Source organism: Parasteatoda tepidariorum, chromosome 1 (genome assembly GCF_982258835.1).
Source record: "Parasteatoda tepidariorum strain Cologne lab strain chromosome 1, Ptep-v5.0, whole genome shotgun sequence".
Lineage (NCBI taxonomy): Eukaryota > Metazoa > Arthropoda > Arachnida > Araneae > Theridiidae > Parasteatoda > Parasteatoda tepidariorum.
The window spans coordinates 131,133,541-131,258,963 of record NC_141755.1 but is presented as its reverse complement, the minus strand read 5'-3'; the positions used below and the strand labels follow the sequence as shown (position 1 = coordinate 131,258,963).

The 125,423-nt window shown below is 30.2% G+C and overlaps 1 protein-coding gene and 2 long non-coding RNA genes across 6 annotated transcripts; all 3 read left to right on the top strand.

Moving 5' to 3' along the window:
- The first annotated feature begins 19,571 nt into the window (after positions 1-19,571).
- LOC147816968 (uncharacterized) lies at positions 19,572-29,147 on the top strand. Of its 2 annotated transcripts, XR_015429678.1 has the most exons (13): positions 19,572-19,886; positions 19,957-20,332; positions 20,403-21,978; positions 22,049-22,425; positions 22,496-22,871; positions 22,942-23,317; positions 23,388-23,763; positions 23,834-25,409; positions 25,480-25,856; positions 25,927-26,302; positions 26,373-26,748; positions 26,819-28,525; positions 28,622-29,147. It is a non-coding gene; the product is annotated as an uncharacterized LOC147816968 (long non-coding RNA). The 2 variants fall into 2 exon arrangements; XR_015429675.1 differs by having other exon boundaries at positions 19,957-21,978.
- Positions 29,148-39,969: 10,822 nt separating this feature from the next.
- On the top strand, positions 39,970-44,080 carry LOC147816967 (uncharacterized). Its single transcript, XR_015429670.1, has 2 exons — positions 39,970-41,445; positions 43,146-44,080. It is a non-coding gene; the product is annotated as an uncharacterized LOC147816967 (long non-coding RNA).
- A 19,980-nt stretch (positions 44,081-64,060) lies between these two features.
- On the top strand, positions 64,061-122,437 carry LOC107452835 (uncharacterized). Of its 3 annotated transcripts, none has more exons than XM_016069457.4 (14): positions 64,061-64,185; positions 66,510-67,008; positions 70,012-70,093; positions 73,539-73,645; positions 79,284-79,535; positions 86,783-87,040; positions 92,970-93,167; positions 97,232-97,486; positions 98,139-98,439; positions 99,522-99,682; positions 110,539-110,737; positions 116,942-117,117; positions 118,144-118,225; positions 121,855-122,437. In XM_016069457.4, the coding sequence occupies exons 2-14, from the start codon at positions 66,550-66,552 to the stop codon at positions 122,046-122,048; spliced, it is 2,724 nt and encodes a 907-aa protein (XP_015924943.3). In that variant the 5' UTR covers positions 64,061-64,185; positions 66,510-66,549; the 3' UTR covers positions 122,049-122,437. The 3 variants fall into 3 exon arrangements, with proteins under 3 accessions (XP_015924943.3, XP_015924933.3, XP_015924952.3); XM_016069447.4 differs by having other exon boundaries at positions 64,152-64,415; XM_016069466.4 differs by having other exon boundaries at positions 64,172-64,420.
- Positions 122,438-125,423: the final 2,986 nt, after the last annotated feature.

Sequence of the window (125,423 nt, the reverse complement as noted above, 5' to 3'; positions counted from 1 at the left end):
TAAAATTTTCTGGCCTTACAAAGTATCAAATCAAAATCTATTAAAGAAAGCTAAAATAAAAACAATCGAAGATGAAATTAAAAAACGAAGATGGAGCTGGCTCGGACATATCCTTAGAATGCCCAAAGAAAAAATTTCATCTGTTGCGCTTACATGGGCCCCTGATGGTAAGAGAACAAGAGGAAGACCCAGACTTACCATCCAGCGCATGTTTTTGGGCGAATTAAAAGAATGTGGAATATCTGGCTGGGAGGAAGCAAGATCTATTGCTAAAGACAGGGGGCGTTGGAGGGATATGCTGGAGGCCTTAAGTGCCCAAGGCACGTAGAGGATAAGATAAGATAAGATAAGAATTCTTTTATAAGAATGGTAAAATAAAAATTGCTTTTTTTTATGTTCGTATATAAATTTGATTTGTATAGTACTTTAATTCATAATTTTACTGTTTATTGTGTGCATGGATTTTGTTCTGATTTTATATTTTTTAAATTATTAACACCTTTAAATTTTTTGAATTGGAACTTCGAATTTTTAGGGTTTTTAACAACTTTGTTTTCATTAAAAAATGAAATGCAATCTTTATTTTATATAAAAAAAAATCATATTTAATTTAATAAAAAAGCTATGAACATCAGCTTAGAAATCCGTAGCAATTAAAATTCATTGCCATGACAAACCATTAAAAAGTATTTGTTTTTAATTAGCAAATATGCTTTGATTTTTTTCTCATTTTTCTTTCATAAAAAAAAAAAAAAAAAAAAAAAAAAAAAACTATTACTCTTTGTCATAATTTTGCCACATATCGTTGGTTCAAAACTAAAACGACACTTCTGCACTCATGTTATTTGAATGAGAAGTGAGTGCAGAAGTATCGTTTTAGTTTTGAACCAGAGATATGATTACATGGCGTCATGAATACATAGGCCAAATATTCAAGAACGAATTCTTTTCAAAATATAGCTATATTTTCTAGGGACCTGTCCATATTGGAGTAAAGCAACTTTGTTATTTGTTAATCGATGTATATAGAGAAAAAATTTCTGTTTATTTTTTCAATTAGGACTTTTTAAAATGTGGATATATGTGCCGATAGAAATAAAAGTCTATAATTTCCTTCAGTTTCCATAACGCGATCAAAAAATTTTAGATTTGAAATTTAAAAATAATTTTAATTATTATAATGATTTTGTCTTGAAAAGACCTTCCTAAACCTGTTGAATCCGGTATAGTAACCGGATTCAACAGGTTTATAAAATTGGTATTTTATGATTAGCATTATATTTAGAGGTGTTTTGGTTCTCACTAGCATAAAAGTATTGTTTTTCTTTAAATATTTTTTTAGTTTGATTTGATACACATATAATTTAATAGGATAGTATTTTTTATTTTCAAATTTAATGGATAATAATTGTAAAAAATGAGTGAAAACAATCCCACGGACAATGCGACGGATTTAAGGTTATGTCAAGGAACGTCTCTTGTGAATATCAATTGATTGTTTCTCTTTTGAAATTACATTATGACGCATTCACATACATTATTAATACAAATACATTTTCCAGGGTGAGACGATGAGGCAACCACAAGCACTGGTTCAAGAGGGAAAAATGCACAATATTACCGTGATTATAGAGCACGGAAGCGAGCGGTGCAGGAAAAAGAGTTGTTGAATAGAACTAGTGATCCTTCTACGACTGCTGATTCTTCAACAATTAACGTCGCAGGTTGCGAAGTTTAACTTCTTCCGTGCGGAGAGACTCCACGCACTATTTTTTTTAATATTGCTTGTTTTATTTCAATGAGTACTTATTGCATTCAGTGACTCTAATAATAAATGCTGATTTTTTACGCAGCTTTCTTAAACGAACCTTTAATTCTGCCTTTTAGATTATTTTTTTTAAATTTCAATCAGTAATTTAACAAAATTAATTATTCTTGACGTCAATACTGTTATTGATGTTTTTTACGCTCATTCCGTAACGAATTAGTTACATTTTCCCCTTAAATGAAACTTATTTTTTTTTAATTTAAATTACCGCTGATTTTAAATGATTTGGTTTTATAGTTGCACGTTTTAAAAGCATAACTCCATAAACAAAATAAGCACGTGGTTTCAGATAAACTTTATGCAACCACGTTGATCATGCATAGCATAGTTAGCGTAGCAAATAAAATATAATTAAATAGAACAGCAATAAACAACTTATTTTTTATTAAATATAAAGCTAACGTTACTGATGCTATCTTTAAAATATTTGAAAAAATAGAATCATCAATAGCTTATTTTAAAACGCTGGATCTAAGTCATAGATTTAAAAAAAAATTTTAAAACTTAGTTTACATGAAAAGACTCTTACTTTTCACAGTTTATAAAATTTATTGTAAGGCCAATCCCTTGCTGAAAAATTGAGGTATTTTTGAGATATAAATGAGGTATATCAACCTTAGGTTATTACTTATTAACCTAAAGTATATTTTTTTACACCAGTGGAAGTATTTATTCAACAATCTAAATTGTTTCATTTAACACTTCAGGTTATTCTGGATCTACATCAAGTGTATTTTTTTGAAAGTTGTAAAGGTAATTTTTTACTAAATTTAGGTGATTCATGTTCTACCTAAGGTTATCAACCTCAAGTATAGATTTTTATGCCTGAAGAGATATTTTTTAAATCAACTTAACTTACACATCAAGTTATTCAATAGATCAACCTCAAGTGTATTTTTCGACACTAAGGAAGGCTATTTTTTATGAACGGGATGTTCTATCTTAGGTTATTATTTCTTAACTCCAAGAAGATATTTTTGCATTTTTAGCTTTATTAAATTTGGTAATAGACACTAATTGAACTAAAAATTACGCTATGAACTGATAAAGCAAAAGTAAGAAAACAAAAATGCTCGTATTGGATACTTTTAAAAATAACCATCCTATAATTGACATCAATGATTCTTGGTTTTGGTAATACGCATTATGGTAATGGTGTAGTTTTACTAGGTACCTAATATACTCTTATATAGCTACAACGCAGTTTAAAGTAAAGTCTGGTGCTGATTACAGCTGCACCAATACTGCAAGTTTTTATGATACAATTATTATGTAGATAGATAAAAAGAGGAGAAAGTAGCTTGACTGTGGAAAGTGGGGGCCGAGATAGCCTGGTTGGTAGGGCACTGAGCCCATGTCCAAGATTTCGTGGGTTCGATTCCAGGCCGACCGAAGTGTGGTTAATGGTGACTGGTGCACGTTAAATATGTCAAGTCGCAAAGTCCTCCATGTTCCCATAACAAATCAATACATCTGGGGGTACAAATCCAAGAGTTCCCTTGTCTTCTGGATTGATTAGGTTCAGAATGACAAGGCTACGGAGTTGAACATTAGCTGTCGTAAAACCAAAAAATTCGGCCTCCTGTTCAACGACGGTTATAAAACATCATAAGTTGCCAAAAGCAACATCATTATTCCACATAATGCGGATTATAGTTACTCTTTATTTCAATAAGATGAACTACTAAAAATGTGCTTTGCTTAATCTAATAACGGAAAGCCATCGGTTAAGACAACAAATAATCTATACATACAATAAAATAAAGAATTTGAGTGTGTGCATACCGGATTGCGGGTATACTGTAAGCTGTAAAAATACGTGATTCAAAATGAATATAAATGAGTAAAATTATATACAAATTAAAATTCACAGCCATATGGGTTATGTATTATATAATAGTGTCTTTATTAGCTTTAATATGAGAAAATTCGAAGTCTATATTCTGCATTACAATATGGCCCTATATTGCCCACTAATATTGAACCATAATATTCAAACTGGATCAGTTATATTACCGTGTACTAGTGTACCCTACCAGAGGAAATAATTATAAGCCTAATTTTGGGCCCACAATGCCGCCCTACAGGCTACTATGCATGTAAGTATATAATAATGTGTTGAAAGAGGTTAAAATGAGGAAATTCGATGTCAATATTTTGTCTTACAACATGACCTCTGATAAGGATCAAAATTATGTCTTCAGATCATCCTCGGGGTTAGATTCCCCCGTCTGTCACCAATTTTTCAGCTCTAGTGCGACGTAAATAAAATTTTTACTTACCAAGTTCGTAGTTTCTTTGAATCTTAATTTTAAGATATAACTTTATTTATACTTTTGTATATTATTCACTGGTAAGCGCTGAAGTATTTTGGTACCCTTTGGAACGCGTCACACTGCCAAACAGTAGGTGTGGTTGTTCAAGTCTTTCTTTATAAAGTCTTGGGTGAGCCGCGATGGCTCAGAGGATAGAGCGTTCGCCTTCCAATGTGGCGAACCGGGATCGAATTCCAATCGATACGGATTCCGCATCCGACTTGCACCGACCACAGTCCTAACGTGAAATATCCTCAGTGGTAGACGGATCATGGGTTAAAGTCCCGCCAGGCTGGGAGGTTTTCGTGGTCTTGCGCTCCATGTAACTCAAATGCTGGTTAGCTTCATCAAAAAGTTTTCCACGAAGGCTAATTTCTTCCTATACTCGAACTAGGAGTTCCCTTGTCTTCTGAATTGGGCTCAAAATGAGTTGAGCATGAGTAGTCGTAAGCCCATAAAAATGCTGTTAAACGAAGCAATAAAACATAAAGTCTTGGTTGGATTCCCCGAGCTGAAGACTAGATGACTGATTAAGATTGTGTCTTAATGGATCACCCAAGTTCGTGAACCTGCAGTTTCAGAGCCGAAAAATTCCCTCCACAGTTGTACAGTAGGATAGAGTAGTGCTAAAGTGATCGACTACCATCTGCCCTCTGATATATATTGTGTCAGTGCAGAGTGTAACATGTTTACGGAACATCATTAAAGACGAATCCCAGACCATCGCCAATGATTCATTCGTGTAGCTCTAATGAAACACGAGTAACAAACCTAGTAACTCTCTTACACTACGAGGCACTGATTTCTTGGCCTCCGAGACGAAACCGTATCAAAAATGTTACTCAATTTTTTATCCTTCATTTATTGCTTTATTGAAGTGACATACATTGTAGGCTTGTTTGTTCAATTTAGACTTATAAACCTTTATGAAGTGGAAAGACAGATCGAACAATTTAGAGAAGGACATCACAAAGAATACATCCAGGGTTAAGACGGGATTCGAACCCGCCACCTACACGCGTCACACTGTGTTTAACGGATGATACCACTCGGTCAGAGAGGCACTCCGTGATTTATACGAGACTTGTGTGCTCACTACTTTGAAGTGCTTACCAGATTGAAAAATGGAAACAACACTAAGGAAAGTGTGAAAAGAATCTAACATTATGATCAACCCTAGCTTCAAAATTTATAATAAAAGGCCTTGCTACCATAAATACCACATAAATTTATTTTTTCTACTTAGTCACGAGTATGTGCAGGGGTTCTGGATACAAAGACGAACCGTGTCTTAACGATCAGTCCACTGGGGGACGCTTTAATTTAGCATCTCCGTGGATTTGGAAGTAAACAAAAGAAACCGGCAATCGGAAGCGTTCTCGCGTGTCGTACTATAAAACCTTCTCCCTCTACTCATTATCGAAAGTTTGAAGAGGGAAGTGTAGTGAACATTTGCGAAGAAATGAAGAACGGCAAAACAAATGAAACAGTTCGAAACTTCAAACAGGTCAGGGTATTTATTCGTGTTTTTACCTAATGAGTTAAATTGTATTATAGTTAGGAGAACATAAACCATTTCAATTTCTGAATCTCGTAACTATCTTTTGTTACTCTGATGTTCTTGCTACTCGGTATATAAAAGTTAGACAAATTAGACGCTCTGTAGTTTAATAACGACATGTTTTGCTCGAGTTCATGTACAATACTTTTAAATTTAGAATTATGGGTTTTCATTCAGGAGATTTTTTATATACTTACTATTTATATTTATTTTTAACGCATTGGATTGCAATGTTGATATACACGAACGTAAGCAAGTATAAACCGGTTTTCGTCGCTTTGTCGCGTATTTCAGAATTTAAAAAAAAATTGAATTCTGAATAATATTTTTCGTTTTAAGTACATTTTGATTATAAATGATTTTTCAGAAATGTGTGTAAACTGTTGACTTTATTTCATATATTCTTCCAATTACAAAGCGTCGATGTTGAACAGAGTTTTTCAAGAATGTGCTTTTGGACAATCTTTCAATCTTAAAAATCATTTCTTATGACAATGAAATTCTGATCACCCAAGTGAATGTAATTAAGAAATTTTCAGGCTTTTTTATTTTATTTCTCAACTACAGACTCTGGTCAAATTATTAGACGTACTCTATGATTCTATTTAAAATCTTTATTATCTGGTGATAGTCTATACAGCTTTATATAAATTTGACGATTGGATGAATTAGACGATATATTATGTAAAATGTTTATTACATCAGGTATTATATTAATAATATTTAATAATTTGACCAAAATATTAGAAGCACTGTAGTTTTTTAATAATGACATGATTTGCACCAGTTTATAGGCAATACTTTTATATTCAAACATACATAATGCGTTATTGTTCAAGAGATTTTTTATAGACTTCTCTATTTGTATTTATTTTTAACGTATTTAAACTATGCAGTCATTTGTTTATTTTGTGTGCAGTGTTTAAATAATTTGGAACATTTTAATCATGAGTAATAAAGGCTATCTTTTACCATGTAAAAAATGCTGAAGCCCTCGTGAGTGCTAAAATATTAGAAGTTTTATCTTACTTAGTTAACATATAAAATATTTCAGCCAGATTTAATTATACTTCAAAAAGAAATATATTGATATTCAGTGCGAAAATGCACAGAATTTTTATTGTTTGAATTTTTGGGTTTCAAAAAATACAAAACTTTTTCTTCAAGGAAAGAAATCGAACTTCATTAACTATTTGATATATAGTATATTTCAGCCTACTTTAATACATTATTTTTCTAAACTAAATTTTATTTAGCACATTGTATAATAACACATTTATATGTTGAAATGATGAATTGTGTTATGGGTAAAAATTTGAGTTTTATTTCGTAGAAAGATATGATTTTTCAAAACCTTTTTATAATAAAAACTTAATTTATGTATAGAATTTGAAAGTTTAATTTGATTATAAAATGATGCGAATCAGCAATAATTATTTTATGCTTATGTCATTGACTTTTTAAGTACAGTAAAATCAGGGTATTTAAAAGAGTTTATAAACATTTATTTTAAGAATTCATTTTACATGTCTGCTAGTCAGATAGTATTATACAAAATCATTCGTAAAGTTACTTAAGCAATTATATAAACTTTTTGTTTAAAGTTAAAGCATGCTAAAGTTAAATAAAGTATAATTTTAAATAGAATTTGTTAAAAATGACTGCTTGAGAAAAAAATCCATATTAACGTAGTAGTAAAATGGGATAACGTACAGCATTAAATGAAAAACTAATTGTCGAAGATCTTAAACGTTCAACTTCAGTTAAAAAAAATTTTTTTCTAAATGCATTTGGAACATTGATATTTGATAGATAAAACTAAAATCAAAATAATTAACTAGAGTATTTAATGCAAACATAATTTAAAGAAAGCTTGAAATTTTTTTTCTTTATTACTCAATTAACCAGGGAAAATCAAGGGAATCCTATTAACAGTTGCCTGAGAATTTTGATTAGTTTGGAAAAATAAAAATTAATTGCCTAAAATTATAGTACAAGCTCTCTAGAACAATGGAATAAAAAAATAACATGTAATAATTAGTTTAAGATATATTAACTGTTAAACTTGATAAAAAAAAAAACATTTGGCATGCCGAAAAGGTCAGATTTTTTTCGGATCTTAACATCGTGATTTTTCGAAATTCTAATTTGTTAGTCAAAAATGCTCATCAATTCTAAAATTCAGATTTGCAGAATTTTGCGTGATTTTTCTTGTAACATGAAACCTAAATGTTTATTATTATCGAAGAATTTGTCACTTATTTTATTGCAATATAACCATTTTTGGGGAGAATTTTTGAATTGCTAGATTTTTATTTTTTAACGAAAAACAAATTGTTTCATAAATTTCAAATTATTCAATTAAAAGATCCTAATTACTCAATTCAAATTTTCTCCCCGTCACAGCTGTAATTGCTTTTAATTCTATTCAGCTTTCGCTTACTGTAAATTTACTTAAATTTTTTTCGAAACTGATTGTTTAGCAAAATAAGTTAATTCCTAATAACAGTTTTGAAAATTTTATTTCAAAGTAATAGCACATTTTGACTGGAAACTTTCTCATGTTAAGCTTAATATATAAATAAATATAACTTATTTGCTGTTTCATATTTGCATAATGATTTAGTTACATACAATTTTCAGAGTTTTCCATAAAACTAAATAGTGTTACAAAATGACTATGTGAGAAAATAAATCACTTTTAGTTTTAATCCTTAATTTGGAATAATAGTAAAAATCAAATTTTTGTTATGGTGGAGTATATAATAAATGACTATAAATAATTGATTATAAATAATTATTACAAGTACCTTAAAAAATGAATAAATTAATAATTTATAAGTTAAATTGACTTTTAATGTATTTTAGCCTGAAAACTTCCTTCTTGAAATTTTGTACTTCATGAGGAAAAATATAAGAACTTTAATTTTCACATTTCACAATAGAACTGGGAAAACAATTTCTGAAATCTAATTGAATTCTGATGGAATCGTGAAAAATTAATATTAATTAGTTTCATTGATAAACTTTATTTCATTCATTGATATATCTTACAGTTCACTTACGAAAATCTGGTGACATTTTTAAATTGCATATTTTTTTTCTTAAATTCCTTTTATAATAAATAAAGAAAATTTAAATCGGTACAAACTGTTTAGATATTCAAAAAATTAAGAAATTGTTATGAAATTTCGTTTATTAGGAATATAATACTAATAATTATATGTAAACGGAAAATGATTTACCAAACCTCAATCATTGTGTTCTTCATGAAAGCAGACCTTATATATTTATTCTAATTAAGGGCACAAACATTAAAAATAAGTTAATAGCATTTAGTTTTATTTAACGAGCTGAACCCGAATTGATTTAGCTAAAGTGTGTAATAAGTAAAGCTAAATCAACAAATTAATTGATCTTGAATTGTTTGGAAACTCCTGATTTAAATTACAATAATTTACAATTCTTCTACTTTTGAAGAAAAATCTCTTGATCTAGTAAAAGAAAGTTTGAAACATTCCTTAAAAAAACTGTTTTTTTTTTCTCGGGTAGGGCTAACTTTGGCGAGCCCTGATATTTACTAAACAAGTTTTCAATGAATGTGTGCTATAAACATGAATCCTTTGAAAAACAATTTCATTTGTTGTACCTAATATGCAGTCTAAAATGTAATGATCGTTTCTATTGTTGAGCTGATCGTAGGCGGCCATTGGTGAACTCAAAATAATTAGAACTATCTTCATAAATTGCAAACAAAAAGTGTTAATTATCTCGATACATAAATTAATAACGTAAAATTGTCTACCATTTATGTATTCTGTTTTGGAAAGTTTAAAATTTTTATTATAAAATTTGTTTTCCTGCCAGAGTTGTGATTTTAAGTGGTAGCCAGACATCATAAAAAGTTCGCTTCAACATTCAAATTCGAATCGAAAAAATTAACTTTAATTAAAAATTTTAACTCACCGCAAACTTGCCGTGAAATTAGTTTTTAATGCTTTTAAATAAAATCTTAATCGGAAAGGTCAAGCTTCGTTTAAAAATATCTCATAAGCTGCTTTCAAGTTTCTTTTTTGACGGAACAAACCCACATTTGCGATAAATGTATGGAAAACCACGAAAACCATCCACGGTTAGTCTGACGGCAAGGGGACTTTAACCCATGATCCGTCTACCACTGAGGATATTTTACGTCAGCACTGTGGTTGGTGCAAGCCGGGTGCAGGACTCGTATCGACTAGTCAGCACTGGAATTCGAACCTGGTTCTCATGAGAAGGTGAACGCTCTATAACCTAAGCCACAGCGACTCAATATTCACATATTAGTCATTTGCGCATGTGTGTGCGTTTTAGGGAGCGTTCATTTTTGATCTGAAGTAATTGTAGTAGTTCCGTCGCACTAGAATTACACATTTTTAATATTGGCGATAATTTTTGAAATCTCCCTGAGAAGGATCCGATATCACAATTTCGATCCTCAGATAACTGGTGCAAGGTGCACTCTAAATCTGTCGGGGTCACAAACTCTTCCGAGTGAGTCGATACGTCTGGGGGGTTCTGGATTGGAGTTAGATCGTGCTCCGGCACACGTCAAAATTTCGATCCGTGGATGAATGAATGCGTTTTGTTTGTGTGTTTTTTAAATGGCATTTATAAATTTACAAGTTAAACTTTTAAATTTACATAAAAATTTATGTTTTGAAATTAATATAAAAATAATTTTATTAATAAATTAGCAATATGTTTAATACTTTAAAAAGTTTTGAATGTCTGTTGACTGAATAAAATGAATGAGCAATTTTCTTATTAAATATGTGATTTATAACTCTTGTTTCCGGCCTTAAATGAGTTTTTTAATTAAATTTTCAATTATTTTACACTTATATCAAACAAAGATATCAAAAACATTAAAATGAAATGAATGCTTAAATAATACTAATCGTATAAATTCCATTGAAAAATTTTAAAAGCGAATTCAGTGTAAAATATTAAGCTGGGTATTATAATGAAGATAATAATATTTATTAAATTAAACTGCTTACCTGTATATTTTGGGTACTGCCTCACAAAATTCTGCTTCGAACCTACTCCTCAATTTATTATAAAATTCTTTCCTTTTGTCGAAATCTGGTGCATGGCCTTGATTTTCATGAGATTTTTTATAAATCCATTTTTTTCATCATCAATTTTGCCCTATAATTGATGTCCAATAAATTGTTTCGCTCGTATATTTTCTATATATATATTATAAAGATAATTTTTATACACCAGGAGATTACCACATTTCTGGAAGATTTCAGACATTTTCGAAAAATGGCTCAATAACGGTGATGTTATTGAGCCCTACAAATGGACTCTCGGTGCCACATCATTAATTATCTCTTAGGTTAGAGGTGGGTTTGGTGAAAAGTAGGAGACCCACTATTGGGGCACCCCTTTTTGACCACATGCTAACATTGACTGATACATACATTTCTACAAAACACTTTCTTTTTTCTTTTTGTAATTTCTGTAGGTATGAACAGGTATCCACACAAATAATAGGTAAACGAGATGTGGACCTGATGGACGAGTGTGGACCTGGCGAATGCCCGGAAAATGGTACCTACCGGTGTGCATTGTCCCCATTGTGAAGTTCGGCGGTGGAGGAATTATGGTTTGGTCCTGTTTCTCATGGTTTGGCCTTGGAGCCTTGGTGTTAGTGCGTGGAACCCTGAACGCAGAAGGGTATAGAGACATCCTGGACAATTTGGCGCTTCCCAACCTGTTGCAACAGTTCGGTAATGGCCCGTTTGTGTTTCAACACGATAACGCTGCCATTCATAAAGCACATGCCATCACGGACTGGTTTGATGAAATGGAGGTGCAAGAGCTTGACTGGCCATCCCAAAGTCCCGACATCAATCCAATTGAGCATCGCTGGGATGAGTTGAAGCGCCGGTTCAGGGCCAGACCACAATGCCCCAAAACCACCACTCAACTCCTCGCCATGTTACAGGAGGAATGGCGGGCAATACCTGCCGCCGTGTACCAACACCTAGTGGATAGCCTTACTAGAAGGGTTAAAGCTGTGATTTAGGCGCGTGGCGGCCCTACGCCGCGTGTATCCGAAATGAGGGGTGTCCGGTCATTAATGGCCAGATAGTGTATAAAGTTTGTAACTAAATAAACATAAAATTTCATAACTAGGATACAATTGCTTGCAAACGAAATTTTTGAATGTAAATTTTAGTAAAGGTTGTAGTAAATTATTTCAAGTTGTTAAACCAGTAAAGTTTTCAGTTTCAATTTTACTGAAAAATTAGGGATAGTTTTTATTGAGTAGATACCATGAAGGTACTGAAACAGATATTTCATATTTGTATATATCTCAAATGCGTCATATTTTTAAATGTCACCACTGTTAATATCACCAAATGTTATCACCTTCCATTTAAACCACGAACTTAATGATCAACTCCCCCCCCCCCGAAACATTAGTCTGACATGAAGAAGTCCCTTTTATTTTAACCGTATCGTGTAACTAAGAATAAGCTGTTTCTCTCTCCAGAAATTCTGACTAAAATCGAAATTAAATCATTTAATGGTGACGCTTTTGACGTACATCAAAAAACATAAATTTACTTTCTTTCATTACATCGCTTTACAAGACCTTGTACGCATATACTGAAATTATTATGAACCAGTCTCATAACGAGTTTGCTCTACTTTTTAAAAATTTCATGTTTACACTAGAATCTTGCAAATTATGATTAGTTACAGCAGTGACCGACAGTTCCGTGACCAATTAAAACACAATTTTAAATAGTTTCTTGCGCCTTAACAAACAAAATTTATAGCCCTATATTCAAGAGGGAATTAATTTACATTTGACTCAGTTTCTACACGAGCTAGAGTGCTCAGAATAACTTCAGCAGAGCGTTTGATAAAACAGAATTTCAAGTCTTCGGACTACAATCAAAATTTTCACCATTTTTGTTAACAATCTAGAATTATAGTCTATTAAAATTTCGACCAAATTGCGAACGATTAGAGTGCTCAAATTTCAATTTGAGTTATGTGCTTAATATTAAATTGACCAGCATCCTTTCTGAACTAGAAATAAACTGGTAGAGAGAAATTTCTAAATAAACATTCGATAAATCAATAATAAAAGTACTGTTTTAGTAGTACATATTTCTTTTCACATTCAAAATTATGATAATCTATTTCAGTTTATTTATTATAGGGTTTATAATAAACAAATTTTAAACTTTTTTTTTCTTTGTGTGTCGTCAAATTTCAAAATAGTTAAAAGTGTACCGCGACCAAAAAAGGTTGAAATTTACTGCTCTAATTGTTATGGAAGATAAATCAGATTGTTACTAACTGTGCACAGAATCAAATTTATCTCTCGAATATGACCAATTTATTTCGATTTTTCACATAGCCCAGGTTTTTGAGCCACATGGGAGCATAGGTCTAATGAGAGTTAAATATAACAAGATTTCTGTTTTTCTTTCAATCATTTGATTGTAAAAAAAGGTTTTTAGTCCATTAAGAGAACCGTGGTTCTTCAGGGGATATGCAGCGCTCGTCTACCAATGAGATGATCAGGGTTCGAATCCCAGATATGGCTGGTCGTTACGAATTCCGTACCCGGCATGCACCAATTATTGTGCTGACGTTAAATATTCTCAGTGGTAGAGTGGTCATGGCTTAGAGCCTCTTTGCCGTCAAGCTACCCATCGAAGATTTTCGCGGTTTTTCTCTTGATTTAACGCAAGTGCGGTTTAGTTCCATTTAAAAAAGTCCTCCACGAAGATAAATTTCATCCAATGATTGATCCAGGAGTTCCCTTGTCTTCTGGACTGGGTACTAAATTGCGGAGTTAAATATTAGTAGTCGTAAACTCAAAGTTAGGTTTATTGAACGAAGTTTATAAGAAGTGAAAGGTTATAAAATCCATTTAGAGAACTATTTACAGCAACAATGCTTTTCTCAGTATTTTACTTTCACAATTTTTGATTGGTCAGTAAATAGTCGAAGTGCCTGTATTTTATAATGACTATCTAAGAAGCAGCAAGTGCACAAATTACTTTTCAAGCATTAGGGAATTTTAAGACTATAAACGTTCACAATTAAAACTTTTTGTCTGATATTTACTAAAAAAATTTTTTGACAAGTGTTGTTGTGAAGCGATGAACGTATTATGAAACGGAAAAATTTCAATGGATTGGTCTAAACAAGTGTGAAATCCGAATCGGGGGTGGTACACGGCCGTTCTGCTCCCTCTTCGAGCTTCACGCTTGTTTAGCCGTTTCGGAACTTTTCCGTTCTTTCAGTGCAGTAAGAGCCAGGGTGTCAAAAGAACTGGGTGGTCCTGGACATGTGATACTAGCCCACATGTCCGTGACCCTAAGTCACTGAAGAACTCTGGCTCTTACAGCTAAATATATTTGACTGTTAAATTATTTTTCCCTCTCTAGTTGAAGGGCTGAGGTAGGGTAGAGTAAGGTCCTGGATTGTAGCTAAAGGTTACCAATCCGTGCCCTGAAAAGCCACCCGGCTCTGTACTAAAGTTTAATCTTAGAAAAAGAACGTTTATAGGTGCTTGGAATCGATTTCGACGTTCACAATATTTTCCGGGATATTTATTGTTCATAGATAAGGGATAGGATATGACATTTGAAAATATTAACTTATGATATTTTTCCAATTTTAAGCTTAACTTGAATCAGGCTCTTAAGATTAGCTTTTAAAAGCTTCAGATTTATATGAACGGACAACACTTCCTTAATACCGAAATTTCTTAATTTGAAAATTTAGTTTAATATTAGAAAATATAAATATTGAAAATTAAAATTGCCAAAAACCTTTCTATCCAGTGCTTATATAAGGTTCAAAATCCTGGGCTAAATCAAAATTGTCTGAAAATATACTAGCTTTTACAAAATGGTTTATAGGATTCAGTGTGCAATATAATGATAGTAAATGAAATCACAATGAGCTGTACATGCTGTATACTGTTAATCACAACCAACAATATAAATTGCCTCTGACTTGCTTTAAAGAAATCTGGTCTTGCAGTGGACTGATCGTAGAGACACCGTTTCCAGTAGAATACAGAAGTCAATCATCCCTGGCTGCGGTCAATAAGTGGGTAACCATTAATAATGGTGACCCACGATGGTCTGACTTCAAAACTTCACACACACGTTTTCATCTGTTGCTGGGCGTCCAGAACGAGGCTCGTCGGTGACCTTCTCCCGACCCTCCTTGTACCGCCTTCCACATTGAGATCTCTAAATGCATTTCACCTTGAAGGCGTCTTGAAGAATGTGAGTTTCCGTCGCATTCTTCTCAAACCGCACACAAAACTTTATCGCTTTCCAGCGAACACTCCATCACGCTGTGACTCGATCGAAAAAAAAGACTTAGCGCAAAGACACGTCCTACTGCTCCTACTACTCGGAGCGACCTGAAACCAGGCTTGTTTGGAAGGGCAAATCCCCCACCACATTTTTAGACCAATCTGAGTGCGCTGCGATTGATAGTCGCGTCACAATAAAATCACGCGCATTACTTTCAGAACGCACCCTGTATGAGAAACTTTCCTGTACAGTATTGAAAACGCGAACATCTTGTTGTATTCTATTTCCCATGAATTCTATTTTCCATTTGTGCGTCGCCAAATTTTAGAAATGTTTATAGTAAAAATTATAAAGATTTTTTTTATCACGAGTAAAGTTTAAATTAAAGTATATACTTTTTATAAATTTTAAGAGTGTGAACATCTTTGTAGGCGATGGTCCTGTCTCTGCCAATCTTGAAATAAGAAATTGAATGACTATTAAAATTATTAATTAACAAAAGAAAGCAAGGTAAATAATAACTTTCAAAAGGAAATAAAAGGCAACAATTAAAATAAGCTATGCAATCAATAGTCATAAAAGCAAATTAGCAAAGCATAACAAACAAAAAACAAGCTAACAATTAATAACTAGCAAAAAAATAATAAAATAACAGTTAATGTAAGGAATCTCTTAATAAACTTACTGTTTTTGTAGTACATATTTTCTCATTCAAAATTATTATAAACTATTTTACAGTGTCTTACAGATAAGTAAACTAATTTAGTTTTCTTTCACATTGAATTTCGAAATCGTTTAGAGTGCCACGACAAAAAAAAAAAGAGAATTAGTGCTCTAAATGTTATGGAAGATAAATCAGATGTGTTCAGCAAATTTGTAGTTGACTGTAATGGATAACATCTGCCTCTCTGTATGTTGCCCCCATCATTGTTACACAGAATCCAACTTAGCTCTCGTATATGACTAGTTTCTTTTGATTTTCACCTACTCCAGGTTTCTGATGCCAGCAAAGATCTAGTAATAGTTTAATATAACGAGATTTCTGTCTTTTCTTTTAATCATCAGATTGTAAACGTTCTAAGCCATTAAGAGTGACTTGGGGGTTTTGGGGATAGAACGTTCGCCTTCCAATGAGGTGAACTGGGTTCGAATCCCAGCGATGACTGGTCTACAAGAATCCCGTACCCGGCTAACACCAATCAATGTCCTGACGTTAAATATCCTCAGTGGTAGATGGATCATAGGCTAGTCCCCCTGCAGTGAGACTAACCGTGGGGGGTTTTCGTGGTTTTCCTCTCCATTCAATGCAAATGCGGGTTAGTTTCATATAATTTTTTTTATAAAGCATGAAAGCATGCGAAGGAGGGAAACGCGGTATTAAAAATGTGTAGTTAATTTTATTTAACATAATATTGTAAGAACTTTGCTTTTGACAATATTAAAGTATTCCAAATCTTCTAGATTTAAACAAAATATATTTCTTAATAGATTTTATGTAAAATTTCAACTTTTTATGAGAGTATTTTAATATCTTTTTAAAATTACAGATTATTAAAATTGTTTAGATCAATTTTTAAATTTTGATGTATACTTCTGTTCGTTTCATTTCTTAACGATTAAAACTTAATTTGAACTCCATATTTTTGATTGCATCCTTTTGATACTTGTTTAAACTCTGTGACATCTGTATATAACAGACAATATAGATGAAAATTAAAACTTAATAGTTTTAAATTATGAATTTTTACTTTATTTTTCTCTTTACAATAAAATATATGAACTGTTTGCATAGAAAGCATTTAAAGCTCTCATAAAATTCTAACTTTTGAATTTAATATTTTATTTTCAAAGCTTGTTGACGTATAGCTGAAGTTATAACCAAATTTCCTTTTAGTATTACCTTAGAATGTTTAAAAGTTAATTTCTTTTACTTTTCATACATTTTTCTTTTACTTCCAAATATTTAACTTTGGATTTGGAGTTTTCGAACTGTATGATTAAAGAAACCCGTGTATTGCTTTTAATTTAAATTGCACTGATCTACTGTAGGCTGAATGTTCTTAGAGCAAGTGCACTCGAGTTGGGGAAAATCGGGGCTACTACCCCAGTTCAATGACCTCTAGTCTTATCGCTGTACATGACGGTATACTTATGGGGCTCTGGTGGGGAAAGAATTATTTATTTTTCTGAATGTAGATAAACTGTAATGTTTAATTCTGGTTAATAATCTTTAATTAAATAAGATTACTTAAAATATTTTTAATTTAATAATTTTTTTAATACTCCTAATTCTTCTGCTTATTTTATTTATTTTATTTCCACTTTCTTCATAAAATCTTTTCTATGACTTAAAATATTTTTCTATACGAAATTTATTATTTTCAATAATTTTTTTTTAATGTAACAGTTCTTGTTCTGCTCTTGCATTTTATCAACTGGTGGTTAATGGAAAATGATCATTCTAGAGGATTGATTGTATGTATTAGTTCTGTTCAAATAATGTGTTCGTAAATAATGAGTCTGATAAAAAAAATATTTCAAATTCGGCTACTGCCGCAGTAGGATAAATACAACTTAACATAACTATTACAACCTTCCGAAATTGAGATATATTTGTGAGATCCCCTCTTTAGCTAAGGTTTATTGGAAGGAAGATTTTTTATCTCTATCGAAAGTGGTGGAATTGTTTTTATTTTTGGGACTTAAAAATTTTCTCAAGCTTGTATAATTTTATGTTTTCAATATTTAAATTAATGTGTGAGTTATTGTTTTCCCTATAAGGCTTTATAATTGCATTGGTTTAATTTCTAAATGAACCCTTCTTTAGAGATTATATTTTTATTAATTTTAAATGTTATGTCTAATAATTCTAAACTGTTAAAATAATTTCTTAGTCGCAATGCTTAAATTTAATTAGTTAATATAGTAAATGTGTAATAATCATCTAAGTGATAATTATATTCAGTGGAATAAAATGGTTTGCGAGTTTGACAAAACTTGATAAATTTGCATACTCATTATCAGTAATATAGTGTAATTATGTCTCTTTAACAATTTTCCGTTAAAAATTAGTTTTATTAAGAAACAGTTTGGAAATATAGACAAAATACTGGCGCCTTTTACATTAACCTAAAAAATGTTAAGTAAACTCTTAACGTCACTCTATAAATGTAGTTTTTGATAACTACGTTTCATTTTTAATCATGTGTGTACCAAAGTTTTCTGATTAGTTGTTAATTTGAAGTTAGAAAAATTTTCAAACCATTTGTACTTAGAAAATTTCTGATGTTTGCACTTTGAATGACTTTCGAATTGTTTTGACTTCGAAAAATATTCAAAATTTTTTCTCCTCAGAAATATTTTGAAGTTCTGTGATTTTTAAAAGTCTTTAAAAGTTGAGAAAAAAAGGTATTTTAAGAGTTGCAGAAGTTTGGTGGTAGAAAAAATTTTCAACTTGTTCCGACTTTGTTCCCGACTTAAATTTGTTCTGTGAAAAGTTATGAAAATGTTTCAACATAAAAAATTACTTTAGTTGGAAGAAATTGGTATACAAGAAGTAAAAATTTTTTTTTAAAAATTATCTTGGCTTTGAAAAATTCAAATTTGTTTGAAAAATTCTGAATCTGTTTTTTTTTTTTTTGGAAGAAATATTCTGAAGTTGTATGTGCGTAGAAATTTTTTTAGTGTGAAAAAACGAACATATAAGGAGCAGTAGGTGTTTGGGGTCATGGGAAAATTTTCAAACAAATTCAAACTGATTTTGAAAAATTTTCCATTTTTTTGTACTTTGAAAAATTTAGAATCTGTTGGCTTTAAAAGTTCTGAAAATGTTTAGAATCAGGAAAATTTTGAAGTTGTTGGTACTTTGGAAATTTTTAAAGTTTTTAAAAAATGGGTGTATAAAGAATCGCATTACATAAGCTGTAAGTTGGAAAAAATTTCCTACTGTTAGTACCTCGAAAAATTCTGATGGCACTTATTTTCAAATGTTTTGTAATTAAAAAAACACTGCGTACATACATTACTTAGAAAAATTCTGATGTAGTTTTTACTCATTTTTCAAATTAAGATTGAAGATTAAAATTGCAAAGAAAACTTTTAGAACCTGTGCTTATATACTGTTCAAAGTCTTGGGCTACATCAAAATTGTCTGATTATCTCCATTGATTTATCACTTTTGTTTTGTGCATAGATACTGCTTTTGTGCGTTGTATTTTTCAGAATTTACTGTCTTCATGATATCCTGCTGATGGACGCATTTCAGGAAGCTAAAACTTCATCAGATCATTTTTATGGTAAAGCCTAGGACGTGTCTATGGAAAACGGAACGATTTGAAGATATTAATGACGAAGTACTCAATCGCATTCTTGCTGGCCTAATAGGTAAGATGGTAACTTTTTCTCTTCCTTCTCCTTCCGAGAACTTTTCACTTAATACGCTTTTCATTTTTAGCATCTCAAAGCAGAATGGTCATCATATTCTGATCCTTTTGGATTCAAAATTCTCAAAAACAGCTACCCGGAGGTGCAGTCAGTCAAGAGCTTGCAGTGATTCCTAGTGTAGAGAACACTATCTATACTATCGGTTTATTCTTTCTGATTGGTTTGGATTTTTAATTTATTTTTGTTTTGTGCGTAGGACCAGATTTTTTGTCTTGTATTTTCAGAATTTACTGTCTTCTTGATATCCTGCTGATGGACACGTTTCGGGAAGCTAAAACTTCATCAGATCATTTTTATGGTAAAGATTAAGACGTGTCTATGGAAAACGGAACGATTTGAAGATATTAATGACGAAGTACTCATTCGCATTCTTGCTGGCCTAATAGGTAAGATGGTAACTTTTTCTCTTCCTTCTCCTTCCGAGAACTTTTCACTTAATGCGCTTTTCATTTTTAGCATCTCAAACCAGAATGGTCATCTTATTGTGATCCTTTTGGCTTCAAAATTCTCAAAAACAGCTACCCGGAGGTGCAGTCAGTCAAGAGCTTGCAGTGATTCCTAGTGTAGAGAACACTATCTATACTATCGGTTTATTCTTTCTGATTGGTTTGGATTTTTAATTTATTTTTGTTTTGTGCGTAGGACCAGTTTTTTTGTCTTGTATTTTCAGAATTTACTGTCTTCTTGATATCCTGCTGATGGACACGTTTCGGGAAGCAAAAACTTCATCAGATCATTTTTATGGTAAAGATTAAGACGTGTCTATGGAAAACGGAACGATTTGAAGATATTAATGACGAAGTACTCATTCGCATTCTTGCTGGCCTAATAGGTAAGATGGTAACTTTTTCTCTTCCTTCTCCTTCCGAGAACTTTTCACTTAATACGCTTTTCATTTTTAGCATCTCAAAGCAGAATGGTCATCTTATTGTGATCCTTTTGGCTTCAAAATTCTCAAAAACAGCTACCCGGAGGTGCAGTCAGTCAAGAGCTTGCAGTGATTCCTAGTGTAGAGAACACTATCTATACTATCGGTTTATTCTTTCTGATTGGTTTGGATTTTTAATTTATTTTTGTTTTGTGCGTAGGACCAGATTTTTTGTCTTGTATTTTCAGAATTTACTGTCTTCTTGATATCCTGCTGATGGACACGTTTCGGGAAGCTAAAACTTCATCAGATCATTTTTATGGTAAAGATTAAGACGTGTCTATGGAAAACGGAACGATTTGAAGATATTAATGACGAAAGTCTTTGGCCCACGAGCGGCTGTAGAGTAAATCGCTTATGCGTTCTGATGAGGTTTCACTTGGCCTAGAATTACCCTAAGTTTAATTTCACTTTTCTCACTATCAACCGTTTGAGTGCTGAAGAGTTTTCTTATATATGCTAAGAGTGCGGAATGAAATGCGTACAACACTACTAACCAACTACTAACCAACTACTACTAACTACTACCTACCAACCACTAACCAACCTATACTAACCAACAGCAGTGTCTCCGCATTTTTGGTTCAAAACAAGATTTCCGCATTTTTGGCACATCCGCACTCAAACGGTTAAACGGAATTTTTCAAGAAAGCTAATTTTTAATTACCGAATTTTTGTTAGTGAGTCAATTTTTTGGGATTAAATTTTTTAGTGTTAACCCATTTTAAGTCAACAGAATTCGATTCTATGAGAAAGAAATAAACCTAGTGTTGATTGAAGCAGGTATAAACTAGTTTTTATTATTTTGCAATGTATGGAAGCACTAATCGTCAAGGTAAGAAAACTCTGTGTAAAAATATGTAGTTACATTTAAAACTTGTTATATTTAAGTTTTTAGCATAATATTGAAAGACTAAAATTATTAAATCGTAAATTATTCAATTAAAATTATTCAATTAATCTTGTAACGAAATTATTCAAAGTCATTTAAATTGTGTAACTTTATTTTAAGTCTATTTCTGATGGATTTTTATCTCTCAGTATATTTAAAGATCTTATTTCAATTATCTTTTTAAATTAGCAGATTATTAAAATTGTTTATGATTATTTTTAAGTATGGATTTAGTTTCTTCTGATCGTTTCGTTTCTAAATTTATATGTACGGGACAACACTTTCTTAATAACGAAATGCTTTTATTTGAAAATCAAATTTAATATTAGAAAATATAAATAATGAAGTATAAAATTGCAAAAAATAAAAACTTTTAGAACCTGTGCTTATATACTGTTCAAAATCTTGGGCTACATCAAAATTGTCTGATTATCTCCATTGATTTATCATTTTTGTTTTGTGCATAGATACTGCTTTTGTGTGTTGTATTTTTCAGAATTTACTGTCTTCATGATATCCTGCTGATGGACACTTTTCGGGAAGCTAAAACTTCATCAGATCATTTTTATGGCAAAGATTAAGACGTGTCTATGGAAAACGGAACGATTTGAAGATATTAATGACGAAGTACTCAATCGCATTCTTGCTGGCCTAATAGGTAAGATGGTAACTTCTTCTCTTCCTTCTCCTTCCGAGAACTTTTCACTTAATGCGCTTTTCATTTTTAGCATCTCAAACCAGAATGGTCATCTTATTGTGATCCTTTTGGCTTCAAAATTCTCAAAAACAGCTACCCGGAGGTGCAGTCAGTCAAGAGCTTGCAGTGATTCCTAGTGTAGAGAACACTATCTATACTATCGGTTTATTCTTTCTGATTGGTTTGAATTTTTAATTTATTTTTGTTTTGTGCGTAGGACCAGATTTTTTTGTCTTGTATTTTCAGAATTTACTGTCTTCTTGATATCCTGCTGATGGACACGTTTCGGGAAGCTAAAACTTCATCAGATCATTTTTATAGTAAAGATTAAGACGTGTCTATGGAAAACGGAACGATTTGAAGATATTAATGACGAAGTACTCATTCGCATTCTTGCTGGCCTAATAGGTAAGATGGTAACTTTTTCTCTTCCTTCTCCTTCCGAGAACTTTTCACTTAATGCGCTTTTCATTTTTAGCATCTCAAACCAGAATGGTCATCTTATTGTGATCCTTTTGGCTTCAAAATTCTCAAAAACAGCTACCCGGAGGTGCAGTCAGTCAAGAGCTTGCAGTGATTCCTAGTGTAGAGAACACTATCTATACTATCGGTTTATTCTTTCTGATTGGTTTGGATTTTTAATTTATTTTTGTTTTGTGCGTAGGACCAGTTTTTTTGTCTTGTATTTTCAGAATTTACTGTCTTCTTGATATCCTGCTGATGGACACGTTTCGGGAAGCTAAAACTTCATCAGATCATTTTTATGGTAAAGATTAAGACGTGTCTATGGAAAACGGAACGATTTGAAGATATTAATGACGAAGTACTCATTCGCATTCTTGCTGGCCTAATAGGTAAGATGGTAACTTTTTCTCTTACTTCTCCTTCCGAGAACTTTTCACTTAATGCGCTTTTCATTTTTAGCATCTCAAACCAGAATGGTCATCTTATTGTGATCCTTTTGGCTTCAAAATTCTCAAAAACAGCTACCCGGAGGTGCAGTCAGTCAAGAGCTTGCAGTGATTCCTAGTGTAGAGAACACTATCTATACTATCGGTTTATTCTTTCTGATTGGTTTGGATTTTTAATTTATTTTTGTTTTGTGCGTAGGACCAGTTTTTTTGTCTTGTATTTTCAGAATTTACTGTCTTCTTGATATCCTGCTGATGGACACGTTTCGGGAAGTTAAAACTTCATCAGATCATTTTTATAGTAAAGATTAAGACGTGTCTATGGAAAACGGAACGATTTGAAGATATTAATGACGAAGTACTCATTCGCATTCTTGCTGGCCTAATAGGTAAGATGGTAACTTTTTCTCTTCCTTCTCCTTCCGAGAACTTTTCACTTAATGCGCTTTTCATTTTTAGCATCTCAAACCAGAATGGTCATCTTATTGTGATCCTTTTGGCTTCAAAATTCTCAAAAACAGCTACCCGGAGGTGCAGTCAGTCAAGAGCTTGCAGTGATTCCTAGTGTAGAGAACACTATCTATACTATCGGTTTATTCTTTCCGATTGGTTTGGATTTTTAATTTATTTTTGTTTTGTGCGTAGGACCAGATTTTTTGTCTTGTATTTTCAGAATTTGCTGTCTTCTTGATATCCTGCTGATGGACACGTTTCGGGAAGCTAAAACTTTATCAGATCATTTTTATGGTAAAGATTAAGACGTGTCTATGGAAAACGGAACGATTTGAAGATATTAATGACGAAGTACTCATTCGCATTCTTGCTGGCCTAATAGGTAAGATGGTAACTTTTTCTCTTCCTTCTCCTTCCGAGAACTTTTCACTTAATGCGCTTTTCATTTTTAGCATCTCAAACCAGAATGGTCATCTTATTGTGATCCTTTTGGCTTCAAAATTCTCAAAAACAGCTACCCGGAGGTGCAGTCAGTCAAGAGCTTGCAGTGATTCCTAGTGTAGAGAACACTATCTATACTATCGGTTTATTCTTTCTGATTGGTTTGGATTTTTAATTTATTTTTGTTTTGTGCGTAGGACCAGATTTTTTGTCTTGTATTTTCAGAATTTACTGTCTTCTTGATATCCTGCTGATGGACACGTTTCGGGAAGCTAAAACTTCATCAGATCATTTTTATGGTAAAGATTAAGACGTGTCTATGGAAAACGGAACGATTTGAAGATATTAATGACGAAAGTCTTTGGCCCACGAGCGGCTGTAGAGTAAATCGCTTATGCGTTCTGATGAGGTTTCACTTGGCCTAGAATTACCCTAAGTTTAATTTCACTTTTCTCACTATCAACCGTTTGAGTGCTGAAGAGTTTTCTTATATATGCTAAGAGTGCGGAATGAAATGCGTACAACACTACTAACCAACTACTAACCAACTACTACTAACTACTACCTACCAACCACTAACCAACCTATACTAACCAACAGCAGTGTCTCCGCATTTTTGGTTCAAAACAAGATTTCCGCATTTTTGGCACATCCGCACTCAAACGGTTAAACGGAATTTTTCAAGAAAGCTAATTTTTAATTACCGAATTTTTGTTAGTGAGTCAATTTTTTGGGATTAAATTTTTTAGTGTTAACCCATTTTAAGTCAACAGAATTCGATTCTATGAGAAAGAAATAAACCTAGTGTTGATTGAAGCAGGTATAAACTAGTTTTTATTATTTTGCAATGTATGGAAGCACTAATCGTCAAGGTAAGAAAACTCTGTGTAAAAATATGTAGTTACATTTAAAACTTGTTATATTTAAGTTTTTAGCATAATATTGAAAGACTAAAATTATTAAATCGTAAATTATTCAATTAAAATTATTCAATTAATCTTGTAACGAAATTATTCAAAGTCATTTAAATTGTGTAACTTTATTTTAAGTCTATTTCTGATGGATTTTTATCTCTCAGTATATTTAAAGATCTTATTTCAATTATCTTTTTAAATTAGCAGATTATTAAAATTGTTTATGATTATTTTTAAGTATGGATTTAGTTTCTTCTGATCGTTTCGTTTCTAAATTTATATGTACGGGACAACACTTTCTTAATAACGAAATGCTTTTATTTGAAAATCAAATTTAATATTAGAAAATATAAATAATGAAGTATAAAATTGCAAAAAATAAAAACTTTTAGAACCTGTGCTTATATACTGTTCAAAATCTTGGGCTACATCAAAATTGTCTGATTATCTCCATTGATTTATCATTTTTGTTTTGTGCATAGATACTGCTTTTGTGTGTTGTATTTTTCAGAATTTACTGTCTTCATGATATCCTGCTGATGGACACTTTTCGGGAAGCTAAAACTTCATCAGATCATTTTTATGGCAAAGATTAAGACGTGTCTATGGAAAACGGAACGATTTGAAGATATTAATGACGAAGTACTCAATCGCATTCTTGCTGGCCTAATAGGTAAGATGGTAACTTCTTCTCTTCCTTCTCCTTCCGAGAACTTTTCACTTAATGCGCTTTTCATTTTTAGCATCTCAAACCAGAATGGTCATCTTATTGTGATCCTTTTGGCTTCAAAATTCTCAAAAACAGCTACCCGGAGGTGCAGTCAGTCAAGAGCTTGCAGTGATTCCTAGTGTAGAGAACACTATCTATACTATCGGTTTATTCTTTCTGATTGGTTTGAATTTTTAATTTATTTTTGTTTTGTGCGTAGGACCAGATTTTTTTGTCTTGTATTTTCAGAATTTACTGTCTTCTTGATATCCTGCTGATGGACACGTTTCGGGAAGCTAAAACTTCATCAGATCATTTTTATAGTAAAGATTAAGACGTGTCTATGGAAAACGGAACGATTTGAAGATATTAATGACGAAGTACTCATTCGCATTCTTGCTGGCCTAATAGGTAAGATGGTAACTTTTTCTCTTCCTTCTCCTTCCGAGAACTTTTCACTTAATGCGCTTTTCATTTTTAGCATCTCAAACCAGAATGGTCATCTTATTGTGATCCTTTTGGCTTCAAAATTCTCAAAAACAGCTACCCGGAGGTGCAGTCAGTCAAGAGCTTGCAGTGATTCCTAGTGTAGAGAACACTATCTATACTATCGGTTTATTCTTTCTGATTGGTTTGGATTTTTAATTTATTTTTGTTTTGTGCGTAGGACCAGTTTTTTTGTCTTGTATTTTCAGAATTTACTGTCTTCTTGATATCCTGCTGATGGACACGTTTCGGGAAGCTAAAACTTCATCAGATCATTTTTATGGTAAAGATTAAGACGTGTCTATGGAAAACGGAACGATTTGAAGATATTAATGACGAAGTACTCATTCGCATTCTTGCTGGCCTAATAGGTAAGATGGTAACTTTTTCTCTTACTTCTCCTTCCGAGAACTTTTCACTTAATGCGCTTTTCATTTTTAGCATCTCAAACCAGAATGGTCATCTTATTGTGATCCTTTTGGCTTCAAAATTCTCAAAAACAGCTACCCGGAGGTGCAGTCAGTCAAGAGCTTGCAGTGATTCCTAGTGTAGAGAACACTATCTATACTATCGGTTTATTCTTTCTGATTGGTTTGGATTTTTAATTTATTTTTGTTTTGTGCGTAGGACCAGTTTTTTTGTCTTGTATTTTCAGAATTTACTGTCTTCTTGATATCCTGCTGATGGACACGTTTCGGGAAGTTAAAACTTCATCAGATCATTTTTATAGTAAAGATTAAGACGTGTCTATGGAAAACGGAACGATTTGAAGATATTAATGACGAAGTACTCATTCGCATTCTTGCTGGCCTAATAGGTAAGATGGTAACTTTTTCTCTTCCTTCTCCTTCCGAGAACTTTTCACTTAATGCGCTTTTCATTTTTAGCATCTCAAACCAGAATGGTCATCTTATTGTGATCCTTTTGGCTTCAAAATTCTCAAAAACAGCTACCCGGAGGTGCAGTCAGTCAAGAGCTTGCAGTGATTCCTAGTGTAGAGAACACTATCTATACTATCGGTTTATTCTTTCCGATTGGTTTGGATTTTTAATTTATTTTTGTTTTGTGCGTAGGACCAGATTTTTTGTCTTGTATTTTCAGAATTTGCTGTCTTCTTGATATCCTGCTGATGGACACGTTTCGGGAAGCTAAAACTTTATCAGATCATTTTTATGGTAAAGATTAAGACGTGTCTATGGAAAACGGAACGATTTGAAGATATTAATGACGAAAGTCTTTGGCCCACGAGCGGCTGTAGAGTAAATCGCTTATGCGTTCTGATGAGGTTTCACTTGGCCTAGAATTACCCTAAGTTTAATTTCACTTTTCTCACTATCAACCGTTTGAGTGCTGAAGAGTTTTCTTATATATGCTAAGAGTGCGGAATGAAATGCGTACAACACTACTAACCAACTACTAACCAACTACTACTAACTACTACCTACCAACCACTAACCAACCTATACTAACCAACAGCAGTGTCTCCGCATTTTTGGTTCAAAACAAGATTTCCGCATTTTTGGCACATCCGCACTCAAACGGTTAAACGGAATTTTTCAAGAAAGCTAATTTTTAATTACCGAATTTTTGTTAGTGAGTCAATTTTTTGGGATTAAATTTTTTAGTGTTAACCCATTTTAAGTCAACAGAATTCGATTCTATGAGAAAGAAATAAACCTAGTGTTGATTGAAGCAGGTATAAACTAGTTTTTATTATTTTGCAATGTATGGAAGCACTAATTATCAAGGTAAGAAATCTGTGTAAAAATATGTAGTTACATTTAAAACTTGTTATATTTAAGTTTTTAGCATAATATTGAAAGACTATAATTATTAAATCGTAAATTATTCAATTAAAATTATTCAATTAATCTTGTAACGAAATTATTCAAATTTATTTAAATTGTGTAACTTTATTTTAAATCTATTTCTGATGGATTTTTATCTCTGAGCATATTTAAAGATCTTATTTCATTTATCTTTTTAAATTTGCAGATTATTGAAATTGTTTATGATTATTTTTAAGTATGGATTTAGTTTCTTCTGATCGTTTTGTTTCTAAATTAAAACTCAACTGGAACTCTTAATTGATTGTTTGCATTCTTTTGTCATTTCTTAAAATTAACTCTAAGAAATCTTCTGTAATTGGCAAAAGCATTCAAAATTGAATGAAAATTAAAGCACAAAAGGAAAATTAATGTATAAAAACGCCAACGTAGCGTTTTCTCACTGTACAATAATATATATGTATGATGATAACATTAAAAGGTACTTAAATCTGGTTTAAAATTCAAACTTTTAAAGTTAATTGAGTATTTTTTTTCTTTCGAAGCTGGTTTAAATATTGGTTTATTTTACCTTATTGCTTTAGTTTAATTTCTCCTTTTGTTTTTGTGCATAGATACTGCTTGTGTGTGTTGTATTTTTCAGAATTGACTGTATTCTTGATATGCGGCTGATGGACACGTTTTGGGAAGCTACAACTGCACAAGCTTCGAAAAAAAGAATTAGTGCAGCTTTTCATGCAGTTTTCTATCTCGAGAACTGAATGACTTCTTCCGACAAAAGAACTTGTTTCCTTGCTGGTCTAATAGGTGAGACGATAACCTTTATTTTTTTCTCTTATCCAAAGCCTTCTCTATGTAAACTGAATCTTATTTTGCAAAAATTGAATATTGATAATTTTTCAGATTCATGAGTTTGTGATATCCAGATGAAAGAGCTTCTCGAAGTTGTTCTGCAGTCTTTACCAAATGGGAAAAGAACAGATTCGTTTTTACCCTCCCAATGAGGTGGCTCAAGTTAAGACTCGCCAGAATCTGCTGCTGTTGACGTATAACGTGTACTCACACAGAAAAAAGTGCTGACATAAAATGTCCTTAGTGGTAGACTGATAGTGGGTTAAAATCCCAACACCGTCGGGCTAACCGTGGGAGGTCTTCATGGTTTTCCTCTCCATGTTACGCGAATGCGGGTTAGTTGCAACAAAGTCCTCCATGAAGGCTAGTTTGATCCAGGTGTTCTTTTGTCTCTTGAGAAAAATTATGTTTATCACATTTTTATGTCAGATTTAATAGTTTAAAACAAACCTTCAGATTAACTGCTCTCAGTCACCAAAGCTTTTATTGTCCCTGTCATTTGCTTTGTTCTTTCAGCAAAGTTTTTCAAACTTAGCATTTAATTTACTGTAATATATTTCTATTCTATGTAATATGTTCTGCTTGTATTTGAAATGTGTTTTTTCTGTAGTTTGCCGCTTCAAATTTATCCAATTTAAATTGGTAGCGCATTTTGATAGGGTGCTGTATTGCATAATTTTGATATCGTGTATTTGATATTGTGAAATTTTTGCTATTGGATTATTGAAGTTCAATTTTGTAATTCGTGTTAAATTTTTTACATAATGTACAGATTAAATTTCTATTTCATCTTGTGTTGTAATATTACAAATTAGTTAAAAATAAAAGTGTTATACTTGCAATTTAGTTTTCGATTATTTTTTGTTTGACTATCTTTTTTCTAGGATTCATTTAAGATTTAGATTGAAATTTCCCGATAAGGGAACATAATTAAACTAATGTTATTGTTTTCAGATTTAAAAAAAAAGTACATATGGGCAAAAAGTGTTTCTGTAGTATCTGTTTCAACGCTGTAAGGTGAGCAAAATAAATGATATCAAATTGAGTAAGTTTTTGTTATAGATCGAATTTCCACGAAGTACACATCTTAATTGTTCGAAAGAATGACTTCAATATTTAAGTTTCCGATTCAGTAAGATTCAATTCAGATGATTAATAATTGGTTTTTTTCAGCATCTATAATTTTATGAGTTGCTGTATAAAATACAGTCGGACTTCTATTGAACGAACTTCCATTTCACGAATTTCTCTATTTTACGAATTTTTTCGAGGAGCATTTTCGAAATTTCTTCGTAAAATAACTTGAAAAATTCCAGAGTGAATTTATCCAACTTTTCTTTGCGATCCACCTCCCCCTATTTCCCAAAACATTTCAAACTTGTTAAAAGCATTTTACGAATGAAATGACCTTGAATTGTTTTTCGTAGCCACTTCACTTTTAGAAAAAGCAGTAAAATCTCTCTTTGTTTGCATTTCAAATGAAAAATTCAGTTCAAATGAACGGATTTTATCAGTAGCAATTAAACTTAAGAGCGCGTGTGGTAATGTATGTTTAAAATTATTCTTATAATAAATGCAGCTATAATTTTATGCATAAATTTAGTTTTTTTTTTTTAAGCTGAAAATGTATATAACATGATAGTGTAACACTGGATAATGTTTTGCTTTATTCTTGCTTTCCTTTCAGATTTTAAGATTTGTAAAATAAAGAGTAGATACTAGTTGATAAGATAAAAGTGCATTAATTGATGTTTTAATTGTCCAATGTTTATGAATTTAAAACCTGTTTTGTGTTGCTTTAGTATTTTAAAAGGTGATTTTGGATTTAATGAATTTTCCATTACGGACTTATTATTGGGATTTGGTGACTTCGTTAAATAGAGGTCCGATTGTATTTTTATTTACGAAAATCATTAATATTTCTATTTACGAGTTGATGCATAAAAATTTCTATTATAAGATGAAAAAGAATAATCATGCTTAATAAATAATATGCACAGTACAAAGTTAGTACAGTACAAAGTAAGTTTTTTTTTTTCCATTCACATTCTTCATGAACAAATTTTAAGAATTACTCTTTTTGAAAAAGTAGCAGCATTGAAAAATTACGGCTAAAAGAGCATTCGATTTTGAGAGAACTTTTAAAAATAAAGGGCAAATAATATATTTCAAATGCACATACTTTTTTTTTGTTTTTAATTATGAAACATATTTAATAATTAATGCTTTCATTTTAGTTATCCATCTTTAGTAATTTTTTTTTATTTCATTCTAAGAAATCATAATATTTTTAACTAAAGTATCTTTTTAGCATATTTACATAAATAGACATTTAATTTTTGTTCTTAAATGTCTATTTGTGTAAAAATACGCTTAATTGTTACTACAATAGATGGCACCAAAAGATTCTTTAAACTTTTTTTACACTTTTTATTTTTAATAATTAGTGCTGCCATCTGTTAGAAAAATAGATCAAAATGATTTCCATTCTCACTAGTGATTAAAATCCTTTTTCTCAACCTATAATTTGTTTTATAATTTCATTACATGATACAATTATGCAACTTTTGAATATTTCAATGATATAATTTTAAATTGATAGTTGCAGTTTAATTGTATAAGCAATCTGTGAAAACTGTTTAATTTATTTTTTTCATATCTAGCAAGTTTTAAAGTTGAATTTTTGATAGTTGACATTTTTGATTCAGTTAAAATGCTCAGAATTAATTAGAATGATTATTTTACATAATCATTCTAATTAAGTTTTTTTTTCTTTTTTTTAAAAAATTTGCGACAGTTCTTTTCTTTTCAAAGTAAAAAGATTGTAAGGAAGATTTTACGGAAAGCATTTAATTTACATGATTAAATATATTTTGCGCAAAAAATATTTTAGTATTTTCATACCTATTTATATTGTAATTAGCGTTGAACGGTTTATCCAATTCTGAATTTGTGTCTATCAATATTCAACTCCGCAGGCATCTCATTTTGAGCCCAACACAGAAAACAAAGAAACTTTTGAGTGATGCATTGAGACAAACCAGTCATCGTGGAGGAACTAATCCCCATTTGCCTTAAATTAAGAGGATAACCATAAGAAGCTCTTATAGTTAGCACGACAGGAAGGAGAAGATTCCAACCCATGATCTCTGAGGATGTCGGCACTGAGCGGGCGAGCCGGGAGTTGACCAGCCAGCCACCGCTGGGACTAGAACCAGGCCCAGCTCATTTGATGGCGAACGCTCCTGAGTCATCGCGGCTCACACTTATTCATAAATTTTTCTCTTTCAAGAAAAATACATTCATTCAAACGCTCTTCTAGCTTTTCGATGCCTTCCCCGAGTGCTGCGTATAAAACAATAAAGAATTTACATCGAAATTATAAGAATATACTCGGTTATTTCTCTATACAACATTATAGTTCGCCAAAGATGTTAGCAAATAAATTACGTTGATCAAGTGCGTCATTTTTCGGGGAGGGAGGGAACCACACAGATCGAGAATGAATATCCAAACCTCCAGTTCTTGAATGTGAAAGCCCTATTACTAATTATCGATCTGGCGATTCATTGATGCCCAGGAATTTAATCAGGAGAAATAATGTCCCCCCAAAACTTCATTCCTTAATTAAATCATCTTAAAATAATTTCCTTTAACTAAATATTTCCCCGTGATAAATAATACAATGAACTTTCGCTATTACGATATCCGACACAACAGTAATGTTTCGTGGTCTCGACGAACTTGCATATGCATTAACGCTATCCACCTCCCACACTATTGCGATATTCTCTGAAGCAAAACGATTTTTTTTTTCAAATGTCAACCTTATTTTCTCCATTTAATACTGGTTTTTCAAATAATGTAAAAAATCACATTTTGTCACATTTTTTCGGTCTTTTCTGACAAGGGAACAGCTGATTATGTACTTTTCACCGCAGTGAATGGCTTCAGATTTCAATACTCCATCCTTGATGTACTACATAGACCGCCCCCAATACCTTGCCTCCCTTTATCTCTGAAGAATGTAACATTCCTATCTGATTTAACCACAATCACCACACAGCATTTTGAATGTATAAATAAACTTACACTTAATTCATATATAACTTTAAAAATAAAATCTTATTGTGTACCCTCGATATAACAATATATCCCTCCATAACACTGTATTAATGGGGTCCCCAACATATTCTTGTAGCGAGGTTTTGCTATAGTAGCAGATTAAAAGTTATGCTGAATCAGTTATAGCCTTAGAGTCTCTAACTTGTAATTTTGAACCCAACCCAAAAAAAACAAGGAAACTTCTGTGTCAAGCATATGAACAAACGAGTCTTCGTGGAAGATATCTGGTGGAATTTGAGTCTCATGGAGAGCAAACCACGAAAACCATGCGATTCTTGTGAGCCGGAACCATAATTTGTATCTACCAACTATCATCGCAGGAACCTGGGTTAAAAGCATGGGGCATACGGGGCAGTTTTCCCGGGTCCCACATCAGAGGGGGTCCCCAAATAGAATAGAAAGTTTTTTTTAGACTTCCTTCTATAATCAACTTTTTTTTTAACAAAATATCAGTACAGTGTAAAATCCGTCAATTTTATGTTAGCTCCTTCATTCATCTATCGGATGAATACAAAAAATCTATATTTCCATGGCTTTCTAGGACGGAATTCGGCTAAATGTGCCGCCATTTGTCATTGCGAGCATTTAGCTGAATTCCACCTTAATGTCAGCAAGGATATGAATTTTTCGCTGCTAGATGACAAAGCTTGATGGACATAGAATATCAATAAAAATGGACAGAACGATATTTCGTCAGACCAATGGAGGAAGGGGGACATTTATAGCTATTTTAGGTTCTAGTCTATTTTCTTGTTACTTATGTAGAATGAGGTGGAAATTTTAAATACTTCCATAAAGTTCAACTCTTCCTTACTGAAGAAGTGAAACAGAGGGGGCCCCAATTGGGCCATTTCGGGGTTGCAGTTTGAAATAGGTCAAGGTCTCCCCTTTTTCCTAATTATTGAAAATGAAAGGGTGAAGAAAATAGCCGACTGTCATCGCTGAACAATTATTTTATATTTTAGAATGAATCATGAAACCATCCATTTACATTTTTTTTATTCAGTTGACTCTATTTAAAATTATTTTTGTTAAATAAATTATTATTGCGTTTTGTTAATAAATTGCGCTTTGTTAATAAATTATTATCATTATTTGAAGAATAGGAGTCAATTTTACGATTTTTTGTAATGTTAAAATTTTAATATTTTTTTTCCATGAAATTTTCTTGTAGTCTCTGATTGGATGATCCCTTTCGACTTGTCGGGGACTTTTGCATGCTTCCCTTTTTGCACGCCATTTTGCTAACAGTATTTATAGAATATCGAACAGATTAGGTGATGTATAGAATTATGTAGAGTGTGCACCTTGAATAACTTTTGATCTAATGAATGGATCTTCAAGACTCAATATTAATGCTTCGCCGGGGTGACCTCAAATATGCTAATTAATGAGTTCAAACGATATTTTAAGTTACGAAATCGGACACAAAAACGCAGTTTCTCTGAATAAGCATTCGACCCATTCGGATCTCTAACACTATAATATGCGTAGTCGCCGATATCTGGAAAAATTGAGTCGCAATAATTTGGGTTCCCTTAAGGTAAATTTCATTTTTTTTTTTTTTTTTTTTTTTTTTTGCGTATCTCGATTACTTTTTAAGAGAATTGAAAAATGTTTGCACACAATTACAAAATTCATTTATTCAAAGAATTCTATGAAAAAAGTAAGATTTAGTCAATATTTATTATTTTTTTATTATTTTATTTAATAATAGTCAGAAAATTTTTTAAATTGTAAGGTATGCAATTTTTGCGCCATTTTAAAGAATCTAATTTTACGTAACAGAATACAATATTTGAGCGAAATGGTCGGATAGCTTAAAAAAAAATCGATATCTCAGAAACTATTAGACCGATTTCGCTCACATTTCATGTTTTGCCATTTAAAAATGATATAAAAGAAATTAAATACCCTATAGTTCAAAATTTTAACTATTTATGAATAAAATAAAATAAAAATAATAAATATTTACTAAAAGTTATATTTAGTATTTATAGTTGATAAACGAATTTTGTAATAGTGTTAAAAAGTTCTGGAAATACCGTAAAAAATGCAAAAGTAAAGTTATCTTTAAGGGGTTCAAACCTTGAACCGCTTTCCTGAAAAAACTATTGGAACCCTATTTCCCTGATTGCGGCCGACTCAGTTTTGGGCTTACGACTACTGGTGTTCAACTTCGTAGCCTTGTCATTTTGAACCCAATCCAGAAGACAAGGAGACTCCTGGATCAGTACCCCCAGAAGTATTGATTTGTTATGGGAATATGGAGGACTTTGCGATTCGACAGATTTAACGTGCACCAATCACCATTTATTGCATGGGAGAGTCTTCGGCCAGCCTGGGATCGAACCCACGAACTCTTGGACATGGACCCAGCGCCCTACCCACCAGGAAATCCCGGTCCTTTATATATACTGAATTTAAGATTTTTACGTCATTTGATTTAAGTGTTTCAGCCATAATAAACTGATTCAAATGGTGTTAAAAGGAAGTTCTATCAATGGTACGCTAACTTTATACAAAAATATTCGCCAACCACTGCTAGAAAACATTTTATCTCGGAATTATTTCTTTTCTTCTTCAGCAAAGCGCAACACGGTTTAGTCAATTAAATTTAACATTGCGTAGTTTTCGAAATTTATAAACAAATATGGGGCCGTTCAAAAAGTACGTACATCCCGAAGGGGGGGGGGAGGGGATTTGCTATTATGTACGGTTTTGTACGATGGGGAGGGGGGGAGGTATTATACAAAGTACGTACTTTATAAACATACACCAAATTTAAATTTGACTTTATCCTACACACTCCTTAAGTAAATATTTAATTTTATTTAAAACATAATTATTTTAATTTTTATGAAAAAGGGGGGTAGACAAATAAAATGTACGTACTCTAAGGGGGGGGGGAGTAAGAGCTTATGTACGGTAATGTACGAAGGGGGGGAGGGGTTTAAAATTTCTCCATTTTTTGTGTACGTACTTTTTGAACGGCCCCTATTTAGAAATAGCGCATCAATTTTAATAAATTTTGAAAATTTTATTTATTTATTTTTTCCTGTTTTATTTAAAGTATGAATCGGCAGTAAAAGTACGAATCAGTAAAAAAAAATGTATCCAATGTTTTTATTTAGGAAAATCTTACTCAACTGTCCACTCTGATGGTTTTTATGTTTCCAAACTACTTAAGTATTCTATATTTTTGTACTTGAACGATAAATAAAAAAGATACCGCGAGATTAAAATGCTCTCAACAGGGAACTCTTTAACGTAATATTTATGCTCTGTAATATAAACTCTTTAACGTAATACAGTCATATCCCGCTATAGTGATCCTTCAAAGGAGCGAAATTTCGGTTCACTATAACCGGAACTTCACTCTATCCGTTCCGCAAACAATTTTAACGAATGATCGCCTCTTATATGACGCATAATTTAAATAAATGACCCACAAAATGAAGTACGAAAATGACTGAAAAATAATACGTAGTATCAAAAAAAAAAAAATGTGTTAACTTATTTTTATTTTTTATGACTCTTCGTTTCGTGAACAAAAAAAAAAATTTAATCTTTAACTGATTAGCAATTCTCAACATCAGCTATGGAAACACTTCCTCCGACCATAATTTTTTCCGAATTTATGTTATTCCGTTTTATAAACCTGTCTAATCAGCCATTGGAGCACTTAAAAGTCGCTTAGCAAATTCACCGGCTTTGACTCGAAGCTTTTGTCCAGATACGGCAAAATCGGGATTTCTTTGAATGCTGAACTAATTCAATAATGCTTTGCAATACAGCAAGAAGAATGCTTATTGCTATATTCCATGCGGTTTAAAAATTGGTATTTGTTTTGAGGTAGACATTTCAAAATTATTAAAAAATTAAAAAAAAAAATTTAAAAAATGAGACAGAAAAAAGTTCCTCTTTTTCACTCAATCCATAAAAAATAACATTACAGTCGAACTCGTTTATAACGAGCTCGGATTTAACGAGGGAAACGAGAATATTTGGTTGGATCAATGTTAAGTCTATGGAACAGAAGTCGCTTTTAACGAGAAAGACCCGGTTTTAGGGAGCAATATTTTTCTGTCTTGCAATCTTTTTTCTCATCTTTCTAGTCATATCTTTTTTCAAAATTATAAGAAATGCGCGCGAAATAAAAAAAAAAACCGCGAACTGAAACTTAATTGCCCTTATCGCTCTAATCTAAAGGATGGGAAAAGTCACGTGAGAGTAGGCGGTGACGTATCGATTTCGTGCCTTATCTGCCATGACGTCATGACCGATAAAAGTATTTTATTAAATTTAGTAAGAAATTTAGTTACGGCGGCCCAGGCAAATATGCCCATACGCCAAATGTAAAATGCCTCGTCGTCGACTTGAAGTCCAGCTCGGCACGAGGACCAAGCAATATGAGGACACCTGGCAAAATTAATTCAATTTAGTAAGTAAGAATTAATTTAGTAAGCAAGAAAAGTATTTAATTAAATTAATTAATGTAAATAAAGTAAGTAAGTATTAATTAAATTTCAAGTAAACTCAATCATTTGACCTCCAAAGCCCTCCCCCTCTTCTGGTTGCACGCCTGCCGTTTATTACGAGCACTCGGATTTAACGAGTATAATGTTGCGGTCCCTTTGTGCTCGTTATAAACGAGTTCGACTGTATACGTGTAGAGGATGGCACGGGAGCGAACATTTCGTTCACTCTATCCGGAAGTTCACTATAAACCATGTTCACTATAGCGGGGTTGGACTGTATAACGCTATTGGTTGTAGCTCTTTTTCATGTTCAGGCGTAAAAATTAATTGGAAGTTGTCATCTGAAAGACGAATTTTAACCTCTTTTCTTCATCTGTGGTTATCTTAACAGGGTTCAACCATCCACAGAAAAAAATCTGCATTAATTATGCTGAAGAAGAGGAAATAAGAGAACGGATGTGCGTTCATTCATAAGAACAATTTTAGAAAAGGATGATTATTTATTTTTTTCCTTCCTAACTTTTAAGTAATCAAATACCGATCAGCAGTTCGTTGTAAATCAAGAACTTGAAATAGGATGAGATGCGTTCTTAAAATGGATATAACAAAGGGCGTTTCGTAATGGTTTTTAAAATCCTTTTTTATTTATTTTTTTTCAAATAATTCCTATAGAGTATACAGATTTAGTGTCAGGAATTAATATTGAAGCGGTGAAAAAACAAAATGTCATTGGAATCACTACAGAGAATATCAAACCTGTTGGGCTGTGGATGACCAGAAATATCATAGAAGAACTGAAATAGTATCTCTAAGTTACGTCAGGAAATCAAGCCATTTTAAGCATTTTCATCCCGCCTTCCACACTAGTGTTTCGACAATTCGATAAATTTTTAATAGAGTTTTTGTTTTGCAAATCGCATAAAGCTTATTGCAGAATTTTTTACATATTATATATATATATATATATATATATATATATATATATATATATATATATATATATATATATATATATATATATACCGAAGAGACATTACATTATGGCCACCCTGCTAATAACATGTAGGACCACGTTTAGCCCTCAAAACTGCTAGCACTCGCCTTTACATTGATTCCACAAGGTGCTGATGGGTAGTCTGAGGTACCTGGTACCAAGAGCTCACCAACTGGTCCGGCAATTTCCTCACATTGCGAGGGAGTAGCGTGGAGGCACGAATTTGGTTTTCCAAGTAGGACCACAAATGCTCCATTGAATTAAGATCAGGTGAATTTGGAGGCCAAGACATGACTTGAAAGTCACTGGAATGTTCCTCGAACCAATCCGTGACGATTCGACCCTTATGACATGGTGCATTATCCTGTTGGTAAACACCATCCCCCGCAGGAAAAACTGTTGCCATGATTGGGTGAACCTGGTCTGCAACTATGTTCAAGTAGCTTACAGACGTCAGGGATTGTTCTATGAGGATTATGGGTTCTAATGTGCCCCATGAAAACATTATTCCTGAGCGAGAAACCATGAAAACCTGGGCGAGCCCATTGTTATAGATGGAGGGTGGTCATAATGTAATGACTCTTCGGTGTATATATATACATATTACTTAAATGCTGACCCAAAAGACGTAAAGAATTTTCAGAATGCCTTAACTGCTGTCATTTTAATGCTTTACTTCTATGTACAATTTACTGTAAGTGCAAAAAGCTCTAATCTAATACCAAACGAATTCAAAAATACAATCTTTGCTAATTTTTGGCAAAATATAAAAATGACTTATAAAAGGGCCTGAATGTCATTCAAAACAGTAAGTACGCTATAAGTTTTGGTTTAATCTGTCTGTGTAATAATTAGTACAATACTGAATCTACTAACTAAATTTTCATGAAGTCAATTTTTCAGAACTTAACTGCATTTTAACCCAAACCTACTAACATAATTGGAAGAAAAAAATTAAATATATCTGTAAATTGTTATTCTCTCAAGTTTCATTTATATAGTACTTTTACTGCTTATTGTGTGCATGGAATTTGTTCTTATTTTAAATTTTTTAAATTAGTTAGACCTTTAAATTTTTAAAATTGGAACTTTGAATTTTTTATGCTTTTTAAGAACTACTTTTATGTACTTAAGAAGAAAAACTGTTAATTTAAAAACAGGGAAATAATACGATTGGGTTGAGTAATTAATCTTGTTATAAATTTTCTATTTTATTCTTATCTTATAGTATAACGATATTATGTGGAACAGGGCTGAAACTACTAAATCCTTTACACATTTATTCTCTTTCAAATAAACCATATCAAATATCATTTAACACTAATTTATATAAACAAAGGTAATTTCTATTCCAATACAAAAAACTAACCTCAACTAATAACAGTTAAAATAACGACAAAATATTTTTAATACAAAAGTTTCATTAAAAAATTCTATAAAGTGTTATTATCAGTAATAAAAACTGCTTTAATTAGAAAAAAAACAAACATATTTTTAAGAATGGGATAATTTGTTTCCGTAACTTTTGAAGAAGGAAGTAGTGTTGAGCTCAATTAATTTAGTTTCTTTTTAATCAAAATCATATGGAATAAATCTAAGTAATTATTTGTGCTAATTAACTTTTCGAGAATTCTTTTTACGTATTAATTTTCTCCGTTGATGGAGGAAAAGAATTTATCTGACCATCAGAATTATAAATTATCATTTCTTTAAGATGTGAACAATTCTGTTTATCAACTAAATAACTTTATTTTCCGTTTTTTTTTTTTTTTTTTTTAAATGGCCATTTCCGATTTAAAATCAGTCTACAAAGAACTGTAGAGCCAAATTTTATTAACTATTCAAGGTGATACTAAAGCTCTTAATTTTCGCTGAAAAGTTAAATTATTTGATTTAATGAAAAATTTTAGTTTGCATAGAATCGACATAAATAGTTCTCACTACTTTAACGGAGTTTTTAAAATTTTGGTCAAATAAAAGGGATAAAATTTTTGTTGGCATATAACAAATTTATAAAATTTTACTTTTTGACGTTAACCCACAACCATTAACCTATAGCCATTTAGTCATCAAAATCGTTCAGTTCTGTTAGAAAAAGAAAATAAGTAAGCATGCATAAGCTAGTTTTGGTTTAAACACTACTTAAACTAGGAAAGCACTTTATATTTTTAAATTAGTAAGATATTTCTAACTTTCATTTTTAATATGTTAAAATTCAGTTGCTTGTAATGATATTAGTCTTAGAAATAAAAAAAATTTCTAGCTTTTAACTATATGTATTTCTTATGTTCTTGTATGAGCTTTAATTTCAGTAGATTTTATGAAATTATATCCGTATCTTTTAAAATGACCCTAAACAAATTGAAAAACCAGTTGTCATTAAATATTAATTTGTTCTTACTTCTTTCCTATTCGTTTCATCAATCAAAATTTAATTGAATAACTCTTCTGTATTTGACAAACATTCAAATGTGAGTGACAATGTAGAAATTTAAAATAAACAATTCCAACATAGATATTTTATTGTAAAGCGGGAAAAATACTAAGTATCTTGAATACTGTAAACATCGAAAATACCTAAATCGGGTATAAAGTTCAAACTTTTAAAGTTCAATACATTTTTAAAATGAAATATTCAATTAAGTATCTTTAATTAAATGTTTTGTTTTAGTAAAGCTTTAGGCTATGCGGAGAAAAGTTATAGACAATGTAAACATTCATCTATGAAATGGTATCCCACAATAAAATTGAGTTAACACTTCTTACGTACTAGTGTTTTGGAATTATATTTTTGTAGTGGTAGATATACACTACAAGGCTATTGCGACTCTACTCTCTAGAATATTGCTTGAAAGTTGAAATAAATCTTGCCACTAATATATATATATATATATGTTTATTTTGAAGATTTTAGTATGTGAAAAATAAAATGTTTGAACATTTGCAACTGTACGATCTCTAATCTAGATGGGAAACTCTAAATTAAATTTTTATTGATGTTTGAAAGTACAAATGTATTACAGCATGTACTCTTCATATTGTTCAAAAACTTACTAATGTTTGTTTTTAAATATTGGTTGTTTTTTTCCCTCTCCCTTATTGGATTAGATTGTTTAATTTATCCTGGCCAAGGTACTGTTTTTGTCTTTTGTATTTTTCAGGATTGTCTGTATTCTTGATTGGTGGCTGATGTGCAAGTTTCGAGGTGTCTAGAACGAATCAAATTATTTGAAGTGGAAACGAGTGAATGGATAGAAAAATGCTACCAGCACAAAGTACGTGTCAATTACTTTTTTGCTAGGCTAGTGGGTGAGACGAGGAAGCTATTTTTAAAACTCAAATGAAAGTCGCACTGAATGTGAAGTCTCCAGATTATGTGCTGTCGATGAAGTTTCGTAAATTTTCTGGGAATGAGACACTTGCTATTAACACTGGAAAACGACACTTGCCTCCCAATGAGATGACTAAATTTCAAATCCCATCCATGGCTGGTTGATACGAGGCTTGCACTGACCACAGTTTTGAAAACCTCCTTTTCAAAATGATTTAATTTCTGAAGTTGTACATAATCTTTAAAAAAAACTTTAAATGCGTCATTCAATTTTAAAATAAACGTCATTTAAAACTTTAATGAACTTTAAAATTTCAAGTATTTAATAAATATTTTAGTATTTCATATCTAGGCTTAATTTGCCTAAAATGATAAAAATTCTACTGCTCTTTGTTATAACGAGTTGTAGCGTTACGTTAGTTTTATTCAATTTGCTTATTTTAAAGGTGTCTTTGTAGGGGGGATGTAGGGGTTGTATAGGGGATAAAAATTTTAACGTCCATTCGGAATAATAAAATTAAAAAATCTGCATCTAATTTCTTGAAGCTTTTTACTTAAATCTGTTTCAAAATATTTCTTTCATAGAAATCCTAATTTGTGGGGAAAATATGAAATTCTAAATTTAAGGAGAATTATATTCTACGATACGTTCGTACAAACGGTTGGAAATAAAACTGAATTTTGGATTAGAATTCCAAATCGAGCATGAATATTAATATTATTAAAAGTAGAAATAAGACAAATTCTTAATAATTACAAATGAAAATATAAATGTGTGTTGGCAGAACAGTACTTCATCAGGGGACACACTGCTTGCAAACACACAGGAGCCTTTCTGTTAGTGGATTTAACCAAAACTAACAGTTTTGTTAACCAAAACTAACCAAACTAAAATTTAACCAAAACTAACAGCAACAGTTAGTTTGGGTTAAATCCACTAACAGCAGAAAGGTTCCTGTGTGTTTGCAGGCAGTGTGTCCCCTGATGAAGTACTGTTCTGCCAACACACATTTATATTTTCATTTGTAATTATTTTTAATTAAGATTTTTTTGGCCTTATTTCAATTTTATATAATACAAATTTGGTTTCAGCTGCCTTGTGCGCTTTTTCAATTTGAATTAATGAAGTAAGGTTTCGGTGTGTTTATTTACCTCTTAGTTATAAATTTTGACTTGGTAAATTCTATTAATTTTGTGATTGGATTTTATTAAAAGTACTCATCTCATAGTTAAAATTTTTTAATTTGCCTTCGTTTAAATTCATTATAGATATACCAGCTAATCTTTTTTTCTTTTCTTTAAATTTGTTTTAAATTATATATTTAGCTAATTGTTTGTCTGCAAGCTCAAATAAGTCTTTGCGCCAATATTTAGAAGCTTTTAATATATGAAAAGCAAATGTTTGAACTTTTGTAACTGTACAAACTCTAATCTATGATGGATAATTCTAAATTAAATTTGGATTGATCTATTGATGTTTGAAAGTACAAATGTATTACAGCAGGTATATCCTTCATATTGTTCAATGACATAATTTACTTTAAATATTGATTTGTAAATATTTTTTTCTACTTCATTGGATTAGGTTGTTTAATTTACGCTCTTTTGTGCCAAGGTACTGTTTTTGTCTTTTGTATTTTTCAGGATTGTCTGTATTCTTGATTTGTGGCTGATGTGTAAGTTTTGAGATGCTATGACCACACAGGATGAAGGGTTTCGCGAAAGAATCAAATGACTTGAAAAGGAAACAAGTGAATGGATGGAAAAATGTTACCAGCACAAAGAACGTGTCAATAACTTTTTTGTTAAGCTAGTGGGTGAGACGATGAACTTTATTTTTCTTCATTCTTCGAAGCTGTTTTTAAAGCGCAAATGAAAGTCGCACTGAATGTTAAGTCTCCAGATTATGTGTTGTCGACGAAGTTTTGTGAACTTTCTCGTGAATGAGACTAAAGAATCGGGCTCCCAATGAAATGACTTAATTTCAAATCCCATCCATGGCTGATTGATAACAGTTCTGCCAGCTTGCACAGACCACAGTGCTGACGTAAAATATCCTCAGTGGTTGACTGATCGCGACTTAGAATCCAATACCGTCCAGCTAACCGTGGGCGGTTTTCCTGGTTTTCCACTCATGTAACGCAAATGCGGGTTAGCTTAAACAAAGTCCTCCAGGAAGGCTAGTTTTAAACTATTAGATCACGTTATTTCTCATATGTAACTATAAAGTTCTCAAATTCTTAGAGAATTATTTTATAAGTTTAGAGATATTAGTGAAACTCAGAAATGGCTTTGCTCTTTTACGCTGGTTCAACCTTTTTACGGTCTTATGATTGCGTTCTTATGATAGGGAAAATTTGTTGCAAAATGTGTTTTTATAGTTAGCTATTTCAAGTTTTTCCATTTAAATTTTCAAGTGGTTGTAAATATTTTGTATATTGTATTTAGATATATTTATTGTATTAAATTGCTCGGTATACTATTGTAAAAGTGACAATTTTGTATGATTGTTGTGACATGAAGTTTCAACTTCATTTGCTTTGTAAATTAGATAGAAATAAATATGTTACATATGTTAATTTTAGTTTTTGGGTTTTTTGATAGACTAGCAATTTGCTTCAATTGGTTAAAGGTGGTTACAGTAAAGTTTTCAATTAAGGGAGCATTATTAAATTTCGATGAAATATATTTTTTTTAATTAAATTCATTTCTGTTTCAGCTGTGCGAAAAATGAAGTAACCGTGTCTTTTGTTTCAATGATCGGATTTTCAGAGTTTTGATCGTAATGGTTCAAAATAGTGACCTTTAATTATGCTTATTATTGATAGATAAGTATTTGTTACTTAACATAACATAATTCAGGTCGCAAGTTTAAATCATTATGATCTTTACCTAGTTAGTGAAAATCTGATCATAAGAGCAACTTATTCAGGGTGAAATCTTGATTCTGCACTCCACTTACTTTTTTCCTGCGTAAATTGTCGGCTTTTTCCTCCGATCAATGTTCTTAGTGTCTTAATTGGTTTTCATGATTTAAAACATTTGAAACAAAAATTTCAACTAATTAACAAATTAATTTACTTCTGAGTTAGCATTGAGGAGAGTTGTTCATATGCATCTAAACTTTATTCTCATTAATGTTTAAATATAATGTTAGCAAACTTATTTTGTTTACCCACATATTAAAGTGATTTTCTTTTCGATTTGCCAGAGATTAAAAATTTATTTAAATGAATAAAATATGCAATGAGAGTGCATATTTTAAAGGCGAGCACTAAGGAAAGTCCTTTAAAAAGTGTAATCGGAAATGTTTTTAAGCATGTCTGACAAGTGTACTGAAAAAGAAACGTTAATTTTGGTCACCAAAACGAAGAAAGTGAAATTTTAAATGTTGATAGAAGTATATTGGGAAATTTTGATTTTGTGGTTTTTGTGAACGTGAAAATTTTTATAAAATTATTGTCCATTTTTGGTCTACTGAACAAACTTGATATTTTAAATACATATACATTTTTTTCCCTTCAACCTTTCAGTTTTGAGTCTCCTGGCTTGTTCAGGCCGAAAATAATAATTTTTATTGGCGATATGTTCTGCGAATAGTGGTCAAAAAGCGTTTGAAAATTGTACTTTCATCCTGTACAGAAAACCAGTTGAAAATTTGAGCACTTAAACTAGTCAAAAATGGGTCAAATTTTAATCGTAAGATTTTTTCTTTTCTTTTCTGTAGAGTAATAGTTATTTATTCTTAAGTTTTGAATTCCAGTTTTGATTTTTTTTTTGTTCCTTTTTCTTTTCAACTAAATGTGTCTAATTTAAATCCTGCAAATAAAAAGAAATTAATCACTTATTTACTATTATTCTTATTAAATTATACTATTACTATTTAATTAGAATAATAGTGTATAATGTAATAATAGTTTAGTTTAATAGTAGAATTTAATAATTAATACTATTAAATTCACTATCCATAGAAAAAAATATTTTGTGGAGAGCAAACACGCTTGCAATGTGACGCCTGTGTTTCTAAACATTTTTGGCTCGGTGAGTAGAACTTAGAATATTGTAGAAGTCTATAACAGCCGCGATAAATACCTAAACATCATGTTTGCATACCTGTAGTTATTAAACTCTAATAGTGGTAACGAAACTAAGACTAAGTTCGAATAAGCATATTCTTTCATCCTGTCCTAATGTTAAAGATGCTGAATAAAAAATTAAAAATTGCAATTAAAGTAAACATTTAGAATTACTTTTCCACCATAAGAACCTTTTTTTAAAAAAAAATTAACAATTTTGTGTTTTGTCTTGTAACTACTTATAAAAATGCATCACATTTTTTCCTTCCTGCCAAAGTAGATAATTTTTGATTGATAAAATATCAGAAATATTCCGTTTGTATACTCTAACCTCATGTAAACACTCTCTTATGTTTCGAAACTATCTTCTTTTTTTTTTAAAGAAATTTACTTGCAAGATACAATGTGAATCAGTTTACTTATGCACATATAATTATTTAAGGTCAATGATAATTTTCATTTCTGTGAGAATTAGATTGAAGTCTATGTTTTTGTTAAAAAGTCTATAATAATGCTAAATTTTTACAGCAATAAATTGAGTCTCCCCCCCCCCCGAAATAGTGCCGAAATTTTCCTTTTTAATTCTAAGAATATTTTAATTTATTAATTTAATTTGATATTAAAAATAACTTGATTGCTGACTTCACACTATACCAACTGTTGACCACCGTCCGAATATCATGCTTGGTAAAGTTCTGAAGACAGTCCTTACCTATCCTGAAAACAAGTGTCGAGCTATTACTATTTAGATACAGAAAAATAGATTCTGATTCTCGGTTGAACGCTTCTCAACTACCTATCATTTTATTTAAAAAGCGAACTTCGTTTAGAACCATTCCCATACTTTATAATCGAGAGAATCCAAAATTCGAATGCGCTCATTCGTAAGATGTAAGAGAATACCATTTTTAAGATATTTTACAAATATTTGGGTGATTTCAAAAAACTTTTTGATATTTGCGCGTTCTTTTGTTATTTATTCATTCATAGTTAGCATTCGAAATTTGTTGTATTTCTGGTAGGGCTTCCTGAGAACAACTCGCATTAAAATATTGTAATTTCATAGAAGTTAAATGGAACTGTTTTTTTCTCATTACATTGGCTACAGATATATCTTAAAAAAGTTTTTCGATTGTGCCATTAAAGGTTGGCACTGAGAGTGTGGGTCAGAGAATGCATTTAAATTAGAATTTGGCACACTGCTGGCGGAGTGTTATTTGAAAAACTATCTGGTTTAGAATTAATCATCAATAATAATTCGTTTGTAATATCATCAATATTTTCTTTATCCTCTTTTTAAATTCTCCACTTCTTCGGGCTTACATCCATCAAATATGGACCAAATACTATTTTTTAACACTAAATTTGAAATTATATATTAAGAGTAAATTTTAATTATTTTTAAAATTACAATTTATTTAAAAACTAATTATCTATTCTATTATTTGTAACACAGGGTATGCATAATCTTCATTTCACCAAGAATATTAAAATCAGAACCTATTAGAATTATAAATTTTTTTGAGGAAAGAAAAATCTAAAGCAGTGGTTCCAAAACTTTTTTGACCCATGGACTCCTTTTTATAGTCAAAGCTTGCCCACGAACCCCAAGTGAAAAACTGCATATATGTACGGTATAGAAATTACAAACTAAAAAAAAACACATTTTGCTGAATTTATTGAAATTATATCTATTGTTTAAAATAAAATAAAAAAATTTATGACTTGGATGAACTTATTTACTGTATTTATGTCGGGCTCAATGTTTGTGGGCACAAATTTCTAATCATATATTTATTTTTGTGATGAGGTTCATTACGGCACTGAAACTGAGAGAACAATATCCTCTTCCCAAGTTTTGTTTATACAGAAAAGGTTTTGCAACAAACGCAGTTTTACAATTTTAGTTTTGATTAAATTTAATTGTTCATCTTGCAGTTTCAAATCAGTTTCGTTAAGTTTGGCAAATGAACTGAAAATACATTCGCTGCAGCTTTTTTTAAGTTAGTCAGAAAACCTTTGTATCTTCCTAGCATTGCCGGAGCATCGTCAGTAGCTACAGAAATGATATTTATCAAGGATATAGCTTTTAATTCAGTCAATAGCGTTTCTCCTTTCGTATCGCTTTCTAAACATTTAGCAAGTAACAATTCTAGGTAAAATTCTTATTCTTTTACAAATCTTACATAAGCTAAAAGTAAAAGCTTCGTTTCCTGGATACTCGTCAAGCTGTATAGAAAATTCAGATATTAAGTAGTCACAAGAAGAATTTTCTACTCACTGAGATATTTAGTCAATCCTGCTTTGTACATTATTATTACTCCGTGGAATTCTTTTACAATGTTAAAAGCTGGTTTGTACAACCCGGTGAGTATTATCGCACTTATAGCTAGTAAAATAAGTTCTTCAATAGTGTGAGGCTTTCCGGACTTAGTAATCAAGTAATAGATAGAAACATGCGAAACTATGAGAAACATGCAATCCATCGTCACCTCGCTTAGATGTTGTCCCTATAAGTTGCTGCAGTGACGGTGATATTTTTCTTTGACTGCTTGAAAAATAGTTAAATTTTTATCTTTTTGTCACTATGGATTTTTATCAATTGTTCGTTAAGCTTTGAATGCTTCATTGAATCACTTGTTATAGTTTTATTACATAGAAGATACATAGGCAAAGTACTATTTCCTGATGAAGACATAACACTTCAAATGTTCAACACTGTACTTTCTTCGACTCATTCATACTGTTATCTCTTAAAAAGGGAACAAAAGATATATACGAAAATTTGTAAATCAACTTTGTAAAAAACCACTGTTAATAATTATAAGCATCCACCTTTATTTATAGTTTACTTAGGACGTGAAAATCACTACTATTTTATTCATCTTAATTTCCATAATAATAAAAACCAATCACAATTTTATTATTTTATATTAAACCTCACGTGGACCCCCTGACGTTGTTCAGGGACCCCTGAATGGTACCACGGACCCTTGGGGGTTCATATAGACCACTTTGGGAAACACTGATCTAAAACATCTCCATCCAATGAGAATAGGTTTTTAATAGTTTAAATTTTTTAGTTTTTAACTTATTTTTACATGGTACCATGAAATGAATATTTTATGAACACGTGACATTAGTTTTTGTTAAATAAGAACGATCCTTTTAATTATTCCTTTTCATTCGGCTTGCTGGTGAAATCGATGACTGACCTGGTTAAGTGAGTTTTTATTTTTCTGATGATTTTGTTTGAGTTTCTTTTATAAATTTGTTATTTGTATTTCATGCTTTTTCTTAGACTTCTATACAAAACCATCCGGGTAACTGAGGGAGTTAATTTAGGCATTTGTTTCTCCCTCAATTAGAAATGGTTTTGTTTTATGGCTACCGGGGCCGGTACCCCCTGAAGACGTCGGCTTCGGTGGTCATATTTTTATTTCCTTCGTTTCCTTTTAAAAAGAATTCTCTGGTTCTTAAGGACGGGGATAAAATGAGATACAACTTTGAGATTGTTTATTTACAAATAAAAACTATAGATATTATTGTCTGGAGAAAAAAAGAACTCACCCAGAATAACATTATGTTTTCGTGGAAGGATAATTGTGAAGATTACTCAAATGATCTGATTAAACGCTACATGTGCGTCATTAGAAATAGAATCATGAAGGTATTTACAAACTTAATTTTATAATAAAATCTCTCGTAGAGTATTTTGAAAGTTGGTTTGGTTTTACTAACAATAATAATTACTTTTGAAGTCAAGTTGTCCTCTACAACACTTGATTGAAAAGTTTTTATTGTTTATCGTTTGTGCAGCTTCAAATAATATTGTTTTACTTTTCACAGGCATTAAATTGCATCGTTTAAATATAGGGGAGAGAGTTGGGTAGTCCCGCACAATTGCTTATATTTCTGTATAATATTGAGTAATAATCAATATTTATGTATGTTTCTATTGTTTTATCATCTAATTAAATAATGCAAAAGGAATAAACCAGAAAAAGAATAGTTTAACTTAAAAAAATAGAAATTTTAAAAAACATGTTTTTCAGCTCTTTTCAAAATGTGACGGGTAGCCCCGCCCAGTCACAAAAATTATGTTTTTTGTCTGTTTTTTCAGGTGTAAATGAAAATGACCAATGTATTGACAATAGATAAACCTCATTTATCATTTTTATCACAAAATTATTTTATTTATTACATATTTATTTACTTTTAGTGAATTCTATCATTTAATAACAATCATTTAATAACAACAATATTTGTTGTTGAAAATGCATATAACATTCAAATTTGAAGCAATAAAATAATAATCTTTGCAGCCAGTACATTTATCGACGAAATAAAATTGAGCTGTGATACCCGACATTCATGTGAGCGGGGCTACCCGAAATCCAATTTTTTGGTAAATTTGTAATTACTCGAACAATTTTTCACATATAAATTTCCTTCTACGTGCAAATTAAACTTAAGACTACATACTTTGATGCTGTATGTATAGAAAAAATTATTTTTTTAGTATTAAAATGAAGTTTAATCGAAACATTCAACCAATTTTTCTTAATTTTATGACTAATGTATTCAACATATTTTCAAAACAAACTGAGATTTTTTTTAAGGTCAAGTGCCATTGCCCGGTATACCCTACACTGTTTTTTTGAGGTAAAGTGCCATTGCCCGGTATACCCTACACTGATGTTTTTTTTATGGTTCAGTGCCACTGCCCGGTATAAATTTGCCCTATACTACAAACACTGATGTTTCTCCTAATCTATCGTCAATAAGTATTAAAATATCGAATAAATGTAATTATATCCACGAATAAATTAATATCAAATCGGATAACGTTTTGAATTTGTCACTTTTGAATGAAATTTTGACGAATCGGAGATGTATTTTATGCTTTAGCGGTTTCTCATTTGGCATTCTATAGAATGCCTAGGCAAGGTGTGAAATATAAATCATTTCATACTTTGCCGGCTAATTTTAGGCACTCTAAACAATGCCGAATTTCATACTTTACCGGTAACATATATATCTTTATATAATATAAGAAGAGAATGAAATAATAACACATAGCCAATCACAGAAGAATTGGCCGGTAAACCACGTGGTAGGATCCAGTTTCTCCTCATTCATTTCCACATTGTTTTGGTTGTCATCAGCACAAAATTAATGAAAGTCGTAAAGGTATCGTTTCTCAATAAATATCTTTGTATCCCTATAAATTTATATATTTTTTTTCTATGCTGTTATTACGTTTTTAATTCAAGAGTTAAAAACAAAGAAAATTGTTGTTTTTTCAAAATTATTATAATGTAATTCTGTGCTACATTTTAAGATAAAGTTATTTAGAAAAGTGGTCTAACTTTATTTACGGTTTTACAATTATAATTTCTGCGCAGATAACATTAATATACCATTATAGTTAAAGAGATCTGTGAAATGATTTCGAACTTTATGATCAGCTTCATCCACAATAAGATATGCAAACAAAAATAGCATTTAATATATCTGCCTGTTTGGTGAGCGAAAATATTAAATTACGGTTGGGAACTCATCAAATTTGTTTGACACCAATCGATCTAATTATTTATAATAGATATTTGGACGTGAGAGGAGGAGGCACAGCAAACAGAATTCCTTTTAGTGCATACATGTTAAGTGAATAATTTTAACATTAGTAGAAAAATTGCTTTCTGCCAAGAAAAGACAATTATTTCAAAGCAATCATTGGGGTTGGTGAGCGGCAGCGAACAAGGAGCTTAGCCCCCCTAGTGTATATATATATATATACACCGAAGAGCCATTACAGTATGACCACCCTCCGTCTATAACAATGGGCTCTCCCTGGTTTTCATGGTTTCTCGCCCAGGAACAATGTTTTCATGGGGCACATAAGGACCCATAATCATCATCGAACAATCCCTGACGTCTGTAAGCTACTTGATCATAGTTGCAGACCAGGTTCAACCATTCATGGCAACAGTTTTTAATGCGGGGGATGGTGTTTACCAACAGGATAATGCACCATGTCATAAGGGTCGAATAGTCGAGGAACATTCCAGTGACTTTCAAGTCATGTCTTGGCCCCCAAATTCATCTGACCTTAATCCAATAGAGCATTTGTGGTCCTACTTGGAAAACCAAATTCGTGCTGCCACGCTACCCCCTCGCAATGTGAGGGAATTGCAGGACCAGTTGGTGAGCGCTTCGTACCAGATACCTCAGACTAGCTATCAGCCCCTTGTGGAATCAATGCCACGGTGGGTGCTAGCAGTTTTGAGGGCTAAAGGTGATCCTACATGTTATTAGCAGGGTGGTCATAATGTAATGGCTCTTCGGTGTACATATATATATGATGTGAAATATTTTACTTTATTGTTTCCTTTCATAAATAAATGTTTATTTATCAATACTATGAGGTGCCCTTTCGCGAAAAGTGACGCCAGAGAAAAAGTAATGAAATAGATGATAATTTAAAAAGTTCGAATGTTAGATCGAATATTATTTAATCTTATGTAACAATAGCTATAAAATTTGTTGACATAGGAGTCTAGCTTTTTCTTCGATAACGGCAGTATTAGATTTCATTTATCCGATGTTAAATAATAGTGTTGCGCTATCTGGGGTACCAAACATTACTATTTTATATGAAAATTTAAGAAAATTATGCACTGCATGTGATTTAGTCAAAGGGATACATTATCAGGTGTACGGGTCGGCTAAAGGCCCGAACACAATTCCTTGCAAAAAAATTGTACCTGACACTATTTAGATTTTTTTTAAAGAAAATTGCAGAGAATTTATTTATAATCTATGTAAAAACTATAATTTTGTCTAAAAACGCCTTAAAAAAAATTCTACAAAGATTAAAATAAGGCTATTGTGTGGTTTGAGGTAGAATCTGAAAAACTTTTGTTCTCGCCATCTTATCTTCTTCCTCCGCTGCACTACAGCTTTCGTGGGCCCACACACATCATAAGGTAAACCGAATAGGATCCATTTTACCCTGAGAGCAGGAGTTACTGAAACGAAACAGAGCTTAATTTTAATATAAAACAAATTTCAAGTAATTTCTTCATTACGAAAATTATAAAATTTCACTCTATGTTTTTCCTTACATTAGCGATGCATAATCTCTGAATTTTATTTTGCAATTTTATAACCGTCGTTGAACAGCTGATCAATTTTCGGGTTCATGAAAGATTTACCCTGACTTACCCCAATTTAGGGCATATGGGTAAATGTTTATTAAAATCCAAAAGAACAGTACAGAACATAAAATACGTAGAATACATAAAATACATAAATTACATGGCAGCATCCCTTAAACAGAAATCAGTAAAAACAAAGTTGAATAAAAGTAAAGTTCAGTTAAAAACTGGAACGCAAGATAAAATGTTCTAAAAATCAAAAGTTCATTTAGAATTTAATATATTTTTGTTAAACTTAGTTCTTTGATCAATCTTTCACAACATTTGTTAAGAAGATTTTATTATAAATTAGATCGCATAAAATGTAACTTATACAACCAAAGAAATTAGATTTAAGAAACAAAATCACCAAGTCACTATTGTATTTTATTATCAATTGATTCTTTACACGAAAGTGTTTGAAATGAAAACTTATATTTTAGGGTTATATAATTGAAGTGAACTAAACTGATAACTCACTCATTGGGGGATTAGCCGTATCATAATTTTTTGATATTAATTCTGCTTTAAATTTTTACAAGGCCTAAGAAAACTTGGTCAATTTTTAAATGCCGATAGAAAGCTATTTTCATACTAATTATCTGTGTAACTAGATGCCTATACCTTTAGGAAATGCAAACATCAATAAAGTGCTTTTACTTAAATGTGGGTAGCAGTAAAGGTAACCTTGGGGTCAAAAATGGGTGCTGACTGTGAAGAGCTACTTTACTAGTGCGTTAGGTATTGATTTGGACCTTACCCATGTAGTTTATTTGTACATGAACACAGAAGTAAATAAATTTAAGATCCCCTTTCCTGCAGAAAATTTTTTAACAATCAAAATTATTTAAGTAATGCGCTAATTTTTATAAATTAACCTCAATCAAATTATTTTAACAATAATTACTGTTAAAAAATTCCCTATAAAAGGTTATAGTATAAAGAGCTTTCTTCAGTAGAGAGAAAAGAAATTAAAATTGAATCGAAAATTCATAAAATTTACTATACACTCACTTAGCAGGCAAACAAAGTATGGGAGATTCCCTTTTCTTAACATTTTATTATTGAATATAAATCGGAATATGCATTATGGTTGAGAAAAATTGACAAATCTATAAAAATCAATTACGAAATATAAATTTCTGAATTAAAATATCGTCTAACCTCCAAGAGTATCTCTGACTAAAATAAATCTGTTTCAGCAATTTGTTTGATTTTAAAATAAGACAAAAATTGTACCGTCCTTGCTTAAACATTACAGATACATTTTTCTTTTTGATTTACACAAAATCCTTCCATTTTATATTTTTTATAAAGATAAAGCAACTAAGAGTTCTTTGCAACTTGATCCATTATTTTTATAGTTCTGTCCGTCCACACTTGTAGCATTCTTAAGCGGAGAGTTTTTGAAATAAATTTTAAAAAGTAACGTAGGTCAGTAATTTAAGTTAACTACAAAAATTGCTTCTGGATTTACGAAACAAATTATTCCCGCAGTTTAAAAAGCATTGTAGGAATCTCTTCTAATGTGCTTAAATCTGTTGCCTCAAAATTTCCATACATTCCCTATTATAACTAGGTGATTAAAGTAGGACTAGTTATGTATTCAGTTATTGAAGAGTAATTCCAGAATTATGTCAAATAGTTCGTCAAATGAAAATTCGAGTCAATCAAAATCTCATTGAAAGCTTAGAATGTTCAAATTTCAAGTGGAGCTCTAAGCACTTAATTAACAAAGAACCAACTATTTCTTAAAACAGCAATTTTTACAAAAGGGTAAGATTCATTTCACTGGTTTAGCATTAACCACTGTTACAAGTTTAACTAATGGCAATTCGAATATTTAAAATATATTGGCCATGTTTATTAGCTTACAGATTTGTTTATTGAAAAACGTTGTTAATTATCCGTTCTTCAACTATTAATTTTGATCCATTCGAACGAGAGATTAAGGAATTAAAACAATTTCAAAACTTGTTGTCAAGCAAAGTCTTTTACAATGTATTTCTGCAACACCAGTTTAAAACAAGTACTGATTAAATTAGATTTAGTAACAAGTGAAAACCGTGGAAAGATATTTGATCGAAATATCGCCATACCATTATAGAGAGCCGTGGTGGCTCAAGGGATAGTTACTCTCTAATGAGGTGAACCGGGTTCGAATCCCAGCGATGGCTGCTTGATGCGAATTCTTCAGCCGGCATACACCGACCCTAGTACAGGCGTACGATATTCTCAGCGGTAGACGCATCATGGGCAATAGTCCCCTTGCCGTCAGGCTAACCGTGAGAAGTTTTCGTGGTTTTCCTCTCCATATAACTATCTCCATATAACTATCTCCATGTGTCTAACGGAAAGTCCTCCCCGAAGGCAAAAATTTCACCCAATACTTGATCTAGGAGTTTCCTTGTCTTCTGGATTGGGTTCAAAATGACAAGACTACGGAATTGAACACTTGTTGTCGTGAACTCAAAAATAGGGTCAACAACGGTTGTAATGCATCCCAAGAAACTAAATCTAAGATACTTGCACGATTAAAAACTTCCCTCGCTTCAAACATTCATAAAAAAGGAAATATTATTCCTTCCTAATATTTCCCTTTACTGTATTTTGAAGCGAACGAAGTAGTAACAATCTACAGTTATAGGTTTTGCAAATTATAGCAACAAAAAAATAGTTGCTAAGTAATCAAAGAACTAGCGCAATAGATTACGAGGTTTAAGTCGGTCCTTACCGGAGTTTAAAAAGCTTGTTTAAAGAGTCTAATAATTCTTTGACGTTTCAGACAGATTAAAGATAACTTAAATGCAGTTTAAAAACAAACTCATTTCTTAAAAAATCTCCCGAAGCACGAAAGATTTTTAAAGAAACCCAGGAAAAAAATCTAGTTCAGAAAAATTTACACTTTAGTTTAAAAAGTCATCAACGTGAACTTTTGAATTAAATTACAGTTCACTTGTGATATTTTTTTAATGGCACCAAAAATCTCTTAATATGATTTTGAAAAAAAAAAAAAAAAAATTCTATAAACGTGTTTGTTAAAAAAATTATTTCCGTACATTCCCTCACAGAGTCAGAATAAAAGTTTTTAAATGCAAATATAGCCCTTGCTCAAATGACAGAACACTATTTAAATAAATCTATTTTAATGTTACTTTTTCCTCTTGTTTTTTAAAAGAGAGTATACAATTACATTTTAAGAAGTTTTAATAAAGTTTTTGATAAACTAAACATTTTTATAATATTTTAATTTTTATTAAATGTTTTATTCTACTATTACTATTATAATATTGATAAAGTTGGTACTAAAAACTTATTTTCTGGCAAAAAATTAAGACAAACATTCGCTAAAACATGAAACTCTTTGAATAGAAGTAAACATTGAGCTGAGACACTTTTAGATTTCTTTAATTCGTCATTTAAAATGCAAATAATAATGTGTGTAAAATTTTAAATTAAATTTTCCAGCTTGTAAAAATGTAAATAGAGAGATTGGTGAGCATCATTCAAAAGAATGAACAACTAATTGATATTTGTTCGAAAAAAGCAAACGGTTTTAAATCAAATCACAGCTGCAGTTATTTTTTGATCGTCAGCCATTTTTTTTTTTCAAAGAGTGGCTCAAATGAAGGAAGTAGATGCTAACACTTAAAATTGAACTATAATCGTCCGTAAAAGAAATGTTACAAGGTTAAAATTCATTGATTTGAGTTGAATCCGTTGAAATCGATTCTATAAGCTTTTGCTTCATAGAAGCTTCGTTCTACTTACAATAAATGTTATTTCTTTGCTATTGATTTTTGATGATATTTAGTATTTTAGTTGCAACCTATTATTTGCAGAATAAGTGCGAACAACTGGGTACTGTACTTTAAAAATGGTAGCCTCTTTTGACATAGTTCGTTTGAATATATATAAGCGAAGAACTCATATGATAATGGTAGAAACGATGTCACCAAAAATTGAATATTTCAAAAAATGTATCACTTTTGTTGAATATTGTATTTAAACTCGAATAAGGGGTATTATCCTTTTATGGTATGGTTAATAACAATTGTGTTCCTAGTCTTAAGAAGATTCGAGCTTTCGTAATGGTTATTTCGAACACAGAAAGTGATTTCGTAAATTCCGTTTTGTTCCAAGACGCAACAAAAAGAGAAAAATCATGTGAAAAACGTGAGTTTGTTTCCTTGCATATAAGCTTTTATATAAAGAGAATAAATTTAAAAAATAAATAAGTTGAAGAAGTTATTGTTATAATATTTGATTGTTTTGTTATCAATTGTTATTTTTACTTTGATCACATTATTTTAGGGTTCATTTTTTTAATGCATCCCAACCAATTTTATACCACTATTCATTTTAATTATTGGTACCACTATTTTTTATAGACTTAATTTTCTAATTTAGATGTATTGATTTTGTGAAGTCATTAATCTTTTGCACATTTTTTTAAAAAAATTTTAGGCTTTTTTTTTTTAATAAATATATAAATATTTGAACAGTTCAGAAATTAAAATATTTTAAGTTTATTTTATTTCAAAATCTTGGTTTTTTAATAACAAATGTATATTTCCAAAATGGGCCGGAAAAGCCTGCTCGGTAGGGCGCTGGGCCCATGTCGGAGAGTTCGTGGATTCGAACCCCGCCGGCCGAAGACTCCCCGTGTAGTAAAGGGTGACTGATGCACGTTAAATCCATCGCTTCAAAAAAGTCCTCCATGTTCCCATTACAAATCAATACCTCTGGGGGTACTGGATTGGAGATTGATCGTTCTCTGATTTAGGTCAAAATTACGATCTGTGAATGAATGAATGAATAGCTGTATGAATGGGTCCGCCCTATAAAACGGGCTGTGACAGGTGTGTGGCTGAATACGAATTCTTGGTCATAGGATGGCTCCACTAAAAAAAAACAAGAAATGCACACGCTGCCTTAAATTTGCTCGGTTTCACCAAGCAGGCTTTCCCGTGTGGCAAGTAGCATTAGAAACAACAACAACAATACTTCCAAAATTATTTTAAGGGTTCAATTTCCAATGGGATACCTGCAAAAGATGTAGTATGGGTATCTCGATCCTGATTGGGTTGTTGAAACTTAACATTTGTTTACGTTAGAAACTTTTCTTTCCATTCTACTTTGAGTAAGCCAAGCCTCTCAAGTACCAATAATCTTGAGTAACACAGCCTATATTCTTTCACACAGTTTCCAATTCTACCACTATATATTTAAAGCAAGGACATCCGCGAATTCACGTCGAACATAAACAAACTTATTATGCATCAAAATGACCAGGTGCACAAAACAAAACTATATCACGGGTAACAATAAAATACATAAACAGATAATAAATCTAAGAAAAAATTATATTTCAACAAATGCTATGTTTTACATGGCTCCGTATTTAATTTACATAACTTTCATTAACATTTTAAGTTATGTAAAGATACTTGATATTGCTGATAAAGATTAGTTGCTGCTGAAGTCTTGGGTCACATGCGTGCGCATAGGCTGTCTTCTTTTTGGAGTGCAAGTACCGCGTTAGTATATTAGAGGTCCATTCACCGTTAAAATTGAATCTTAGTACGTAAAAATACGGTCTCTAGATCAAAAGTTAATGAGGGTGCTGTTTTTTCTTTAAAAAAATAGTTAAATCTCGTTTTATCGATTAAAGCGAATTTTTATTTCTGAAAAAAATTTACTGAAAAAAATATATTTGAAATTGACCTGAAATTATGAAATTGTATAGAAAAACGTATTAAGCTAAAAACGAGTTCTTTTTTTTCCCTTCAGAAATTTGTAGTTGTTATTGCAATTTTAAGTCCTTTTTTGTGAATGAATTCTTTCTCTCTCTCTCTCTCTCTCTTTTTTTTTTGCTTAACATTTTTTTTGTTTTGTTTTAAGGTGCCTTCCCTAGCTATTCCTTGTAGCTATTTTATTTGTAATTGTCATAACAAATCGCAATTATTTACACTGTGATCTTTAATGAATTTATTATATCGCGATGATTTTATTGTTTTGGTATTAGCAAAGCATGATTATGTTTAAAAACAATCAATTTCATTCAGTTTAAATTTTGGAAATAATGGGTAATAATCCGGTTATGTTACAGTTCTTCTTTAACCCAGAGACATTTGTTGCGTGTGAGTATTTTTGTTACCTAATTATATTTGTTGCTTAATTAAACAAATTGTTAGAATTTTTATTGACAGTTGAAGAAACGCAAGAGAATCTATCTTCTTTAAATATGACAAAGGAGATTTTTTTTATTCCTAACTAATGCTAATTTCGAACACACGTGAATGTATTACAATTAAAAAGAGATAATTTTATTGTTATAGTTAATTTTTATTTATTTATTAATCTATTAAAAAAATGCAATGCTATCTTTTTGGAAAATTTTATAACCATTGTTGAACAGCTGATCGAATTGTTTGAATTTGCGACTGCTAATGTTCAACTTCGCAGCCTTGCAATTTTGAACCCAATTCAGAAGACAAGGGAACTCCTGTATCGAGCATTTTGGCGAAATTTGCCTTCGCGGAGGAATTTTTTGATTGAACTAATCCGCATTTGCGTTACATGGAGAGGAGGATCACGAAAGCTTCCCGCGCTTAGTCTGACGGCAAGGGTAACCAATGATCCGTCAAGGAGGATATTTTACGTCAGCACTGTGGTAGGTGCAAGTCGGATACGGAAATCTTGTCGAGCAATCATTGCAGGGAATTGAACCCGGCTCACCTAGTTGGAAGGCGAATGCTCCATCCCCTGAGCCACCACGGCTCTTTTTGCAATATTGCCAAAAGGCAACTTCATACAATGCTTTTATTTAAGAGATTATAAATATTTTAGGAAGGGCGCGAGTGCGAGATTTGCCATAGGCGCTTCTTTCCATAGATACGCCTCTGATCCCTTGAGTCCATCTTTATTGAGTAATAACTCTGCGCCAGGTACCAATTTTCCAATTTTATTGATTGGTACTAATTTCATTGATTTGCCTAAATTTAGTCAGCTTCGAAATACAAATGGTAATTCAGTAATTTTTGAAGAAAAAAAATGGAAATAAACTGTTTTTCCTCTTAACCTGCAATAAATGCAGAGGCAACCACGAGGGTTAGTGAGCAAAATGAACAGGGAACGGAACCTTCTAGTTTTTTGAATAATTATGAAATTATTTGTTTTTAACATACATACTTAAAAACAATAAGAAAAAAAATTTTCAGTATTAAGAAATAATAATTAAAAACTGTTATCAGTTGAAATAGAACCCACGATCTCACAGCTTTGTGTTAGATTTCATAATCATCAGCCTCAAATATACACACCTGCCTTGCGAATATTTATAATTTTTTTTTTTTTAATTTAATATATTAAGTCATTTGCATACTTGAAAAATGCTTTCCAAATTACCATTTTTAACGTTTATAACAAGTATCTTCAATTCATTTAGAAGTAAACCATAATTCGACTCATCCTATTCATTTTCAGCTTGTGTATATGCACCAAAAATAAATTCAAAACTGGACTAGATATAACACAAGGACTGCAAATTTAACTGTCGGATGTAAAACCTTATTTGAGAATGATAATGATAAAACGATGAAAAATCTACATTCCTCTAATTAAATATTTTAGAAATTGTCTGTTTTCAGGTTATAATGTTCGTAATTACCTTAATAAACTTTAATCGTAATGTCGGGGTTCCACCGATAGAAGACATTTAATATATCAATGGAACACACTAAAGCTTTATATAAATCAGCAATTAGTTTTAGAATTACAATTATAGAATAGTTATTTTTATTATAGAATGAAAGGTTTTAAAAGACAAATATTTGTTAATGTTTAACATTTAATCAAAGAAAAAAATTAACCCATATTGAAATCTAACGAATAGCCCCTGATAAATTTCGTGACAAAAAAAAATTGAAGCCTGATTGATTTCCGGATTTTAGAAACACCTTCTAGTTTTACTATTCAATCAAATAGATTTCGATGTCTTTCATCCCCCCTAGTCTCACTAGTGATTCAGCATGTTTTGATATCATTTTTGTTTCGCTCTTACTTAATATTGATTTGTTTGCAACAATTATTTTTTTACTACATTTTGGTGAGAAGTTTGAAAATATAATATTGAGGTCATTAATTGATTTTTTTTTCTTTTTTTGTATGCTTCTTTTACTTATATCAGTGTTTCCCAAAGTGTGGTACGAGTACCCCCAGGGGTACGGGAACAGTTTAGCGGGGGTACGCGTTCTTATGCGAAATATCTTGCAACAAACGAAAATTTCAAAACATTTTATTTAAAAACAAGAAAATTTACGATTACGTATTTTTCTATTAGCTATTTCTTTTTCAGAGTTAACAGCTAATAATTAGTGGTGTCAACAGCCAGTTGTGATTTTTAACTTTTGTGCAATTTATTTATAGTATAAAATTCATTCATTTCTTTATTAGGGGGTACACAGCGTAACTAAAAATTTAGAAAGGGTACACAAAAATCATAAGTTTGGGAAACACTGACTTATATCATCAACACCCACAAGCAACTGTCTGCTCTAAATACTGCGATAATATTAAATGAGATAGCCAAGCAAAACCTATGGAGTAATTCAAACTCATGTTCAAAAGTATTAATTGTTTTTTGAATTAACAATTTCAGTCTTCTTTTAGGTATTTAAAACTGCAGCATATGACATGAAAGTATTTAATGTATCATTTTTACAATAAAGTGAAAAAAAAAGAATTCTGATCCTTAGGAACAGATATTAAATAATCTCCTGATCGAATGATGGAGCATAATTACCTTTTAAACAAATAAAAAAATTATTTACCTTTTTAAAATAAAAATTTGCGTTTTTTTGACTAATTTATTAATACTCAAATTGTTTAAAAGATGATATAACAATGAAGTTTTTTATTTAATTAAGTCCTTTACTTATATTTTTTCATTTTTTTTTATTTATTTTTATTTTATTAAATTAAATGCACACGTTTAAAATAAAAACAAAGCTGTCAAAATTTCATATATAGTTTCGATTTACAATTTTAAGAAATTGTTTCGACTTCGATTTGGAAATTCAAAAGCCTTATTAATTAAAAAATTGAAAAGACTTATTAACTTTAAACACATAATAACAACAAAAATCAAGGAGTTAAAAATAGAAACAAGTATGATCAATAAACAATAAAATCATAAGCTAATTAAATAAATTAATTTCGTGCACGACATGTAATATTACAAATTAAACATATTTCATATTTAGGGGAAACATGGAAAATTTGGTCATACAGGAGTTTTAAACAATTTTTTTCTCATGTTTAAATATTTGTTTAGCTGATGAGCATTTGATTTCAATGATCTATTAAACAAAACCATATGTTGTTTCTGTCTATTAGCAGTAAGTAAAATTAAAATAAAATTACATCTGTTACCTCAATTTCATCCAGAACAGATCAAATCAAGAGCTTTGGCAGACAGGCCAGTCAAAGAAGGAATTGAATAGTGGCCCGCCATTTAAATAAATAAACAAAAAAATCACAAAGTATATAAAAAACTGTACAAACCTTTCCCGTTTTCCCTAACCACAACCAAAATTGATTTAATAAAAACATTTGCTTACCTCCAACGTGAAGGATTTGTCTTCTTAACATCCTACGAAAATTTGATATAGAAATTCCTAGTTCACGGATTCTCTTACGATTAATTTGAAAAATAACAAAATCAACTAGAATAATTAAGTAAACGAAACTATTAGGCTAGTTGAAACATTTAGGATGATCAAAGGGAAAAAAAGTTTTTATAATAAATTAGAAAAAATATCTAATTTTTTTAAGAAAGAAAATTTAGAATTCAAGGAGGCCCAATTTAAAGGCGCTATGGCAATCTCAAGAGTGAGTAACCCAAAGAAATTCTAACAAGACCCTCCCCCTATTTACAGCCCTAGAAATGTTTCCTTCCTAGAAATTTATGACCAGAAATCAGACAAAAGGGTGTTTCTGTGGATATCTGATATTTCCGAAGTTAGGAAAAAAGAGCCCTAGGCAATATAAAGAAGCTAAAAACATTTTCTCACACTGTAAAGTGAGGAGACTATTTGACAACTCTGTGGGTGGTAGCTACGAAAGTGGGGATATTTTCATCAGTGGAAGGAGTGTTTTATTGCTCTTTTGGTTAGAAAAGTGAAGAGTAACAATTATTTTACATTGTAAACACTTCGATTAGATTTTGAAAAGCATCCGACAAACTAAGAAAGAAAAAATATATATATTATGGGCTTCAGAGGGCCCCAGCTCTGAATAAAACTTTAAAAAAGAGGAAAAAAGTGGGATTTGAGGACCCTCTTTAGTTCTAAATAATAAATGAGATAGAATTAAAAAAAAAAAAACAATTTATGAAATGAGATTTTAGATTTGTCGGGGGCCCCATCAGAACTCGGGGCCCTGGGCCAGGGCCCACTGGGCCCATCCTTAAAAACGGCTCTGGGTCTGGGAAACATCCCGGAGGATGATCCGAAGACATGCCATCACAATTTTGATCCTCTGCAGATGGGATGGCACGCCCGCTTTGGTAGCCCGACGACCTGCGCGCGAAGTCGAGCACTTTACGGTAGCACAGTTTAACGAGGACCAATACCGCACACCCTCGGTCCCTACGCACACTGATCCAAGTGGTCACCCACCCGCACACTGACCGTAGCCAGTGATGCTTGACTTCGGTGATCTACTGGCCCTTGAGCAATATCTTGTTTACATTTTTCAAAACTTTCTTTGGTTGCATCAGTCCACGGTACTTTGCGTCGATCCTTTTTTGTAGATCCCTTCAAAAGTTCATGCAGAGGAGCTTGAGTTTTTGCAGCATTCTTTATGCAATTTCGATAAAAATTAACCATTCCTAAGAAGGAACGAAGCTCATGTACGAAGTTCACGTCCGGGTCACCAGAATGTAGCGGCTTACTATATTTAAAGTAATAATATTCTTTAAAAACTGCAAATAACAAGAGACAACTTTTTGTAATCAAGCACTTGTCTTAACGATCAGTCCACTGCGAGACCAACATAAACTGAGGGATACACTGAAAATTTTCTAGATTTCTTCCGGTTTTAAATTAGAATAAGATTATTCTCTACGCATGTAAAAAGCTTTTTTGCACTTCATTATAGAAGAAAGTCAACGAGAACCTCTTTTTTTTCTCTATTTTAAAATTTTTCCTAGATAATCAAAATTACAGATCCTGATTGGTGTGATGTATGGAGGCTAACCAATTTGAATGCAGTGAAAACTGTCATGTAAATTTTGTAATATGGCATATTCAAGCTCATAGCTCCTTAGAAAAAATTTAATTTTATTAAAACTTTAAATAAATTTGGCAACAGATAGCTAACAGCGTTCTCCGGTAATGGCGTATTGTAAGTTTTCAATTAAATATTACTTAAGTTCGGCATAGTAAACCTAATTTAGTATTTATAATTTTATCATATCTCAGCAGCGAAACTTAGCAATAATAGTTTTTCTGTTTTATTGTTTGATTTGCGAAAGAAAGTTTCTGATTCTAGTTTTAAACAAACTAAACTAAAGAATCAAATTGATTTTCAAAGACCAAGTTGATGTTCAGGCTCAGTTTCGGAATGAAATAACAGTTGTGTAAATCTTCACCACCTATATTTAACAATGCCTGTTTTCTATTGCCCCTATTTTTATGTTTATTATATAATAGTCATAAAAATGCTGCATATTTATTCTAATTATTTTATTTGGTAGGCTGCAATAAAAATTCATACTAACAGGAGAAACTTATAAAAATTTACCATTTTCATAAATTGGTTTTCGTATAGTAATTTTAGAGCCAGCAGAAATATTTTTATGAAAGCAGTCAAAGGCTAAATAAATGTTAAGTTGACAAATAGATAATTTACCTTGTTAAAATTTTTGAATGTTTGTCTGTGGCTCCATTTGTCTTGATTGCAATAATATTGTAAATATTATTTATAAATCATTTGCAGGCAATTTTTTTATGTGATTTGCAGAAGATCTCTTAATGGACTGAAATGTTATGGATGATAGTTTTGTTAAGTTTATGTCAATAGTTATACGTTGTAGTTAAACCTCATAAGCAATAGTTTAAATAAGGTGATAATTTGCTTTTTATTTTGTATAATATGGATATTTATACATGACGATCTGTCGCGCCTACTGCAATCAACCTGGTGTCAATAGATTTTAATCTTCAAAAGGTATAGCGCAGAAGAAGATTTTCGTTCTCTTTATCCTTCATTACTAATTTAAAAGAAAGAAAAAAGTAAGTTCAGGTATACCTAGAGTAAGCCATAAAGTTGCTGAAAAAAATACTTCAAAATATTAAAATGCAAGAAAATTATTAGAAGAGAACTTTGCCTAAATTGTCTTCTCATAATTTATTTTCATTTGTATGCTTTCAAATTTTCTTTTCTGTATTTGAAACTTCATGGCTTACTCTAGGTTTGTCACTTTTTCTGCACTTTGAATTTTAAATTAGTAATGAAGGAAAAAGAGAATTTGCGAGGAAAATTTTCTTCCTCGGTATGGCGTCCTCTTAAACCAAAAGTCTTAGGTTCTAGGCATTGTTTGGGGGAAGCAAATATTAAGTCCTAAATAGGTTAATAAATAATGGAAGGTAATTGAAAGATATAGTCAATAAATCCAGACAATGGTCCTTAAACTTTTAAACAAACAATAGTGTAGGCAATATTGGGCAAAAGTATATGAAGCAACAGCTCTTAAATATGAAAGAACAACAAGAAAAAAACTAAAATATGCTAGTGCTATCAAAGCTGTGTCAAGATTATACTCTAATATGCAGGAAAATGTTTGTATTAACTGTTCTATTATAATATCGGGAAGGAAGTTTATTGTTGGTTAATGTCTTTTGAATCTAAGTTTTTTAATTTATTATATTCTTAACAGATGTATAGGTGTATATTTTTTCTAAAATTAAAAATGTTTTTAAAACAGCTGATAATTTTGCAATTTTACTAATAGATACACCAAAATTTTTATGTACCTTTTATAAAATCCATTTTTTAATCTATCATCATCAATGATTTGACAGCCCAGGGTGGGCCTTGGCATTCTCAAAAAGTTTTTTTCATGCTAACCTTTTTCCTGCTAGTGTTTTCCAGTTTTTAAGACCAAAAGGTTTTTTCTAGGCCATCTATCCATCTCAAATTCGGCCTTCTTTTTTGTGTGCCAACTGGTCTGGCATTGAAAACTCTTTTTGTGGCATGGCCTTCGTCCATTCTGATAATGTTACCTGCCCATTTTCTTTGTTGTTTTATAAAGTTAATAATGTCCGGTAAAATTAATGTATATGAGTGATAAAGCTCTAGATTTAATCTTCTATACCTCACACCAATTTTTTGAATTCCTCCATAAATACTTCTCAAGACCTTTCTCTCAAAGGTACCCAACATAGATAGGGTCACAAGCAAATGTTAAAATTGATCTTAAAAGAGATTTATAGAATAAAACTTGTTTTTCTGTGAGCTACATTAGATTTTATGTATTTTCGAATTTCGTTAAAACAATTATTGGATATAGTAATTGTTCTTTGTATTTCCATTGTAGTATTGTTCCTGTTGTTAATTACAAAACCGAAATAAACGAAATTGTCACTCTATATTTTTACTTTTTATTTATACAAATTACTCTGAAAGAGTTGTTTTATTTATGAAGAGTTTATTATTTTTCTTTTTAGTTGAAGATAAGTAAAGGATATTGTCAGATCAGAAAAAAGGATGGATGAAGTGATGGAAATTGTGGAAGTCACATCCTTGAAAGACCCATCATCGAAAGACAATAATGGAATTATCGAGGCTTCATTTAAAGACGATAGTTCTTCGAAACAAAATGCCAAACATTCCGACGACGTTACTAGTGAAAATAATGGAGACGCGAGTGATATACAGTCGAATGATACTACTAAGAAAGACCATGTTCTTGATGATTCTACTCATTTAGAAACAAACCACAATGACACTGAAAAACAGAATTCTTATGAAAATCATATTGACTCTCCAAAGAGCAACTCAAATGATTCTTCAAAAATTGAAGATTCTCTCAAAATAAGTGATTCAGTGTCTAATGAATCAAATGAAGCAGTGAACAAAACTGAAGAGAACTCTAAAACTGAGTCTGATATGCAACAAGAAACTGAACTGCAAGAAGAAAAGAAATCCGAACCCTCTAGTTCTATGGTATGTATTGAAAAAAAAAAAAAAGATTATCTGAAAACCTTTTAGTTTAAGAAAGAACAAAGTCAGGGGTGATTGTATTGATTTCTGTATTATTTCTCCAGGTCTATGAGAATTACGTGTATCTCGAGATCATTGATTAGCGGACTTTCTGGAATTAAAACTTATAATCCAACAAAATTTTCACCACAATCTAAAATTTAAAGTGAGAATTAAATTTTACTATTAAAATTTCGAAACCTTCACTAAATCGCATGAACAAGATGCTTTCGTACACGTGAATTCTTCTGTACATCTGCAGTTGTGAAATGTTTTTTTTTTTTTTGGTTTGTCCGTCGTTTTTAATGTACTTGAAACTGCTCCAGAATCCGCTAATATCCAGGTTTAAACTTTTGCGATTTTAACATCGATTTTACTATTTACCAGATTTAAGTGTTACCCGTCGTAAATCCTATTCACGTGATTAAAAAAATCTTGCATCTTGATTTGTGTTCACGTGACTTAAATATCCAGTATAATGATTTGTATCAGACTTCTTCTTAAAAAATGCTAAAACTTATTTAAAGTAATTATATTGAGAAACAACTTTATTATATAAATGATTAATAATGTGTTGTGTGTTTTTATTATTTTATGCTACAAAAAATATTTTTCTCATTAAATCTAGGAAAATCAAACAACGTTGTTCACTGAAAAAGTGCAGTCTCAAATATATACATTTATGTTTATTATCAGGGATGAGATTCTTCCGCGGATTCGCGGATTTCCGCTTTTTTTCAGATTTTTCCATTTTTTCCGCTAATTTCCGCTGAAATTTTTTTTTTTGCCCAAGTTAAAATGTTTTATGAGGAATTTAATTTTCCGCGCAGGGAAATTGTTGAAGTCCCTTTTCCTCCCTCTGAAGTTTCTCTAAAAATCATTTCCTTGGGATAAAACTGGTTGACCTTTATACAGGGATGAGATTTTTTTTTGTGTCTCGAATTTCAGCCTTTTTATCAAAAACTCCGATTCTCTAAAAGTTTCGTTTTTTTAAATAAGTATCCCTTTTTTTTTAAATTCAGTCATTGAAGTAAAATAATTATATTTATTTACGATTTTCAAAGATAAACAGAATATTCAATTTACGCCCTAGCTGCTAACCCTTCCGCATTTTTACTTATTTTAGCTATTTTCTCCGATTTCACGCACAGAAAATAAGATTTTCCGTATTTTTTATCCGTCGGCTGGATAGCTCGTATTTTCGTAATTCAGATCTCGATTTTTATTCACGCGATTTTAATATCAATCATCGATTTTCGTATTTACCTGATTTAAAAGTTGCACATTGCGATTCTTATTTACGCTATTTAAATATCGTATATTATGATTCTTATTTACGACATTTAAAAATCCAATATCGTGTTTTGTATTTATGCATTTTTAAAATCTCGATTTTATTATCAAATCTCGATTTTCGTATTTACCTGATTTAAAAGTTGAACGTTGCGGTTCTTATTCAGGCGATTTAAATATTGTACAGTGCGATTCTTACTTACGAGATTTAAAAAATCAATATCGCGATTTGTATTTACGAGCTTTTAAAGCCCTATGTAGCAATTCGTATTCACGTGAGCTTAAAATCCAATATCGTGATTCGTTTTTGTGGTTGTAATATCGCGCGATTTAAAAATTATGCATCGTGATCAAAAAATTAAAAATCATGATTTGTATTTTCGCATTTTTTAAATTCGATGTAGAGTTTCATATTAACGTGATTTAAAAGTCTCATATTCACATGGTTTACAAGTTTAAAAATCGCACTTTTTGTCAAATTTTTGTTTATATATATATATTTTTTTTTCTTCTTTTTTCTTTCTTTCTTTTTTTTGTTTTTTGGATTTCCTCTTTTTTACTTTCTGACTAAGCAAAAGTCTTTATTTTATGGACAAATTTTTTAATATACTTTTTATGCTTTCCTTTTCAGCAATATTTTTAACTTTAACTCCGTATGATTTTTACTTGTAGAAATTTTCAGAACATTGTATGATCTTGTTCTTTATCATGGTGCATAGCATTTTTAAAAAGTGCTTAAGGGTGCTTAAGCTTATTCTCGATTTTTACGAGCCCTTAAAGGTGCTTTTTTCATTCGGTGTTTTTAAAAAGTGCTTCATTTTCCCATTTCTAGAAATAAATTTTTTTCTTCACCGTGTCGATTTTCGCCATGTATTACGCAAGAGCGTGCTTTTCACATTGTTCTATTCAACGTTTTCACAATTCATTCGGCCACAATCTATTTCGAATTCGGTGTATCGTCGCTCCACACCATATAAAAGCGCTAATCATTTTACATGTTTGATGCAATACTTGCGAGTCCATATGTGCCTCTACTGAGCAGGGTTCGGTGAGATTATTACACTCTTGTGTGCAAGATATTTTCACTTATTTTCTTCACTTTCCACCCTCTGATATCGAGCCGAAAAATCTCTCTGTCTTTTTATGGTGGCTAATGTATTTGAGAAAAAGAGTTCTTTGTCAGAAACTAGTTATTTTATCAGGATCATGTAAAGTCTTTGAAAATTATTTTGCATTTTGTTAATGTTTATAGTGCTTAAAATATTTTTTGAGTGCTTAAAAAGTACTTAACACTAGAAAGACTGAAATACCTATATTGCCTAAAAGCAGTCAAAATGAGTGCATTGTGAAAGAATGACTAATGTATAAAGAAATTTGTTAAAAATTTATTTTTGATATTATTTTCAGTTATATAACAAGTTATTAGTAAATATCAAAAGTAAAAATAATTATATAAGTCACAAAATGCTAAGAAATTGTATACATCATTGTTTTTCTAATTGAAATTAAAAAGCAGTCAAAATGACTTCCTGTCTCTCTTTTATTTATTTCTATATTCTTTCTCTTTTTTATATATATTCTTTTTCCTGTTTCTTTTTTATTTATTTATGCTCATTATTTGTTTATTTTTGTTACAATTGTTGTCTTATGAGAAATATTTTGTTTTGAATTTAGGAACAGGTGAAGGAAAATGATGTTATGGGAGAAGATGCTGTGAAGTATCCTGACAAAGATGATACTGGAAAAGATGCCTCACGTAAAATACCAATATGATTCTATGTGCTTAATATCAAAGCTTTTATTCAGAAAAAAATAAATACCTTATGGTTTTTTTTTTTAAATATACTTAGTTACTTTATTATAAAGGATACCTGAAATTCTCCAACTCTCCTCTGTTTCCTTCCCTCTTTTTTTGAGGGGAAGAGTTAAAAATTTCTTTTGTATAGGCATTGCTTTATTTTTGGTGCATTTATATATATATATATATATATATATATATATATATATATATATATATATATATATATATATATAATAAATAAATAAATAAATACAAGAAAACACTAAGAAAGTTAAGAAAAACAATAAGTATCATTTATTGCGCTTAAGCTGCAAGTAAACAGCACTCATTAGATAAGTTCAAATTGAAGAATAAAACAAAGAAAAATTATAGACATATGAAAAAAAGGGGGTGGGAAATAATAAGTAAAAAAAAACAACAAACAACATTTTATTAAAAAAAAAAAAAAAATACATGTTAATTAAAAAACCGGAAAAAAAAAAGATATAATCTTTTCTTCAGCCCACACGATTATATCCGCAAAACAGAGTGCTTTCTGATATTGTATCAATAAAGCCAAAGCAAAATATATTAATATTTTGCTTTGCAAGATATGTGTGAGGAGCACTCAAAAATTTTTTTTTTTTTTTTTTTTATAAAATAACTACATAAAAATAGATCATAAAAAGTAAATATAACATGTAAAAACAGATAATAAAATAAAATAAAAAGAAAAAACATTAAAAAGGGGGGACTATAAAGCGAGTAGCAAAATCATAACAACTTACATGGACAGTTATTTTTCAAGAATGATTTAAAAATGTTTTCGCAGAAAGATTGCCAGATTACAAAAGATGAAAACAAAAGCGCAAATTGAGTGTAACAAAAGGGTTCTAAAGTGTTGTTCTTACTGCACTGCTGAAGTGATTTGTTATTCTGAGTTTTCCGTGTGGCTGAAGAAAAGATTATATCTTTTTTTTCCGGTTTTTTAATTAACATGTATTTTTTTTTTTTTTTAAATAAAATGTTGTTTGTTGTTTTTTTTTACTTATTATTTCCCACCCCCTTTTTTTCATATGTCTATAATTTTTCTTTGTTTTATTCTTCAATTTGAACTTATATATATATATATATATATTATATATATATATATATATACATACATATATATGTATATATATATATAATATATGTATATATATAATATAGTATGTTCGGCTGTTCCTTCCTAAAGTTTTTTCAGCAATTATTACTAGTATAGTTTGCCTAACAAATACGAATGCCTATAGTTGCTCATACGAAAGTGATTGTGTTTTTTCTCTATATATATTCTGTATAATATGTACAGGGAATTTTTTCTAGAGATTTGAGTAGCAACCCTGTAAAAAGTTATCCATGTTTTATGAAAAAAAAGGTACAATGTGTGACTTGTACCTGTTTAAAAATAAATTAGATTGTCTACATGGCTTGCACCAATTTTATTACATGAATTACAATTTTATGACCTAGACTTCACAGTTTTATGCAATCAATTGTCAATATATAACAACACTCTATTATTCATCAAGTATGATAACTTTTCATTGTTTTCCAACAAAAAATTTTTCTTCTTTTTTTATGAAACTTGTCTTAAAACGTGATGCCTAATGTCAATTGAACTTGGTGATTATGTGAATCTCAGAAAAGGTTTTTTTTTAAAAAAAATTATGTGTAAAACTGTTAATTAATTTGTGAATATTACTTGAATGAGATATGCGTGACAGATTTTAAAAATTTATTTATTGAACAAAATTTTTCTTTATCAAAGGTTTTAATGTAATTTATTGTAAAATGAAAAGTCTTGATATACAAATATCTATTTTTTTTCTTCTTTTTCTTAATCATATAATGCATAAATTAAATAGTTGAGGAGACGAAATGGGCCTTGATTAATTTCGTCTACAGTATGCGTAAAGCTTTTCCTCTTCCAAAATAAGATTTTTTTATTTTTCATGTTGATTATCGGCATAAATTATGCAAAAAGACATTGTTTACATTGCAAGAACAGTTTGAAATTCCGGTCTTATTCATACAAAGATTGAAATTAATAACATAAATGGTTGGATTGACTCAAAAAGTTTCATGACCCTTGTCAATGAACTTTCGCGTGTGCACCCTTCGTCGCACGGAGAATATCAAATTGATAGTCAATTTCATGGCAGGTAGCGGCAAGCTTTCATGTTTCTGGCATTGTTAATCACTATAATGTGCGCATATGGGTATCTGAAAACCCACATGAGACACAAAGGGATTCCCCAAAGGTTAATGTGTGGTGTGGACTAATGCACAACTGAGTCATTGGGCCTTTTTTACAGAAAAGACGGTCTCATCATCGTATACTTAGACATGTTGGAAAACTTCGTATTTCCACAACTAGAAGTGCTTCAGCCACATGTCTTTTTGCAACAAGTTGGTGCACCACCTCATTGGGGTATCATCGTTCGTAGTTCTTTGAATGACCATTTTCCAGGAAGATGGATTGGGCGAGGAGGTTCAATTCCTTGGCCACCCAGATCACCTGATATAACGCCACTGGACTTTTTTCTTTGAGGATTTATATAGGACAGTGTTTACAGGAGGATCGTGTCGAACATTGATGACCTAAAAGCCAGAATTACAACCGCAATAGCCTCTGTGGATGCCGACTTGCTTGCCGCTAACTGCTGTGAAATTGACTATCGACTTGATATTCTCCGTGTGACGAAAGGGGCACACGTGTAAGTTCATTGACAAGGGTCCTGAAACTTTTTGAGTCTATCTAACCATTTATTAATTTTGATCTATCTTTATTATCTTATGAGTTATTAAACATCAAAATGAGTCCGGGGCTTTATAAACATCCCGTATATATATATATAAGATAAATGTTTTTGTATTTTTATCTCCAATTTTTATTTAAAATTTTCTACAACAAAATTAGGATTTTTAACAATTTTCAAAACAAAAACAGTTTAATGTTAAAATAATTCAAGAACATAATTGTTAGAACAATTGTAATTTTACATTATATGTTAATTTAGAATTACCTCATATTTATAATAGGTAATAATTATCCTTAGGCCAAAATTTGTGTTTTTTGGCAATTTTAAAAAAAATTGTCAAAAGGTTTTTCTTGACATAATGGTTAAAACCTTCAAGTGTCAAAAGTTTGCCAACCCTGCTTAGTTATGATATTTTTTAAAAGTGCTTAAAAATACTTTTTGAGTGCTTGAAAAGTGCTTCAAATGTACTTTTTTTTTCTTGAAAAATTTAGCTGCGCACCTAGTTCTATCTCTCAGAATAATAAGTTTGTAATTATTATGTATTACTAATACACTACTTTAAAACTATGTTAAACAACTTTAATTCATGCCAACCTATAAATGTGAATTAATTTTTATAGCTAAAAATTCAATTGAAACTACAGATATAGAAACAACAGATGTAGTGAAGAAAAAAGATGACTCAACAAAGAAAAAGAAAGGAAAAATTTGTGTTGTATGTGGAAAAGTAAGTGTTAATTCATTTTAATACACATTGGTGCCTATAAAAGTCCTTTTATTGTAATAATTTTTTTTTCTTATTTTAATAGGATTTTCTTCAAAAGTTTTTTTTTTTGTGAAATATTGTTTTCATTAAAAGTTAATTTATTGTATCAAGTTTATTTTTTAGAACACTAAAAAGTGTAATAATTAAGTGTCATAGTAGTAATTACACATGGTGCGTAGCCTTTTTATAAAGTGCTTAAAGGTGCTTATTTTCGATTTTTGTTATTTAAAAGCCCTTAAAGGTGCTTTTTTCATTGTGTGTTTTTAAAAAGTGCTTAATTTTCCCTTTTCAGAGACGAGATTTTTTTTCGCTACCATGTCGATTTTCGCCACATATTATGTAAAAGCGTGCTTTTTCACATTGTTCTATTCAACGTTTTCAAAATTCATTTCGGCGTACCATCTACCCATAGCGTATGAAAACGCCAATCATTTTACATGTTTGATGAAATACTTGCGAGTCCAAATGTGCGTCTACTGACCTGGGTTCGGTGAGATTATTACCTTCTCATGTGCAACTCTGCATTTTGCAGAGTATTCTCAATTTCAGACTTCACTTTCCACCCTCTCATATCAAACCGAAAAATCTCTCGATCATTTTATAACGGGTAATATAATCAAGAAAAGAGTTCTTTGTCAGAAATTAGTTATTTTATCATGATCATCTGAAGTTTTTGAAAATTTTTTTGCATTTTGTTAATGTATATAGTGCTTAAAAATATTTTTGAGTGCTTAAAAAGTACTTAAAAGGTGCTTATTTTTTGTTGAAAGATTTGGCCTACGCACCCTGTTATAAAATCTTTAAATGTCAATTTATTTATTATATAAAAGAGAAATGTGAAAAAGATTAATTTTGCTAGATATCACAGTCATCTGATAGTTATGCTAAAGGAAGGAGATTTTGTGTTAATAATAATGGGTAGATACATTTTTTATTTACTTCATACATACTACCCTGAATAACTTTCGATCTAATGACTGGATCTCCAGGACTTAATCTTAATGGTTCGAGCAGGTGACCTCAAATATGCAAATTAATTAGCACCGACGATATTTTAATTTACAAAATCAGACTCAAAAAGTACTTTGTCCAAATAAACATACCGTTTTTAGATGGATTTAGATTTCTGACTTAAAATGTATAAATGTAGAGCCACAATCTGGGAAATATAGTCCTAATAGTTTGGTCCCCTAGATGCTAATTTTGCTTTGGAGCGATCTCCTGACCAAACTTCCCAGATTGAAGCTACCCCTATATTTTAAGTCCTCGTAAATAGGTGGAAACTTTTTCTTGTGTATTTTGCACTCTATTTGCACATGTATACATTTATTGATTAATTTTCTTATTTATTGATTTATAAAATATAAAGTCATTTTACTTATTTTTTTAGTTAAAAAGATTACTTCCTAGAAAAAATTTAGACCTACACAATTAAAAAAGGCTTATTTACAGTTTTATTCTATAAATGTGAGGCAGAATCGCAGCGACAGGGTGACATTGTCGTCGAATGTTACTCGGTTCTTGCAGAAAGACTTTTCTTTCGAAACGTTAAAAAAAAATTTCTTTTCTATAGAAATTTGCAAGCAATATTTGAATCATGCATTTAGCTAATTACTTTTCGGCAGGCATAATTTATGACGATAATCTCGTAAATCGATGTAATATTTTGATTGTATTGATTTATGCATGGATTTTAAATATCCTGAGACGTAAATCGATGTAATATCCCGATGTATTGATTTATGCATGGATTTTAAGTATCCCATTTCAAACAATATGGAAAATTCGAATTGTGCATTTGAGTTTTTTCTTTTTAAGCCAATAATTTTATCCAATTTTTGGCAGTGATTGCTAATGTTTTCTCCGTAATTTTTATATCCTATATTTTTTATACAATCTCAAAACAAAAAACACGCATTTGAGGAGTTCAATTCACATGATTGCGTCTCCGCTCTTTTTTTCAGCAATTACTAATAAGGATTTTATGATTTTTAATATTTTTTTTTATTGTGATGACAGAATGCATGGAAGAAAATAACACCTCCCAAAAAAATATGAGAATGTTAGAATAAAAAATTATATGTTGAATTAAAAAAATAATGTATTTTTTTTGTAAACACAGCACTTTTAAATCTGAAACAAACATTATTACTGAAAGTAGGTAACTTGCAGGAAGATATTAATGCTAGTGAGATAGCTTTAAAAAATTCTGCCACAGGTCATGTAAGCCTTTTATTATAAATTGGTGAATAATTCTTTTGATGACCTCTGTAGCAGTTTCTTCCCAATTTGACTAGATGATAAATTTATCAATATACAAGGCAATCTCATATCGCAACAAGGAATTTTGGCGCACCTGCTTGCAAGGGCATTGTGAAGGACAATTGTCGTTGAAGAATCAATTGTGTGGAACTGGTCATGAGTAGAAAATAAAAAGCATAAAGACAAAATTGATAAACATTTAAAAGGGTAGTGAAAGCGACCTTGAATTACAAAAGAGTGAACTACTTAGAGAATAAAGAGGAGAGTTCAAAAATAGATATCAAGGCTAAAAAAAAAAGAGCTGACACAAATTAAAGAAACTGAGGCAAATTAGATGGTTGAAGGTATGATTAAATGGAATTCACAAAACGTAAAATTAAAAAGGTTGAAGGTAGTCATTGTAACATCACAAATTCACTAGGGAATCTGTAAAACCTATGAGTATATACTGAAGTGTTAACATATATAGGATAATAAATGTATCAAACAATCAAAACAAATACATATCAAATATTTATAAACATAATAAAGGAAACAATGTTTACTCGAAATAAATCTGTTAACTTATTATATTTTGAATTATGCACCAATGTGATTGAAGTGAGTCACCTTATTGATATGGTTAGAGTACTACAGCCAGATGTATATCCTATTTGATAAGAATATGTCAAATTATGATCAGCGATATTTAGTTGGTATTTTGTACCGTATTAAATAAATGTCTTTACTCAAGCGGAGTTGGTTGAACAGCACTAAAAGGGTACAAATAGAATGTACCAATGTCTAATAATTTGTAGTTATAGGCTGATGATAATAATAACAAAAAGTTTGTATTATAAACAAACTAGCAAATGGGTATGTCGATAGCAGAAGAGAAGATGTCAAAAAGAGCACTGGCCCTGAAGATTTAGAACAAGAATGTATTTGATATGTTGAAAACGGCAGAGATGTAGCCACGTTTTTTATACAAAAATGATAAAGAAGAACAGTCTTTTAATTAAAACAAAGGAGCTGACATGAATTAAATGCTTGCTTCAGGTGTAACTAAATGGGGAAAAAATTTGTTGTAAATTCACAACTGTTTTACAAGGCGTAATTTAAAAAGATTAAAGATTTAATAAATTCACTGGGACAATATATATATATGCGTATGTATATATATATATATAATGGCATAGTGCATAGCGTTTTTAAAAAGTGCTTTAAGTATTTTCATTTTTAAAAGCTCTTTAACTGTGCTTTTCAACGGGTGTTTTTAAAAAGTGTTTCCTTTTCCCTTTTTGAAAATGAGATTTTTTCTTCTTTACCATGTCTGTTTTCACCACGTATTATGCAAAAGCATGCTTTTCACATTGCATCTTGGCGTACTGTTGGTTTGTAGCATACAAAAGTGCCAATGATTATCTTGTTATCAATAATTTTACAGATACTTTTGAGTCCGTGTGTGCATCTACTGAGCTGGTTTCGGTGAGATTATTGCACTTTCATGTGTAACTCTTCTTCATTTTTCAAGATATTCTCAATTTCAGGCTTCACTTTCCACCCTCAAGATCGAACCTAAAAATCTCTTGATCATTTTACAATGGCTAATGTAGTCAGGGTGTGTTGCATTTTTAAAAAGTGCTCAAAGGTGCTTATTTTTGATTTACGTTTTTTAAAAGCCCTTTAAGGTGCTTTTTTTATTCGCTGTTTGTAAAAAGTGCTTAATTTTCTATCTTTTAAAAAGAGATTTTTTCTTTGCCTTATCGATTGTTGTTCAAAATTACAAAAAATGCATTATTTTCACAATTTTCTTTGCGATATTTATCAGAAACTAGTTACATCATCATGATTATGTCAAGTTTTTGAAAATGTTATTGAATTTCATTGATTTTATGTTTATAAATTAAGTACACTTTAAACGATAGAAAAAATCATTTTTATTACTGCACAGATCCTAATGATTTTTTTTTTTTGGAAGGTGATTAAAAATATTTTTTGAATGCTTAAAAGGTGCTTATTTTTTATTGAAAAACTGGCTACGCACCCTAGTAGTCTAGAAAAGAGTTCTTTGTCAGAAACTAGTTATTTTATCGTGATCATCTAAACTGTTTTAAAATTATTTTGCATTTTGTTAATGTATATAGTGCTTAAAAATATTTTTTGAGTACTTTAAAGGTGTTTATTTTTTGTTGAAAGATTTGGCTATGCACCATGTTAGAGCTTTGATTGTTTTGTATAACAATATTGTGAATAAACTAAAAATAATGTGAATATTAATAGTTGGATAAAGAATTTATATTTTAAATAAGGGCTCCCCTTTACTAAATTCTTTATTTTGTTTATAAATTCTTTGTTTTGTTTACCGATGTAAAATGTATGAATACTATAAAATTAATGTAAATGCTACGCATCCTGAATGGTTATTTTGTGACAAATAATTCAGTTTTATTTCACTTGATAAAAATTGCCCTTTACAGTAAATGCACCCCCTTTTTTTAAAAGAAATGTGAACACCGAGAAACATCCGTATATTGATTACTATAAGAAATATTTTGCAGAATGATATTAGTGCTTAATGAGGCTTATTACAAAAAGTCATGCATGTAATTTTCTAAAATTATGACCCACACGCACCTTTAAATTTATTATACTCATCATGAATAACTTACAGTAGCAAATGATTAAGTATCTATTAAAGCTTTTTTAATGTTAAGTATATTATTTTTAATATCTAAACTCATTAGTTTTTTTTTTTTTAATGCAGGATGCATAGAGTTTTTAAGAAGTGCTTTAAGGTGCTTATTTTCGATTTTTGAAAGAAATAAGGGTGCTTAAGGTGCTTAATAATTAAGGTGCTTTTTTCAATTGGTGTTTTTAAAAAATGCTTAATTTCCCCCCTTTCAAAATGATATTTTTCTTTTACCATGTTGATTTTCGCTACGAATTATGCTAAAAGACACAGTTCACATTGTTCTATTCAACATTTTCATAATTAATTCAACCAGAATCTAGCGTATGTAAACTCCATTCATTTTACATGATTTAAAATTTCATGATTTTTAACAATTGTCAAAAACAATGCCAAAAGTTTTTTTGTTTGACATGACGATTAAAGCAAGATAAAACCGTCATTTGCCAAAAACTTTCCAACCCAGCCTAGTTATGTTATTTTTTTTAAAGTGTTTAAAAATATTTTTCGAGTGCTCAAAAGGTGCTTATTTTTTGTTGAATAATTTGGCTATGCGCCCTGTAAAAACAATGTTTTTTTTTTTCAAATCTGTTTTATGAAGTATAGTTCTGATATACTTTAAATTTTAGTCGCAAAAATGTTGATGCAATTATTTTCTTTCTTCAGAAAAGAAAGATAGAATTCCGAATCCATTTCCAAGGGAAGGTCCAACTGCTTTGTTCGGATCAGTGTTATAAGCAGTTCAAAGAAAATCAATCAGAGTCTAAAGCAGAGACAGTCGCCAAGCCAGCTGAACCTGTTCAAGACTCCTTTTGTCCTCAGTGTCAGAAGTTAATTTTTCCTAATCAAGGTTACTATCCTGTAGTTGGGGAAATCAAACCTCTTTGTTCCGAGGATTGTGTCAGGAAATATCAGGAGGTTAGTATTTGATTTGACTTTTTTTTTTCGTGTGTTACGTTGCGCTTCACTATAAGAATGCACTAAACATTGATGTTTCTTTTCTTGGATTTTAAAATTGTTACGTAGAAATTTGTGCACTCTCTAAATCAATTTAAAAATACCAGAGATAGATGATTGTGCTCCGGAAAAAATCCGGATTTACATATTTATTGCTAACTGCGATCCAGAAATATCCTGAAACCCAATGTCCAAAAGTTTCCAAGAAATCATCAATGACATTTATGTGTAAAAATTCTTGTATATTTTATTTAAAAATATTAGAACTAAAATTTATACTTGGCATCTCTTTCATTTGTAAATATTTTTTCTGGTAGAATAATAAATGTGATTAGAGACAAAAGTAAACATATAAATAATTATTCATTTAAATGATGTTGCATATAATTTATTTAGAATTTCATGTTTTGAAAATATCAATGATTTAAGTTTATAACGACATTAATTTTTTGAAATAAGTCATTAATGATTTTACTCAAGAAATTTTCATGATTTTTGAGCTGGGCTCACAATCACCCCTGTAGTTGTAAACTTCGCCGGAAGTGCGATAAGAAGAATAAGTAATCGGTGTTGGTGGAACTGAAAAATTGCTAACCGCTGATTAATTATCCTGTGGTTCAATTTCCATTAAATTCAACTTTAATTTGTTAAATTTTGTAACTCAAAGTTGTTAATTTCAAAAGTTATTAATTGATTAATTGGTGTATTTCTGTATAAAATGAACATGAAATTTTTATAAACATCTGTATATATGACAGATGTTTATAAAAATTTGCATAAAATGATCGTTACTACAATCACATTTAGAAAGATATTTATTTATGAGAGAATGCTTTTTCTTTTTTTTTTTTACTTCAACGACTTCTATCTATTTTGCTTTTCAACCGAATCACTAGTTTAGAACTTTTTATTTCAACAATTTTGTGGAGAATTAGTAGTTATCGACTGCGTCGACCATCATCTATGAAAAGGTACCCCAACATAAAATTGAGTTGACATATCTTATATATACTAGTGAATTAGAATTATATTTTTTTAGTGGTAGAAATACTACAGTACTCACCCACCAGAATTATATCTGTGATAGAAATCGATGAACGGATACCACTAGTTGATTCATTGCTGTTTTGTTTTGTTTTTTTCTGTGAGAAGCCGGGAGAGGTGTATTAAGATCACCTTACTGTTTGAGTGCTGATCGTGAGAGCTGTATTAAGTTCATGGTCGTGGTCGCTCTTGTGTTGCCTTTAACAGTTGGGTGTGACTGAATTAATGTAGGGGGAAGAAAGCCTGTCCTTCCATTAACATATTCTGGCTTTTGCCTAGAATGATTCTCTACGAGGAGAAGCATTCTAAAAGAAAGAATGGTGTGAACAAGGGGATACTGTAGCTCATGGAAGTGTTTATTTGGGAAGGAATATTTGAGGTAGAAGACCCACACTAACCTTCAAAATTCAGTTCTACTGATAATGCTTATAAGAATTAATGCTAAGAAAAGAAGTATCAGAAAAATTTTTTGAATCCATATTGAAAACTATTTCCTGAAATCTAGAAGAATAAAATACATTTTTATAATATTTCTGTAAATTTATAAAAAAGCATAATATGTTTTAAAATTCATGATTGTACTAAAAATTAGACAAATCTGTAAGAAACAGGATTTGGAAAATCCCAGAGGTTTTTCATCTAAAACCTGGGGTTAATTAAAGTTTTTTTTCCTGAGTACTAACTAAGAAAGTGTGATTTGCTTCTAACAAGAAAGTTAAATATTTGGTAACTATTTATAATTTGTTTTGTTGCAATGTAATTTTTTTTTTAAAGTTTTAGATTGTGAGGCTATTATTTTTATTTCTTAAGGATAAGCAGATAGTTACATAAAAATTTAAATCTACTCACCTAAAACGTTAACCTAAACTAAGATTTTTATAATCATTTTATTCAGCTAACATTGCAACTTAATATACTGTTTTTTAATTTTTGTTCAATTTTTGGTTGCTTTAAAATTCATGTTTTTTCCCAGAATGTTTAGTAACATTATGTAAAGTTAATTCCTAATATCAGGTTTGGCTGAAAATAATTTTGTTAAAGTTCATCATAAAAGTAAATGTAACACTGGTCTAGTAGCGAAATATAAAAACCTGTAATAATTTTTTCAATGTTTTTGTCAAATTTCTTTATTTAATAATTTTTTTAATATACATGAAAAAATTGCAAATTTTAATTTCTGCATTTAATTTTATGAATCATCAATTTCAATGAAATCATTAAAAATTACAGATTAGTTTCATACGTTAATTTCTACAATCTGAATGACGTTAAATTTGAACATTCTAAAAATGTTTTTAAAAAGCTCTCCCTGGGTTTTCACAAATTGCCTGGTACTTCTTTGACCGGCCCTGTTAATTAATACAATTATACAGTGCTTGCATTATAATAAAATTGTTTTTTTATTATTTTTTTTAGAAAGGTAAATAAGGGACACTGTCACTGGTGGCATATATATATTCGATGATAAACAATCATATTATTTTTAAAGTTCTTAATTTTTCAAAAAGAAAATGTCCTTAAAAGTTTTTCTTTGTTAAAAAGAGTGGGAACCGTGATTACGTTTTGTTCCCTTCATTTTTCACACATTAGTGATTGAATTAGGAAAAATGTTCCACTTCAACTAAATTGTTTCGAACTACAGTAGAGAACCATTTATCCGGTATCCAAATAACCGGGAAATCAGAAAAAATTTAGCTCAGTTTTCCCGCCATTTTAAACTAGAATGATTATGAAAAAAAGAGGAAATTAGACTCATCCTTGAAGTTGAGTAAAGGAAAATGTGAGGAAGGGGAGAATTTTTTCCCTCTTTTACACAGAGAAACATCATTTCTTCTGTGACTTTAAAGATCGAGAGGAGGCAGGGAAGGGACAAATGTTTTATTTTCTCCTTTAGGCCGCCAATCAAACTCAAAGGAGTGGCATGATAATTTCGTTTTCTCTTTGATTTACGAGGGGGTGGGGAAGATGCATTGCATATGCATATCAGTGAATAGAAGATGAAAGAGAAAAATATATTTATCTATTAGACATCGATTAATAAAAATAAAATATTTTTCTTTTGAATAAATTCTGATTCTTTGGAAGTGCTGTATCATTTGCAAGCTTTTCTTGATGTGGAATCACATCTGCTTTCTTTAAAAATTGTGTTTTTATAAAAAAAAATAAAAGGACAGGGCTGCCACAAGGAGACTTAAAGGCGACTTTTTGCTACTTTTTTTGACACTAGGCGACTTTAGCGACTTTTTTAACTAAAAAGAGGCTAATAAGCGACTTTTTTTGACAACTGATACTTTTTTGGAGACTTTTTCTTCTTGCGGTTGCTTTTTTTCCCCCAAAATAATTGGATAACTTTTTCCCCCCAATATTTCTAGCAATCTCGCCAATTGCAACACATGTTTTCCTGATCCCGCCATGCTTCACATTTTCTCTAGAATCCCCATCAGATTCCCATTCAAAATTCCCATCTAGATGGGAGGACTATGAAAAAATTCAAGTATAAAAAGATGTTTCACGCCTAAAATTTCTAAAGCATGTTTCGAACCGTTGGTTGACTCTTGGACCAGCAACTGAGAGATTTCTTGAACAGTGGTTGGCAGTAGTTGAATATTTTTCTGTTTATCTACCCGAGAAAGAAAAGAATTACTCAAACTGAAAAATACAAAAGAATAATGAAAGCAATAAGAATTGCGGACATAAAAGCTGAGTTAAATTTCATCGTAGAAAGTTCAAAATTATATGGTTCTTTTTTGGAAAATTTTCAGAAGTCTGAACCGTTAATACATGTATTGGATACTGAAATTAAAATTTTGTTAAAGAAGATTTCCGGTCGTATTTGTAAACCTAATGTAGAAATAAATGGAACTATTGCTATTGAGAATTTAAGAAAGGAAACTTCCTTCGATTGTGATGAATTGACAAGAAAAGAAATCAATAAGTTGCGTGAAAATGATAAATTAGATGTATATCAAAAGATTCAAAGGCATTATATGTGTTCTTATAATTATATATGGAATAATCTTTCTAAAAGAGACAGTTTGCTGACAGATTTACGTTGTTTGTCTATTGGGCGCATAGCTCTTGAAAAAAGTGTCTCTGCTATAGGCAAAATCGCAAGAAGCTTTGCATTTATTGATGTAAAGGAAGTTGATGCGAAAGATGAGTGGAGGATTTTACAAACAGAAAGTGACTTTAGTTCTCTCAGTTGTAATATAAGAATTGATCATTTTTGGCAGAATATCATATATAAAAAAACAGATTTGGGGCACTTAAAATATCCATCTTTAAGTAAACTTATTAAAGTTTGTTTATCATTATCTCATGGAAACAGTGAGGTAGAAAGAGGATTTTCAGTGTCCCGTAGAGTTTTATCTGAAGATAAATCTTCAATGTCAGAGCGAGTTCTGAATGACCAATTACTGATCAGAGATTCCATTAAACTTCATTCTAAGGTTTCAGAAATTCCAATAACTAAAGATCTTTTAAACTTAGCTTATGGTGCACGTAAATCATATCAACTTTATCTTGATGATCAGAAAAAGAAGAAAGAAGAAGAGCTGAGAGTAGAAAGAGAAAATGAAGAAAATCTTAAAGAAAAGAAAAAGCAGGAAGAAAATTTGTTAAATTTAAAAGGGTGTCAAAAAATTGGAAGAGAAAGCAAAGATAGTCAACCGAGAACGAAAGGAAATTGGAAAATCAGCTGATGAACTTTTTAAAGAGGCAAATAAGAGGTTGAAACTGGCAATTGATGATAAAAATATTGAGAGCATTCGGATAGCACAGGGTATGATAGAAGGTAGTCTCAAATTGAAAGAAAAAGAGAGAGAGTGTGAGCAAGAAGAAAATAGGCTAAATAGGGTTGTCAACAAGAGAAAATCTAATTTAATAGAATCTTTCTTCAATAAAAAGCCAAAAGCATAAATTGTAAATTATTTTTTAAAAATTGTATTTGTTTTTAATAAATAGTCTAGATTATTTGATTTTTGTTTATTCATATCTATCTTTTTCAGGCTTGTTACTTATTCATGCCTACCTATTATATTATTACCTAATGTAAATTTTTATTATACTACTTCTTTGCGACTTTTTTTTTTGCTTACAGGCTACTTTTTTTGCTACTTTTTTAAAAATTTTATGCTACTTAAGCAACTTTTTTGGGGTATTTTTCCTGTGGCAGCCCTGAAGGAGAATTGGTTATTAATTTAAACATATGATTATTTTATGAAGCAGATTGCAGTTTTGTTTTTCTGATTCTACTACGTTTGATTTTTTTTTCATGATGAATTTTGCACTTAATAAATAAATTCTTTTTATTCATAAATTTTATCATTAGTTTTTTTTTTTTTATTTATTCCGTTGATCTTATTGATCTTAATTATAATATGAATTGTATGTGGTATACTCGTATAAATTTTATATTTCTTAAATATATTACATTTATACCAACTCTTTTTCTTTCTTTTTTTTTTATACTCTTCGTTTTAACCGAGTTTTTCAGTTATCCGAGTTAGTCGTGGTTCACATTAACTGCGATAATCGGGACTCTACTGTATGTCAATTGAAATTATTAAAAATGTAAGTGATTTTGTCTCTATTATTCGTCCGACATGAATATTCTGTGTTAAGCAGTACAGGCTAAATACCAAATTTTTGTATGTTGCATCTCTAATTTAGTAGCAGCAATTGTTGAGCAGAATCTTGTATCGATTTCGAATTTAAAAACTTCTTGAAAAGGGTTTTAGTAATTTTTGCAACAACAGGACCCTGGTTGAAAGAATTTTGTATTCACAAATTATGAATAGTTTTTTCACTATTTTACAAAAACAGGACCTTTCACAAAATGTCAGGACAGACCCCTGGTTTATATCTAGATGAATTTTGTGTTCTTATATTATTTACTAAATATTCTGTTTTAAAGAGGGATTATCTAAAAGTTAAATAATATTATTTTAGATAAAATATATACTAGGTAAAAAAAAGTAATATATTAGATAAGTCAAAAATTAATACTTCATTAAAATTATTTCAATTGGTTAATTATTTATTGAGCCTAGTTGTTTACTTTTTTGGTAATTAATATCCAGTAATTAGCGAATAAAAATAAAATTTTCAGCTAAAAACTCTTTATTATATTTAACTTTTAATTTATGATTAGGTATGTAAAACTATTTGTATTAATAGTATTTATTGATAAATACCTTTGACATTAAATCAAGGATTGTTTTCTGTATTTTTACTTGACAGCATAAGGTTTTGAAAGTTAGTAAGCTGTATGTAATGAATGCAGCGTGTGATTTATATTACAATAGAATGAAGTCGTAAATTTTTTTCTAAAACATTTTTATGAAATAAAGTTGTCCTTTGCGTAAAAGATTGAATTTTAATTCCTTAAGAAATTTGTTTAATTTACTTTTCACTCTTGTAAAAATGATCAATCAAATAACCCCGGAATTACGTCGACATTCTCGCAGAACGGAAATATTGTGGTTTTCCTTCCTGCAGAATTTTTCGAAAAATGTTTTTTTCTTTTTCTGCAGAATTTATTTTTAAAGATGCGCATCAGATAGGAAAAAAAATATTTGGGATTTAAGAAAAGTCCGTCCTTCAGCTAGAACTCAAATTTAATAACATAAAATGAGACATTCAGAAATCGTTTAAAAGAGAGTTTCTTTTAAGAACACCCTGTTTTACGCACACTTATTTGAGTGTCTCTTTTTTTTAAAGAGTCCCATTCACTTGATTTTGTCTATTTTGGAAGGCATTTTACGGTTTTTAATTTATATACAAATTTCAATTTTTTATGAATTTTAATGATTTACAAGATTAGAAAGGGGAAATAATGAGTGCATTTTTCCACCTACAAAGTGTGAGATAATATTACATTTAAAAAAATATCAAGTTTTTATTCTATACTTTCTTCTGTCGTTTCTGTAACTTTAAATTAGTAATTGTTATAAGTATCTTAAAGATAAATATCAATGTTAGGGAAGTTTGTCCCAGAAAGCCTGAAAAAATTCTGTCTCGGGGGTAATTAACTATTATTTAGACTAGTTTGCAATTATAAACTGTTAATTTAATGCATGGTATTAATAAGAATTCCTTTCACTTTGTCTGCCTATTTCTTTCTTTCTTCCATCTATCGACCTAAATTGTGTTGTTTATTTTAGAATAATGGCCCACCTAGAAAATGCTCTCAATGTGAAAATAAGGTAGAAGACAAAAATGTTCACCTGACTTGGGAAACCATGATATTTTGTGGAGAGGATTGCCTCGGAAAATACCAGTCATTTCTTGGCAGTCACTGCACCTGCTGTCAGGCACCTGTACAGCAAGCATCACTGGGAAAATACTGTGTCTGTTTCGGATCGGATATTCGACAATTCTGCTCCGGCAGTTGCCTCGACGATTTCAAGAAAGGCCTTAAAGTAAGTGAAATCAATATTTATCAGGGATGAAAGAAAGAAATCCTCAAAAAAGCGGAAATCCGCTTTTTTTCTCCCAATTTTTAAAATTTCCGAAAATATTCCAAGAACTTACATTTTTGGGGATTTAATTGGAGAAACCCAAGCCACCCAAACGATAGTCAGCCTTTGAACGAACTTTTTCCCCTTTGCAGTAGCCTCCTGATGAAATGATTTTCAGAAGTGAATGAGTAGAGCTTCGGCAGGTACGCCGCTGCCTAGATAACCATGACTTACTCTATAGAGCGGAAAGAAGTTCTAAGCAGTTTCGTTTCGACCGCCGATATTTGATTTCGTCTGTTTAACTAATTTTCAGAATTTCAAATGTTAAGAGCTGAGCCGGAATCTGCTAAAATTGTGATTCTTATTCAGACGATTTTAATATCAATAATCTATTTTCGCATTTAACTGATTTAAAAGTTATATGTTGCGATTTGTTTTTACTCGATTTAAAAATCGTACTCACAATTCCCATTCACAGGGTTGCCATAGACTACTAAAATCAGGGTGGCCACCCACCTAGAGTTATCAGGAAATTTTTTTTTATACTGGAAAAAACCTGAAAAAATCAGGGAATTTCAAAGAAAAGCTGGAAATTTTTTCTTTGATAATTTTTTTAATTTCACTATTTTAAATTATTTACTAATTTTCTTAATTTAAAATATTTCATCCATTATACCCACTTTTTTTAAACGGAAATGTATCGCCAAACAGTTGAAATATCATCAACTCAGCGATACTTTGCTTGCATCAAAATTTGCTCCATTACAGCTCTGTTAAACTAGAATGCCACATAAAATTCTCCCATGGTTGCTAAATGAATGTAGAAACCTTTGACTGCTGTGGGACTGTGCAATTTAGGAAAGATTTTGGTGGAGGTGGAAAAAGGGATTAAGATATTAGCTTCTGTTTTTAAATTCTGTCCTTTGGCTGAATCCATTTATGGCTCAAGTTTGTTCCGATGCTTTGGTGGTACTTTTTTTTTCCTATTTTGACAAAATGTTTTTGTATTTTTAACTTTATAAAATTCTCCAAAAATTAGTTGGTTATAATTTAATAATAATAGATTTTATATTGCACTCTTTTTCTAAAAGCTTTTCTACTCCCATACAAAGAAATCTGTGAATTATTTTTTCTCAACAAACCAACCAATCACACATTTTTTTACAATTGCTCACAGCAATGTTTGTCGACAAATCGTTACAATTGTTTCATTAATGCTAATTTTTTTCTATTTCATTTTAACCTTTTATAACATATTTTAATTTTTAAAAAAGGTTTTTTTAAGAACCAACTATATATTAATATTTAATTTTACTCTTTTGTTGGTCAATATATAATTTTTGATTCAAAATTTTGTACCAAAACATTAGAAAATATATAAAAAATCTTGCAAAATTGTCAAAAAAAATTATTTTTTTCAAGATGATTCATTAAAAAAATAACATTTTGAATAAAATATTTTATAATTCCCTATTTTATAATATTGTACACATCCTACACTTTATAATAAAAAAGAAACAAAAACCTGGAAATTTTAAGGTTTTTATGTGGAAAACCTGGAAAAATCAGGGAAATTTGAAATCTGATTTGAGTGGCCACCCTGAAAATGCAACTATTTGCTACTATTTTTGGCTTTAGGCGACTATGGCGACCTTTTTTTTTTGCATGAAAAGGCTAAAAAAGCAACTATTTCCAGGAATAGGAGACTTTTTTACTCTTAGCGAAGCTCTTTCACAAAAATGAACGCTACTTTTCAGAACGTTAATAAAAGAAAGCAAACTTTTATACCTGTGATTCTCAACCACTGTGTGTGCCGCCAAATTCTTAAAATGTGCCGCCAAATAATGGAAATGATGCAATAAAAATTATAATGCTTTTTTTATTATGAGTAAAGTTTAAATGAGAAAAAAGTGTATATATATATACATACTTTTTATAATTTTTCCACGCTTTAACCGTGTGAACGTCTTTGTCGGTGATTGTCTTGTCTCAGACAATCTTAAAATAAGTTAGAATAAGAAGAAAGTGTTTAAATTGTCTTTGACAATTTTAAAAAATGTTGAAATTATAGGTAGGAAATTTAATGACTATTAAAATTATTAATTAACAAAGGAAAGCAAGCTAAATATTAACTTTCAAACGGAAATAAAAACTGATCATTAAAGTAAGCTATGCAATAAATAGCTATAAAAACAAATTAACAAAGGATAACTACCAAAAAATAAGCGAACAATTAATAATTATCAAAAATACTAGTTTACAGGAAATCACAAAAAAATAAGAATTGGTGTAAAAAAGCGAACAGATAATAACTATAGAAAACAAGCTAACAATTAATAACTAGCAAAAAAATAAATAACTGTTACTAACTAACAAAAAATTAGTCGGAAGAAATAATTAATTCCTTAATAAACATGCTTTTGTAGTACAAATTATTTTATTTCACATTCAAAATTATTATGACAAACTATTTAACACAGTGTTATAGGTAAGTAAAAAACTTTTAAACAAATTTCTTTCATTTTGTGCTGTCAATTTTGAAATCGTTAAAAGTTTGCCGCCACGTAAAAAAGGTTGAGAATCACTGTTTTATACAATCATTTATGTCCAAAAAGCCAAAACTTTCGATTTCCATTAGATTTAATAAAGTACTTGTTATATTTTCTCTCTGAGGGGCAGTTTTGTTATTTTAAATTGTTTTTTACTTCTATTAACATTCATTTTTTATTGTAATTCAACTTTTATTTAGGTACCTATTTTCTAATATGTATACCATTTATATTTGTACGAAACGTTTCTTTAATTGGAGCATAGCTAGGACTGGGCAATAAATTGATGTATTGCGAAATATCGATTTAATACATATATCGGTAGGCCGATGTAGTGACTTTCGTTTTAGGCGATGCATCAGCAATCTGATTTATGCCGCCGGAATAAGACTACAATCGCGGTTTAACGATTTAATATGCAAGGAGCCTTGGCTAAGCTAACGCTGTTACCGCACTGACGAAGACGATTTGATTTCGTCTAGCTGCAGAGAAGTAGATAGTGTTCTGCTAAAAAAGATTATGTTAGTTTCGTGATGTTGAATGACGTAAAGCAAATTGAATCAGAACTCCCGGTTTCGAGCGAGGATCAGCGTTGTAATATAGAACGCAATGCATAGCTTCTTTATGTCCATTTTTGTCTTCGCGATTTTGAGTTTTTTGAAGATTATTTTAATGGGACTTAAGTCATTTCGCGATCGTTGTGCATTTTATTTCATTGGAAATAATTGTCGGATTTCTTGAAAATTATTTTCAATGAGACTCTTGCTACTTAGCGATCGTTTCATTCTGCATTATTTTTATTACCATTTTATTTTTTGTTTGGGTTTAACGATTCTTGTCATTTATTTTTAGTAGATCTACTGTTACTTTGCGATTGCTGTACAATCGCTGTTATCTTAAATTTTCGTTCTGAACTCAATAGATCAATAACAAGAAAATATAAATAAAAAAGAAGATATTTCATTGATTTTTTTCAATTATTGTTTTTCATTTTAAGCTACAATTTAATAGGGGTATTTTGTATTTAACTTTGTTATAAAAAGTTAGTTTTTTTTAAAATTTATTAAATGTAGGTAAGTATAATAATTTGATTATTTTTAAACCAATAAATGTTCAGTCGTTTTTAATTATAAAAAAATTAAAGCAAAGCTTACCTTTATTGAATTTGCTTTTATTTTTGAGAAATGAAGACAAAGTTTTAAAAAAATTTGCCTATTAGTTAAAAAACAAATAAATTCTTTTAAAATTAAATAAGGAGTTGAGTAATGTTTTGACGCTTTTTAATAATTTAACATTAGTACTTAAAGTTTGTTGTTTTTTTTAAAAATTTTTTATTAAAATCCTTTCAATACTTGTTTGTTTTATAATTTGTTAGATAATCAGTATCATTTTTAAACAAATAAATCTTTAGTCGATTTTATTTTCAAGGAAGAAAATAATAATAAATAAGTAAAAATATTTTTGCATTTATTCTGTACATAATTTGACCATTAGTTAAAACTACTTTTTACTATTTTAAATAATAAAATTAAGGGTCTAATGAGGTTTCAAAAGCATGTTTTTTTTTAAACAAATAATTTAAAATAATGTTTCTTTTTTCTGAAGGGAACATTTCTTTGGTTTGTTTTCCACTTTCGTTTTTTTTTTTTTTTTTAAATTTTTAATGCATGTATGTAAAATATTTTGTTACGGTATTATTATTTTTAAACCAATATGTCTTAAATCATTTTTAATTTAAGAAAAAGGAAATAAAGCTTAGGATTGCTTTTTCTTTGACTTCTTTATTATTTTAATTGAAAAAATTAAGCAATGATATTGATGTCATAGTAGAATATGTTTAGAATTAATATTTTCTTTTGTAATAGATTTATTCATTTTTATTTATTTTTGATTGATTTATAGATTTCCCATAGGTAATTTTTGAACATATGCTAAATCGCGATACATCGCTATCTTGCAATCTCTAACTGACGATGTATCACGATTTAAAATTTCTGACATCACCCAGTCCTAATCATAGTATTTGACAATTAAGCTGTAATTTTATTTATTTGGCTACTATTTTTGACAAATTTTTGTTCCAGTTCAGGCAACTATTTTCATTGTTTTGGGCAACTATTTTCATGCTTGAGGCTACTAAAGGCAACTATTTTTGTTCATTTTTTACTGTGGCAACCCTGCATTCACTCAATTTAAAAATCGAATATCGCGATTTGCATTTAAGAGTTTTTAGAACCCAATATCGCAATTCATATTCCCACTAGTCCAATGTTGCTATTTGTGTTCACTCATTTTTAAAATCCAATATTGTGATTCGTTATGCAGTTGTAATATCAAACATCGTTTTTCGTATTTATTCCAGAGATGATTGTGCTCCGGAAAAAATCCGGATTTCCGGATCTTTCGCAAACAGTGTTACGGAAATCCAAGATCCAGAAATTTCAAGAAATCGTCACATTTATGTATAAAAATTCTTGTATATTTTTTCTGGTAGAATAATAAAAGTGATTAGAGATAAAAGTAAGCATATAAATAATTCATTTAAATTATGTTGCATATAATTTATTTAGAATTTCATGTATTGATAATATCAATGATTTAAATTTATAACGATATTAATTTTTTGAAATGCGTCATTAATGATTTTACTCAAGAAATTTTCAGGATTTTTGAGTTGGACTCACAATCGCCCCTATTATACGCTATTTGAAAACTACTCATTGCGATTCATATTCACGTGATCTAAAAATTATGCATCTTGATTCTTATTTAAGTGATTTAAAAATCCAGTATTGCAATTTGTTATTTTGTGTTTTTAAAATCCATTTTCCCTATTCATATTCACGTGATTCAGGCATGAAAGTTTTCAGCTTCTACTCTGAATTCAGCTTTTTTCAAAGCTTTTTAAACTCCATATATTTATTAATTTCATAATGTTTGATTGCGTTTATGTAGAATTCAGCTTTTTTTGCTAACTGGTACTTTCATCCCTGGTGATTTGAATAGCGATCTTTTAATTTTTGTTTTCTGTCCTTAATATTATGTTTACTAACTGATGCGTTAATTTTTAGAATTATTCCTTTAAATAATCAGATAACTCAGAATTTTTTTTTTTTTTTTTTTTTGTGTCATAATTTAAGTGGGAATCCATCAAAAATGTGTTGTTTGACAATGTAGTTACTGTCCTGTGCGTAGTAATCTATGGTCTATGACATGAACTTGTTCATGTGTTTTTTTTTTGTTTTTTTACATTTTTTTTAATACACTTATTTAATTTTTTCGAGTAATATATTGTTTAAAAAAAAAGAATAAATAAAAGCTCTTATATCCACCTTTTGTAGGTATGTACATTTTGTCAAACAGATTTATCTGCTGGAACTGAAGGATTTCTTGCTCCAGTTGGTGATAAGGGGCAGTTTAAAGACTTCTGCTCACAATCTTGTATGGAGCGTTATGAAACAATGAACAACCTATCCAAAACAGCTCCAGAGACTCAGGAATGTGCTCACTGTAAAAAACAAGGCACATTTAAAATCCAGGTACTTCTCTTTAAATGCTTTCTTTTTTAAAGCACTTATTACATAATTATTATGCAGGGGTGATTGTAATCCTGGGGTATCCCGGAATTTTGGGTTTTTCATATTATCCTTCCGGGTCCAAAAATTAAGAGCGCAGGGCATATAATCTTTCTGGGAAAATCATGGAATTCCGCGATTCTCAAGACCATCGGTTCTTGAACTTTCGCTAATCAAAAACTTATGATCCTACAAAATTTTCACGGAATTCCTCAGTCTAAAGTTCAAATTTTTAAAGTTTTGCTAATTCTTGCTAACGAGATGCTTTCATGCATGTCATTCTTCTGTCAGTGGGTATAAATCCACAGATTGATTCTTTCTGTGGATTTTCTCCATTTTGTACATTTGAAACTGTGTCGCAATCAGCTAAAATAGCTTTTAATTAATTAGTTAATAATATAGCTTTTAATTAAATTAGTTACTATAAAAATGTGATATTCATCATAGGTAGAAAATTTAATTATAGATTTTATTTAGAAATAATTATGTTAAATACAAAGCATACCTGGTATATAAATTAATATCTCAATCTTGATTTTTTGCACATAAAATTTTCAGGGTTTTTAATTTTGTGTTACAATCACCCCTGGTTATAAAACTTTTCTTGGAAAACAATAAACTGTAACAGCAATCCCTCGTCTTTTATTTTCCTGATCTGTTTTCCCCCTCTTTCATTCTCATGTTTTTTTTTCTTTTTTGTGTATATTTTTGGTATATGTCATGAAGCAGGGAAGGCAAGTTTCTTCCTCAGAGGCGAAAACCGTCTTGGAAAAAATAGGTTTTTTCTAAACCAACCAAAACTATTTGTAGTGTGTCTACCACTGCAAAAATATAATTCCAATTCACTAGTATGTAAGACACGTTGACTCGATTCTATGACGGGGTGCCTTTTCGTAGATGACGGTCGACGTGGTCGATTGCTACTCACTCCCCACTTGGGTGACCTGGACGGTATGCAAACATGCCTTATTTGACAGAAACTCCCACTTCAATGTGAACATGCCTATAGTGACAGTAACGCCCACTGCGATTTGAACAGGCTCACTTCGTAGGATGGTCCACTTTGAACAGTTGACTTGCTACTTGTGAATGGTCCTCCTCACGCTGTTGCTTCTCAATCTCGATTACACACATATATACACTCGACTTATAACGGCAGCACTGTAGCGACTGTGAACTTAATACAGCTCTCACATTCAGCACTAAATAATTTGGTAATCTTAATACAGCTCTCCCGGCTTTTCACGGAACAGCAATGAATCAACTAGTGGTATCCGTTCATCGAATTCTATCACACATATAATTCTGATGGGGGAGTACTGTAATGTAACTACCACTGCAAATATGTAATTCCAATTCACTAATATATGATAAATGTTAACTCGATTCTATGGTGGGGTACCTTTTCACAAATGAAGGTTGATATTGTCGAAAACAATAAATATCAAATGTTGAAACATATTTTTTTAACATTTTATAATTGCAATTTAGTTTACATAATATTAATTTAATAGCTATTTAATATTTTATTTCTAATTAAGTGAAGACTGAAAAGCAACAATTGAAAAAAAAATTAATTTATGAAATAAAAATAACTAGTTTTTCAATTTTTACATGAATGAGTCTAATAAAACCTTCTTTTATAAAAGGGGTGTGACATATACACAGATCATCCTTTTATTACAGTAAGATGACATACTACACAATAAAATTTTACAATTGTTAGATCTTGATATGAATTTCAATGTGTAACTTAAAAACAGAGTCACTGAATTCTAGTTGAAATTTATCATTCAAAAATACTTACCAAGAAAATGATAAAAATTTATTAATAATCAACATAAATGATATTATTTCAAGTAATTCAGATAATTCTTTATTGTTGTTGAAATATATACTATTCTATAAAGAAGAATATTTTATAACTATTACGGTTCTGAAATCGCATTTATTTATTGGAATGAAATAAACAATGTAGACTTAAATAACTTCACTTTAATTTATAAAAATTGAAGACAAAAAAATATATATTTTACCATAATACACACATCTGTAACAGTATGAGATCACAAAATCGGAAGTTATTGGTTGCAAGTTTGTTTAGAATAGAAAGGAAAAATATTTTCTTCAAATGTTGGGCCCGTTCTGTTTCAGAAGGAATTACCAATGTTCTGAGTGGTTTTTTCAAGCTCCTTTCCTTAGGGAAATTTTCCTTGTTATTTTCTGCTAACAAAGGTGTCCTTCTCTACCTATGATTCTGATAGAACTAAATATAAAAATATTTACCCTGCTAAAGGGCAAGCGTTGTGATCACGGATTAAAAATAATAAAGCACATTATGTAAGAGTTTTTTAAATGAGTTATTTTGCTTGTTGATTTATTGAAATGAATTTTTTTAGATGAAATTCCATTATTTACTTTCAATTTTCTTCAAAAAATTACAGAAATAAAAAAGATAAACATTTAAAAACTTCCTAAAAATCAGCAGAAATTAAAAGATATACATGTCTGAATGTTATAGGGGTACAGCTACTTCATTGTATGGAGAATATTTTTAATGTTTTTTCGACATTCTGATTAAGGAAGCTGTAAGGAACTCTAATTACAGAGAATTTTTGTATATTTATATATTTAACAATTTATAAAGCAAATGATATTCTATTTCTACTATTTCAACAATAATAGTGCAACATGCTGAAAAATAGTCTTTTCAAAGAATTTGGATGCAGTGAAGCATCATTAGAGTCCATTGATAATTCACTATAGTGAAACACAAAACCAGTTTTTAATTAGTATGGTATAGTTGGTTAAATTTTTTAACAAAGTACAGTTATATGGGTGGTTGACCGTGTAAAAGCACAGATGGTGGTTAAAAGACTTCCGGGTTGCTACTTCAGATTGATTTTCACCCCGGTGCGTAGCGTTTTTAAAAAATGCTTATTTTCGTTTTATAAAAGCCCTGAAAGATGCTTTTTTTATTGGATGTTTTTAAAATTTCGAAAAGGGAATGTCGATTTTTGCAATGTATTATGCAAAAGCGTGCTTTTCACATTTTTCTATTCCGACATTTTCACAATTCTTTCAGCCCCAATCTAATTCGGTTTGCCGTCGATCCATAGCGCATGAAATCACCATTCATTTTACATCTTTGTTTAAATATTTGAGAGTTCGCCTGTACGTCTACTGAGCTGGGTTGGTTGAGCTTATTGCACTCTTATGTGCCACTCAACTGCGTTTTGCAAGATATTTTCAATTTTTAGGCTTCATTTTTCACCCTCTGATATTGAATCAAAATATCTCTTGATCATTTTATAATGGCTAATATAATCTAGGAACTAGTCGGAAACTGGTTATTTTATCATGATCATTCATTAAATCTTTCATTATAATTTTCAAAGATTCTTCGAAAATTATTTTGCATCTTGTTAATGTATATAGTTCTTAAAAATATTTTTTGAGTGCTAAAAAAATACTTAAAAGTTACTTATTTTTTGTTGAAAAATCTGGCTGTTGTAGCATTTACAATATAGCACATTCTTTCGATTTAAGTTTCAATGACGCAAACAACATGTGAATTTGTGACTCTGCAAGCATGCTATGCCCTGTAGGATGTGACCCAAAGAATAACTAACATTGATATTTCACACAAATATAGCCAAATGAGAGATAACACTCAAAACATTAATTTTCTTCAATTGGTTTTTGGCTCACAAACAAAATTTTTAAATTTCAGGAAACTGTTATGAAAGGTAAAGTTACACGTAAATCACAACTTCTAACATTTAACAATACGTCCAAGAATATCAAGCCATTCACACATCATCTCGTAACATAAACGGAGGCCGAAAGTTTTCAATAACAAGCTTCATAAAACCAGATTATCTTCTGGTTTTAGAAAGCTCGTTATTGTTTACATTCAGTCAACCATCCATAAATGCTAAGAATCTTTAGCGCTTGTTGGTTGGATATTTTTTAATATGTTTTTCTGTGTAAATTTTGAATTAGTATTTAATAGCTTCTTTTTACAGGTCCCGTACAATGAAAAAAAATATTTCTTGTGTTGTGACAGCTGCGTTGCTGGATTGCGCTGCACCCTGAAGAAATCTGAGAATGTTTGTGCGTCATGTCACCGCTTCTTTGAGTGTAGAAATGATCTCAATAGTAATAAAGAGAATGACTTCAAGTTCAAAATGGATGGATTATATAAATTCTTTTGCTCCAAAACTTGCATGACTACATATGTTTTATCTCACCGTAGAATCACTCAATGTCTTTTCTGTAAGGTATTTAATCAAAGTCTTGTTTCATTTCATCAAATTATTTTCAAAATAAGTATAGTATTTATAAAGTAAATTTATTACTTTAAAAACAACCTATACATATCAGTATAATTCCTAGTATTCATCAGGCACGTAAGTGTTTTTTGTCTCCTGAGACAGATTCATTTTTTTGTGCCTCCTTCCCCCCTATATAACTCATATAAATTAGAAAAATTCAGCCCATTTTGAATCGCATTGCAAAATGCATATTCAAAAGGCTTCTGCAAACATAAAATGATTCAAAAACTATTTTTTTAAAATTGAATATGTAATATTTTTTTATTCTATATGGGTGAAATTCTCGCATTTTGTTTGGGGGGACGCACAAATAATTTCTTTCTTCCCATTTTGTGAATAATCGTCACAGTAAAAAACATAATTTATCCGTAGTTGTAATTGACGACGAGAGCAAATGCATTTTCCGTTTCGAGAATGAGTTGTTGTAATAAGTAATAGATATTAGTATAAAAATTATGGAAAATTCAACAGCAATAACTGCCAAATATGCTTGAAAAGTAAATACTCAAATGCCTATTTTCCATTTAGTTTGAAATATATCTAGATATATTTAAAAACCATGTGAAAATCAATATCAAAAACTGAATTCTATTTCCAGGTGAAAAAATATAATTTTGACATGATAGAAAAAGTGGATCGGAGTGATGGACAGAAAATCTATTGCTCCTTGAACTGTCTCTCTTTACATCGAGTCAATGCTAATGCAGCCTCTTCAAAAAGCATTCGATGTGATAACTGTTCAAAGACTCAACCTGCTCAGTATCACCTCACCATGAGTGATGGCTCCATTCGCAATTTCTGCGCATACAACTGTGTCTTGGCTTTTCAGAATCAATTCACCAGCGTTCCAGCTCTGACCACAACGTCTATGACTCGACAGTTGACTACACCCGTTCAAAGTAATTTAGTTTTTACGCAATATAATTTATGAATTTACAGTCATTTAACGAAGTCGCTCGATGATCAGTTGGTTATATGGAATTAAATAGAAGATCCCCTTTTGAAATACGACACAAATCAGGTCATAAACAGTAGACATAATTAAACTAGCAATATCTTGTAAAGTAGTATCTACTATTTATTGTATAAACTATAAAAAAAAATATCCATGGAAGAAAAGAATAGAGCAAAACATTATCCAGTACATAAATTTTCATCTGAAAAAAGCTAAATTTATGTACAAAATTATATCTGCATTTAGTATAAAAGTAATTTTAAACATACATTACCTCATGCGTTCTTAAGTTTAATGGCTACTCATAAAATCTGTTCATTTTGTCTGAGTTTTTCGTCGAAATGCAAACAGAAATAAAGGGACTTGTTTCTCTAAACGTTAAGTGGGTACAAAAACAATTCAAGGTCATTTCCGACATAAAATGCATTAACAAGTTTAAAGTATTTTAGGAAATAGGGAAAGTGCATCTCAAAGAAAAGTTCGTAATTGCAATTTGGAAGTTATTTTACGAAGAAATTTCCAGAAAGTTTTTAGTTTTAGGAATTAAATAATAATTTTTACCATTTTAGTTGGAAGCATTAAATATTTTCAGTGTATTAAAATCATTGATGCATTTTATATGAGCTTAAAATTTTAAAAATAAACTTATATATAAATCTGATTTGAGTAAAAAAAAAATAATCTTACCTTTCTTGATTTTCTTAAAAAATCATGATTTTTGCCAGCACTGCTCAATAATGCAATTTAAGAATTGAAGAACAATTTAAAAGATCTATAAAAAGTCATTTATCATTGTTCATGATCATAATTATAGTTTGTATAATAGAATTTGTTTATTTAGTATAGCCTCTTGTTTTTAATTTTTTTCTTTTATAATCGCATTTAAATCTAATCACATCTGAATGATATTTTTAGAAGTTAACTGCTTTAAACACTATAATTTTTTTAAAATTTGTATCTATCATGACTTTTCTGTTATTTATGATTTTTTTTTATTTATTTATGAATTTATCATTCTCTCTTCAGCTTTGAAAACCACATCAGCTCTAAATTCACCAGTTATTGCCAATGTTGTGTCGTTGGCACAACCTCGTACCAGCACACCTGTTGCTAATAAACCTTTGGTACCACAAACTCTCGTCAGTGTTCGTCCTACTCGCCAACCTGTTGCTGTTTTTACGACAAAGGTTTGTATAGGACTTATATTTTGTTCCAATATTATTGCAATAACTTTCAGAATAATTCATACTAAATTTTGTTTGGTGTTATGCTTATTTTTTAAAAAAGCAAACAAATATGTACCTATTATCTAGAGCAGCATTCCCGCAAGGTGCTCCGTGGAACCCTAGAGTTATGTGGAAGGATTACTGTGGTTCATTCTAAGGGTTAAAATATTATTATTATTTATTTTTTACCAGAAATAATTTTTGAAATCTGTAATTATCTTTATCAGGATTCCCATGGTACTTGAAAGTCCTTGAATTTGGTTGAAAAAATCAGGGCCCCTAAAAGTCCTTGAATTCTGCCATAGGGCACTTGAAAAGTACTTGATTTTTTAGGAATTAAAATACTACTAATTTTTTTTACAGAAAAGTAGTAAAAAAATAGAAAATTAGTTCAATGGAAATTTTAATTGATGCAATTTTTTATGCTTGAAGTGAAAAGTGGTTAAGAAAGGTGCAAAACTTTTCTCTCCTAGATTTTTCAGACCAGATTATTGTTCATATCTCTGATGTTTTGAAAGCTAAAATTTCTAGCAAATTTTAGGTTTTTTAGTCATAGTTTTCAAATGATGTATAGTGTTTAATTGATTTAGAAATATGTTCAATGTGTTAACTTCATTATTACAACAGGTTAATATTGTTATCCTATTTGTTCTTTTAATTTATGCACAAAGGATAAGTAATTTTTTAACATTTACAATCAAATTTTTACATTTAGTTTTTACTGCTAATATCAAAATATAGTCCTACAGGTTTCACTGATATTGAATAAACATCTTGATTCACATTAAACTGATTCTTGATTTACGGATCAGAATTCATATAAAATGTTCTACGAATTGTGGTGTAACTGAAAATGATTAATGAATCTCATATCGAATATCACTTCAAAGTGATTTGCAAATTACTCATCAGATTTCATATTAAGGTATTTTATCAATCACGTGTCATGATTTTAATTAAGGTTATTTCTGAATCATATAACGTGATACGTATTTAAGTAATTTCAGAATCATGCCTCACAGTTTTCATTCTAGTAGTTTACAAATCACACATTGCGATTCACAAAAGAGAGATTTAAGAATTACCACCCACAATTCTCATCAAACTGATTTTTGAATCACACATATCTGTTCTATATTAAGCACCTTTCGAATTGCAATTTGCATCATAATGATCACTATTCACATGAAAACTATTAGCTAATCACGGAACAGAATTCCCATTAAAGTGATTTATGTCTTGTTAGTTCATGCGTTTTGTATAATTTGCTATTCATATTATTCCGATTTTAAGAAACATACACGCAATTAAATTTCAATTTGCAAATAACACATAATGATGCGTGATTTACAAGATCGTGATCTTCACGACTTACTTCACCTTTCTTATAATTTTGATTTACATCTAGATTTGTATAAATGTGATTTAAAAATTACTCTTAGTGAAAATTAGGCATATTCTCAAAATTTGCATTTTATGGATATATTTTAAAGAAAATGAAACTCGGTAAGTCTTAGTTATCTGTAAAATATTGTTCTGCAATAGATTTTACTATGTTAAAATACATTACTAATATTCTGAAGTAAGAAAATGGAAAATTTGATATTAAAATTGAAACAGATATGTTAAATGGATATATTTTGATAATTTATTTAATTATATACATTTCCTGTATATAATTAAAAGTATTTATATTTTAAAAGCCGTGCAATTACACATACTTCATCAATTATTTACTATTCTTGTTAAATGTAATATGCATTATTCATTCATTCAGTTTCATTCATTCTAATTCACTTCATTAAATTTTTCATGAAAAGTTTCACTGATGCTAGTTTTAAATGTTGGGTAGTATCTTATGCAGGGTTTGAAAAAACCCAACCCGCCTGGGTTTTATTTTAAAAAAAACCGGGGAAAATTGGATTTTATTTGAAAAAACCCGGGGGAAATTGGGTTTTTTCATTTAGTGCTCATAAATTTTACTGTGAAAATATTTTTATTTATAAAATAGGGTTGTATAAGTAAACACTAAAATTTCATCTGACTTTTACCTGTAATAAAATTAAACTGGAATAAATATTTAATGGTCTTCCATGTTTTTATAATACGATTAATAGAAAGTGAAATTAAAATTGCGTATAACTATAAAGAGTATCAGTTACATGTCCTTTTTTTCCAAATATTTAGATAAATATATGCAATTTTAGATACATTTTAACTTTATAGTTTCAAAAAACAAATTAATCTTAAAATTATAAAAAAGCATATATAAAAAGTTACAGCTTATTTTTTTAAAATCAGAAAATAAAACTTTAAATTTTTTATTGTTGTTTAATGTATCACTTAATATAAATTTTTTTTGTTTGCTTTCAATATTTTTAAACATAATTAAAAGAAACAAAATAAATTGTATTCAAATGAAATCTTAAAAATAATATTTAAAAAATCTTAAAAGTAATATTTTAATTTTTAACTGTTTTTTAATTGTGATAATAGTTAAAAATTGTCAGCGGATGTTAAGAGTTAACTTTAAAAAAAGATCAATTTTTTCCTTTATTATTATTATCATACAACAGATTCAAAGTGTCTACATTTCTCTCTTAGATGGTGATACACTTTTACGAGCTTTGTAGCTTTATCTATTCCTACCTAATCTATTTCGAAGTTTACTCTGCACCAAATTGAAAATTGTCTTTCGATACAGACAGAGGATGCTGGTGCTGAGTTCAAAGAAAAAAGAATTGACAGAAATTTTGTGGAAGCTAGGAATTTTATTTTTTTTATTTACTTATTTATTTTTTTTTTTTTGCCATAATTTTCCACTATTTTTTGATGAAAACTGCTAAATAACAGTGTCAAGCATCATTGATTTTTGAAAGTATTCAGGATCGGATATTTTGAATGCCATAACACCTGGCAGAAATTCTGGATGATGCTTAGAAAGACAGTTTTCTGCTAATTGGTCTTGTTCTTCATTTAAAAATTGTCCCCTTGTTTCGGGATCCAGGATGCATATTCTAATAAATGATGTGGCTGAACAGCCTGATTGAATCTTTTTACAAAATGTTTATAGGGTTCTAATTCATCACACGATAGTAAGTTAATTCATATTTCAACAGGTTCTGAAATTGAAATGTTTTCTGATTGAAGCTTTTCTAAAGCTTCAGAAACAATTGATATCTGTTTTTCCCAATTGATAGTTTATTGGTAAAGCCCAACATTATTTAATATTTTTGACATATTATTATTAGATTCATTTTGATGTTCAAGAACAATCTCTTCATGTTTATGCTAATTATTGGCAAACATTTTTACGCGCTCACAATATGAATTCCACCTAGTATCATTTGGCCTAGTATCATCTAGCAGTTTTTTTCATTTGCCCATCCATGTGCTTGATGCACATTTCTAAAATAAATAACTTCAACGATGTGTCCAATGACAGTATTAGGAAATACTTCTTTTTGAACCAAATTAAAAAAATAAAAAAAATTGTGAAAAAAACCACTAAGTAGGTTTTTTCAAAGTGGGCCCACTTGGGGAACCCTGGTTATATGTATTTTAAGTTTAAGTAACACATTATCACTAATACATATTTGAATCTTCTTTATTGTTAAGTACATTACGTTTCATAATTTTTTAGCTCTAGAATTATAAAATATAAATGCAGTAATATAAAGGGAACAAGTGGTTTAATCTTTTTGTTTTCACACACATTTATTTACTATGTTTATTAAACATATGGATATTACCTATTATAAAATTATAATCTGTTAATATTTATAATCAGTTAAAACTAAAATTTCATCTGACTTGAGTTAAATAAAAAACTGAAATAAATATTTAATGGTCTTACATGTTTTTATAATAAGATTAATAGAAAGTGAAATTAAAACTATGTATAATGTTACTTGTCCCATTTGTTTTCAAATAATTAACCCTAGGAAAATGATTTCATTTTTAGATAAATAATTTTAAAAAGTTCTCTTATAAAAAGCTTAAGCTTTTTTTTTTTTAAAACCAGAAAATAAAACTTTTTAAATTTGTTAATGTATGACTTGGTGAAAAAGGAAAAAAATTGTTTCTTTTCAATTTTTTTAAACATATGAATTAATAATAATAACCTGTTTATTAATATATAAAGCAACTATATTTGAAAAATTGATCTTTTCAGACTATATTATTTAAATTTTTATTTGATTTAATATCATTAAAATATTACTTTTTGAGAAAACCCACTTGAAGTTTTCAATAGTACCTACTATAAAATTATATAAAGATTCGAGTTTCTTTTACTCTACTAATATTAAAAACTTAATCATTTAAATCATGCAACTCTATTTGACAAATTTATGCTGCACAATAAATCATATAAAAGTGAATGCAAAACAATAAGTTTTAGTAAAAAAAAAAAAAAAAATTTTTTTTTTTTTTTTTTTTTTTTTTTTTGAAAAAACCCACTTATTGTTCCAAGTGGGTTTTTTCAAGGTGGGCCCACCCAATAAAACCCGGGCGGGTTTTTTCAAAGTGGGCCCACTTGGCGAACCCTGATCTTATGTCAATTGGAGGTTGTTGTTTTTTTTTGGGGGGGGGTCAATTGGAATTTTTCAAACTGATTTGAAACAGCAGTGTAACTATCAATCATTTGTATTATTAGCTGATAAATTTAATAAATAATTTTTTGCTGTTGTCAAATAAGCATTATGATTTAAAAAATATGCAATTTCAATATATACAATAGATATACAATATATTGTAAAATCTGGTTGACATGTACTTTAGCGTGTAACAATAATATCATATAGGTCCTTAAAAAAATTTGACTTTAGGTCCTTGAAAGTCATTGAAAAGTCCTTGATTTTTTTAAAAAAAAATTTGAGTGGGAACCCTGTTTATTCTATTCAATCAATTATCCAATATTTATTTAATTTTATTGTTATTTTTGTGAAATAATTTTAGAATAGTTTGTCTAAAGTAAGAACTCTAGCAGGAGAAAAAGGTAATTTTTTTACTGCAAAGAAGTTTTTGTTTCTCATTTGATTTCTTTTTTATTATTACTATTACTTAAAAGGAATGATTAGGCTCTAATACACATTCTGATAATTTTCAAAATTTTTTTAGAACTTTTAGTAAAAAAAAAAAAACTTATAAAGCTTTATGAACAAAATAGGTTTTCATTATTACTCTAAGTTTTCTATCTAATTTTTTGACTAAAAGATCAAAATTTAATTTACTACTAGCTGCCTTCCTATTTAAGTGTGTTAAGTATATAACATAGTGCGTAGTATTTTTAAAAAGTGCTTAAAGATGCATATTTTTGTTTTTTGCTAAGAGGCTTTTTTAATTGGATGTTTTTAAATAATGCTTCATTTTCCTTTTTGAAAATGAGATTTTCTTTACCATGTCGATTTTTGCCACGTAAGCATGCAAAAGCGTGCTTTTCAGATTATTCTATTCAAAATTTCCACCATTCATTCAACCACAGTCCATTTTGGCGCACCATCGGTCCATAAGTTATAAAAGTTATAATCATTTTACGTGTTTGATGAAATACTTGCGAGTCCGTGTGTCTGCCTACTGAGCTGGGTTCGATGAGATTCTTGCACTCTCATGTGCAACTCTGTTGCATTTTCAGAGTACCTGCGCACCTGGAAAGTCATGAAAAATCATCGAAAGTCATGAATTTTGGTATTGAACAAAATTTGTCATGAAATGTTATGATTGTAACTATTTTTTTAAAAAAAAGTCATGGAAAGTCATGAATTTATGTCGCCAAAAAATCTAATTATTAAACTAGAATTTACCCCTCCCCCAATCTCTTGGTGTTCTGAATATCTGAATTTGTAACAAACTCCCCACTCATAGTCATATTTTATTAAAATATAAAATGTTTTTATCATGTTCTTTAAAAATTGTGTTCTTTCAAAAAATGGGGGGGGGGACGTCATCATTTCTAGAGCAAATTATCTTTTAAACTTCTGTGATTTCATAATTTTTTAATATTTAATTTTTTATTTTATCAATTTGAAGTGATTGGCCAATTATTTTTATTCCAAAATGAGAACAGAAAAATCAGAAGTATTTCTTTCCTTTCCCCTTGAACATGAAAAGTATCTTTAGAATATAATTCTGCGGAAAAAAGAGAAAAAAATTTCTTTTGAGCTATTTTATTGCTTCAAATCTTTATTTTCTCTGTTTTTTAAATTAAAAATTTATAAATATGAAGATACAGAATATAACAGCTTTGGTTACACCTTTAATTTCAATTAATGTTATTATGGTGCTTTTTTAAATTTACTGTTGTGTTTTTGTCGAAAATAGTAGCTTCGTAAAGTCATGAAAAATTCTTGGAATTAGTCATGAAAAGTCATGAATTTGAAAATCTAAAATGTAACAGTTACCCTGCATTTTGCAAGATATTTTTATTTCAGGCTTCATTTTCCACCTTCTGTATAAAACTGGAAAATCTCTCGATCGTTTTATAATGGCTAATATAATGAAGAAACGAATTCTTTGTCAGAAACTAGTTATTTTATCATGATCATGTAAAGTCTTTGAGAATAATTTTGTTAATGTATATAGTGCTTAAAAATATTTTTGAGTGCTTAAAAGGTGCTTTTTTTTTGCTCAGAAATTTGGCTACACACCCTGTCTAGCCATTTTTCCGGACCCGTGGCGGTGACTATAACGAGGTATAACTATTTCAAGCAGGGATGTTGGGTCACTGTTTATTACAGAATTTGGTCGGCGAGAGAAAGGGAATAATTTAGCTCTAGAGTGAAGAGAAACTACCCTCACTGAAATGCTCTATTCTTGTTTCCATAGCAGCAGACGGTCTCAGACTTTATGGCGAGAGGATTTTTTACCATAGACAAACTATAAAATGCTTGTGAATAACTGTTTGTTTGTGATGATGCTACCCTTCCTGCTACTTCTCTTGACATAACTCTTACCTTTACAGTTACTGTTTATGGTTCTTCAGGGGTCTGTCCAGGGTATATTTACTACCGTTTATCGGTAACTTCACAAAACGGTAGTTTCACAAAATACTTTTAATAAAGCAAGCTCTCATGAAAATCCTGTTTTCGTTGCAACCTCAGGGAATAGAGCAGCTTTTTTGCCAAATGTCTTTTACGAAAAGGTGGCACATGTTCGGTCTGGTACTGCAATGTGGTAAACCTAACCAGTCGCTGACACCCTATCAAAGAGATTTTTTAGCTGAGTTTTTTAAAATGAAACAACAAGGATCTCACTTTGTAATAAACTTTACAGAAAGTAAACATTCGAACATTATCTTAAACACTGTGTAAATTTATTCTAACAGAATAATTAACCCTAGGAAAATGATTTCATTTTTAGATAAATAATTTTAAAAAGTTCTCTTATAAAAAGCTTAAGCTTTTTTTGTTTATTTTAAAAAAAATTTTAGCAGTGAAACTTTTTTCTGTGTGACCTATAGTCGAAAATGTTCTCGTAATGAAAGTAACTTTTAGTGCTAGTACTGTTAAATGCAAGTTTTTATTATATTCAAGTTGAAATTTTACTATGAACAAGAATTTTTTTGGAATTTTAAAATTGGATGCAATTTTAAAACCACAATTATACAATAGCAACATTATTTTTTTTTATATGGGGAAAAATATATAGAAATTTACCTGTCATAAATGATATTTTTTTGAAGTGACAATTTTTGAAAATATTTTTGTACTTTACAATATTTTTGTGTTGAGTTTTTAATATAGTTTTTAATTTTCACGAATTACATCTAAATTTTCACAAAATAGGTAATTCTCAGAAAAACTCCCCCCGTGCTCTTGAGCAGATGGGGAGTCTTTGAAACAATAAGAAAAAAATTCACTTGAATTTGTTTACCAAGCTATTTGGAATACCTATTGAAAATGCTAAAGAGAATGTGTTATACATATATGGTAGTTAAATGATCTTATGTTCACAACAGTGGAATTTATTCTGAAAAATATGCAATCTAAACCTAGCAAATTATCTGATAGCCAAATTGTGGAAGTTTGTTAAGCTCTCTTGTTGCAAAGCTTCAGTTGATCTGTCGAATAATTCTGAAAAAGTTTCATTATTAAAATTTTGATCTTATTTTTAAAAAACCATATAAGTCTTGAAATTATGTTTTTAAATTCTTAATCCAAAATATATTGCTTGAATTTCAACTATATAAACACTTTCTTATATTCATTAACTCTTTGTATTAATATTTGCATTTTGAACTTGATTTTTTTTTTTAAATTTAAATTTCGCAATATTATTAATTTTTCTTTTAAGAATAGTAGTTAAAATATTTTATCTTTAATCTTTGTTATGTAGCTTAAATCCTACGCATGTTCATTTTATTATTTCTTTTTTAATTGCCATTAAAAACTAACTTAGGCATAGTTTGGAATTTGTATGAATTTCTTTTTTTACAGCTCCTACATTTCCATTTATTTTTATGTATTTTAGTTCTTGAATGTGTTTAAATATTATTATTTGAAGCCTATTTACATTAATTAAGCACTACTGCTAAATGTAGTTTACGTAGAAAAACCTAATGTCACAGTTTAATTTTTCATTCAATAAAATAAGGGAATTTCTGTTCCGTAAATAATTTTCATTATCCTGTGGAAAATTATAAAGAAAAAGGTTATTTAAAGACTTTTTTTAAAGTATTTTAAGTATGAAAATTTATGTTTTGCCCAAAATCTTCCTATTTTTTAACTTTAATCTTCCTAATTCCAACCTTCTGAGGTTAGCAGGTATCTATATTCAGGGTATCTGCCCACCTGGAAGATTATGGATTTAGGTCTCCAAAAAATCTAATTTTTAAAATGTGATTCCCCCCCCCCCCTGCAATTTAATGGTGTTCCGAATATCTAAATTTGTAACAAAATCCCCACTCATAGTCCTATTTTATTGAAACATAAAATGCTTTTATAAAAATCTTAAAAAATTATGGTGTTCTGTCAAAAAATGAAAGAAAATAAATCATTTCTAGAGCAAATTATCTTTTAAACTTCTGTGATTTCAGAATTTTTGTTATTTATTTTTTACTTTATCAATTTTAAATTCTATCTGAAGCAAACCAGTCATTGGAAAGTTTTTTTTAATTCCGAAATGAGAACAGAAGAATCAGGAGTATATTTTCCTTTCTGATGAACAAGAAAAGTACCTTTATAATAAAATTTATCAGGAAAAATAAAGAAAAAAAATTATTTGCTTTTGTGTTTTTTTCACTTATTTTATTGCTTTAACTCTTTCTTTACTCTGTTTTTTAAATTTTAAATCTATAAATAGAACAGTTTTGGTGATACCTATCATTTCAATGAATGCTTTTTAAATTTATTCTTCTGTTTTTGTCTGGAGAAAATAGTAACTTCGTTGAGTCGTGAAAAGTTCTCGGAATTAATCGTGGAAAGTCATGAATTTGAAAATCTAAAATGTAGCAGATACCCTGTATATTATTGTTTTCCTGCATCAATCTGATGTGTGCTAACTTGTTTAATTTTTGTCATGTTGTAGTTTCCAAGAGAAACTCTTTGCTTCAGCACACATGTGTTTTTTCTTCTCTTAACAATCATATGTAAATATTTGTCTATATAACTTAGTTTAAAATAAATGGCTGTCAGGTTGTCTTGTTTCTGCACATCACTGCGCTTAAATAACTGTGCAGTTAGACTATGACGTATTGTTTGAAAAAGTTCTTGTTATAAGTGGACAGTAAAGAAATCAAATGTATTCTCTTTCTTGAAACTAAGTAACAACAATAAAAAAAATTTTATTTACATTACTTAAAAAGCCATTTTCTAGTTGAGTTATTTGTACTCAATTAGGGATAGTTTATCTAAAGATTAAGTCTTTATTAAATGCAATGTAAGTCATATTTAATGATAAATAGGGAAAAAAAAATTTGAATAGTAATATTTAAATCTACCATCATTTTATTTCAAGGTACAAAAATATTTCATATACAGTCAAACCCCGCTTTAGTGAAAATGGTTTATAGTGAACGAAATGTTCGCTCCCATGCCTTTGGTTCACTATAGCCACAAAAAATAACATGCTATTTTTTGTGGATATAGTGTCATTTTCATTTTTTTTATGATGATTTTGAAAATTTCTACTTCAAAATAAATAACATGTACCGATTTTTAAAACCATCTATAGCATGAATGTCTTGTTTGCTTCATTATTGATTAGCATTATTGAATTGGTTCAACATTCAAAGAAGTCGCAATCCAGTATCTGAACATATGCTTCGAGTCAAAGCCAATGAATTTGCTAAGCGATTGGGTGAGGCTTACTTTTATGTGCTCGAATTATGAGCTCTTTTATGTGGTATTCAGACAGGTTTAAAAAACGGAGAAACATAAATTCAGGAAAAATTATCTGAGAGACGGGAAGTGTTTCCACATTTGATGCTGATGATTGTTCGTCAGCTAAAGATTACTATTTATTTTTTTGCACGCAAGGTGAAGAGTCATAAAATTTGTTACTATGTATTATTTATCAGTCATTTTGTGAGTCATTTATTTAAATAATGTGTAATAAAAGAGGGGAGTTTGTGACCATTAATTGAAATTGATTGCGGATAGTGAAGTCTTGGTTAGAGTTAAACGAAATTCCGGTCCCTTGAAGGTTTGACTGTATTTGGTAATAAATATTAAACTAAATGCTTCATCCAATAAACTCTATGATAATAAACAAAAGTTTTATTGCACTTCTATTTTTTTATTAGTGTATATTACATTTTTATCTGATTTTATTATTATTCAAAACTTAATTTTAATAATCACTGAAAAATGTATTTACAGACTCAGGTTTCTACTGTGACATCTCCATCTGTTCCGGTTGTGCAGCCCAACTCACAAGGTTCACAAGTCATGAGGGAAGTCATCATTCAACCGCCTGCTCCTAAGTCAGTTAAAAATAAAACTGTTTGGTGTAAGCCCATTATGCAAACCAAAGCAATAAACACCAAAAGTTCTGCTTGCCACAAGGCCGTGCAAACAGGTACAACCTATTCAAAGAAATAAAATTTAAGTTATTTATTATAATTTCTTTGTATGCTACAGGTGTTCCTTTTTTTATTACTTTCTAACTATTTTTTTTTTTTATATAACTTACAATTTTTTGGAAAAAAATGACCTCACTGCCAAAATTATTCGATCACAGTTTACAGAATGTATGAAAACTATTCAAAATTACTCAGAAATGTATGGATTCATAATGGTCGAGATCGGGTGTATGCAATTTGAATTTTTCATTGTAGCTTAAGAAGAGGTTAACTTTGTAAATTTAAAAGGCTTTTTTTCTTTTATATAGGGTTTATATGATCAGTTTTACTGTCTAAGTTATGTCATTATTTTTAACTGTAGCTCTTGTGTGTTATTCAATTTAAACTTTCTTACTAACACACTATTATTCTAAGAAAATTTAATTATACATATCTTCCATGTATTTCTTTGTAAATTTAACTTTTTATATTGTTTTGTAAATTTAACTTTTTATATCTAGTAAAACATTTCAGTAATCTGATTTTAAAAGAAGAAAAATAATATAAATGAATAAATGCAAAGGAAAAATGAAGTATGTGATTTAAAAAAAACTACTGCTAAATAATGAATCACTTATCCTTAAAACAAGTGATTCACTATTTAGCAGTAGTTTTTTTTTTAATCCCAGGGTCGTCGGGCTACCGAAGCGGGGGTGCCATCCCCTCCGCAGAGGATCAAAATTGTGATGGCATGTCTTCGGATCATCCTCCAGGATGTTTCCCAGACCGTCGCCAATAGCCCATTGTGCAGCTCTAGTGCGACGCAAATTAACAACAACTTAAAACAAATTATACATAATATTCTGATTCGAATAATTAATTCTGATGTCTTTATCATTAAAATAAATTAAATAAAAAATATTTAATAGCTGCTCTACGGCTTTTTTTTTCTATCTAAACTTTTAATTTTTACATAATATGCTTTCAAAGGTAAGAATAAGATTCTTCCAAATTTTAGCATATATATACATTCCAAATTTTACATATATATATCATGATTATATAGAATCATGATATATATATGTAAAGCTTAACAGCTTGTTACAATTCCATCATGATTACAGTTGATAGATTTTTCAGACTTTTTCTTTTATTTTCTTGTGTCTGCTAAAAGTTGCATTTAAGAACTTTTTAATTTTATCTTTAATAAAAATAAAAAAATGTTTTTATTTAGATTCTTTTCATTAAAAATCTAATTAAAACAAAATGGACTTCTCTTACCCTTTCACGCTGACTGTCACCTGTACGTGCCAGCAAGAAACACACTCACTTCCCGGCCGACACGCAGGCGTGCAAGAGCATTTTCTCGTTCAACCCCGGCCCTCACCCCCATCAGTGCCAGTGTCCTGGAATGTTTTAAAAAATATAATTTTTGCCAGAAGATGGCATTGTATGTCCATATGGTTTCAGATGCATTTAGATTTGACCTTCTACTCAAAATGGAGTAGTATGACTCACATACGCATGGTTTTTAGGGGGAAGGAGAAAGGAATGTTTATGAATGGTATGGTTTATGACGGCTCTTTAAATTCGCACGTGGTATTTGTTTACTGTAAGCAGGGATTTTTTTTCTTCGCTACAACGTTGGGTATTTCGATTTGCGGTCCAGTTTCTTGTGGAATGTTAGTGTTTTCAAATTTTTCATACGAAAAAAAGAATTTTTAGTCGTATATTTAGTTTCCAGATATATAATGTTAAAAGTTATTAAATGGTATGTACATAATGAAAATAAAATGTGTAAAATATCTATAAAGCATATGCCATTTAAATACTCTACAGAACATTATTCAACGACACATTGATATTTCGGTAATTTCATGGATTTAGGCTTAACAGCAAAAAACACTCCGGCCCTAGACAGGGAGACTGCCGGCCTCAGTGATTAGCGCGCGTTTGAGCTATGCTACAATTTATAATTTCACTCATAAGTTGTTTTATTTTTAACATTGTCCAGATAAAAACTGAAATGAAAAATTTCCACTATTTTGCATGTGTAATTTTCTCTTAAATACATTTTACTGTCAGATTACTAATAAATTTAACTATTATGTAAATTTTTACTATTATAGAATAGAAAATTTCTAAAATTTTATCAATTTGAAAGAAATCAGAGAAATGTCTGGGAAATTATCTGCTCTTGTAGCAGAATTTTTTCGGACTTTCTGCGCCATATCTCTTTAATACTAAGATCATTCTGCAAGATACTTTTCAAAATAACAAATATACAAGTAACAAAAACATCAACTTCAAGAAGAAAAATAACTATTCGGATTAAAATAAATAAAGTTCAATATATATTTTTTATTCTAATATTATAGGTGATATTTTGTTTTGGAAAAACACACTAATTATTTCCTTTTTCTCATTTTGTAAGTCATCATCACATTAAAAGAATAATTTAAAAAATTGTGAAATCCGAAGTCTGCCCAGGCCGAATTTACTACCGTTTAGCGGTACGTTCACAAATTCAATTTTAGGTAAAAGGGTAGTTTCACAAATTGAACTTTAGGAAAAACGATAATTTCACAAAATACTTTTTCTTAAAATTTTATTTTTGTATCCCTTAAGAAACGATAAATCTATATTTTTACCATGTTTTTGTGTTGATTTTTTTACATAATTTTTCACAAATTATTTCTAAATTTTCACAAAATAGGTACCTTTCAGAAAAACCTAGACAGACCCCTGATATATACAGGGTTCTGTCCAGGGCAAATTTACTGCCGTTTAGCGGTACTTTCACAAATTCAATTTTAGGAATTTCACAAAATACTTTTAACATATTTTCGAAAAATATTTAATTATTTTTGAAAATATTTTCTTATTTTACTATATTTTTGTGTTGAGTTTTTAATATAACTTTTAAATTTTGCAAATTATGTCTAAATTTTCACAAAATAGGTACCCTTCAAAAAGAACCTAGACAGACCCCTGGTAGTAATAGCTATCGATAAAAAAAGATCGACTGCGAAATCACGCGAATCGGACTCTTCCAAAAGGGGTTACTAAAAGCTTGTTTTCATTCTAAGATTCAGTTTTTGCAATAAATAATATTGTATTAAAAATATCAGATTTTAAAAGCTATGTGAAAATCAATAGTAATAACTGCATTAAAAAAAAAAGTAGAATGAAAATTTCTGCAGAAAAGAAAACCAAATTTTTTACTTCATTATTCTTTAGTTTTCATTATTCTCAAATGAGAATAGAAAAATCATGAAAACTTTTTTTTAGCCGATGCTCGAGAAAGCCATCTTTTGAATATAAAAAGAATTTTTGTCTTCCCAAAAGAAAAATCTTTCTCTGCAATAACTCGGTAGCGTTCAGCGACAATGTTGCCGTGTCGCCATGGCTCGAAAAAAAGTCCAAAATTTTACCCGTCCTCCTGTGAAACTAACCCGTAGCTTCTAAATAAGTAAAAATATAATTTTCTCTTATTTATTGCAAACGTTTATATAAAATGCACAATGAATTAGTAGTTACTAGAATTACATTATATAGTAATAAAAGAAATACTAGGTTACTAATAGTAACCTAATATTTCTTTTATGAAATAATTTAAGTGACAAAGGTCAAGTTATCTGGAATGTCAATTTATCTGAGGGTACTGCGTTTTTTAAATGAATGGAATATGACGTTTGCCAGTTCCACAATCAAGCCAATGATTTACAGAGGTTTCTGCACAGAAAGGGGTTTTCCATTTAGGTTAGATGTTCAACGTTTCTTGTTTAAAACCAGAATTGTTAATTTCTTCGTTTGAAGTCCAAATGCACATGCAGGTTACCCATTAGGCCCCCTTAAAATGAATTTTTTGAAAATAAATTAAGAAAAACAATGATTTTTCAAAATGTCATGATTATTTTTTAGTTCTAATTTATAAAAATAAAGTAAAATTTAATTTATTTTAATTTTAAATGTGCTTTCTTAAATGAAAAGATATATAAATACTTTTATATTTGAATAAATAAAAAATATAGGTGAAAAAATTTAATTTAAGGGCCCCAAAAATTTGAATGGCCTAGGGCCCCGCGTACGCTTAATCCACCCCTGTGCACATGCACAGAGCAACTTTTCTTTTGTTTACCGATTACGTGAGCATTTGGTCTGACATAGGAGTTAACGAGATTTCTAGATTAGAGGGTCATTTTAGAAGTGAGGCTCTAGACCAGTGATTCTCAACCTTTTTTTTGTGACGGCACACTTTTAACGATTTCGAAATTTAACGGCACACAATGAAAAAAATTAGTTTCAAAGTTATTTACTTAACTATAATACACTGTGTTAAATAGTTTGTGATAATAATTTTGAATGTGAAATAAAGTACTACAAAAGCACATTTATTAAGGGATTAATTATTTCTTTCGACTAATATTTTATTAGTTAATAACAGTTATTTATGTTTTTGCTAGTTATTAATTGTTCGCTTGTTTTCTATAGCTAGTTTTTTTGCTGATTATTAATTCTTGTCAACTAGTGTTTTTGCTGATTATTAATTGTTAGCTTATTTTTTGTTAGTTTTTTTTTATAACTTTTAATTGCATAGCTTACTTTAATGATTAGCCTTTATTTAAGTTTGAAAGTTAATATTTAGCTTTGCTTTCCTTTGATAATTAATAATTTTAATGATCATTAAATTTCCTACTTATTTCAACATTTTTTAAAATTGTCAACGACAATTTAAACACTTCCTTCTTATTTTAAGATTGTCAGAGACAAGACAATCGCTGACAAAGATGTTCCCGCGGTTGAAGCGTGGAAAAATTATAATATACACTTTTCTTTAATTTAAACTTTACTCGTAATTAAAAAAGCATTATAATTTTTACTGTATCATTTCTAATATTTGGCGGCACATTTTAAGAATTTGGCGGCACACAAAAGTGCCGCGGCACAGTGGTTGAGAATCACTGCTCTAGACTCTTGTAAGATAACAAAAATTTAAAATTTATAACAAACATTAACGGGAAAACGGTTGTCCGTGGACGTCGGCTTCGAAACATTTGTTGTCCGCGGGGAATATTTGACCGCCGAGGACGAGTGGTTTTTCGAGCCCTGCGTGTCGCCACAATTCTGACACGGGGTTATCTGCAATACCCTAAAGACTAGGAAAATGAATAAATGTATATTTTAAATAAATTAATGTATTTTTGAGGTACTTAGAAGTCTGTTTTTTTCCATACAAATTTGTTTTTGTTATTTTTTTCTTAATTTCAACTATGGCACCTATATGTATTAAAATATGACATAACTGATTAAAAAAATTTGGATTCTGTGTCTAAATTGAAATAAAATTTTTATGCAGCCTTAATAGTCTGGTATGTTTGGCTATCAAATTTTCATGGTGTTTGCTCTGAATTTTTCTAGTAGCAAAGCATCATTTCATGGTGCGTAGCTTTTCTAAAAAGTGCTTAAAGGTGCTCGTTTTCGATATTTGTTTTTTAATAGCCCTTAAAGGTGCTTTTTTCATTGGGTGTTTTTAAAAAGTGCTTAATTTTCCATTTTCGAAAACTGGATTTTTTTTTACCATATCTATTCTTGCCATGCATTATGCAAAAACTTGCTTTTCACATTGTTCTATGCAACATTTTGACAATTAATTTAACCACACTCCATTTCGGCTCACCGTCGGTCGGTAGCCTATGAAAGTTCTAATCGTTTGATGTAATACTTGTGAGTCCCCGCATGAGTTGGTTTTGGTAAGATTATTGCTCTCTCATGTGCAACTCTGCTGCATTTTGCAAGATATTCTCAATTTCAGACTTCATTTTCCACCCTCTGATATAGAACCAAGGAATCTCTCGATAATTTTATAATGGCTAATATAATTTTAAAAAAAGAGTTCTTTGTCGGGAACTAGTTATTTTATCATGATCATGTAATGTCTTTGAAAATTATTCTGCATTTTGTCAAATTTATATAGTGCTTGAAAATATTTTTGAGTGCTTAAAAAGTACCTTAAAGTTGCTTATTTTTTGTTGAAAGATTTTGCTATGCACCCTGAGCTACTAACACTTTCTGTCCAGCAGTTGGACCTACACTGCTGTTTTCTCCTGAACTATGTAATATTCACTTCAATGTTTCTGAAAAACCACTTCCCTATTTTACATTACTTCCTCATTACAAACAAAATACTATTCTAAAGTATATTAAAATAATTTTTCTAGATGACAGTCCAAGGCCTATCATTCTTCCAGTCCCAATACCAGTTTACGTACCAACTCCATTGCATATGTTTTCGAGGCCTGTACCGTGTCCCGTTCCATTTCCTGTGCCAATACCAGTACCCATCATCATTCCAGCTTCTAAAGAACAAGTTTGTAAACAATTAAAAAAATATCAAGTATGTTCTTTACTTCTTAAATACTGCACTATTGCTTTTAGATTGAAATTTTTATTACCACTTTTTTTTTCATAACTGAGGACAAAAATATTTAAAGAAAATCTTTTTTTTTTTTTCTTCTTCTAACTTCTATGTTTTTGGGAAATTTTGTCGAGCTGTATTTTTATTACCATATATTTTTTTTCACATTCAGTCCCCAGACAAATTATTAGACTCATTATAAGATTCTATGTAAAATCTTAATTATCAGGTGATATGTTACGGCTTTATTGTTTTCACACGGCTTTAACAGGTCTGCACTTGTTTACGTTGGTGTATAAGTGGGTTAAATGGGACGATTATTATATAAATATGGAATAATTATTATATCAGGGATTATATTAGTATATTATAATAATTGGATCTAATTTTTAGCCGTACTAGTTTTTTTAATAATGACATGATTGGCATGAGTTTATAGGCAATACTTTTATATTTAAACATATATGTCATGAGTAAGATTCATATGATTTTTTATATACTTCCTATTTGTATTTATTTTTAACGTATTGCATTACAATGTTAACCCCAACTGATGCACGAACATAAACAAGTGCAAGGTGCTTTCATTCGCGTAAAAACAATAAAACTGTATAGTATCACCTGATAATTATAATTTTACATAGAATCTTATAGTAAGTCTAATAATTTGGCCAGTGACTGTAAATACATATTTTGACTCAAAATGTTTGCAATTTTTTAGCTAAATTCTTATTTACTGTTATATTATTTATTTACTATTATATTATTATTTTACTATTACACTATTATTATACAGCTAGTTTTTTTTTTTAAAAAATGATGTGTTATAAAAATAAGTGCTTATGATATCTTCAAAGGTGAACAATATGTGTCACCTTTAATATGAAGGGCTTCTCGATTCGCTTCTGATACATAAAATGGTTGCATGTTTGTCATCATGCTGTTTCTTTTATCATAAAGAAGTTTCTATCTTTCATTTTAATGTTATATATTTATTGTTATTAGGAAAATATTTCATGTAATTCTCTAGTAAAGGATAAGTTGGATACAGACCAAAAATCTCCTGATGCTATAAACAGTGAATCTGGTAAGTTATTTGATGTTTAGAATTTAAAGTGTTATGGATTATATAATTATGGTTATTAAGTAATCATCTGCTTTGAAAGACAAAGTGGTCGCAAATTTAACACTACCTCAATTTGTGTTATAACAGTTAGAAATTCTTCATAATTTATATTTGCTCCTTTATCATCTCTTTGAAAGTGATACTTAAATGATTTTATGACCCACAAACCTCCAAAATTTGACTTAGGTAATCAGGGCAAAATTAACAATCAGACAAAAAAAAAAATTTTAATCTTAATTTTTGACTAGACTATGAAATTGAACAATTCTTTATTGACTGTGAAAAAAAAATCTTATCACACTACACAAAATGTGATAAGTTCTCAGTTTCCTTCTCCAATTATCGGCCAACCATCAAACGTATGACAGAAAAGAATGGGTGGTTCTCGGGTCAGCGGCTGTCGAGACAGTGTCGAAGATTTCGCCTCGCTTTTGTGCACGCATATCCATGAACGTCAGGTTGAATGGAAATTATATAAGAAAAATACATCACTATACTCTTCTTAATCATCACTATACTCTTCATACATCACTATACTCTCTTGTGAAATCTGTCCTCCATTTAAAACAGTCAGCATCAACTTTCAAAATTCAGTCTTATACTTGCATTTGAGGGATTTAACATGTCATAGGCTGCAAAATGGAGGTGCAATTGAGTAGCAAAAACGACAGAAATGTTTGCCCTTTCCATTATTTCAGGCTCTTTGTAAGCCCTACAATTGTCTAGGATTAGAAGAGGCTCTTTTTTACTTCCAACCCGATGGATAGAAAATGTTTTTTAACTTGCAGCGCAAAACCGCTATTTATCCGTTCTTCCCATCAGTTGTTGAGTCATCCATGCTTCTCGCCCTGTGGCAGAATCTTACTGCAAGATACTTGTAATAATAACAAATGTGTATGTTACTAATTTAAAGTAATAAAAACTCTGTGTTTAAAAAATTATTTTTATTGAATATGTAATATTTTTTATTCTAATATTATGGGTGATATTCTGGCATTTAGTTGAAGAGAAATTACGCTAATTATTTCCTTTATTGCATTTTGTAAATCATTATCACATTAAAAAAATAATTAAAAATCATCATGAAATCCATAGCAGTAAATACCAAAAAACAGATGGATGACAAAATCACATGAATTGGGTTCTTCAAATAAGTTACTCAAATGCTCGTTTGTTTCAAGATTTGATTGTTGTTATAAATAATATCAGAATTTAATAACTATATGAAAATCAAAAGTAATAATTTCCAAAAAAGCGATGGAATCATTGCCTTAATAAGTAGATATTCGAATACACAATTCAAAATTCCCATATCGCCTGCAATATATCTGGATAATTAAATGCCACGTTAAAATCCATCACTGCCGGAAATACAATTGTAATACTAAAATTGAACATGACAAAAAGTGATTATTTATATGTGCAATTCAAATTTACATTTCTGCAGAAAAGAAAACCAAAATTTTTTCTTCCCAAAAGAAAGATCTTTCTGCAAGAACTCGGTAACATTCTGAGACAATGTCGTCGTGATTCTGCCAAAGGGGCTTTTTGATTGGATTTCATAATTGAATTGATCGGTGGTGTTTACTAGCTTATAGCTCTATTTTGCAAAAAAAAAGAGTTTAATGTGCATTCTTTAATATTTTATTTTTAGTAGTTATGTCTGGTAAACTAAATGCATAATAATTAATCTTGAACCACATATTTATTTTGTATAAAATTATGCTTTTGAAATGTGTTTCTATAAAACTAAATAACTTAAAATCAACTGGAATTGAATTTAAGAAAATAAGTTATAGACAGAAATGCAAAACTAATGGCGAAATGGTGTAATATGTTAGGAAAAATATGAAATATCTCCAAACTATTATTGATACCAATGATGATTAATTGAATGGTATTTATATTTTTAAACTTATATAAGTTTTTTTTTTCCAGTGACGTGATTTTCAGCTCAAAAATTGTAAAAGCTTTAAGGCTGCTGACCACTTAATCAAATATTTTACTGTTTTATAAAATTAATCATACATTTGAAAATGAAAATTCAGTCATTTTGAGAATAAAAGTTTTCTATTCAGATACTTTGTAAGAATCATTTTTAATATTCGACAAAAATCCTCCGAAAAGTGCCTGAACTATTGAAATCTGGCTAAAATTGTTATAAACCTGTTTCTTTTCTGTCATTTGAGACACATAGTATTAGAAGTGCTACATAACTGTTTCAATCGTGTATCATAATTACTAATATAACCATGTTTCATAATATGTATTTAAAAAAATATTGCCAAAACTATTGAAACCGTCTACTGCCTTTTCAAATAACATGGTACTATTTATACTTAAAGATCATTTGATATATTATAACTATTCAGCCTCGTGGCAGAATTGCAGCGACACGGCAACATTGTCGCAGAACTTTATAGAGTTCTTGCAGAAAGATTTTCTTTTGAAAACTGAAATTTTTTGCTTTTCTTTTTTACAGAAATGTAATATTCAAATCATACATTTAGATAATCACTTTTTGACGCTCTCAATTTACACTGATAGTATTGTAAATCAACGTAATGTTTCACGTGTTTTTTAAACATCTCGATATATTTCAAACAATATGGAAAATTTGAATCCTGCATTTGAGTATTTATTTTTTAAGGTAATAATTCTATCCAATTTTTGGAAGTTATTACTATTAATTTCTCCGTAGTTTTTAAATCCGATATTTTTTATACGATATTGTTTATTACGATCTTTTTTTTATTGTGATGATTATTTACAAAACGTGAAGAAATAAGTACTAAGTGCATTTTCTCCTCAACAAAATGTGAGAATATCACCCATACTATTAGAATAAAAAATTATTACATGTTCAATTAAAAAATTTATTTATTTATTTATTTATTTTTTTTATAATCACAGCTTATTTGTTGTTTTAAATTGGTAACATATATGTTTGTTAGTATTTGAAATCTTGCAGAAAGATATTAGTGCTAGAGAGTCACAGATAGATCAAAAAAAATTCTGCCACAGGTAACAGTGATTAAGATGTAGACATATAAAATTTTCATCATTCATTTTTTTCGTAATTTAAACATTATATATTAATTAAATAAATTAAACAGTATATTATGTTTAATTTATTGTGTGTGTTTTATTTATTATAATAATAATAATTAAAACACACACATATATGGAGAGCTGCAAACTGTCGAGAAAAGAACTTCTTAGTAGTTGCAACATAATAGATGTTTGACGTATTAAATCTTCAATTTAAAGTTTTTTTTTTTAAAAGCATTTCAATCTACCACGCAAGTCAATAATTAAAAAATATGTAAATATGATCTATTTGTTAGCTTACTTAGCTCTTAAATTTTTAATTAGTTTAATTATTAAAAAATCTTTTTCATCAACTGTAGAAATTGGCAGGTGTGTATATATGCATGTCAGAAGGCGTAACCCCCTCCAAACATACAATAAAACTACGCCACTGATTGTGGGAAAAGGTTTATCTTTGAACTATAGTTAGTTATTCATTTAGTATTTAACTTCTTGAAGTGTTATTTTTAAACTGAATGTTAAAATTATTCTGTTTTCAGATGATACACCTGATGGGTGCACCAAAGAAAACCAAAAAAGAACTCTAAGTTCGCCTATACATTCAAAGCACAAAAAATTGAAATTGGACGCTTCCGTCGACTCGTCCTCACCCTCTTGTGAAGAGGAAAACCCACAGAATTCTATTTTTGAAAGTTTTGACGACGAAGAACAGACTATGTTGAAAGTTCCTTAGTTGTTTTTTAAATTAAAATGTATATATGTGAAGAGTTCTCTCATCAGTCATAAACGAAACTCTTTTTTGCACTTTATTTTTTCAATTTCAGGTGCATTTAAAGCATTTTATTATTTCACTTATCATGATGGACAAACAGTGTAAAATAGTCCTATGCCTATTTTTGTCTATTTGCAATTATTTACAATTGTTAATTAAAATTGGAAAAACTTCTTTTATTTATAAGAAATGTTATTTCTTAGCAAATTTTTTAAAAAGAAAAAAAGTAAAATGAGTGTTTTGTCAGAATCTTTGTTAGAATTTGATTTTTTTTTTATTTAATATTATTTTTTAAATTTAATATTGGACTGTAAGTATGAGTGAATACAAATAAATTTTTTCACTATAAATGTGGTTGTTTTGATTTTCTGTAATGGCTTCACTTCTTGCTTTTCCTTGCCAACAAACAAGTTCCCTCCCCATATTGCAAACAGCCATAAAAAAATACTTTATGTCCCCTATTTTTGATCACGAGATAGCAAATGTCTGATATTATTCCTGTAGGCATGGAGTGATGCATGACAAGATGTGATTTATTGTAATATCTTTAGGGTTGCCAATCCACAGGGAAAACCTGGAGAATACAGGGTATTTAAAAATCACCTAAAATAACTGGGAATTTTTTCGTTTCAAACCGGGAAAATACGGGGAGTTTTGTTTCTTAATTTTGTCTTATAAAATATGGTGACCACTCAAAGTGTAATCTATGGGATATTTAACCATGATATTTCAGCTATTCTAAACTATTTCATATACTATAGCAGGGGTGACCAAGCTCCTTGATAGTCAAGCCATTATTTGAAATTTTTTTCTAGCCGCAATCTAATACGTATTTAAAAGGTATTCAAAAAAGAAATTTTTACAGAAATTATATTTATTGAAAACATATAAATAAAAGTACAAAATATGTGTATTGAATTTAAAAATTAAACACATTTATTTTACTTCTCTTGATAATTCTTTAAAATTTGGTGAATAATGGGTGACAGCACTTCTCGGTAATTCTTTAAGATGCTGGTTAGTAAATGCTGATCGGTGTTCGGATTTCACGAATTTTAAAGTGGAATTAAATGATTCACATAAGTACATTGTAAGTATGAAATTTGTAACTGCGTTGCACTTAGTCTTTCATATTTGCTGTTAATAATTTAAAAGACATTTTGAAGCACATACGGAATGATAATATTTTTTAAAAATATAATACAGTACAGGACCCGTTATCCGGAAACCAAAAAACCGGAGCGAAAATTAATAAACTATCACGCAATTTTTAAAACAATATTTTTTTTCCTCATAAGATTTTAGGATTTTTCTTTCTTTTTTGAAAGATTACCATCATTTTGAAAATAATCATTAGTGTATTACTTCATCGTTTTTTCTTCTTTTTAAGATTATTTCCCAATAATTTTTTTTTAGTTGTGTTTAACAATAAAAAAAACGGCTTCTTGTAGCGATTCAGAAAACCGGAAAAATCAGTTATCCGGAACAGCGATGGTCCCGATCGTTCCGGATAATCGGTTCCATACTGTAGCACAAAAATGAAAAGGGAACTCGGGACGTTTATCGAGAGCCACAAATAATCCTTCAAAGAGCCGCAAGTTGGCCCCCTCTGTACTATAGCACTATTTTAAGTATGTTCAGCTGTTTTTCCAGCAATTGAAACTGGTAAATATAGTTAGCCCACTGTAGCTCACACAACAGCACAGTCGTTGTTTCCTCTTAATATAGTGCGTATGATATGTACAGGGAAATTTTTTTTCCAGATTTGAATGGCAACCACGATCATTTAAAGGATTGTTTTTTAAAAATTTTAGTCTTGACACTTTTTAAAGTTATAACTTTTTTAAAATTAATTTTTGTATTTTTTTTTAAAAAAGTTTTGAAAATAATGTGTCAAACGTAAACATTCGGAGAAACAAAAATTGCTCTATGCAGCATGGTGCGTAGCGTTTTTAAAGGTGCTTATTTTTTTCGTTTTTTAAAAGTGCTTTTTTCATTGGGTGTATTTAAAAAGTGCTTAATTTTCGATATGTGTTACACAAAAGTGTGCTTTTCTCATTGTTCAGCCTATTCACAATTCATTCAACATTTCCGTTAGTCATAGCGTATGAAAGCACCAATTGTTTTACATGAGCCGTGATGTCTCAGGGCCTTCCAATGAGGTGAACCGGGTTCGAATCTCACCAATGGCTGGTCGATACGAATCCGGTTTGCACCGACCACGGTGCTGACGTGAAAAATCCTCAGTGGTTGACGAATCAAGGGTTAGAGTCACTTTGGCGTCAGGCTAACCTTGGGAGGTTCTCGTGGTCTTCCTCTCCATGTAACGCAAATGCGGGTTAGTTCCATCAAAAAGTCCTCCACGAAGGCAAAATTTCCCCCAATACTTGATCCAGGACTTCCCTTGTCTTCTGGATTGGGTTCAAAATTACTAAGTTGAACATAAGAAGTCGTAACCCCAAAAATTGGATCAGCTGTGGTTTTGCTGTTGCATTGTGGGACTGCATACGTGTTTTGTGCGATTGTATATAATACGATGGTTGCTGAATTTACATAGAGTATCGCTTCACTTCTCCCTCGCTTTAAAAATTATCATACAATTATTTATTTATTTTTTCATTTGCCCGAGATAACTTGGTATAATAAAATAAATACTTTTTACGTATGAAGAAAACTTGTGTTTTGTTTTAGTTCCTTGTATAATAAAAACTATGTTAATTTTTTGCTTTTTTTTAAAAAAAAAAAAAGAGAAATTTGTATGTAAACTGGAGAAATAGATGGAGAAAATAGAATGGGAATGAGAAAATTCATGGAGAAATAGAATTGATTCGTCTAGAGAAAAAAACTGCCGTACTATTATTACGGTTAATTATTTTTAGTAACTTGCTCTACTAGTATAGGGTTATTTGTGCAGTTTTATCTATGTACTAATATAGCAAAGATGCCAACTGCTCCAGACAAACCAAAATAATTTTTTAAAAAAACGGTAAATATCCAGAAAGTAAATTTTGCAAATATTTGACTATTTTTGCTTGCTTTTTAAAAGGTATAGAATGACATAAGTACTATAAAGTGATGAATTATATAAGCCTATGAATAGTTTAGAAATAGTGGTGGATAAAAATCTACTAAATTAAATTTATTAAACCAAGAATCACAATTCATAAATTACCACTTTAAAAAATATATATTTGCTGTCCGGAGCAAGTTGGCATCTCTGATATAGGTACAAATTATTTTATGAGTAAATTTGGTACTTAGTAAAACTGCATCAATACTGAACGTTTTTATCACAAATAATGTAGAAATAAGTGCCTCCCTCCCTCGAAGGTATAA

Bases quoted from the DNA above. Each gene is read 5' to 3' on its own strand.
- LOC107452835 (XM_016069457.4), top strand. From the start codon at position 66,550: ATGGATGAAGTGATGGAAATTGTGGAAGTCACATCCTTGAAAGACCCA. The intron at 67,009-70,011 runs GTATGTATTGAA...TTTTGAATTTAG, and splicing joins CCGAACCCTCTAGTTCTATG to GAACAGGTGAAGGAAAATGA. The intron at 118,226-121,854 runs GTAAGTTATTTG...TTCTGTTTTCAG, and splicing joins TGCTATAAACAGTGAATCTG to ATGATACACCTGATGGGTGC.